The sequence below is a fragment of the Ostrea edulis genome, chromosome 4, assembly GCF_947568905.1.
Source record: "Ostrea edulis chromosome 4, xbOstEdul1.1, whole genome shotgun sequence".
NCBI lineage: Eukaryota > Metazoa > Mollusca > Bivalvia > Ostreida > Ostreidae > Ostrea > Ostrea edulis.
This window is the reverse complement of record NC_079167.1, coordinates 9,122,536-9,266,714: the sequence shown is the minus strand read 5'-3', so window position 1 is coordinate 9,266,714 and position 144,179 is coordinate 9,122,536. Positions and strand designations below refer to the sequence as shown.

General features: G+C 36.1%; 5 protein-coding genes and 2 long non-coding RNA genes across 13 annotated transcripts in view; 4 read left to right on the top strand and 3 right to left on the bottom strand.

Moving 5' to 3' along the window:
* Nucleotides 1-10,880, top strand: part of LOC125670980 (uncharacterized) — a 14,241-nt gene extending 3,361 nt beyond the window's left edge. The window contains exons 1-6 of one of the 5 annotated variants that reach the window (XM_056161898.1): nt 3,181-3,252; nt 3,695-3,801; nt 6,350-6,531; nt 6,658-6,879; nt 6,974-7,123; nt 7,216-10,880. In XM_056161898.1, the coding sequence (XP_056017873.1) occupies nt 3,756-3,801; nt 6,350-6,531; nt 6,658-6,879; nt 6,974-7,123; nt 7,216-10,683 (4,068 nt within the window). In that variant the 5' untranslated portion in view covers nt 3,181-3,252; nt 3,695-3,755 and the 3' untranslated portion in view covers nt 10,684-10,880. Of the gene's footprint in view, nt 1-3,180; nt 3,253-3,694; nt 5,390-6,313; nt 6,532-6,657; nt 6,880-6,973; nt 7,124-7,215 lie in introns of those variants that run through there. The other 4 variants (XM_056161897.1, XM_056161899.1, XM_048906448.2 and 1 more) reach the window with 4 other exon arrangements.
* A 10,327-nt stretch (nt 10,881-21,207) lies between these two features.
* On the top strand, nt 21,208-22,831 carry LOC130053981 (uncharacterized). The gene is made up of 2 exons (XR_008802206.1): nt 21,208-21,334; nt 22,687-22,831. It is a non-coding gene; the product is annotated as an uncharacterized LOC130053981 (long non-coding RNA).
* A 7,453-nt stretch (nt 22,832-30,284) lies between these two features.
* Nucleotides 30,285-43,605, bottom strand: LOC125669417 (uncharacterized). Its single transcript, XM_048903902.2, has 3 exons — nt 43,491-43,605; nt 43,078-43,405; nt 30,285-35,734 (listed from the first exon to the last, which is right to left on the bottom strand). The coding sequence occupies exons 2-3, from the start codon at nt 43,087-43,089 to the stop codon at nt 33,914-33,916; spliced, it is 1,833 nt and encodes a 610-aa protein (XP_048759859.2). The 5' UTR covers nt 43,090-43,405; nt 43,491-43,605; the 3' UTR covers nt 30,285-33,913.
* A 15,010-nt stretch (nt 43,606-58,615) lies between these two features.
* On the bottom strand, nt 58,616-93,336 carry LOC125669425 (voltage-dependent calcium channel gamma-5 subunit-like). Of its 3 annotated transcripts, none has more exons than XM_048903910.2 (8): nt 93,255-93,336; nt 84,694-84,819; nt 83,158-83,308; nt 81,014-81,075; nt 78,823-78,900; nt 70,774-70,878; nt 70,456-70,590; nt 58,616-61,665 (listed from the first exon to the last, which is right to left on the bottom strand). In XM_048903910.2, exons 3-8 carry the CDS (start codon nt 83,277-83,279, stop codon nt 61,373-61,375), a joined length of 795 nt encoding a protein of 264 aa, XP_048759867.1. In that variant the 5' UTR covers nt 83,280-83,308; nt 84,694-84,819; nt 93,255-93,336; the 3' UTR covers nt 58,616-61,372. The 3 variants fall into 3 exon arrangements, with proteins under 3 accessions (XP_048759867.1, XP_056017876.1, XP_048759868.1); XM_056161901.1 differs by lacking the exon at nt 93,255-93,336 and adding an exon at nt 86,327-86,447; XM_048903911.2 differs by lacking the exon at nt 93,255-93,336 and adding an exon at nt 85,610-85,732.
* LOC130053980 (uncharacterized) lies at nt 76,133-77,481 on the bottom strand. Its single transcript, XR_008802205.1, has 2 exons — nt 77,236-77,481; nt 76,133-76,478 (listed from the first exon to the last, which is right to left on the bottom strand). It is a non-coding gene; the product is annotated as an uncharacterized LOC130053980 (long non-coding RNA).
* A 3,237-nt stretch (nt 93,337-96,573) lies between the features above and the next one.
* On the top strand, nt 96,574-141,636 carry LOC125670984 (uncharacterized). Its single transcript, XM_048906455.2, has 4 exons — nt 96,574-97,919; nt 136,913-137,029; nt 139,135-139,272; nt 139,380-141,636. The coding sequence occupies exons 1-4, from the start codon at nt 97,646-97,648 to the stop codon at nt 139,619-139,621; spliced, it is 771 nt and encodes a 256-aa protein (XP_048762412.1). The 5' UTR covers nt 96,574-97,645; the 3' UTR covers nt 139,622-141,636.
* LOC125670985 (uncharacterized) lies at nt 130,314-132,504 on the top strand. Its single transcript, XM_048906456.2, has 4 exons — nt 130,314-130,762; nt 131,241-131,360; nt 131,821-131,958; nt 132,117-132,504. The coding sequence occupies exons 1-4, from the start codon at nt 130,501-130,503 to the stop codon at nt 132,347-132,349; spliced, it is 753 nt and encodes a 250-aa protein (XP_048762413.1). The 5' UTR covers nt 130,314-130,500; the 3' UTR covers nt 132,350-132,504.
* Nucleotides 141,637-144,179: the final 2,543 nt, after the last annotated feature.

The following is a 144,179-nucleotide window of genomic DNA, read 5'->3' as shown; positions in this document are numbered from 1 at the left end:
ACAAAACAAACCAGCGTACAATCAAATCAACAGACTCCCTTGCAAAACCAACGATCACCGATTTCTTGCCCCTACGAATAAGGCAATCTACGACACCAAGCTCATTTAAAAATTGTTTACGCCTCCAAAAATCACCTTCCATCCTTTTTTTCCCCTCCCTCTCTCGGAGAACGCTGATAATTTGCATATAGTAGACACGCATGTTTTATTATGGGGAGATAACGCAATCAATACCACAGAAAATGATAAATTATTTTCCTATGATCAGTGGTTTATTAAGAGAGCTGGTCGTTTTTGAGTTGGTGGAATTTTCATAGCGATTACTTTGTACGTACTACATGCATATATTAATCAAGTGTACATACATGTGTATGTTGATCAATTGCACATAAATATCTACAGATATAATTTATTATATAATTGCTTTATGAAAGCAAATCATCTTTTGACCTTTCACACCTTTGTGTTTCATTTCTTGGGCATTGTCTTATGTCACCGATTGTCATATAGGAGAGGGCGTTCTAAGTTTTAAGAACTTGTGCCCAGTCCTTTTGTTATAACACCTAGACAATAAATTATGTTCAAATCAAATCAAACGATCACTGATACAAAACAAACAGTCAATAACTGAATTGACGCTAGATGGCAAGCAAAAAAGACAGACATTATCTGAAATTAACGCTAGATGGCAAGCGAGTCTATCTACGTAATCATTATATGTGCACATAATTTGAGCAATTCCCACGAAATTGCCATTTATATCGGACTCTCAGAGAACGCCAACATATCAGAAGCTGCAAAACTTTTTGAAAGCTGCGGTGTCGTTACTACAGGACAAGAGACCAGTAACAGCAGCATGGTTAGGCCTACAGGAAACCAGCAGACAAGCATTCCTGCAGAACATGATCAGCTGTTATTCAGTAGCCGCAGCATGCACGCTTGGCCAAGGCCATACATTAACACGTGTACCGTAATTAACATTGATCATTATTAGGCATATATAGGGTAGAAGATATTGAGCTCTTTGATATTTAACAAGAATAGATATGGGTTACCCCATATCCAAGAAATTTGACTTTTAATTTACTCGTAGCAAATACTGTGACCAGTCTTGCTTCACTAGCAAACAGTGCGCACACATGTCCTTGACCTTTTAACCTTGAAAAAAAAAAGTACAATTACATGAACAATACTAAAGAAGGATAATTTAAAATATTGTCTTTATATTAGCTGAAAAATACATATATAGAGTAATGCAAAAATCAAGAAGGTGAAAATCACTTTGTAGATATTTACTATGATATCCCCCTCCCCATCTAATTTTATTTCCTAGAAAATATATTGCCCAATTAGGTTATTTCTTTTTTAATTGAAAAAATGCCCACCCCAGAATCAACTGTGTGTCCCCTTTCTTGATAAATAAAATAAAGTAGAAATATCTCATTTCCAAACCTTTAATCCACCCCTACTATTTTTTAAAATTTTCTCTGTTATGGTTATATTTGTATTTTCTTATCCTTATGAATTCATAAATTTTGTACATGAGGATCACAACCTATGCACTTATTCAACAAGAAATGTATATATTGCCTTAATGAATTTTTCTGCGTAAACTTTTTTTCCATGCAAAAGTACCACCTAGTACCTCATCTATGCAATACCGAGCTGTCTTGCAGTGAATATTGCAGATGTAATTTTTTTTTTACACGTGTTTCTTTACTTTGTTCACTGACAACAAGCAGAAATCACATAAATTGCAATATAAATGTTGACAAGTTGAGTACCTTTAAAAAAGAAAAACAAAACCTCGTCACTTGTACATTTCTTACATGTGTTATATTTTTAGAAGTTGGAAAAACCACATATATATGTATTACTTTAATAAAATGATTTGATAGCCTTTTGTCTTTCAAAACTACCGTTACCAGTGGTAACATGTTTTCCTTTAGATATCACATTTATTCTCTTTTCTGTTCAGTTGTTTTCCTCTGCTCTGATTACATATATTTAATACCAGCGTCTATGAAGCTGTGTTGACAAAGCGTCCTACTTGTTTATAACGGTCGATAACTCGTAGTCGTACGTAATCATCGGCATTTACCAGAAGTGCTCTGTTATACATAGAAATCCTTATAAACAAGAAAACACACACACACACACACACACAAATTAATGATTAACATTCTCTCTAAGAAGAAATTGTATGATAATTAACGAACAATAATCATGAAAGGAATATAATTGTCAATCGAAGAATGACCTATATAATTTCGTGAAATACACTGAGGAGGCAGCTAGCGTAGGAATATGAATACTTCTTATTTACATTTCTGGTGAAAAAGTGATTTTCTCAAAATGATTTGACGTTAATTTTGTTTTCTTCTACGTATTACATACACATCGATATTCTAAACATTTGCTGTAATGTTGTATCTGCTGATCATGAATGGAACTATATTTTTTCAGAGCAATTGTGTGAAGAGTACCTGAATCCAGTAATAAATCTTGAATAGATAGTATGCACTGATCAAATTTATTAAAAAGAGTATTTCATCGTTTAAATGATGCTGTCCGGTATCCGGGTACCACAGAGGTAGCGCTCTCGCTTCTCACCGCTGCGACCTGAGTTCGATCCCCGTGATCGGCAGTGGGTTTGGCGGTCGCACGTAATCTAGCGTTAATTCAGATGTCGATGTTTTTTGCGCGCCATCCAGCGTAAATTCAGTTAATGACTGTTGGTTTTGCAACGGAGTCCGTTGATTTGAAATAAAGCTGGTTTGTTTTGTATCTCAGTACGTTTTTGAACATTTTAAATTGTTCGTTTTGCATTAATTAACGTCTTTTTACCCTTACCGTCGCCCAAATATACTGGATTGAAACAAACAAAAGATGACTAAAATGTAATCCAAGTTTTAAAGGCGATTTGTAAACATGCCGATTTTAGATCTAAAGGTCAAGGTCATTTATGAATATCATTTAAGAAATAAATTTCGTTTTTGAAAGAGCTACGCTTCATGCCGGTGTTATCGTTTCACAAAGAGTATGCTGGAGTGAAGCGTTGCAGTTTGTACCCTCGTGTATTTTCAAAAATGAAATTTATTTTTCTATATTTACATTCTACTTTTATTTCTGTCGAAATTCTCAGCCGTTAAGATAGATGTACTATATTTATTAGGATTCCTACACAATGAGGGAATGATTATCATTACAGCTGATAAAAATATCGAAGGAAAAAAAGTTGAAAACCAAAATGTAAATATATATTAATCAAACATTGCATGAATTATATCGTCTGCATAAAGTGTCTTCTTTCAAAAGCACAAATCAAATAAATAAAATTTTGGGGTACTGAAATAATATAATGACAGCCAAAAAAAAAAATCTTGGCGGTTATCATGAACTATTTATAACTTACCTGTGCGAATGTCTAACACTGTCACACAATTTAACATACCCTTTGGATTTGCTCGCTACTCCCCAGCGATCTCGATTTTTTTTTTGATTTTTTTTTTTTATCTTTTTCTCAACCGTTACCTTTAAAATATTACTGTTTTTTGTGTGTATTTTACAACAACAACGTACTAATTATGGTCATGTTAAAACGAAAGTAGATATTTTAATACTGACCTATACTATTTTGGGGAGAGGGGTTTTTGTGTTGCTGTCCTAATAATAACGACATTCCTCGAAACAGACATTCGTATGAGGCCATTTAAAGCTGGAAGGCGTAAATATGAAAAGGATAATATGAAAAGATGGAATTTTATATGAGCAATAACAAGAGACCCGAACGGAAAAATTGTAAGTATATATATTCGTATAATCTTACGATGTGCGATTTGTAACTAAACTAAAAAATCATTATCAAACAAAACATAGATTGCAAATGACGATTAGAAAATACAGGGGTTTTGGAGTGCATTGTCACCTTTCAAACGTCCTTTTAAAAATAAACTAAGGTGAAAGAGATGACGATTCATTTCAGATTCATAAGAATTGCCATGAAGTAAAACTAATGATGTTCTACAAACACTAACCCACTTATAGAAATAGCAATAGTCTAAGATACTCTAACAAAGACACCTCGTCATAAGAGGGTTGTATGACCCACTTTTAAAAGTCCTGTACAGTTTTTGTTTGTTTGAACGGCTGCCAATAAAGTACCGTGACTTAGAATTCAGAGATAGAGAAGCATTGAGATTACGGGAGATTGCAGGGCAATTGTGTTCTATTGTTAAGTCGGTTGGGGTACAACATATAGTCAGTGAGTAACCGTAGTGTTGTTTAATATGGCAAATCCATCCAGAACAAGTTTTGTCAGGATCAGATCACCGTCAATCGGGTGATTTAAAACCCGGAATTTATTCAGTTTGAAAAGGGTGTTGTTTAACAGCGATTCGGTAGATCAACAGAGCAGTCAGGTGACCTCCCGAATGACTGGGTGTTTTGAAGGACAGGCAGTGAATGTGTTTATCTTACGGGTGTATAGTGATAGTGAAAGGAGAAAAGTTCACCAGGAGTAGTACATGAGCAATTCAAAACTTCCGGCTTACTGTACAGTTCACAAACACGCCGGTGACTTACGAATAAGTGAAAAGATTCACTTTGTGTGTACCAAAAGCTATTTTGATGAATACGTTTTTATCGATACTAATTAACGAATCAACAAGCGACCATTTAACTTTATAATTATACGACTGTAAATCATGGAGATAACGGTTACCTCCCCCTAATCAGAGTAAGTATGTGTGTACTATAGCAGGCTGTTATCTTATCTCCTGTACAGGCCAGTAGATGTCACAGATATTGTGTGTAGTTAGGAATTAGAGTGGCATCGCTATAGGATAGTTTGTAATATTTATTACTCACAGTTTAATGGACTGATCAGCTGATACAAGTATGTAGTATGTAACATATCATATGTTTATTAACTAATGGATTAAGCGGAGGATTTTGTCACAGGAGAATTGCAGAAGAGGATTTAAGTATTTTTTGGAGAAAGGAAACTGCAACGGAAGTTGCTTTTAAAATACGTAGCACAGTGTTCACCAACATTCAACAATGTGTTGACCAAATGCATTTTCTCAGCAATCTCGATCTGTTGTGTAAATTGTACAGTCATGATATGTGGAAAGGATGTGTGCGTTTTTGTTTGATTTGAGTTGATAAACAGATGTCGGTGTAATCAACTCCTAACACCAGTAAATCTAACATCTAGAAATGAACACGAATATAATACTACTTCATTTGTGTTTCTCCATATTAACAAAGAGGTAGCTAACTATTCATCTAAAAGTACAAAGCAGTTACAGTACATGCATGGATACATGTAATAAGACACTAAAATATTTATTTTTGCTTGCTTTATGTTATGGTGTATGTCACAGGGGTCGAAATTAGCGAGAAATACTCGCAAAATGCGAGTACATGTGAAAAATAGCGAGTAAAAATAATGGACACTCGAAAATCTTAGCGAGTGGTGATTTACAAACTATGATCGTATCGTATCCGTTTTATACGGTGATGCGCTATTCGTTTTTCTCAAACTTGCACTCTGAATCATACAAACGCTTACATGAACGACCGATTTCAATAACCGTTTTTATCCGGATTTTTCTTTTATGATTTTTTAAGAAACTCGGAGTCAAACAAATGCTTTAGAGATTGGACATCGCATATCGACATGTGCCACGAGTCCTGTTCACCTATAGGGGTGATTAAATTGAATAATTCCAAGTATGACGTTTTTGTTATTCATTTATCTACAAAAAAATATCGGAATCTATGTTTTACCAAGTCTTCCGGTAGTTATTTTTATCAGAATCATGAGAATGTCATTGTCATATTGAGGTCGGGTTGTAGTGACGACACGGGTGTATTTCTCACCGCGTAGACGATTATCAAAAAAGTCATAGGACTCGTGATCGTGCTGCTTATAAAGCCATGAGTCCTGTATTCGCTTTAAAAAATCACTAGTGACAACCCTGATGTGGCATGAAATTGGAAGACTGGATCTAGACCTGCGGTAAACAAGTCGTGGATTAGACTGTTAGAGGTGCGATAATCAAGAGACCTAGACATTGCACCATGTGACTTACGTAACTTAGTGTCTTGTCCAAACGCTGCCTGTTGACCCACTAGGCTCAGTAATGATGGGGAAAATCACTGATTGAAAATATATATATATATAAAAAGAGCACTGCTTCATTATTTTCATTTTAGCTTGTAGGTTTTCATTTTAGCCTGTGGATTTTTTACCCACAGGCTAAAATTAGCCTGTGGTAGAAAAAGTTAATTTCGACCCCTGTGTCAGACATGTATATTTGAAACTATACCCTGCGATTTTCAGGCATGTTGCATGAAGTGGAACTGAACAGTCTAGACGTCTCCAATCTGTTGTGGGATATCCAAAAAACATGCGTGACAAACGAGGACATCGAATTGTTGTGGGAAATCAAAAATGTCTGGCTGGTCAAAAACAAGGATATGGAAGACCGATACGAGAAGAAACGGGACCTAATGAAAAGTTTGGTATGAATATATGCCTCATAAAATGCATCGATGCTATGTAATTTTTATGTTGGTCGTCCAAAGACATTGTTCTATTTGAATTTCTGTTAATTATTATTTCTTAGTTGGAACTTTTTTTTCTTGTAGGGAAGATCTGACGATCAGACACAAGATGACCTGCTATTTATGGCAGAGGGATGGAACAACGTCAACAACATTTGCCAGTATGGTCCACGTTGTCGGGAAAAGAAGAACAATGTGCTTGGCGACACACAATATGGAATTCACATGAATAGACACTATGACATTTTGGCTCGATTTATGGCATTCAAGAACTTTCAGCAAGCAAACTACATAGTAGTACTAAGGGTAAAAACTGTTTAAAAAAAAAAAAAGAAGATGTCTCATGAGTTGTCCTATTTAGAATTTACAGTCTGTTAAATGATTTCTTGCTCCATTGTAGGCAATGCTTGGACGGGTAAAGAAAGTGAAGCCTTTTCTTACAGGAGAGTATGGATGTATAGCACCAACGCCAAATTATGACTCGCATATAGCAGAGGATGAACCGGACTTGTCAAGCATTGACATATGCGATGCCATAGCATACAATTTTGTGAGTAAATTCATGAAAAATTAAAACTAATTCTAAATTACGACAATTAAAAATTTAAATCATTCTATATAACTGCTTTGTTTGCGTTTCAGGTCTACATGTATGAATATGACGAAGAAACGATTTTACCAATGCATTACCCATCACATGTACTTCCACTTGCTGTTATTCGGTTGTTTCGAACCAGAAATAGGTTAGTTCGTCCCTTAAAATACAAAAGAGAGAAGGACCTTGCAAACAGCAAAAATGTCCAGCGTCTTAACAACGAGACAAAACCCTTAAAACATTTGCCAAGAGCAGCACCGTACAAAAAGTATGTAGTGGAAGGTAGACGTTCTGGGACAAAGTTGATATCAGACGTACCAATAGAACCGCCATCTGACAAACCTCCCACAGAAACAACAAGAAAACTTGAGAAATTCCGCAGAACCTCTGTTATTTGTGGAGGAACGGGTTTGGGACACCTGTTTTACAAACGACCTTTTAACAAAATGCCTATATCTTGGCAACGAAAGTTTGGTTTTCATTCCAAAAGGAGATCAAGACAAAAGATGAATACAAGGAAAACAGAGAAACGACGGTCAAGGTCATCAAGTAAAGAATCTAAAAAACGTAAAAAATCAATTTCCAGAAGTCCAACCCCGCCACCAGCTTCACGTGACAAGAACTTGTTTGAAATATTTGATAAATCTTTACTTAACCAGGAAGATTTTTCAAATGAAACTAGTAGTTTTAACCCAGGGAAACCAAATGGACATATTTTGAGGCAGCAAACAGACCTAACCGTCGATCATTATATGACATCAGTCAGCAGTGTTGACACAGGATGCAATGAGACAGGGAATCGAACTATATTCGGCAGCCATACACCAACACAAGATGAACGGTATTGTAAAGATATAGATAGTCTGTCGTCAAATAGCGAACTGGGTATGAACAGTGGATCAAATAACAAGCATACATCAGAAACTCCACAGATGTGTATGGAACTGAAAAATAGCAGTCGGAGACCGGATGACAACCACTGGATGAGATCAAATGAGTTTTCGAGTTGTTTTACTCCAGAAAGTGCGACATCTACACATGAGTTGCCAAAGAAAGAAACTATCAAAGAAGTTTCTGCGTCATCAAATGTTAACAGTTCATCAGGTTTACAGCATACTCCAGTGGGACCCATTTATCAGCTTGTCCGAATTACAATTGACGAACCAGATACTCAAAGTATATATCACGAACTGAGAGGAATAAAGCTACCGACTTGTGATAAAAAGACAATAAAGGACCCAAGAATACTGCGTGCTATGGGTTGTATCATTGAAAGTCCTGTTATGGCTGGTTTTGGACCTTTTCTACGTCGAATCAAAAATGAACCACCAGATGATCCAAGTTATGAAACCAAACCTAAGAATATTCTTCCTCTTGAATCCATCAAAAAGGAACCAGCAGAATCTGGAGAAAATGAGGATGATGTCGAGAAAGTGTTGAAAGAACTTGATGACGCTATAAAAGCAATTCAACATAAAAAAGATGAAGTGGGTTCCACAACAGAAGATAAAAACGACAACGAAAGTACAAAAGATTGTAAAGATGATAAAACTGTGGATGACACAAAAGCAAAACAGCAGAGCACTACCGAGGATGACAAAATACGAGAGGACAGTAACGATGATTTTCTTCCAAGAAACAAGGGGTTTTCTTCATATCTTCCAGAGTACAGCAAAGACAGTGACTACGAAAGGACAAAGCGGCTTTTGACTGAAGTATTTGGTGACAAGGCATTGTCACCGACCAAAAAGGTACCCATGAGTATGTCCGACTATTTTGGGAGTAGTAATCCAAACGTTAGTATAAATTCCACAACGGAAACCAATATTGAACACCGACTGTCGGATATCCGTTCCGATTCTCAACTAATACATACGACTCAGATTACAAAAAAAAGTCCAGAAAAGGAAATTGAGCACATTAGCAAAGCAAAGAATTCTACAGAGGCGAAGTCTCCAGTCATCACTCCCGAGAACAAAAAGAAAGAAAAGCATAATGAAAAAATAACTTCATCGAGTTCAGGCGTGTCCAGACCTAGTAAACCAGATAATGAAAACGCCAATCGCCCTATCAAAATCAAATCGGAACCAAAAAGTGTCAGAGAAACTAGTAAAGAACGAAGCAGTTCTAAATCTCTTCATTCGTCACACAAAACCAGAAGTAGAAGTAGATCGCACTCGCAGTCTAAAACAGACAAAAGAAAATCCAAGAAATCCAAAAAGAGGTCATTTAAATCCGAGTCTTCAAGTAAAACTGGGCGTGATCGCACTAGGTCTAATTCGCCATGTGCCAAAAAGAAGAAGCATGAAAAACACAAATCTGAATCTTCTCAATCGCTTGAGAAAAAACGAAGTAGGAGTAGGTCACAGTCACATATTTCTAGAGAAAGGAAAAGATCTGGAAGCTTGTCAAGCCAGGGTCGTTCATGGTCGAACAGTTCTAATGGTAGCAAAACAAGACAAAAGCATAAACTGTGCAGCAGCGTCATCAAAGTTAGTAATGGAAGTAAATCAAGAAGAAAGTCTCGAGCTGATGAAATAATCGCACGAGAAAATTCACCTGGACGCCTACAGTACCTCGAACAAAGAAGAAAGCTGGATACATCAAAACGTATACTCACAAAAGCTAAACGTTACCAAGAAGAGGAAATTGTGAGGAGGTATAATAGTGAAATAGAAACAGACATTCATTATCAAAGTGTATTTGATAAAACACGGCTTGATCTAGACGACACAATGAATACGTTCGGCGATCACATGGGTTCCTATACTGATATTACGGAGAACACAGGTTTCTCGGATAATAGAGCTGCTACAACAAGCGACGAAACCGTTGTAAATTCGACCTTATCAAAAGCCATGACAAGTTTACTGAAGAAAATTGTGTTCAGGGATAATTGTAATGAAGATGACAGTGCAGAGGGGAGAATGGCAGACATGGTAATAGAATTGGTGAAAGACCAGATGAGCAAGGAGTTAAAACCTGACGTACCAACAACAGGTCCATCCACATCGACAGGGCAGTGTCAATCAGTACATCCATTTGTACCATACTTGACGCAAGAAAGGAGCATGGATGAGTTGTATAGCTCAAATCCGTGGAATGCAACGGCAAGTAACAGTAAAAATGATGCACCTTTTAATCGAAATGAATATTATGACGATTACATGGAACAAACATATCAGAACGAAGGACCAGTTGATGATCGAAGTGCTCTCCCTAGTTTTCATGCAAGAGGACCAGCGTATCCACCAAGATTTCTTTCCAGTATCTCTCGACAAGAACACTACGGCGAATCTCATCGAAGTTCGTACAGAGGAAAATTGTATTCTTACAAAATGCCGGAGAAGACACGAGGATCATCTTACAGGGGCAGGATTACGTCAAAACGTGGCAGTTTCCACCCGAGAGGACGGCGAGGAAAGTCTCGATCAAGAGCCAGAGGTCATCCGAGTTACTCGGATTCTTCACACAACCGATACACTAAAGATAAAAACAATTACGAAAAGAAATGAAATGGTCTCAAGACAATCATCTTGTTATAACATTTCATGTGTGCACTTATATTCATAGAAATTAGAAAGGAAATTTGTTGGCGATTATTCATGATTTTCCATAGTGATTAGTGATACTATACTTTAATGTCTTTCACACCCTGTATTATTCATAAGAAGTGTGTATAATTCAAATAAAATGTGAAATGATAAAGTAATACAACAAACTAAAAGTTTGCCCTCACTAGAACTACAGTGTATGTATATGGCATCAGAAGATGGCCACATTATATAGATATACGAACATGACCTGTAAATTCAGGTTTTGAGAAATAATTGCATTCATATTGTTCCAATACCCACCAAGATCATGTTTATAGTATATTGATACAAACAATATTTTTCTGTGACTTTAAAGCAAAAATTAAAAACGAAATGTGCAATAATCATAACTCGTAACATCTGACATCCAATCAACGAAGGTCCGTCTGTTGTAGAAAAAATGCACATGAACAGGTCTATTCCTTGATAATGGTGATGGCTAATTATATTATGCAATCACATGTTTTAATCATTGATATAATGGATATAACATTTTAAAACCGGAATCATGTTACCAGTCATGGTGAACTTCACTATTACAAGGGAAAATTCTTTTAAAAACCGAAATAACATTTTGCTTTTTTCCAAATATTTTTTATATCAAGTACCATTACATTAATATTGGTGTATAATTTATGGTATATCAGAAATGTAAAAAAAAAAAAAAAAAAAAAAAAAAGGGGGGGGGGACCCACCCAATTTAAAATAGCAGCACTCCTCAAACAAATATATACATGTAAGTATGAGTATGATTAGGCGCAAGTGATCTAGGAGTGGGCTAGCTTATCTGGGGCGCATTGAAGATATTAGCGGCTACGTAGGGCTCGGTAGTGCTACGATCTTGAACGATGTGCTGGGCGTGTTATGTAGGGATAACGAGCGTTAATTCATACAGTGCGTTCAATATACCTAGATGTCTAGCCTAGCAGCTAGGCTAGCCACTACGATCTTGAATGGAGCCCAGGACCTCTTGTGGATGGAGAATGATAGATGTAATTTTCTTAAGTTATTTTGCAAAATAAACCAGTCACATTATATCCAAAATTAATAGTTTCAGTTGAAATAAATACCTAAAAACGTAGATAAATTGATGACGTAAAATTATCACATGTTAGCTTGTATCTGACATTTTCGGTTGAATAAATATAAACAAATTAAAAAGAGTTATGAAACTAATCACTTAGTACATGGTATTTACACAGATACTCGTGTTTTTATAAACCGACATAACGGAATCATAACTGATGTATTCTAGATTATCAAGCCACCATGCAGGTATCGTTCACTTAAAGTCTATGATAAGAAATTGTGTTTCCATTTGACCTGGAAAAAACCCAAATGAACATGTATTGCCGATCGAAGACCAGTATGGCACGCTAGAACTATTTTCTGCACACCAAACTTTATATTGACACACAGTTATGATTTAAAAAATGTAACATTGCAAGTACCGGGACAATATGCACAGTCTGTAAGATTTTTACACAAATGTTACTTTTGACGCAGTCAGTGTGCCATAATCATAATTGATCAAAAAATTGAAAGAAATATAAAAAGCTTGCAAGTTGCTCTTGGAATTCATTTCAATAAGTAATATTTTATTCTCTAATTTCATTTTTCGAATTAGTTGATCAGTGCAGCCCAAAAAAAAAAAAAAAAAGACGATTATCTGTGTCTCAAATAAACAGTAGACCTTTAATGGTTTGCTTCAGACGTTCTGAAATCAAAATATTTTAGAAAGAAAAATACTTTCAACGAACTAGCATTAGATTTTTCTCAACGCATTTATGCCCCCCACCCCCACCCCAATATATGTACTTATAATTTTCAAAATGAATTAAAGTTTATATTTTCTCTCTCTTTATATTCCTCTTTATTCAATGCATATAAAGTTTGAAATAATGATAGCCGGGAATTTTCATCCATTTATATAATAGTATGTTATGATATCCAGGTCATCCATTAATTATAAAATAATGTTCGCGTTTTCGGGGATGTTGCAGGATAACCTCCGAGGTCGGGAAATGTTGGTTTGAAATATAAAAGCCGAGGCGTTAGCTGAGGTTATCCTGCAACATCCCCGAAAACACGAACATTATTTCTATTCGACTACGGCTCAGAAATATTCAGCCGATCGTTTACAGGTCTATACAACTACGAATTAGGTCACTTCGTGAAGTCTTGGCAGTTTCCGAAACGAACAAGGCCTAGGCTGACGGAAAAGGTGAGATTATAGGGCATACTAGATCTATTTTGAAAAATCTTTCAAATATTTAGTTTGACGTTGACGGATAATATCAACTGCTTTGAATACACAGTCCAAGGAAGGTACATATACGAGAAAGAGGGTTAACTTGTCTGTGCATCTCCATGATTGACCTCGGAAGGCAGACGATTGATTTATATTGAATGACAAATATTCTTCAGTTATTTTTAAATTTGTTTTGCAACATGTATTGATTAATTTTTATGATTATAAGATTGAATTATCAGTTATAGATTTTATTGTATTAGCAAGATACGAAGTGCAAGTGAGATGTGTATCTATTTTCTCATAATCAGTTATTACGTATGAAGATATATCGCAAAATAATGACCGCGACAGCTTTTCTCTTATAATTCTTTTAAAATTGACACTGCTTTCATAATACAATAAATACAAGTTTGTTACAATTTTTTCGATCCGGTTTTTAGTACCATCTGTCTGCATAATTACCAAATATGGAGCGTCATTAAGGTCAAAGGGAGCGCTCCATTGGCTGGAAGTTCCGTTTAACGTAACAAATGGGTCAACTATGATATTTTAGAACTTAATTCTAGTTTATATTTTTTTAAAAATACATAAATACAAACAATAAAATGTCTTTCTTTGTGTGTTCATCGGGTGATGAAGGTAGCAATCATTGCAGAAAAAATTTGCATAACCCGCGTTCAAGCGGGTTATGCATTTTTTCTGTAAATGCGCTAGCCACCTTCATCACCCGATGAAACCACAAAGAAAGCATTTTATTGTTTAAATATTTACATTCACTGAATCTTTTCTCTTATATTTCTTTTGAAATTGACATCGCTTTCATCTTGGACAATGAATGCATGTTTGTTGCAAACTAGTTCGATCCAGTTTTTTAGTACTACCTGTCTGTGTAATCATTACCAAATATGGAGCGTCTTCAAGGTCAAAGGGTGCATTGGTTGTTCCGTTTAACGTAGCGAATGGGTCAACCATATGATATTTTAGTACTTAACAATGCATAAAAATATAAACAATAAAATGTCTTTCTTTGTTATTTCATGGAGTGATGGTAGCAATCATTGCAGAAAAAAATTACGTGCACGTGTTATGATCCCCCCCCCCCCCCCCTGCAATGCTAGCTACCTTCATCACCCGATGAAACAACTAAGAAAGCATTGTATTGTTTAAATACGATTTAGTATATGGAAATTCATGCTTTAGTGTGGTTTGATATCCGAGTACATTAATCTTTTAGCTTGTTATAAAAACCAGAGATGTTCACCCTCTAAATTACTGTGATATCCGGGTGCATTGTATTGTATTGTTTATTACAAAGAACCATACAGTTCATAGGTTTAACGTTTTTACATAGAATAAATATAAACAAAAGTTATACATAAAGTTAATATAATGCAGGATAGGTAAATGGACACAATTATATTTATTCCTTAATAGTATGGTATATAATAGCCAATATGTCCATCCTTTAGTGTGGTATGATATTGAGATATAGATAAACCATATCTTTATCTTTAGTTTATCACGAACTACTTTAAGTTGACAGACTCAGGTACTGTGAATCTCTTTAAGTTGACAGACTCAGGTACTGTGAAAATCTTGTCAAGAGTCACCACCTATTCTTATGTGTTGACCACTTCTTTCTCCGAGAGATTTCTTTACAATACCATTTAAAACATGTTTTATTAAAACAAAAGCATGTATTAATAGAGTATAAATGGTAGTATAGATAAAGTATTTAAATAAATATAGTATAAATATAGAAACCTCTCTCTATCTAAGATTAGGATTCGCAAACAATTTGGATAAACTTATATTAATCCCGTTCCTTTTGTTAATTTAGAATGAATATATTTTTTCTTAGACACGTTAAAACAAAAATACGTGAATGATTCAATAAACCAAGGAATGTGAACTTGTCTTTATAAATAGGACAATTGGTGTAGGAAGACTATCTGTTTATATTTACATTTCTAAGGTGCCATTGCTCGCGATAACAATACAAAGTAGATGTTACATCTGTTTCCTGGGGTCGCATAGGAATACACTAAGAAAAACAATGGTGAATTTTGACATTTTCTTTTATCGAACACAACATTAGATATTCAGAGTAAAACTATTTAAAGTCATGTACATGTATATTTCATGATCGTCTTATCGAATCATTTTCAAATCAGTAGCCGAGTATAATGGACGACGTGACACTACCGCCGACAGTATCTGGCGATTTTCTCCTTTTTGAGGGGGAAAATCATGAATCCCTAGCTTGTGCCGGTTTATTTAAAAGAAATGCAGGATACAGCCATAAATATCTTAAACGCCGAACTTTAAAGCCTCCAGAAATGCCAACCAGCAGCCTTAATAAAAAAAAAAACTTTCCGACATAAAAACCCCCAAACCAATGAACGCAATCTCAATCCACCAAGAGCAAGGGATTCATGGGCCTAACGCTTACCTTAGTCACCCTTGGTCATTCTTTCTTCAGAAAAAGATTCCTTACTTTTAAAAGACAACATTAGTTAAATATGACTGCACTATACTGCACTATAACACTACACTGGAATGCTCGCAAATTATCATTTCTAATCAGTGGTTCTCAATAAGAAAATTTTCAAGATTTTGTATATTCAAATATAAACTATGACCCCAGTATTGATGGCCGATCCTACCCCACCCCTGAGTCTTGATTTGAAGAAAATTTAATCTGCATTGCCCAAGCATGCTTGCATATTATCTATGACAAATCATGGTCCTGCTAGTCTTGCGGCGAAGATTTAAAAAAAATCCTCAAATGGTACCATGTAAAATTTCAAACCCCTACTGTGTCTCCAGTATATTCCCAGTGCCATGATTTGAATCTACACTACCTGAGGATGCTTGTATATTAATGATGACTTTTCCTCCTATATATCTTCATGTTAAACTTTTGTCCCTTATTGTTGCCCCACTATATCCCCGAGGATCATAGTTTTAAAAAAAGAAGAAACCACTTCAATCTGCAAAGCACTATCTATTGATGCTTGCATTATTACTAGTGATATGACTATTCTTAGCACTGAATGCCCTTGAGAAACAAGAGACCCACGGGCCTTAACGGTCACCTGAGTATCATAGCCCATACAGGGAGTCTCATATTTGCATTTAAGTCTCAATATGCAATCCTTTGTGAACATGTTTATGATCTTTAAAAATATGCACACAATACCAATTCATTTACAGAAGGAAAATTGGAAGTTTGAAACATATAAATCATTTTGACATCCCACAACCCCCCCCCCCCCCCCCCAAACCCCTGATTCATGAATTTACAAACTAAGGTAAGGACATTACGGACATCATGACCATGCATCTACATGAAATTTATCTCACATGACTGCGAAAGTAGAGAAGATAAATAATAAATTTTTATACATTTTTATCAAGAAAAGATTTTCTAAGATTTGTTTTAAAAATACATTTTCACTACATGGCCATATTGGCCCCTCCCTAGGGCTTGAACCCCTGACCCAGAAGCCATGAATTTCACAATTCAGGTAGACAGCTTCATGGACATTATAATCATGCATTTAGGTTTTCTAAAAAATATATATGGCAACAGAGAAGATTTTCTAAGATTTAATGCATTTTCACTATATAGCCATAAAGGCCCTGCCTATGGACTGAAAACTTGACCCAGGAGCCATGGATTTCACAACTTAGGTAGAAAGTTTCATGGACATTATAATCATGCATTTAGTTTTTCTAACATAATACATTTTCACTATATGGCCACATTGACCCCGCCCTAGTTTGTGAACCCCTGACCCAGGAGCAAAAAAATTCACAATGCAGGTAGAGAGTTTCATGGACATAATAATCATGCATTTAGTTTTTCTCATACCGGTATATATATGGGGGGAGAAAAGAAGATTTTCTAAGATTAAATATATGTTTACTATATGGTTATATGGCCTTAGGGCCTGAACCCCTCACCCAAAGGCCATGAATTTCACATTTATAGTAGAGTTTCATGGACATCATAACCATGCATTTAGTATTTCTTCCACATGTGTGGGAATAGAGAAGATTTTTGAAAAATTAGATTTTTTGCATATTCTGCCCCGCCCATGAGGCCCCAGGGGGAGGTATTGTCATAAATTTCACAATTTATATTTCTCTTATCCTAGAGATGCTTCACACCAAAAATGTTAATGATTGGCCTTGTAGTTTTTAAGAAGTTAAAAATATAAAATTGTTAATTGACGACGCACGACGACGGATGAAGACCAATGGCAATAGTTCACATGAGTTTACTCATATATTCCAATAAAAATTTGTTCCTCAGCTGTGGCCCCCACCCTACGAACAGGCCCATAATTTGAACAAATTTAAATATGCACTACTCGAAGATCCTTGCAAATTAATTTGAATAATCATGGCTCTGTTCTTTTAAAAAGGTTTTTCCTTTATATTCTTATGTAAGACTGTGATTTCCTAATATAGACCCATCCTTTCCCCGGCCGGAGCCATGGTGTGAAAAAAATTTTTTCCACCATCAAGAAAGCTTTCACATAAAGTTCGTCTTTTCTGGACCAGCGATTATTTAGAAGATACCACCATATTTCCACTATTTCTTAAAATTTTATCTTCTCTTTGAAAAGGATATGATTTTTCATTTGAATGATTTTGATTCCCCTTCAACTAAATGCTTTATGGCAAGTTTGTTTGAGATTGGCTCTGTGGTTCTGGAGAGGTCGAAAATATGTAAGTTTACGGACAGACGAACGGACGCTGTACAACTAATGATCAGGAAACTTCACTAGAGTTGCATATTAAAAAGACTGACCATGGCTTGCTGTTCTTATGATTGTTTTCCTATGGATCCCTATGTAAAACTTTAATCCTCTATTTGTAACCCCATCCTAGCTACCCCCCCCCCCCCCAAGTGGTTCTTGAGAAGATCTTAAATCGACCCTACCTTATTTTGGCCTTTTCTTCATTATCTCCCCTTGGAAAGGGAGATGGTCCTGCATTTCAACAAACTTGGATCCCCGTCACCCAAGGATACTCTGTGCCAAGTTTGGTTTAAATTGGCTCAATAACTCTGGAAAAGAAGATGACGTTGTAAAAAGTTTACAACGCCAACAGGCAACGGTCACATGATCAGAAACGCTCACTTGATCCTGGGGTGATTGGAGTTTAATGACACTGGTAGTAGAGTTAACGTATTTTCTCTCTCTTCTCCGTGCGATTTATGGTATACAAATCGGACATTAAATCATCAAAAATATTCTTCCAGAATTTTGCAAGGGGCAGTCAAAGATACACTACACATTGCTTGTGAGCAACAACGATCCAGCCAACGAATGACGTCCGCAGTATTTAGGTCCGTCATATTTTGTACTTCTCCGGGCATCGAAACGAGGAGTCCATTCGAAGCTACAATCAGGAACTCTTTTAAACACCAAAAAAAAATATAGTTCTAGTACATTATGCACACTAGCTGGAGCTGCCGTTAGTACTGAGAAGCTTGATCCGCCCGAAAATCGTAATTATGTATGATCCTCCACGCCGTGATTCTCATACTCTTGAAATCCTTTTTGTGGCTCAAAACTAATCTCAGCGTATAGATTTGAAGAAAATTAAATCTGCAATACCCGATGATTGATTGTAACACGTCCCTCTCAGGAATTTTTCACCCGAGGATGCTTGCAAATTAAAGCGTATGACTAATCCCGACTTTGCTGCTTTTCAGAATAATTTTTAAATGATTTATTCTTACGGCATGTAAAACTTGAGATTCCTTTTGAGGATCCATCCCATCCACAATTATATTTGATTATCAATGATAAATGATAACTTATCTCTTTTGTTTAAGTTCTTGATGAAGTTTTCTTCATAACGGTTATATTAGTTAGTGGTGTAGGCCTACTATATGTTATATATTTAGTATATCATACCAAAACAGTAATCAGGATTTTGGCAAATAGTGCACGATCCGAAGAGGTATATTTTTTTCCGTCTTGATACGCGCGTGTATGTGTGTGTGTGTGGGTGGGGGTGGGGGGTTACGTTTACAAGTCTCGCATCATTTCATGATAACAGCAATGCACACTCCCATGGGTCATATAACATCTTTAGCCTTCAAACATACAGGATATTCTATCCAGAAAATAGGATTTTTAAAAATGAAAATAGGACCTTTATAGGACAAAACAATTAACAATAGTTTTTTGGGGTTTTTTTTTAATTGGCAGACTCTACCTCCCCTCACATACACTCAATACCCATTTATTTCCAATTAAATCTACGTCATGTCATTCAATTAGACCCTTGGCAACATTCAGCTGTACTGTTATATGTCATTTATAGATTTTATCAAATCCATAAGTGAAATATTTCTTGTGTACCATTTGTTTGTCTTGCAAAATACACCAGATTTTCAATCAAAGGCAAACTCCTGTAAAAGAAGAATGGCTCTGCAGGCAAGAGTTGTCAATTTCTTTCAACCTTTTCCTATTCTTTAGTTTTGAATTATTGATGTGAAAATATTCATAAATGTGTAGTTGATTTTGACTTTTCTCATTTACTTATAACTTGGGTTTGTTATTTGAATTTTCAAACTTATGGTGTTTAGCTCTACCAATGGAATGTACTTTTCAAGTCACCTAAATTGTGTGTTACCCGTTTTATTTTTAATTTAAAAAATCAAAGCGAGTTGTCATAGTCTTTCACAAGAATGGAGTGGTAGTTATCTAGAAGTTAAAAATCGATTAAAGAACAGATATGGCCGGGCGCTTTAAGATACGTGATTGAGACAGCAGTACATGGATCCAGATGACATAAATAACTGAAGTATCTGTGATAGAGAATCAATTATTTAATGCTTTTAAGAGACGGTACATCATACGCCCATTGGACAGTAAAATTAAACTTTTAACCCCATTATGCACTCTGAATTGGAGTCACGCATTCTGAATAGAAAAACTTTCAAGTATGTCATGGTGTACCTATCCACCTGACGTGAACTGATTATGCTTCAAAATGTTAGTGCAATATCTGTATCTATGACAAGAAAAAGTTAGCCCCAAAGTAGGTCATGGTGTACCAACTAAGTTGAAATGTGAACTGATTATGCATTTCTCCGAGAGGGAGGTTGGGACAAATTTTCAGGACAATACCTGTATCCATAACGAAACAAAATCTGGAAAACCGTTTGACCTACTTCTACCCTAAAGTAGGTCATGGCGCACTTATCTAGCTGAAATGCAAACTGAACTTGTATTCCTCCCAGAGGAAGCTTTAGACTAATTTCAGGTCAATATCTGTATCCGTTATGAAAAAAAGTCTAGAAAACTGTTTGACCTACTTTTAGTCCTAAAGTAGGTCAAGGACAGACCAATACAGCCGAAATGCAAACTAAACTCCATGAGGAAACTTGTGACTAAATTTCAGGGCAATACCTCTATCCATAACGGAAGAGGCCCATGGGCCACATCGCTCACCTGTCATCTTGGCCCATATCTAAAGATTTTCATGTAAAACTGTGGTCACTATTGTGGCCCCAACCTACCCTTGGGGACCATGATTTTTACAAACTTCAATCTGCACTATGTCAGGAAGCTTTCATGTAAATGTCAACTTCTTTGGCCCAATATTGGGTTCTTGAGATTTTCTCTATATATATCCATTTAAAACGTTGATCCCCTATTGTGGCCCCATCCTACCCCTGGGGGCCATGATTTTAACAAACTTGAATCTACACTATGTCAGAAAGCTTTCATGTAAATGTAAACTTTTCTGGCCCAGTGATTCATCAGAAGATTTTTAATGATTTTCCCTATATATCTGTATGCAAAACTTTGATCCCCTATTGAGGCCCCATCCTACACCCAGGGGTCATTGTCACATTGAGGCCCCATCCTACACCCAGGGGTCATTGTCACATTGAGGCCCCATCCTACACCCGGGGGGGGGGGGGTCATTGTCACATTGAGGCCCCATCCTACACCCAGGGGGTCATTGTCACATTGAGGCCCCATCCTACACCCAGGGGGTCATTGTCACATTGAGGCCCCATCCTACACCCAGGGGTCATTGTCACATTTTCGGTGTTACATGTACATGTTTCTATGGTATGTTTTCAGTTATCCTGTAGGGGACCCCTCTAGTCAAACACCCTTTAGAGTACCTCTCGATACCTGTATTTATTCACCCGAGTTTAGGATTTCACTCTCTTCGGACCGTGTTCCGCGCAACACAGTAACACGGGTTCTTGCAAATTCTCTCTTTGTAAGAAGTACGAAATTCGTTGAGTAAAGTTACAGACACGTCTTCTGGGTGAATAAAACATTTTACTTTTTTCTCCGTTTCGTTAATTTTACGGTTCTGGGATAACTGTTGTTTCAAAGTGTTAATACTTTTGTTTGATAACTTAATCATTTAATAACTTTTAAAGTGATGACTTATCAACGATGCTGATTGGTTGAAGAATTTTCTCTGTCAAAATTTCGTTCGGAGTTCATCTGCACTAAGCACGCGGGACTACTTTTCTCTGGAATGCGTCTTCCCCGTTCTAATTTTAGCGCTATTTATAGAACGGGATTTTCCACACAAGCATTTATATAACGACATGCATTCGTTTGATTTTTGTTTTTCATTGCTATCAAAAATAAGCAAAACTAAAGATATGAATAAAATACAAATTAATTTAAAGAAAGAACATACATAAGCGGTGACGTGACAGAATAGTCAACTTGATGACGTAGACCACTTACTGGTAGAAGTAGACATATTACACGAGTTCCCGGTATGAATCGTCTGCTTTACGAGATCGATAACATGACGGAGCAAGTGGCGACTTCTGATCTGGTAAATATTAATGAAATTGAACTGCGTTATATGGGGCTCAGTCAACGAATGCGTTTTATATGAAGAGGTGTTGAACTTTTTCCTTGATATTGAAATGGAGCCGAGTTGCATTCCACCGTTCCAACGACACAAGCAGTGTTCAACGTCTCCTCCAACACAATGCAGCATAAATCCAGTCACCACTTGTTATTTTCCTTTATATCTAATTCAGCTTTTAACCATTGCACCTTTAATTTGGCGTATCCATAATTTAAATCTGCACAGTAACGGTTCCTGACCTAAACGCACAGCCTTGAGTTTTGTTGTTGTTTTCATTCTTATATATATGTATTCCTACGCGCCATTTCAAAAACGTTAATTCAAGCTTTTGATGGAAGAAACTATTTGTTTTTCTATCTTAAAAACATAATTAAATGATAAGAAATAAAACTTCTAATTCTTTGTTTGATGCATGTATCAAACGAAACATTGGACGGAAAACTTTTTCATCAATGCGCTACGCGCATTGATGAAGTTTTCCGTCCAATGTTTCGTTTGATACATAGAAGTTTCATTTCTTAATTTCGTTTGTATAGTGAGTATTTATTTAGGAAATCGGAGGAGTACAATGTACTCATATGACTCTCGTATTTTTAGTATCATAATGTGAATGTAATTCATAATGATTCTAAAGTGTATAAGTTAGTTAATGCAGTTTAGTTTCAAGTGAACTAAGTGTGTAATTTGTGAAGTAAGCATTTAATACAAGTTTAAGTAATGCTATGTGAGTAATGACTTGTATTAATGTGTGTGTAACGTAATATGTATTTATGTGTATGTAGGTCCCGATGTAATGACTCATGGTACTTGGTGTTCCACGTAAACCGGACCAAATGTGAACATGCATTGCTAGTAACGAAAACCTGAGCCAGCAGTGGATAATGATTATGTACAATATGTCTGCAATATAAAGTGAAAACGTGAAAATCTTCTTTTTGATTGTTAAACCTGGAAGCCATCCCGGTCAACCTGTAACAGCGATGACTTTAACAAAGTTGAACCTGCACTTATCAGGAAGTTTTCAAGTAAATGTAAACTTTTCTGGCCCAGTGGCACTTAAAAGAATTTGTTTCTTTAAATTCCGTGTATATTTGTATGTAAAACTTTGATCCCCTATTGTGGCCCCATCCTATCCCCGAGGGCCATGATTTTAACAAACTTATAATCTGCACAATGTCAGGAGGCTTTCATGTAAATTTCTACTTTCCAGTGGTTCTGGAGAAGATTGTAAAAGATCCCTCCTACATGTATAATAAGCACTGGAAAGGCCACGACACTGGGCCAGGAAAGTAGAATTTTACATAAAAGCCTTCTGACAGGTAAAACTTTGATCACCTACCTGACATAGTGCAGATTGAAGTTTATTCAAATCATGGCCCCCGGGGGTAGATTGGGACAACAATAGGGGATCAAAGTTTTACATACCAATATATAGAATTTAAAAAAATCTTTGTCAAGAATTCCTGTGGGGATCCGGGTTAGAATAGGTCCTCAGTACCCCTTGCTTGTCGCAAGAGGCGACTTAATGGGTCAGTTCTTCGGATGAAACCGGAAAAACCGAGATCCCGTGTCACAGCAGGTGTGGCAAGATAAGGATGCCTCCCTGCTCGAAGCATAGGCCTAAATTTTGCAGCCCTTCACCGGCATTGGTGACGTCTCCATGTGAGGAATTCTCGAGGGGGACGTTAAACAATATACATTGGCATGTAAGCTTCCTGACATAGTGCAGATTCAAGTTTGTAAAACCATGGCTCCCGGGGGTAGGATGGGACTATGATAGTAGATTTCATGTCAATATCAGCTTTTTTGGTTTTTGTAAATTTCAGCTCCTCTGGCACAGTGGTTCTTGAGAAGATTTTTAAATGACCCCACCCCATTTTTGTGATTATCCCCCCTTTCAAGGGGACATAGCCCCTCATTTGAACAAACTTGAAAGCCCTTCACCCAAGGATGCTTTTTGCCAAGATTGGTTAAATTGGCCCATTGGTTCTGGAGAAGATAAAAATGTGAAAAGTTTGCACCCACATCGCCGATAAATTTTGATCAGAAAAGCTCATTTGAGACGTGAGCTAAAAAAATCCGGAAAACTGTTTAACCTGCTTATAGTCCCAGTTTGTCACGGACGGACAGACTAATCCAGCTGAAATGCAAATTCACACTTCTTGAGGGAGAAATTGTGACCAAATTTCAAAGCTGTACATGCATCCGTTACGGGAAAATTATCTCTGATGGTCAGCCAGCCAGACGCATGGACAGAACCATCACATAATATGGAACGTCTAACAATTGGGTGCAAAAATTGACATAATAATTTAGAATTTTCCAACAGAAGCACTTTCAAAATGTGACGGGCATATCTGCAATGTTTTATAACAACTATAATGTAAAGTAAAAGCTGCGAGAGGAGATGGTTACATAAAGGGATCATGCTTATAAAATGACAAAGTTCAACTACATGTAAATTTTTCAAAAAATGTCTGATCACTTTCAAAAAAGACAATGCACATCTTCAATGTGTCCATAACAATTCTACAAAGTTTGAGGAACGTCAAGTTAGAGAAGTAAGAGGAGCTCATTACACAAAACAGGTACCATCTATTCAAGACATAAAACAAGAGGCACATGGGCCACATCGCTCACCCGAGTCAACTTGGCTCATAGCTATTTGAAGATTTTCCATATATATTTGCACGTTAAACTTTGATCCCTATTGTGGCCCCAACTTCTTTGGCCTAGTGGTCCTTGAGGAGATTTTCTCTATATATTTGTACATGTATGTAAAATTGTGATCCCCTATTGTGGCTCCATCCTACCCCTGGGAGTCATGATTTGAACAAACTTGAATCTGCAATGTCAGGAAGCTTTTATGTAAACTTTACTGACCCTGTGATTCTTCTTCAGATTTTTAATGATTTACCCTATATATTTGGATGTAGAACTTTGATCCCCTATTGTGGCCCCAACCTACCCCCGAGGACCATGATTTGAACAAAATTGAATCTGCACCATGTCAGCAAGCTTTCACGTAAAGGATGAGGTGAAACAGCAATTAGAGTTGACCCCCTTTTCCGTGGTCAATGAAAGCAATTTTACTGTACAAAAGTGAAGATTTCACACATAGGTTTCTATCTAGTTTTGATAGTTCCCTTTGTTTTTGTCACGAGGAATGTCGAAATATCACTTGATTTTTAAGCCCTATAACAAGCAGTTTTCATCACACTTACTCCTTTATGAATAATGATAAACAAAGTGGGCAGGTCAAAGGACAACATTCACTTTAGGAAAATAAATAGATCTCGTGCTTTCCCCGTTTACAATCGGGTGACATTATTTGTGTTAGAATCTTGATACATTACCTAAGCACGTTATCAAAAGCACATTCGGTCATCATATGTATCGAATACACTCAGTTAAAGTACATGACGTTGAAGGCGTATTTATGTTCCTAAAACAGCGGAAAATACATCCAAATCTTGTGGTATCGTTTTTTGTATAGAGCGAGCTACTCCAGGTAGGTCATCGAGTTCAAACAAGTTTCCACAATAGAGAGGCCTCTAGTGAAAAATTTTCTAATTTTTTTTTTAAAATATCGACGATATGGGCTACGTTTATCGCGATACGAAATTTAAAAGTTTAAGATAATATACAACCATAACAATTATTTAACTACCTAATATCGTCCAAACATTTCCAGATCTGTAAAAGTGTGGGCGGGGCCAAATTCTTAAAGGAATTTCAGCTAATGAGAAAACCACAAGCTTAAACTCAGCGTTATATACCGATTGTAACGAATTTATGCGCCGTGTAACATTTAAATCGTGAAAGTGCAAATGTTAATAAGTTAAACAAGAGGTATTGTGAGCAATGCTTACTACGAATACCCCCCGCTTACCCCAATCTCCCAAAGGGTGTTGTTAATAGGTATAAATTACCTCTTTCCTGAGTGTAAAAATATGGTATGCCTTTGTAGAAGAAAATGGAAGATATAGTCCGAACACAAATCCATGGCATAAACCTATAATTTTGACCTTGAGATCAAAGGTCAAGGTCATAAAGAGGTCATGAGTGTACATGACACATAGTCTCATGGTGATACACTCATGTCTTATGGTATGACTATGTCAAAACCCTATAATCAATTTTGACCTTGAGGTCAAAGTTCAAGGTCATGAAGGTACCCAACACATCGTTTCATGGTGATACACTCAAGTGTCAAATATGGTATGCCTATGTCAAAGAAGTCATGGCCCCGACACGAATCCATTGTAAAAACCTTTAATTTTGACCTTGAAGTCTAGGTCATATGGAGGTCATGAAGGTACATGACATATCGTCTCATGGTGATACATTCATGTGTCAAATATGGTATGCCTATGTCAAAGAACAAAGAAGTTATGGCCCGGATACGAATCCATTTTTTAAAAAAAAAACCTTTGATTATGACCTTGATCCACCTGTGTGCCAAATATGGTATGCCCAAGTCAAATAACAAAGAAGTTATGGCCCGGACACGAATCTGCACAGACAGACAGAGTGATTCCTATATAACCCCCTGAACTTCGTTCGGGGGGGGGGGGGGTATAATAGTGTAAATTTTAACATGAAACAAGAAAATTTATTTTTATAGATATAGTGGAGGCCATTTCACTTCATCCTTTGTACTTTCCTAGTCTAGTGGTTCTGGAGAAGATTTTCTCCCTATATATTTGTACGGAAAACTTTGATCCCCTATTGTGGCCACATCCTACCCCCGGGAACCATGCTTTCAGCAATCTTGAATCTGCAGCATGTCAGGACACTATCATGTAAATTTGTACTTTTCTGGACCTGTGGTTCTTGAGAAGAGTTTTAATGATTTCCACTATTTATTCCCATGTAAAACTTTGATTCCCTATTGTGACCCATCCTACCTTCTGGAGCCACGATTTTAACAAACTTGAATCTGCACCATGTCAAGAAGCTTTCATGTAAATTTCAGCTCCTCTGGCCCAGTGGTTCTCGAGAAGATTTTTAAATGACCCACCCTATTTTTGTGATTATTTCCCCTTTGAAGGGAACATAACCCCTCATTTGAACAAACTTGGAAGCTCTTCACCCAAGGATGTTTTGTGCCAAGTTTGGTTGAAATTGGTCCGATGGTTCTGCAGGAGAAGATGAAAATGTGAAGTTTACAATGAGGACGCCAGACAAATTTTGATCAGAAAAGCTTATTTGAGCCTTCAGCTCAGTTCAACTGCACGTAATTTTTTCTTAAAATGTCTGATAACTTTCAAAAAGACACATGCACATCTTCAATGTGTCCACAACAACTGTACTAAGTTTGAGAAATGTCAAGTTTGAGGCGTGAGAGGAGTCAATTACAACAGGAGGCCCATGGGCCACATCACTCACCTTGGCCCATATCTGAAAACTTTCTATATATATTTGCATACAAAACCTTATTCCCTATTGTAGCCCCAACCTACCTCTGGAGGCCATGATTTTTACAAACTTGAATCTGCACTATGTAAGAAAGCATTCATGTAAATGTCAACTTCTTTGGCACAATGGTTCTTGAGAAGATTTCCCCTATATATTTGTATGTAAAACTTTGATCCCCTATTATGGCCCCAACCCAGGAAGTTTTTATGTAAATCTCAGCTCTTTTGGCTCATTGGTTCTTGAAAAGAAGATTAAAATTTTAAAGATTTACCCAATATATTTCTATGTAAAATTTTGATCCCCTATTGTGGCCCCGGGGGCATACTACCCCTGGGGAGGGGCCTCCGTGGCCGAGTGGTTAAAAGCATCGCGCTCAAAATCACACAGCATCTCACCTCTGTCGGCGCGGGTTCGAATCCCGCTCGCGCTGGTAAGTGAGAAAGTTTCCCAGTTTACTTTCGGAAGGTCGGTGGTCTCTTCCCAGGTACATTGTATCTGGTTTCTCTCTTCCACCAATAAAACTGGGCACCACCATATAACTGAACAAGAGGCCCATGGGCCACATCGCTCACCTGAGTCACTTTAACACATGGAAAATGAATTTCCCATTGTTATTCCATTAACTTTTCAGGAGCCATGTCAGATTTTAAGAAACTTGATTCTGCACTATGTTGGGGAGGTTCAGGTACATTGAAATACTTCTGGCTCAGAGGTTCTTAAGAAAAAAGGTTTTCATAATACAGTTAAAACCAATGTAAAAATAGTTTCTTTGATAATGTCTGCATCTGAGCTCCAAGTGTCATGACTGTTACGCACGTGATTTTGCATTATGTCAGGTATCTTCTATGCAAGTTCAAACTTTGTGGCCCAGTGGTTCTTGATACAAAAATTAAATCTTTAAAGATTATTTTCTATTCAAAGACATGTAAATATGGTTTGCCCTTTTGTGACCACACTTTTATGGCCATCATTTTCACAAACTTTACTGTGCTCTATATCAGATAGCTTCCATGTAAATTAAATGTTTTTTGGGTTTTTTTCCGCTCTGTATCCCCATTTCATGATTTAACTAACTTTATTTTGTATTTTCTCTGGCTCAATGGTTCTTGAGAAGATTTTTCCTATATAAATACATATAAAATGTGGTTTCCCCTAGTGTGGCCCCCAGGGGCCATGATATGAACAAACTTGAATCTGCATTGTCAGGAAGCTTCCATGTAAAATTGAACTCATCTGGCTCAATGGTTCTTGAGAAGAAGATTTTTCCTATATAAATACATATAAAATATGGTTTCCCCTATTGTGGCCCCACCAATTATGTCAGAAAGCTTCCATGTAAATTTGAACTCTTCTGGCTCAATGGTTCTTGAGAAGAAGATTTTTCCTATATACACACATATAAAATATGGTTTCCCCTAGTGTGGCCCCACCCGACCCCGGAGGCCATGAAATGAACAAACTTGAATCTGCATTATGTCAGGAAGCTTCCATGTAAATTTGAACTCTTCTGGCTCAATGGTTCTTGAGAAGATTTTTCCTATATACACACATATAAAATATGGTTTCCCCTATTGTGGCGCCATCCGACCCCTGGGGGCCATGATATGAACAAACTTGAATCTCCATTATGTCAGCAAACTTCCACGTAAATTTCAACTATACTGGTACAGTGGTTCATGAGAAGAAGATTTTTAAATGACCCCACCCTATTTTTACACTTTTGTGATTACCTCCCCTTTGAAGAGAACCTGGCCCTTAGTTTGAACATTTTGAATTCCCTTCAACTAAGGATGATTTGCATTAAGTTTGAATGAAATTGGCTTACTGGTTCTGGAGAAGAAGATTTTAAAAACTTTTCAGTGTATTTTTACCGATTTGCTATTATCTCCCCTTGGATAAGGGGGTAGGCCCTCATTTGAACAATTTTGAATCCCCTTCACCCAAGGATGATTTGTGCCAACATTGGTTAAAATTGGCCCAGTGGTTTTGGAGAAGAAGTTGAAAATGTAAATGTTTAACAGACAGATGACGGACAAAAAGCGATCAGAAAAGCTCACTTGAGCTTTCAGCTCAGGTGAGCTAAAAATTGTTGAGTGTGGCGGAAAACATCAATCAATCAACCCACCCCTGGGGGCCATGATATGAACAAACTTGAATCTGCACTATGTCAGGAAGCTTTTATGTAAATGTCAGCTCCTCTGGCCCAGTGGTTCTTCAGAAGATTTTTAAATGACCCTACCCTAATTTTGCATTTACGTGATTATCTCCCCTTTGAAGGGGACATGGCCCTTCATTTGAACAAACTTGAAAGCCCTTCACCCAAGGATGCTTTTGGCCAAGTTTGGTTGAAATTGACCAAGTGGTTCTGGAGAAGATGAAAATGTAGTTTAAAACGATGCCGACAGACAACGGACAAATTTTGATCAGAAAAGCTCACTTGAGGTAAAAAGTAGGTATCCTATTACAGGGAAGCCCTCCAATCACCATACTATAAGCATGTTGTGCAACCCAGTCAAAAGTGTTCAATTGTAATAAACTTGTTTTTACCACTGACAATTTGGTACAAAAATCCCTACTCTAGGATTATGAAATTTACAATTCTAGTAAAGGGCTACATGCTCATCCTAAATATTTATTCAGTTCAAATTTAGTATCAATAGCATTACAGAAGATGTTTTATAAATGTTTTGCACATAAACACAATATATATCAAGTTTGGCCAGCCCTGGAATCGGAGCAGTTTTTTCCCCTGCCCCTAAGGTCCCAGAGGGGCAGGAGCCCTGAAATTTACAATTTACCTCCCCTTATCCCAAACATACCAAATTTGAAAATAATTGGAATAGTAGTTATTGTTCAATTGTTTTAAAATGCACCACGGATCGGGATGCTGACCAACTTCAATATGTCATCTGAGTTTACTCAAGTGACACAAAAACCTTCAAATATAAGCCATAAAACATTTTCAGTTCAAATACATTATGAAACATTTATCTACTCACAAGTCATATATAATACTAGTACATGTAGCTACAAGAAGTCTTTACATGGAACATATTCTTTGAGTATGGCATCAATGAAGTGTCAACAAAAATATGTAGTGACAAGTTACTACATGATTAAAATTCCACTTTCTTGGCATTTGAAGAAACAATTATAAACAATACAAACACTTACAATGCACACTAACTCTTGCAGATATCAATTTTGTCAAATAAATAAACTTTGAACCCTTTATTGTACCTTTAAGTCTTATAATTTGACACCATTATCAGCATTTACATATTTTCAGGGAATTTTTTAAAATTACCAAGTGTCTAACTATAATTTACACTGTGATTTTCAAGAAAAGTGGCCTTCTTGTCATTTAAAGTGTTCTCTATACAAATATTACAACACCAGGAACAGTGGGTAATGGTTTTCACAAAGTCAAATCAACATTACATAACAATGTTTGCATATATCATTTTGACTAATTGTAGTTAAATTTTTCTCAATTATATTTTTCTTGCATATATGTTATTTCCCTTTAAAACTTGCATCCATACTATGGCAGGGGCCCACTCTTGACTATCAATGCCTCTGAAATAAACTTGTGTCTGCAGGAAATATGTGAGAGAGAGAGAGATAGAGAGAGAGAGCCCCTATCATGTAATTTTCATTTTTCCAATTAGATCCTATTTTTCACCATTTCTTAAATATCTCTCTGTAGACATGAGCCTGACCCTTAATTTAACTGAAAGGAACTCTGTTCTAAAGAAAATTTCAAAAACAGCATACATACAATCTCTCATCAGAAAAGTTCACATGAGCCTGTGGTACAAATAAGCTAAAATACATGAATAGACTTTTTAAAAATACTTGTCCATCAACTTTCCACAAAAATTTAAAGATACCATATGAATCTAAATATCAACAGATGTAAATGATTACAAGTGAATTAAACTTAAAAAAAAACTCCTCAAAAATTTCAGGAGTTCAATTTTCCCCCCACATGCTCAAGTCTGGACTCCCAAGTCAAAAAACTTGATAAGCTCATTTTTACTACAAGACTTACATGTACTTCCATTGAATGAATTGTGAAAAAGAGACCAAGATCAAAAGTGAACTTGCCTACGTTTGACAGCCCTAAAATCTGGACTTAAAAGGTCTTTATTTTTAGCAAGTCAAAGTCCACTCAATTTCAGAATTTGTTATACTGCAAATTAATTTAAGCCATTGGAAAACTTTTTATCTTTATTTAACAATAGTGTGCAAGTAAACATGGAGTATGTATTTCCATCAATTCATTTTAATTTAGATTTGACACATACATCTTTGTTTAATATTCAATGACCAAGTCATTCAGATGTTTTTAATTTCCGAGTCAAAAATCACAATTTCCCAGACCTGTGTAATTTCAAACCCATGAAATTCATGCTGAAAATGTAACAATTTCTTTAAAACAAAATAAAGTACACCGCCACGGCACAAAATATGTTTATTTATTATAAACAGATGAAAGTGTGCAACACAAAATCATGTCAACTTTAATTGGTACAAAGATTGCACCAATATCTTTGCTTTTAGGTCTGAGGTAAAATCAAGATGTGTCTATTGCACATTGCAATGAATTGTCAGTATATATCTCTTGAATTGTTCAAATAACTACAGAAATATTCAAAAACATTTTCATTTCACAACATATACTTAGATAATTTCTTTCACATGGTATGAATTACTTATTTTGGGTTGAACAAAGATTATACAAATTAATTAATCTTTAACTGGACAGATCAAAATTAGCTCTTATCAAAATGATCTTTGAATCTCCAGCCGGACTATGAAACAAAACAATCTAATTAAAATTAGGCTGTTTTGAATCCGCTACTGCTTCCAGAGGTGGTAAAGCAGATTCAAAATGCGGTACAACAGATTCAAAACAGCTAATTTTAATTAGATTGGAAACACCATGGCTTACTTCTAAGGGGCTAATGGAATCTTAGATGGACAGACATGAAATATTGAATAAATGAACGAGACAATTCTGTGATGAGCTTTTGAAGTCTGCAAATTTTGAAGTACAATGCTGCATATATCTATATCATTAATGTTAGAAACAAAATAAGTATTCATGTGAATACGACAGTTTTGAGATACGAATTCTTCTGTGTAGGAGGTGCATTTAGTGGAACTTTGAATGCCAAAGAGGGACAGATTGGACCTACAGTCAACGAGGAAGACGATGAAATGCATTAAAAGCGGCTTCTCTTTAAATATGTAAATGTGGGAAATACAAAATACTGTCAAAAGAAATGTTTTACTGAAGTGGAAACAAAAACAATGTCATATTTGCAAGTAATATCTTAGATATGGTATTTATGACCAACAAAATAACGTGATATTATGCCCTAAATACTTATCACTTACTTAGTTTGTGTATCAGCTGAATTTGAGTGATCAAACAGCGTATGAGAAACTTACCGAGTACATTCACTTACACAGTGATGATCTCGCTATGTACGAGAGGTTTCCAAAGGGAAATAATCCTAGACACATCTCGAAACCGGCATATTGTTAAGTAGCAACATTTTATGAAAAAAAAGTGCATTTCCTGATGTAATGATTATTGAACGGGGTTAAATGCATTACTCTCTAACCCCCTTAAAGCATCGAGTTTTTTTTTTTAAATACTTACAATTTTAAAAGTTTTAATGACACAACTTTAAGCTAAAATTTACATTTCTATACAGATGCACAAATTAAAAAAGTTTGTTGATTCTAGGATTCATATTTATATGAACTGAAAAAAGGGTTATGCCATATCATATTAATCATAGGTCACAGTGACTGTGATTTAGGGTGCGATACACCTTCTTAAAATGCATTAACTGACCAAGTTTGATGCCTCTAGACCAAATAATTGTGCAGTCGGACAGGATTTTGCAATATTTGGCCTTTTCGTCTTAATCATAGGTCACAAGGACCTAACTCTAAAGTGTGAACCACCCCCTACCCAAGATGCATCAGCTGGAAAAAGTTTGATGACTCTAGGTCTCAGTATATAAGTTGTGAGCTGGACATGAAGTGGGATGGACGGACACAATCACCATATCATAATACGTTCCGTCTAAAGACAAACAAATAAAAACCACGAGTTTGCATTCCTTGCTTCATAATCAGATATCATATGTATATGCATCATTGTAACATCATACTAAAGTACTGTAAACATGGAAATTTAAGTGTGGAGGTTAATATTTACACTAAATATGCGATTACACAAGTTTCATACCAATTACACCACTCATACTAAAACCATAGTTATGCAATTATTCATTAATGACACTAACATCCTACACATATGGTTTGCAAGGGAAGAGAAGAAAATAACAACATGCAAAAATATCCACGTTTACAGAACTTTCCAGACGGTCCACAACAGCCCTCAAAATGTCTTGTATTTACATTGTTCACAATACAAAATTACATACACGTCACCTCTTCAATAAAATGAATCTAGAACTCTCTGGATTTCTACAACACAGTACAAAACATACATGCAATTAAGTTGCATGCATGACACTTTTGCAAATATAACCTTACAATTTCTTAGTACCAATTGTGCTGACTGAACTGAGGAAACTTGTCCAAATGTCTATCTTTTCCTTTGTAGGCTACTGGGAACCTTTTCTTGTGACTGTTATCATTTTGTCTTTCCTGGTAAATAGGAGACAAGTTCTTATTGTAATATGTTGAGTGCATGGCACTGGTAGACAACAAGTTTAACTCTTTGTCTCCAGAGATATATTTTGACAAGTTACGTTTGCTGGGATCTCTTAACACTGTTCCAGTTTTGCCAAAACACGAGACTCCATCAGGAGAATTTTTATCTAAATACTTTAGCTTTGCATCATACTTTGGAACTACGCGTATCTCTTCACTTTTTTTTCGGCATCCCTTTGATGCATAGTATTTGTATACTGCTTTATGACCATTTACTTGCTCTGCTTCACTACTATTATGGTACACTCTTTCAGTAATGTTACAAAGCTGTTGGCCTTCATTGTTTGAACGAGGATCCCGAGTTTTCTGCACCACGGCTGTTTGTTTATGAGAATGATCATATTCAAAGCACTGTTTAGTAGAAGAACCACTATTTCTGATATTCTCAACAAGATCCGATACTGCAGATTTAAGTGTTTTAATATTTTCATCTTCCATCTGCTTTTCTGACACTGATGACAGCAATTCATTGTTTCTCTTTTCTACAGTTTTGGTATTTTGGTATTGTTTCTTTACACTAAATCCATCTTCTGAATTTTTTTCCTTATTCTTGCATGCATTAAATCGCTCATGTTCTCTTGCCCACTGTGACTTTCTTGCTTCTACCAACTTGCGTGTGTAATCGAAGAGCCAATCTTTGTGCCACAGTAGCACTTTATATTCTTTTATTCCATTTCGTAGGCCATAATCTGGTTTTAACACTCTTGGATCAGTTGGAGGCCCTCTGACATCTTTCTCAACAACAGTTTTGGGAATGTGGCGAGGTTTTACACCCCCTTTCAATAAAGTCCTTCCCTCAAAAAGCATTACACCATCAGAACCACTCTGCTCTGGACAAGAAGACATTCGTCTTGACTCTCCCTGCTGCATATAATTTTGAGCACAACCAGGTGGGCCCTTCACTACATCATTTTTGCTCTTATTTTCTGAAACTGAGTGACCCAATTTTTTACTCTCCTTTTGTATGCCGTATCTTTTCTTAGGAGGAACACAGTTCTGTTCAGCATAAAAAAATGGCCTTTTCAGGGCTTCAGAGGTCTTATCAGTACCCTTGTCTGTTTCACTAGATAACACTGGTTGGTGTTGAATGTCCACAAGGGACCCTTTTTGTGCATGAATTACAACACGTTCCTTCCCTGAAACTTTTAAGTTTCCTTTGGTGCAAGCATTCCCTTCTGTTGCATATCTGTCATGACTTTCAGCATTTTGTATATTGAGGTCACTCTGTTCATATGGCTTGGTTTTCATAGATCCTTTGATGTATGAAGCTGACCCATCAAAATCGTTCCCACATGTACTACCCAATGATGGACTGCATGTCGTTTGGTTGTAGCTTAATTCTGGTACAGCAATATCTTGATCTTTTAACTCAAGTTTAACATTTACTCTCAAATTGTCATATGTTCTTTTAAGTTTTCCAGTTTCAAAATCTATCAGCTCCTGGTTCAGGGGATGGACACTAGCACAACAGCTATCCCTCTGACGAGTTTTCAGATTGCTCTCTATGTTAGCAATAGACCCAAATCTATCAGAGAGAAGCTTCTTGGGCCTCTTGATGTTTCCGCGTTGCATTGTTTTTTGTCTATTCTCTTCTGAAAAAGTAGGTCTTTTAGATGCCATTTGCTCACTAGGCTGTAATGCTATCACCTAAAATAAGTAAAAATAAAGTTCAGAGCTTGAGAACACATCAGCAAACAATATCAAACTTTCCTAATATTCATGAGTTACTTGTTTTGCCTCCTAATGCTATCCAGATTTATATTGAAATTAATTTCTTGTCATAAACACAAGAAAAACTAGAGGCCCATGGGCCACATCACTCACCTGAGTCACTTTGGCCCATATATTAAGACTTTCCATACATACTTGCATATAAAACCTGTGTAGTCCCTATTGTGGCCCCAGCCTACCCCTGGGGGCCATGGTTTTCACAAACTTGAATTTGTATTATGTCAGAAAGCTTTTATGTAAATGTCAACTTCTTCGGCCCAATGGTTCTCGAGATGATTTTCCCTATATATATTTCTATGTAAAACTTTCATCCCCTATTGTGGCCCCAACCTACCCCCGGGGGCCATGATTTGAACAAACTTGAATCTGCACTATGTCAGGAAGCTTTCATGTAAATGTTAGCTCTTCTGACTCAGTGGTTCTTGAGAAGAAGATTTTTAAAGATTACCCCATTATATTTTTGTGTAAAACTTCAATCCCCTATTGTGGACCCAACTTACCCCCCCCCCCCCCGGGTGGGGTGGGGTGGGGTGGGTGAGCATGATTTCAACAAATTTGAATCAGTACTATGTCAGGAAGCTTTTATGTAAATCTTAGCTCTTCTGGCTCAGTGGTTCTTGAGAAGATTTTTAAACATTTTCCTTGTATATTTCTATGTAAAACTTTGATCCCCTATTGTGGCCCCAACCTACCTCTGTGGGGGGGGGGGGGGGGGGGGGGGGGGCATGATTTGAACAACCTTGAATCTGCAAAACGTTAGGAAGCTTTCATGTAAATGTCAACTTCTTTGGCCCAATGGTTCTTGAGAAGAAGATTTTTAAAGATTTTCTCTGTATATTTCTATGTAAAACTTTGATCCATTATTGTGTTCCCAACCTACCCCAGGAACCATGATTTGAACAAACTTGAATCTACACTTCATGTAAATGTCAGCTCTTTTGGACCATTGGTTCTTAAGAAGAAGATTTTTAAAGATTTTCTTTATTTATTTCCATGTAAATTTTTGATCCCCTGGGGGCCATGATTTGAACTAACTTGAGTCTGCAATATGTTAGGAAGCTTTCATGTAAATCTTAGCTCTTCTGGCTTGGTGGATCTTGAGAAGAAGATTTTTAAAGATTTTCCCTATATATTTCTATGTAAAACTTTGATCCCCTATTGTGGCCCAACCTACCCCCGGGGACTATGATTTGAACAAACTTGAGTCTGCACTATGTCAGGAAGCTTTCAGGTAAATCTCAGGTCTTCTGGCTCATTGGTTCTTGAGAAGAAGATTTTTAAAGATTTTCCTAATATAGTTCTATATGTAAACATTTGATCCCCTGTTGTGGCCCCAACCTACCTCTGGGGGCCATGATTTGAACAAACTTGAAACTGCACTATGTCAGGAAGCTTTCATGTAAATGTCAGTTCCTCTGGCTTGGTGGTTCTTAACAAGAATTTTAAATGACCCTACCCTAATTTTACATGTTTGTGATTATCTCCCCTTTGAAGAGGGCATGGCCTCTCATTTGAACAAAGTTGAGAGCCCTTCACCCAAGGATGATTTTGGCCAAGTTTGGTTGAAATTGACCCAGTGGTTCTGGAGGAGAAGATGACAATGTGAAAAGTTTACGACACCAACAGACAACGAACAAATTTTGATCAGAAAAGCTCACTTGAGCCTTTGGCTCAGGCGAGCTAAAAAAAATCCTTTCCTGTTCCGGAATAGTTTTGACCTGTCCCCTCTATGTGATTGGAAGGCCATGGAATGTGTGTAAAATCTATTGCACCTATGATCCCCAGAATTCTGCTATAGTTTACAAAACCACTTTGAATTTGTAGAAGTTTGTTTCCTGATGGAAACAAATGTTATATCTTTGTACATACAATGTAGATAAGGCCATCTTTAAAAAATTGTATGTTTGCTGTAACGCGACCGACCCACTCAAAACACTGCGACTCAATTTTTTTTTATGGCTATTCCGAACGATGTTTTTTTATTTGGATCGAGATTCAAATGAAAAATCCAACATGGCGGACAAGTCCATGGTCACGTTTACTGTGACTGTCAATGTGTCAATTTTAAGCAGTACATGCTGGAACTGACGGTAAATGAATTGAAAAATAAAATAACAAATTGAATAACATAATTGTGATTGAATATATTTCATAAACCTGTCGTATCAGTAGATTATGACAATTCATGAATCATTGTCTACATGACAGCAATTCCTGCTCGTTATCTCCGATATGCATTGACCTCGGAGGTCATCAGTTGCTGCCAACCCACACACTGATTCTACAAATCATGCGTGTTCATATGATCAAATAGTATTTTAACGGACTTTGACAAATATTTTAAATGATACGCCACTGTAAGGGACTTGGATTACCAGCAGTCCCAATTGCAAGTTAAAATTAGGCCTAGCAGAAATGTGTTCAACGTTTTAATGCAGCCACCAAGTACCTAAAAAGTGCCTAACAATTTGATTGACAAACCACGATTCACAGGTTTTCAAAATGGAAGACATCTAAACATTTAAATATATACGGATAATTTTATTTCTGTATCTGTTGAAGATCGACTCGGTCTGACAAATTACACTAGTATAATAGCAATCCCTTTCCATATTGCCCATATAGACCTATATATTTATAAAGTCTGAATGCTGTACGTGTCTTGTGTACTTTCAGTGTGCAACAGTAGGCATACTTCAAAGTGAGATTTAGTATTTACTAAGAGTGAAATGTTATACAGATAAACCACAATACACAGCTGCAGGTGACACAGGTGTATCCATGATCCGTGACCTTGCATCCTCAATTGTCCGTGATGGCAAGGTCCCCAATGAATGGGAGCAGAGTTTCATTGTCTGCCTCTACAAGAGCAAGGGTGATGCTCTGGACAGGGGCAACTACCGGGGACTCAAACTGACAGAACAAGTCATGAAAGTCCTGGAGAGGATTGTGGACAGCCTCATTAGGCAGTTGGTGACAATCAATGACTCCCAGTTTGGCTTCGTCCATGGCAGAGGTACAACTGACACAGTATTTGTTGTTCGGCAGCTGCAGGAAAAATATCTCGCAGTAAACAAACGGCTCTATAAGGCGTTTGTGGACCTCGAAAAGGCATTTGACTGTGTCCCTCGGAAGGTGATCTGGTGGGCACTGCGAAAACTTGGTGTGGAAGAGTGGATTGTGCGTCTGGTGCAGGGGATGTATGCAAATGCCTGTAGCTGTGTCCGCGTTGGTGATGGCTACAGTGAGGAGTTTGCTGTGAGGGTCGGAGTCCATCAGGGGTCAGTACTCAGCCCTCTGCTTTTCATCATCGTACTCGAGGCTCTTTCACGCGAATTCCGCACCGGTGTTCCCTGGGAGGATCTGTATGTAGATGACCTGGTTATCATTACTGACTCATTGGATGAATGTGTCAAGCTTCTGACTTGGAAAGAAGCTATGGAAAGGAAAGGACTGAGAGTGAATGCAGGCAAAACCAAGATCATGATCTGCGGTACGGGTCTTGACCTACTTCAGGACTCGGGCAGCTTCCCATGTGCTGTCTGTCGTACAGGTGTAGGCAGCAATAGTATTTTCTGCAATGGCTGCAAGCACTGGGTGCACAAGAAATGCAGTGGGCTCGTGCACCTGTCTGTGGACCCTGACTTCAGATGTTCAAGATGCAGAGGAACTGCTTGCCCTCTTGACGGCAGGCTGCAGAGTGATATCCAAGTTGGTCTGGACAAGTTGGAGGTTGTAGGCTCCTTCTGCTACCTCAGAGACATGCTTTCCGCAGCTGGTGGTTGTGACCTTGCAGCCACTACGCGTGTGAAGACTGCCTGGAAGAAGTTCAGGGAGCTGCTACCAGTCCTGACATCACGCCACCTGCCGTATAAGACCTGTGGTCGAGTGTATAACACCTGTGTACGGAGCGCTATGCTCCATGCCAGTGAGACCTGGGCACTGACCAAGCCAAATCTTCATCGCCTACTACGCAATGACAGGGCCATGATAAGACAGATCTGTAACATCAAGCCTGAAGATATGGCCACTGTAAGTTCAACTGAATTGCTGGGGCGGCTTGGCATCGACGACCTCGACCTCATCTTAAGGGAAAGGAGACTCCGCTGGTATGGCCACGTTGTCAGATCCAGCAGTGCAGTCAAGTGCGCTCTAAATTTACAAGTTCCTGGGAGATGTAGAGTTGGTCGGCCAATGCTATCTTGGAGAGAGCTGACAGAGAAAGATCGTAGAGAATGGAAGCTCTCTACTGCCGACCCTCAAGACCGGAAAGAATGGAGATCGGAGGTGAGATCTGCCATGTGTGCAGCCATCCAGATACCTGGAAGGGGGCCCACTAGTGTGGACACTACCCGTGATACTGCACGGAAATAAAAAGGAACCGACAACAACACACTAGATAAACATAACGTATCACGGTACAAATAAGGAATAACTTTTGTGGGTTATGAGTTTATATCAAAAGCGATTAGATCACATGGTAATTGGCATAAACACTGGTGACGGCATTTATGCATACAAACAACTATGTGGGCCAATCACTTTATCAACTCGTTACCCTTCCAAACTGGACAGTTGCAATGTATTTATATTTACATTATCTCCTAAATATAAGAAATTTTAGCAAGTCCTATTAATAATTTTTTTATTGATTAATGGTAAAATTTGTCCATGTCTAACCTCCGGCTGAAAGCTAGCTTGAGTGACGTCACATTGGCACGAGAGAATGGTAATTCACAAGACCATAAACCCATTGTCTACAGGGTTGGCAAAAAAGTGGTCAATATGAGTATTGACCGGGCCGGTGGTCAATACTGGTTAAAACCGGTCAATACTGGTTGATTGAAAATTGTTTGGTCATTATAGTGTGTGTTGTTGGTTATTTTAAATGTTTCAGTGGCCATTATGGTAAATACTGTAATTCATAACATGCACTATCAGTTTATAATATACTTGCAAGTCATAATATTAAATAAATAATGTAAATGACTGTTAAATTGGGGAAGATGTAAAAGTTTATTGTAAAAATTAAAAACTGTATTGTAGCCGTATTACTTTGGCACTGACAACAGCATTGCAGTCTTTACATCTTGCTGTGGTCTTGTTGTTGTCCTCAACAATATCATAGAAATTCCAAATAGGATCTCTAGGCTTCATGATTGTGTCTCTTAACAGGTCAAGAACTGAATGTGAGAGGAAAATTGTGGTATTTCCTAAACTATGTTTTGTTGAAGCCATAGATAGTATGATGGGGGAAGTGTTTTCTATTTCTATTCAAATTCTTTAGTTTATCAAGAACTACTTATTGTTTCAAATCTAACTGTTAAATAAACATTTGAGGGGGTGTGTTGGTGATGTTTTCATAACAATAACATGTACACTGGTTCTCTCTGGTCCCAGACTAACACCTGTCAACTCTGTTTCCTGTGCTCAGGTACATCTCCTGCTCTGTACATTGCAACACATTGTTTATCTACAGCACCTGTCACCCAATTCATATTAAATCACTGTGTGTATTTAATGTCCAGCTACCTGTTATTCTTAATCTGTCCAGGTATATGTATAAGCAGATCCCATTGTCTAGTTATGCTATATGTGACCCTCTTTTATAGTTCTGAAGATATTATGATCACAGTTTCAGCAAACCAAATATATTAAACTTATGAAATTACATCTAATTATCTAATGAAAATTATTGATAACCAATTGATCCATATATTATAATGAAAAGACTTAATTTCTCTTTGCAAAAAATGTACAAAAATAGGAAAATGGAGTTTAAATCTCAATTGACCAGTATTGACCACTTAGGGAGTATTGACCGGGATAGTTAAAACCACTGGTTAAAATCGGGGGCGGTTTTAACCACCCAACCCTGATTGTCTACCTGGTAGTGTGATATAAAGAACAGAATGTAAAATGTAAATATAAATTTATACCAGTACCTGTTTATCGCAATCTATTTACATTCTGCATTGAAGACTTGACTCCAATTAAGTTATTGAAGTAAAGTTATTAGTTTTGAAATCTTTAATATGTTGTCTTAGTGTTCATCGCAATTTTGCTTTAAAAAAAAAAGAAGCCTACCTACCTACCCACACTGAAAAATCTGAGTCGCATTACAGCAAACATACAATTTTTTAAGGATGGCCTAATAGTGCATTCCACAGTGGCGGATTTAGGGGGGGGGGGGGGGGGCGGGGCACGCCCCCTAAAATATTCAAATTTAAGGTAAATCATGGCATCTTGTTTAGATAAATGTAATAAACAATAAAAGAAGCAATAATTTCTTCCACTCCCAGAGAAATAAATGACAAAAGCTGTTGATTTCTTGAATTACTTTATTGGGAGAACTTAATTTTTTCCAAAAAACCCTTAAAATTTGCACCATTTCACCGTACTAGAAATGATAGAAAATAGTACAAATGACTTAAACAGGAGACATATTTCAAGCCCTAAAAAATCTGTAAAACCCAGGGGCTTCGCCCCCAACAGGGCTTCACCCTGGACCCAGACCCTCATAAAGTGGCGCCTCCCGTAACCACAATTCCTGGATCCACCCCTGTTCCATACCCTTTTCATGAACTCTGAATAGATCTCTAGACACTCATAGTTCTAACAAACGGCTGCATAAATTTGCAAAGCAATCAATAATTGATTGATGGGAGCAATTGAAACATCTCTTCACCAATGTCATACCTTTCTTAATATCATTTAAAACAAAATCTTTCAATAAATTAATCACCAGAATATGTCAAAAAGGGTTTATTCTGTGCTTTACTATTTCATTTCTCCCTTCTAATTATCTAATAAGCCTTTCAACAAAATACAGCAAAACTACCCTTATCCAAAATATAGCTATCCATCTTTTTAAATCTCCATTTAAACCCATCCTATACCTGGTTCAGAATTAAGCTCAAGATGAAACCTACATAGCTAATTTTTAAAGGTGTGCAAGTGAATTGACATATTTGAGCTCAACTTGAGCCTAGATTTACTACCTCAATCCAGGCCTAACTCATGCATATATGTGCAAGTGGTCATAAATGATATTTATACCATGGACAACATAGTTGTGATTTGGCAATCATTTCACTGGAAGGGAGGAGGGGTGGTAACAGCTGGTTAACACTTTTCCAGGTAAATTTCAAATGGACTGTTGATTGACATCTTGCTCAAAGATTCATCATGTAATTTAGTGTAAACTGTTTAAAGTACAGGACTATAGGCCTAGTTCGAATTCAAGCAACAAGACATACTGTAAATGGCATCCAAGGTGAAGTCTATTTCATTCCCCCATCCAAATTTTCAAGATGCAATAGCTTGATCAAGTTGTCTTGACAATGTGCATTCTAGCCAAGCTCTGTTCCTTCCATCAAGTTCATGATGTTGACTTGTCAATGTGCATTGTAACCAAGCTCTTTACGTTCCTCATTTGCGATGTCTAATAAATCCTCAACCTGCCCATCGGCACCTAAACCATTGAGACTGGCTTTATCTACATTGTAGCCTGGTTTAGTGGTTATTGCCTTTTGGAACATCATTGTGTAAGGACAAATGGCCTCAATATATCAACGTTTGTGTACACTGCAACATTACAAACGCGATTAAACATACACGAATAACCACGTTATAGCTGTTTCCACATAGAATTTTATCGGGAAATACCTACATATTCTGCGTTGCTATATCTTCCTCCACCTTCACTTTATGCTTCGTCTCCAGAGTATCCACACTTTGTTTACAGCAGAAGATCGAAGAAGTGCGGGAAATCGTTGACCAATGAAAATCCTACACAAAAAATATAAAATAGAAACCGATACACCGATGTAAACAGAGTAAACTACTCCGGAAAATATAAAAACAGTTTATTTTTAGACCGTCCAAAGTACAGAATTAGTGTATTGATGTCAATAATAATAATAAAATGAAAAGGGGGAAACATTTCTGGTTCTGCAGCAGAATTCGTCGTGCTGGATTATTTTTGTAATTTTCCCTATGTCGCTGATAAAAATTTCTTCATGTGCTCTTTTAAAATCCTCTGAAATATATGACAATGTTATTTCAAACAAGTTACAAACATTGTTTTCGTGTGGTGAGCGTACATGTTTGGTTGTCGTTTTAATCAGTCCTTATCAGTTTTATTATGCTACATACTCATTTTGTTTTGAATCTCTCTCTCTCTTTCGACCAAACCTACTAAGTGAGGACGTCCTCACTCTCTCTCTCTCGACCAAACCTACTAAGTGAGGACGTCCTCACAATATGTAGAAGAGAATACACATATAAATTATTCTAAAGGCAAAAAAGTACAATGTTAGGTATAGCTATAGGGATACCAATAAAAGTTTATTTAAAACTCTCCTTCGAATTATGGGGAAAAAAGGTGTTTGAGAGAGAATATTAGTCAGAACATGTCCTCACACCACTTGTCCTCACACAGCTAATATTTTGTATCTACATATTTCACATGCTGTAGATCACAGTTATAAGGACGTAATTGTGAGATTTTTTTTTTTTTTTTTTTTTTTTTTTTTTTGTCCTCATAGTGCAATTCTGTCCTCACAACTTCTGTCCATTGGTTGAAATTTGTCCTCACTTTACACGTTTTACTGCCTCTCTCTCTCTCTCTCTCTCTCTCTCTCTCTCTCTCTCTCTCTCTCTACATACATACATTTTTCTCTATTGAATTTATTTCGTTTGCCGTCGAATGCCAAAAAGTATTCGGGTTTCCATATTGAAAGTACTACAAGCTGTCATTTTGGTGTTGAAAATTTTAGTTGCAAAACTGTGATTTACGTACTACTATTGTAGTGACATAAAAAAGGAGGTTTATAAACTTTTGTTATTAATATTTGTGTTAGAAAACCTATTCAGAGGCTCTGAATGAAGCAAAATTACATTATTGTCTTCCCGAATTGAATTAGAATTGCTTCTTTAAAAAAAGAAAACTCTGTACTACCAGTATATGTTCAATATAAGACGAAATGTAAAACTCGTGTAATCATCATAATTCTCTTTTCTTAACCATGAGACTATAATGCTATGGTTAAGGTGAATTTTGGTTGTTGTTTTTTTTTTCCCCAAAGACTTTCTGGTAGCCAACAAAGACGCTTTAAATAAAAACGACTTGTTGCTGAGGTACAGATACCTACGTGACTCCTCTATATCGTGCGCCATGTACATGTATATTGTTTGAACAAAAGAGAGGTCCTTTTCAGTAGCGCCAACTTGTGACTGGAAAAATATTGGCTTTCTAATTACAAGACACCTAAACATAAGTTCCCCATACCATGGCAATGTAGAAGTTGTGTGGAGCTGCACGGCTATTATTTCAAGTTTCTCATCAAATCAACAAGGCTCATTATGAACAGATTCAAATCAATAAAAAAAAAATCTGCATATTGTTTTTGAAACTATAGCTTGGTGTGCTACACGGAATATACCAGTGAGGGGTCATGTTGAATCTAGAAAGTAATTACTTTGCCATGTTAAAATACAAAGCTCAAAGTGACCCAGCCCTTGCTGTCCATTCAGTCAATGGTCCTTCCAAAGGAAAATATGGTAAACATGTTAGGGGAACATTTTCTTGGCCACAAGAACCATTAAGGCAAGTGAGGCAAATGTCTCAATAGAATTTTTGAATTTTTTGAAAATTAAAAAGTACTGGTGAGATTACATATTCCATAGTCTCTCAATGTTACCGTCACAAATCATTTTCGAGATTATTTTGCTTACATGCATTAGCCCGTATTGACCCTCATTTTTATTACCCTGTGAGGCACCTCAATTTCATGATCATGATTGAGTTGTTTTGAATGACCAGCGCACGTTTTTGCGGTACCCGGTGTTAGAGTGTTAAGATGGAGAAGATAAGGTTTACATGATAATCGAATCTCCAATCAAGGTAAGTGAATCTTCGTTACAAATTTTACCATAAAAAGTAGTTCTGTAAAGTTGTACGTATTTAATTTGCTCTGGTTTATAGCAAGCCCTTTTACTATTTGTTAGTCTGTTTATTTGTAAAATAAGATATCTCTTTAAATAATCTCTTTAAACTAGATATATATCACTATTGGTTATAGAGATATCTCTGTAAGTTAGAGAGATATCTTTTTACGCTAGGGAGATATCTCTTTAACCAAAAGAGATATCTCTGTAGAGAAAAGTTATATCTCTAACTAGAAAGATATCTCTTTAAACAAAAGAGATATCTCTTTACGTTAGGGAGATATCCTTCTTTAAGAGATATCTCTTAAAGCTAGAGAGATATTTCTCAAAGAGAAAGAGATATCTCTCTAGCGTAGACATATATCTCTATCAATGTAAAAAGTGATATCTCTTTTAAGTTAGAGAGATATCTCTTTAAATTTTCAAAACGATATATCTCTTTAACTTAAACAGACATCTCTTTAAATTAAAACTACCCCCCCCCCCCCCCCGGTGATCATAAGGACTTCTCCCTCTTACATCGCCATTAATATGATGTAACCCTATTTTTTATATAATCAAAATAATTCTAGTGTAAAAATGGCGGAAAAGGTTAAAGAGGTGGTTGGGGTAACATTATCAAGTTACTCTCATTTTAAAGAGATATCTCTTTAATTTATAAAGATATCTTATTTTTCGGATAAATACATTGTAGTATAAGGGATTGCCTTACTGTTTCATATCACATAGAAACACTGCTCTATAGTAGTTACGATGTTCCGACTGTATATACAGTAGTTTTGCGACGTGCACATGCCGTGAATTTCAGTGTCTTAAAAGTAGTAATGCGTTTTCTTCTTAATGTTGTTACTCTGCTTTGCTGTATGAAACGGCGTAAAACAGTTAAACTTCAGTATAATTTCTGTTTGTTAGTTCGTGTACTTACGTATTGTACAGCAGTCCAGGTTTCCCTGTATGTCTACATGGATGTGTAGCGAAGGTCTGGCAGTGGCAACCTGGTGGGGGATGGTTACCCGAGGGCGTAATATCTGACGCTAGGCCGAGGCCGGATGATGACCTTAACTCATGGTACATAGGCCAAAATGAAGCCGAGCGGTGGACACATGGTGCATACATAAAACCGAGTAGTGGATACATGATTGATTGAATATTGTTTAATGTCCCTCTCGAGAATCTTTTACTCATATGGAGACGTCACCATTGCCGGTAAAGGGCTACAAAATTTAGGCCTATGCTTGGTGCTTACAGTCTTAGAGCAGGGATCTTTATTGTGCCACACCTGCTGTGACACGGGACCTCAGTTTTTGCGGTTTCATCCGAATGACCGCCCCATTTAGTCGTCTCTTACGACAAGCAAGGGATACCGAGGATCAATTCTAACCGGGATCTCCACAGGATTGGTGGACGATACATGGTACATACTGTATATGAACCCTTACAAGGGGTGAAACCGAGTGGTGGATACGTGGTGCTCTCCAGTGAACACGGACAATCTAGTTTCACAAATTGAATAATTTTCTTTGGATATTTATAGGTAAAGTTGTAAATATATAACCAACAGTCCTTGTTTTCACCAGTGGGTCAAGCTAGAGGGTGTCGTGATAGTTACTTTGTTCTGTTGGCAGACGAGTGCACAGACAAAAGTACGACAAAACGTATCTCTTTGTGTATTTTTATTTATTTATTTTTTTGTTTGAGAATTTGTACATGATTGGGGAAGAATTCCTGGCATTTGTTCCTGTCCACAACAGGAGAAGTATTGGCAGAAACTTTCCTCATAAATTGAATGAATTTGGGATTGATTTAAACAATATAGTTGGCCAAGATTGTGACGGAGCGTCCAGCATGAAAGGGCATCCATAAAGAATCCGGGATATGTATCCGAACACAACTTCTGTCCACTGTCATGCGCACTGTTTGAACCTATTGGTAATTCATGCGTCTTCTGAACAAACAATCAGAAACATCATGACGACTATAGAAGTTATTGCCTTTTTGTTTTTTTAATCTGCTAAGAAAATGTGCAAATTTCAGGAAAGCCTAGAGCGTTTGGCGAAGGAGTAATCACTACCTATGTTAACACCTTAGACTTTTGCGGCCATGGCACGAGCGGACCCAGGGGTCATAATGTAAAACTTATACGGTACCAATTTTGACTTGGAATATTTGACTTTTTAATGATAATTACAGCTGATTAGATCTACGGCATTTCTCTAGACGTATAAACATGTAGACTGTTTTGAATCAAGAATTGTTGATTTAATGCGTCGTCCGCTGTTTTCTTGACTGTACTTTTTCTGTTTCAGCAGTATTGTTTTAGTAGAGATTTAGAGAAGGTTAGATATGAACTTACATAAATTTTTGCCCTCATTTTAAGATTTACGTAGTTATTTTCTAAATTATAATAACATAACATTAAAAGACAAACTGGTTAAATATTTTGGTCCGAAACTACAGTTTTCAAAACTATCTTGTTGATTGATTGATTGATTGATTGTATATTGTTTAACGTCACTCTCGAGAATATTTCACTCATATGAAAAGGCCACCATTGCCAGTGAAGGGCTGCAAAATTTAAGCCTATTCTCGGCAATTACGGCATTTGAACAATGGGGGATCTTTATCGTGCCACACCTTTTGTGGGTCTCATCCGAAGGACCACACCATTTAGTCGCCTTTTACGACAAGCAAGGGGTACTGAGGACCTATTCTGATCCGGATCCCAACGGGAACTATCTAGTTGAGGTGAATTGGTTTTCTCCAATGATGTTCGTACAGGTCAGGCTGTTAAAGTGGCATTTGCGTTTGCATTATCAGAAGAAAGGATTATAGAAGAGGCAGTCTTGATTGTTATACGGTATATAATGGTCAAGCAAATAGCATCTGAGCAAATGTCTTGGCCTTCTTCAGCAACTATGTTTTCATGGCGTGAAAGGAATACTCCAGAAATGCTGTTGCAAGTCGCAAACAGTTTAAAGATGCTTTGTTACGATTAAGTCGATTTATAAGACTATGTTCACAAGATACATTTACATGTATGCAACATCCCGTAGGGATCCTGGTTAGAACAGGTCATCGGTACCCCTTGCTTGTCGTAAGAGGCGACTAAATGGGGCGGTCCTTCGGATGAGACCGCAATAACCGCGGCCCATGTCACAGCAGGTGTGGCAAGATAAAGATCTCTCCCTGCTCAAAGGCCGTAAGCGCCAAGCATAGGCCTAAATTTTACAGCCCTTTACCGGCAATGGTGACGTCTCCATATGAGTGAAAACTTCTCGGGTGGGACGTTAAATAATCTGCAATCAAACAAGCATGCAGCAACCATAGGTACATGGATTTTGTCAAACCACTTTATTTTAGCCATGGTCATCCGACATCTTACTACAAGCTCCGAGATAATAGCCATTATTAATAGATTTGATCAATGCCAGTCCTATTCTCAAACACTAGAATTGGATTGAATGATTGTATATTGTTTAACGCCCCTCTCAAATTTTTTCCACTCGTACGGAGTTGGAGACTACAATGTGCAGTTCAGTGTCCAGTCAAGGCCTATAGCTTTACTAACAAGTATATCACCAAACAATAATACACTTCTACATTTTGCTTGGAATAACTTCGATCTTAATGAAGAGACACCACCGGGAGCCGGTACCATTCATAGTACACAATGAATTGAAATACAGGAACTCCATAATCTAAATGTTGTATCCAATGATGAAATAAACAGCACGGTGCCAAAATCCCATGAAAAGACTGTGCAGTCAGCAGAACACGTTTTGTCACCTTCATTGGTTGAACCTTCACTGACAGATGCAGACCTCTAGTCAGTATCAATAAAGACCATGCCTTCTGTTGGTTTGTCTTCAGGATATTCAGAAGAATAAAGAGTTCAGACGATAAGCCAAGAAAAACCATCATGGGCAGACTCGTTAAAGACAGGTATGAAGGATCCCACTAGAGCATCATTGGTGGTAAACTATATAGCTCTGGCGAACCATTCAACCAATGATAATGCCAACTTTCAGCATAATATACTTGAAGTTTTGAAACGAGTTACATAAATGTAGGCTAACAGTATACCATTAGTAACGTTTGATTTAGCTGTTATGAAGAAGGTGTATGCGATTGTTTGGCAGAACCAAACACAGTTTAGGAAGTCATAGTCCGCATTGATGTGTTCCATACACTGTGTACGGTGCTCAAGAAAAGCGCACGAAGGACAGTAGTTTTAATGATATTTTGGTGGCAGCTGGAGTTTGTGCAAGTGGATCACTGAAGAAGGTCATATCAGGAAAGCATTACAACAGAGCAACAAGAGTACACAAGGTGATTTTGGAGGCTCTTGGACAGCTCCTCTTTCAATCCTTTATTCTTAACACAGACAGTGAGGAAACAGACTTTCTGGCAGCATGTGAAATATATGTAGCAATACTTAATAAAATGCCTAATTTGAAACAACTAGATCTAATTGCTGCACAGGAGAATTTGCAGATGTACCAGAGGTATACTTTGTATAAAGAAGCTATCAGGGAGGGTGAGTTTGGGTGGATAGCACAGTTTTGGCTAATCCTGGCTTATATTCAGGCAACTGAAGAAGGCAATTTGGAACTACACATAGCTTCCGTAGATGCCTGACCAAGGTCAATCATTGATGGATTTGGGAAGAAATTTTCAAAGGCTTCAATCATCTTTGCCACATTTTTTTCACCGGTCTTAAATTCTGCTGGTCTCAATTTCTTATTATATCTGCCATAGCCAATGTTGCTTCCACATATTTTGCTCTTGTATGTCTTGTTAGACCGAAACATTTTTAACTTTAGCTTCTTGAGAGGATCATGAAATGTGACAGTCTTTTCATCTAGTTGCTCCTGTATGAATGATGCCATAACTCTCATGCTAAGAACAGGAGCCTCCAAAAGGTCACGGGCAACATCAGGAGAAACTGGAACACTTGAAGATAAACAATATACATGTACCGGGGTATGGATGGTAGACAGAGATGCCAATACTGGAAATCTGTTATGTCAGATGAGCAGAATAAACAACAGTTTATCAAACTGCTTTTTGAAGAGTGGAAGAAAGACCAGTATGCTTCAAGACTTATTCCTCAACAATCATATTTTGTCTGTGGAGAAGGATGCGTTTGTCTCTGTAGTGGCTATGGTACAATTGTGGAGGTTAATCCAGTAAGGAATTTGTTTTCTTCCCAGGAAGATACTCCGATATGACGAAGGAAGAAGCAATACTTACCAGCTATGATGGAATAGATCTCAGCTTACTCCCACCATGTTAAGATTCTCTTGTGATGCATATTGCCAGAGCTAACTATCAATTACTGATCTGGAACAGGGCACTCGAGAATTATCCCGACATCTCTAGTCCAGCTGAACATGGGTGGAATGTTGATGAGGCTGGTGTAACGGTGATATCTTAACTTGAGTGAAAGGGGCAGCATGGTTGACATTGTAGTAGTCAAGGTAATGATGATAACTATGAAAGTGAAGACGTTAGTGATACTGTTGAAGTTAATATTCAGTTAGACATACAGTGTAGTGTATGGTGATAGTGAATAAAATACCTGTAAGGTAATAAATAAATGTTCAAAGAGTGATGATGATCCAACAGTGATAGATACTCCGGCATTCGAAATGTATACAAAGTGTTCGTGATAGTTTTAATGACATAAAAATGATAGAGATTTCGTCAACAACATAATATAAAGAAAATATTAGTATAGGAAATCAACCTACATAGTTTTATTTCTGAAAGTAAATTAAAACAAGTGAAATGTATGCATTTTTGTCTGATTTTCAAAAATGATGAAACAAACATCTCGGTTTAATGACGTCACCATGACGTCATATTAATCATTGTAGGTCTGATATTAATTCATAAGATACCGTTAGGTTATCTTCTTTCCACTGAGTGTTAACATGCATTATATTTCTACTATTGATATAAACACAATGTAGTGTAGTTTTCCCGCGTTTCGAAGAATGATAGGAACGTGTTCGAATGCCTATGCGTAGTAATACAAGGCGTGGCCATAGGAAGGCCTATATAAAGTGTCGATATCATGAGTAAGGTCATTCTAAGCCAGTTTCACGAAGTGCTCGTAGCACAATTTTTTCCTTTTCCACGGGCAGCATGGCTCTTCAAAATGACGACTTATTGCGGCGAGTGTCCGAAATAATGGACTCTAAACTATCTTCTTTCGAGCAAAAGATATCTAAACAGCAGCGTCAACAACACGAACAACAACTTGCCAAACTGCAGGCAACGAATGACAAGACTATCGTTTTCAAGCGCAAAGGGAATGAGGCTCAGTATAAATTTAACAACAGAGTCAGAGAGAAATCGATAGAAGCTAACACAAGTATCAGCGAAGGAGACCCAGAAACGGCTTTTAGCAGCATATCATCAGGTATTGATCTTATTCATCAACGACAAAAACTAATCAAATTGGCCGATTCTTCCAAATCTGGTTGGAGGGTTCAGGAATACACACAGCACGAATTGGCGTCCGACGAGGAGGATGAAAAACGCATCTTCAAAGCTGAAATCAGAGCTAAGAAGTTAAAGGAGGAGCGGACCCAAGAGGCTAGAGCGTCAAGACGCAACAACCCATACCCTGAGAAAGCTCCCAGCACGCAAACTCAGTCCAGCTCATACGAGGGCGGCAAAACGTCCGGGACATGCTTCAAATGCGATTTCGCAGGTCACTGGGCAAAGGACTGCACCAACTTCAGCAAAGAGACAGGCTCTAAGTTAAGTACATGTAGTTTGAAAAGTGCTGCACAGAATTTACTCCATGCAAAATACAATGATTTAACAAAGAATTGTTGTACAGAACATGAATTGAAAGATCGCCGTTTTGTGGCCCATGTCAACGAAAATGTAAGCCCAGTTGGACGCTTGAGAGGTCATTTGACAAAATGAGTTGAAATACAGACAGATAAGTATATTTTAGATGTGATAGGAAACGGATACAAGATTCCGTTCAAATCTATTCCAACTATCGTATGTTTAAGCAATAACAAATCGGCTAAGGACAATATCAAAATAGTTCGTTTAGAGATTCAAAGGCTCATTGACAAATGTTGCGTAACAGAGGTCAGTAACATTCCTTTTGTGGTTAATCCACTGACTGTAGCTTTCAACAAAGCAGGTAAACCTCGTTTGGTTTTGGATTGTAGACACATCAATAGTTGTATTCACGAATTTTCATTCAGAATGGAGGACGTTAAAGTTGCTAGAGAAATATTTCAGAAAGGAGATTTCATATTTAGTTTCGATTTAAAATCGGCATATCATCACATCGAAATAGCAGAACATCATAAACAATATTTAGGTTTTAAATGGGAAATCGATGGCGTTGGTAAGTATTTTGTGTTAACGTTTTGTCACTCGGCATTTCTTCGGCAGCTTTTATTTTTACCAAACTTATGAGGAAAGTAGTCCAGCATTGGAGGTCGTCGGGTTTTCGTGTCAGGATGTATTTAGATGATGGTTTAGCTGGTTCTAGCGAGTTTTATCAAGCTTTTATACTTAACGATTTAATCAAACATGATTTAACAGAGTTGGTTTTTATTATTGCTGAATCTAAATGTTTTTGGTTTTCACAACAAAATTTAGTGTGGTTGGGTTTTGATTGGGACATGTTAGATGGTGTTTTGAAAGTAACTTCAGAGAGAATTGATAAGATGATCAAGTGTATACACGAGGTACATACACGGATTCAGTCGGGTGGTTCACGTTTTTGGGTGAAATTTATAGCTAGTATAGTAGGCCAGATCATATCTATGGAAGCCGCTATAGGAAACGCGGTCATGTTTAAAACAAGATGTTTGTATCAAGACATAATGACAAGGGTCAGTTGGAATTCATGCATTGACTTAAGTTCGCAATCTTTGGCAGAATTAGAATTTTGGAAGGATAATTCCAGGTTGATTAATGGGCAAAATATAAAGTCAGCTTACAGTGAAGTCGCAGAGCTAAAACATTTTAGCGATGCTTCCGAATCAGGTTCGGTGCTTATATAGAAACTCAGAAACTACAGAGGTAATGGGACTCTGGACAGTAGTAGAATCTACGAGTTCCACATGGAGGGAACTAGAGACAATCAATAGGTCTCTGAATACTATAGGAGAAAGTAATCGTGGTAAAACAGTTACATGGTATACTGACTGCAAAAATGTTTGCAGAATTTTAGAAGTCGGTAGCAAAAAGTCTTATTTGCATGAAATTGCATTTGAAATTTTAGAAAAAATTCAAAATTTACAAATAAACTTATATATTCATTGGTTGCCAAGAGAAAGCAATATTAGAGCAGATGTGCTTAGCAAATGTTTCGATAGTGAAGACTGGGGAATAAAGAACAATGTTTTTCTACATATTGACAATTGTTGGGGCACACACGCATGTGACAGATTCGCTACAGACTACAATACAAAATGTTTTAAATTTAACTCGGGATGGTGGTGCCCAAATACCAGCGGAGTAGATGCCTTTAAACAATTCTGGGGTGAAGACAATAATTGGTTGGTTCCACCTCCTAGATTGGTTTGCAAGACATTAAACAAATTGAAACAAGACAGAGGGAACTTTGATTGTTCCTTATTAGAAATCGGCCCCTTTCTGGCCTTTATTATGCAAAGGAGATGACTGGGAGCCTTTTATCAAGGATGTTCAGAATGTTAATTCAATGATAACCGAGAGAGGTAGAGGTGCAAATGACATATTCGGAGGTCATAACATTTTTGACATGGTAGCATTTCGGCTTGAATTTTAGATGTCAATATTTGTTAATTTATTTCAGAGTTAAATGTTGAGAAGAATATAGAGGACATTTTAATTACGACAGATGTGGATCTGGAATCATCGGATAACGCAGTATTGGCGGCAAAAATGAGTGAATATATTCTGAAATCTAAACGTGCAAACACCAGCAAGAAATATCTTTCGTCTTTCAACAGATGGTCAAACTTTATCAACAGCAAAGGAAAATCAGCCATACCAGCAAATCCAATTCATATTTCACTATATTTCACACATTTGTTGAATATTGGATGCTCTTTTCATGTGATTTCTAGCGCTTTATATGGTATAAAATGGGCACATTCTATATTAGACCATAAAGATCCGACCGAACATCCCTTCGTGCGGAATTTAGTGGAGTCTTCCAAACGTCATAATAAGTCTAGAGTTACCAAAAAGGAAATTGTCACAGTCAACGATTTAATTTTACTTTGTGATCTACATGTTAACAGCACCAATCTGTCGGAAGTGCGCGATTTATGCATGATTCTACTTTCTTTTGCTGGATTTTTGCGCTTCGATGAACTAAGTTTGCTTCGTTGTTCAGACATTACCTTCATGGATGGATATGTAAAAATATTTATTAACAAAAGCAAAACCGATAAATATAGACAGGGGAATGAAATTCTAATTGCTTCGGGTCTTAGTTCAGCTTCTCCAGTCAGTATGCTTCAACGTTACGTATCATTAGGAACTATAGATATTTCTTCAGATCATTTTTTGTTTAAGGCGGTATTTAAATCAAAAGATGGTTTAAAGCTGATTTATCAAGACAAAAAGCTTAGTTACACACGCGCAAGAGAGTGCATTTTGTCCAAGCTTAAGTCTGTTATGGGAAACATTAATATAGGTTTACATTCTTTGCGTTCAGGAGGAGCGACAGCTGCCGCAAATTCCAATGTAAATGAGCGTTGCTGGAAGAAACATGGTAGATGGGCGTCAGATTCGTCCAAGGATGGTTATGTAAAAGACAGTTTAGAGAGCAGGCTCTCTGTTTAAAAAAAGCTAGGATTATGTCTATGTTTATATATCATATACGTGAGTGTGAAAAAAAATATAAAAAAATATATATATATATATATATATATATATATATATATATATACATGAGTGTGTTTATCAAACATGTGCTTCATTTCCAGTTACAGTTTTTATCAGTATATTTTAGCTAGGTCTTTATTTCGTATACATTTAATCTACTGCTAACTTTTGGACATTTATTCTAAGCTTGCCTGGCTTACACCAAAGTTGTGTTTGGTTGTCTTGTATGCAAAAGGATTTCATTCACAGAAGTGTATATTATACTGTAGTTTTCCCGCGTTTCGAAGAATAGCGGGAAAACGTTGTATGATAGGAACGTGTTCGAATGCCTATGCGTAGTAATAGGCTATATAAAGTGTCGATATCATGAGTAAGGTCATTCTAAGCCAGTTTCAGGAAGTGTACGTAGCACAATTTTTTATTATTATATTTAATTATGGATAAGATCCGATATTCACCCTTAGACGTTACTTAACACTTGCTTTCGGACACAGGTTTCCATAGTTTTTACAAATATTTTATCTATGGGTTTTCCTGGACGGTTTTTAACGTCAATGATGGGGGGTTTCTTGACATTTTGTTATTTGATTCAGTACTTGCATAAAACTTGTCCATGTCAGTTACCATGTATGTAGTATATTTGTTGTAATGTTATTAAACGCCGGCTGCCCGACAAGCTTGCATGGCTTACACCAAAGTTGTGTTTGGTTGTCTTGTATGCAAAAGGATTGCATTCACAGAAGTGTATATTATACTTTAATTTCCCTACCCCATAATTTACTTGGATATTTAGCTTTATAACTAGCACCACTTGCCAAAGTCCCAAAAAGTTGTGTTGTGTTAGGGATAAAATATGAAGATAACGAACAGTGATCAATCTCATAACTCCTATAAGCAATACAAAATAGAGAGTTGGGCATACACGGACACCTGGATATACCAGAGGTGGGATCAGGTGCCTAGGAGGAGTAAGCAACCCCTGTCAACCGGTCACACCCACCGTGAGCCCTATATCTTGATCAAGTAAACGGAGTTATCTATAGTCAACATTAGTGTGCCAAGAACGGCCTAACGATCCGTATGAAACAAGTCAGACAGCATTTGACCCAATGATAGGTTGTATTGGCAAATTAGATTGTTATAACGACCATACAATTTGCGAAATACTTACTTTAAACAAGACTGTTCAAACTCCTGCACTATTAACTTGTTTTTCAGTAGCCTGCTTTGATTTAAAAACTGGTCTTGCGTATACGATCAGCTGAGAAAAATAAACACCATAATTATGTAGGTGATAATGGAATATTGCTACATGAATATGGGAAGTTGACGATGGAGAAGCTGAAATCATCCTGTTTATCATAAAGTTGAGTTGTTAGTTTGCCGTTAATGTCTTTTTTCAATAAATTATCTAAGTATGAAGCAGAAGCGGGTGATTCTGTGGTGTCTTTTATTTTGAGTTCATAGGGATATATCGAATCGATACATGAATGAAAATTAGCATTGTTGATAGATAAAACGACGTCGATGTATCTTAAATGTCCCATTAAAGGTCACAGCAAGATATTTTTTCTTCTCATGTAGAGGTTTTTGAATAAATTCTGCTTCATATGAATATAAAAACAGGTCAGCTAACAAAGAAGCACAATTCATGCCCATGGGAATTCCAACAGATTGTTGGAAGACTTAATCACCAAAGACTACGAAGATACTGTCAATGAGGAACTCCAGCATATTTTAAAATGTTAACTTCAGAGTACCTGTGCGTGGAATCAGAATTGTTTAACAAAGTAATTTTTTGGATGACTAATCACTAGATATGAATATTTCCGTTTTCCATTTTTGTTGCTTCAACTGTCTATATATCGCGAGGAATGGTCGTGTAACGTGTTGAAAAGTCATACGTTTTGATGTTGTTTATTTGAGAAAAGCTTTGCTATTTCAAGTTTACTAAAAATTCTTTATAATTTTTAGAATCCACATTTGATTACACCACTTCTGGCATATGTAATGGCACAGTACATTTGAAGTTTCTCATTCATAGCTGTTAATATTTTCATGAGGAGCAAAGATAGAGGCTTGGTAGAACACTCACTGATATGATAAGCTTTTTAAAAAAAAAAACAACAAAAAAAAACCTGTAGAAATTTCCCCAATGGGAGATATCACATATCCAGGTCATGGCCTACAATGGGTAGACTGCGAAGCATTCTTTAGTATGACTTTCTTATCAGTATAGTTATCGAATAACATGTTCCCCAGAACTCTGTGAATCTCCCCACTTTACTTCAAGTAAAGACGATGAACCTTGTAGAAGCAGCGTGAAACAGCAGTTGTTAAAAATGAACGTGATGATGAGGCAGTTTGGGATTCTTGATATCATTATGATCGACCTTGTCAAATCGCTATTAAACACGACGCTCCTATCAAGAAACCAAGAATCGTTGGAAGGCAAAAAAAAAAACCTGACAGAATATTCCAGCTTGCTCTGTATCTGAGTATCATAAAAGATCCGTATACTTTACATTTGAGGTCGCCTGCTGGTATAACTTGAGGATCGCCTTGTAGTCCCTAAAGGATGTTTCGCTGGTCAGTTTCCGTTTCCTTCTCGCTGGTAAAGACTAACTATTGAAGGGCAAAGAGACATTTCAGATGAATACGAGATGTTGATGCCAGAACCACAGCAATTATACACAGAAGTTCGTCGTTGGCAAATATAATTTAGAATGAAATCAGATGCCACTAAAACAAACGTTGGAGGCAATGTACCCAAACACACATCAGGTATTTCTTGTTCTAATAACCATGCCAGTCACGACATCATCTGTAGAGAGATCCCTTTCGGCAATGCAATAGGTAAAGAATAATCTTTGTGCCACTGTAATCTTGCTGTTCAGGTACCTAAAGAATTTGTGCTTGATTTTGATCATGCTGTCAGAATAACCCACATCGTAACCAGCAAAAATCTATCACAAACAATTCAGAGATTAAACAATTTATTTACAATATTTACAGAAAACTATATCAATAAAAAGTTCTAACTTACAGTAGGTCTAATCAAAGTTCACAGAAAGAGTCCGGTGGACGGTTTACCGCCGAGTTGAATTTACCCACGAGAAAAACGGTCTTAAGTCCAATCCTATCCCCAGATGTAATAATCCAAATGTAATTCAGTAGAGTGCTTATAGAATGCTTATTACCAAAACAATTAGTCTATTTATACTAAATAAAGCTTACAGAGCCTTCTGTTTTATGACGCATATAAACAGGTACATTACATCCTCTTTATATTGACCTTACAAACAACGTTCTAGAAATAGAACGCCTCGGATCTTGTCGAGGGCTGAGGTGCCAATTAAGTACAGTATTACACAACATACAACATAGTTTATCTCTTTAAAAAGAACAAAGGCGTCTGTTCCTAATATGAAAATTGATTACTGGACATAATGAAAATTTAAACTAAAGTATTGTTTGAATTCGAAATAATTTTTTCAGGGAAGCGTTAAAGTATTATTTGAATTTGGAATGATAGTTTCCATATTTACTAAGTACTATAAAATAGTTCAACTGTACGCTGTTAGAATGTCTCAATTTGGCAAAGTCGTTACCACGATTTTCTTATTTCACGTTAACCGAAAATACGTTTACACTGGTCAAATAACAGTCATTGATCAATGTCTTCAAATTCGCAACAACAACAAAACACCAAAATTTCGTTGAGGACAACCAATTATTTCGATTATTTTCTTTGTAGCACTACGACAAGAATATACTAAAATAGTAAATTCAAATATAATCTTTTTTCTCGCAATTTTAATGCCATAAAATCGCGTGATTTCTCGGGGAAGGTCCCCCATGGTGAAGTCTTCGACTTCGCATTAACCCGCTGCAGGGTCTTGCGCACTAATCATGCGCTTATATTTATTGTCGCAGATCGTGAGCTCAACGGTATTCACGGAGCTCTGTACATCAGGGGCTTGTTTTCGGATTATGTACACAATTTTCCTTTCCCGGTGTCTTTTACACGCAGAGTACAAGTAGATTCTCTATACTGACAATCTCTCTGCTAGATGTTTAAGGAGAAAAAAGGTTATCCAAATATCATTGGCCTGCTTTTGGACCAAGACATACTCAACAGGACATGACCTATACACCCATCTTCAATTGGTAAAATTATATAAAATAAGGTCACCTTGAATTGCTTTTGAAAGGCTGTGAAAACAGCTAGTCTATAAATTTGCCCCTAATTACAATGTATCTAAGTTACGTGATGTGTAAAATACAATCCAAACATCAGGATTTACCATCTGAAGGCGCCTGAGTCAAGGATATTGCACCAATAATATAGGCTGAGATTCAACTCGACTGAATATTTGGACTGAGGCATTCACCGAATCTCGGAACAGTCTTTCATAATTCATGTCTGGAAATTTACGTTCAGCTTCGGTCGGTTCTAGCAATCAATGTGCACCTTAAGTTATTTAACTATCAAACCAACTCTGTATCGTTATTAATGCTGCATTACTTACCGTCTAGGTATGTCAATTCTTTAATAAAAACTAACACAAAATTTTCCGTTCAAACGATGACTTCCATGGCGCAAAATGAGAGGTGAAAATAACGAACAGTGATCAATCTCATAACTCCTCTAAGGAATACAAAATAAAGAATTGGGCAAACACGGACCCCTGGATATATCAGAGGTGGGATCAAGTGCCTAGGAGGAGTAAGCATCCCCCTGTCGACCGGTCACACCCGCCGTGAGCCCTATGTCTTGATCAGGTAAACGGAGTAATCTGTAATCAAAATCAGTATGCCAAGAACGGCGTAACAATCAGTATGAAACACGTCAGACAGCATTTGACTTGATCAATGATAGGTTGTGTTGGCAAACTAGACCATTATATATATTAAACGAGACTTTTGAAACCCCTGTAACATCAACTGGTTTGTCAGTAGTCTGCCTCGATTTGAAAACTTATACGTAAAACAAGCTCTTGCGTATCCCATCAGTTGAGAAAAATAAACACCATATGCAGGTGATAATGGACTATTGCTACATAAATTTGGAAAGTTGACGATGGAGAAGCTGAAATCATTCGGTTTGTCATAAAGTTGAGTTGTTAGTTTGTCGTTAATATCCATTTTCAATAATTAAAAAAAAATCTAAGTACGAAGCAGATGTCGAGGACTCTGTGGTGTCTTTTATCTCGAGTTCATTGGGTTGTATCGAATCGACATATGAATGAAAATGATTATTGTTAATAGATGAAATGTCGTCGATGTATCTAAATATCGAGTTGAAGGCCACAGCAAGAAATTTTTTCTGCTCATGTACAGAAGCTTTTGAATAAACTCTGCTTCATAAGTATATTAAAACCGGTCAATATTAAATTTTATCTTGCGACAAGTAAGAGGTACCGAGGACCTATTTCAACCCCGGTCCCCAATGGATTTACCAAAGCATAACCATATGATTCCAAGGTAATGTCGCGGTGGATTACTTGTGTGCCCCTAGATGCAAGATTTTATGATTTTAGGTCCCACACTGTGAATCAAAATATGATTTAAATCACAAAAACTGAAAACACAATGAAACTGCAGCGAGATAGATTACGATCGCTAAAAACATTCAACAAACACTTTCAACATATACTTTAAAAAATCATATCAAGGTAAAAAGTTCAAATGTGAAATTTCGCGAAATGTATATACATTGTTTTAATGATAATAACTGTTCTAGATCCGGGTTCCCTGGTCACAGAGTACGCGGGCAGTATTTGTTTGTGGCACTTTTTTGTCCAGACCTGGTATCAGTTTCACTATATCGTCCAGTTTTGGGTACTTTTGTAAAAACAAGGTAATGCAGAGGACAGCGGCAACTTGTGATGACAAGTAAGAGAGGGTGAGAACATAGGCCGACCAACCGTAGTTGTATTCAAAGTGATAATCCTCCTTTTCCGGATTTGCATAATGGACCCCATCATTCACATAGGTAATGTACAGCACAATCGCCATAGCGGTACAAAGACCTAAAATGATAATTCTCTTGTTTTATTTCATGAAATGTGAAAAAGCAACATCTAAGATTAACGTAAACGAAGACGACCATAAGTTACAATGTATATCATACTGTTTTTGTTTCCGATATACAAAGAAAAAATATCCAATTAATGATCTCCCAACAAATCTGAATTTGAAAGAATTAATCAAAATTTTTAGTTTCCTATTATAAAAATTCTAATCTAGACCAAAACAAACGACCATATGTATATGAACATGTATGACACGGCCCATAAAGTTATTGCTGTAAGCACTTTAGTTAACAAAGTGTATGATATAAGTAACGCATTGTAAACGATTATTTTCATGAATTTATGATCCAGTTCCACGATACTTCCACCTCAGTAAAACTGGTCGCGGTAGTTCAGTGGTACCTAGACAGTTCACTTCGTAACCGGAAGGTCATGAGTTTGAGCCCCGCTCGCGCCATGGCTGCGTCAAACCTAATCGCGGGTCTTTCGGATATGACCTTAAAAACGAAGGTCTCGTGTCGCAGCAGGCTTTGGCACGATAAAAATCCCTCACTGCTACAGTCCTGAGCGCTAAGCATAGGTCTAAATTTGTGGTACTTCACCTACAGCTGGTGACGTCTCAATATGAGTGAAAAATTCTCGACGGGACGTAAAACAAATAAGCAATCCACCTACGTAAAACTGGCTTGATTTATTCTACAAATGTTCTAGCCCAGTTTCCTCTGCAATATACATGTATCAATATCATACAATAATCGTGATATTGAATGTGTACATTATTTAAATCATTTGAGATTGGTGCTAAATTTCAATAGAAAATTTGATTAAAACTCAAAAACATTGTTGCTGGACTGGGAAAGAGAGCGGATTTCGAACGCATTTTATAAAGACAGTGGAACACAAAGTTATTTAATGACAATGGAACACAAAATTCCCTTAGACTGACATGATTGATTATATCTATCTGCACTTGAATTATTGCACGCAACAAATTATCAACAAAAAAACGAAAACGAAGATATTTTCAATTCCACCAGAGAAATTAATAATCCTATCCCTGCACGTAATAATACAATTAATGAGATCATTTTAAGTGATAATATCAAGTCAATGAACGAGCACGATAAATTTAAAAAAATTTGTATCATTCATTCATTTGCTGAATTGATGCTCTTTCTGACTTAATCAGCTGAAAAATGGTAGCTCTCTGGGAAAATTTGGGATAGACCAGAGAACCAAAGATCCAGCCCATATAGAAACCTTCCATTTAAAGGAGCATGGAAAAATAAGATTTGAAAATTTTCAGCTCATATCGTGTCCATGTCCCTTTAAAGCGCCATGTTTTGTGCACAATTGAAGTCTTGTATTGCTGTATCTGTTACATCGCCGGCTTAGATTTTGATATTTAAAAAATTCTAACATACTTCGCAACCACACATGTGCAAAACATACATTCAAACATTTATTAAAGCCCCTTCCCCCAACTGAAATTAAGCTTGCAATGTTTAATTTTTTCTATTTTTATATTTCGGCATTTTCATATGATAAACACTTATTCACCTAACATATACACATACACATCCTTACATACCCCCCCCCCCCCCCAAGTTAGTTCCATTTCGAACACCTATCTTGTCTTTGTCTACATATTGTTGAGTATATATAGTCACCATGAGAGATGTCAAAAAATAAATAAACATTTAACGCTAGTATTGTGATGTCATTGCGAAGTGATTTCAACTTGAATCGCAACATATTTTCAAGTTTTTCATAGGAAAATTATATTGGAATCTAAATATCTTAATTTGGTGGTCTATTTAAATTGAAATAAACAATCACATTGTGGATAATGAAACGGAGATTTTGACACGTAATCTATAATTAGTAGTATTTTGAGTTACGGTGACGAAAAATGGAGACATCGTAAGGCATGGATGAAGAAATACATTTTTGTAAAATTTTTGGTGTTCACAAATATACTAAAAAAAAAAAAAGAAATAAGTTGTATCAGATGGGATTCGAACCGGGTGCCGAGAGAAGGTCGCGTGTGATGGACGATAGGCATTAACCTCTGCGCCATTGAGACTCTGCAACTACTTAGATATTTTTGGTATTCTGTGTGTCTGATTAGTATTGTAAAATTAATTATAATTGACTTTGAAGAGTATTATATTCTATTAATTTTGGGTAAAAGTATCTTTTGTTGAGTTAAAATAATTTCGTGTAATATTTTTCACACTTATGAAGACGGTCAGTGATTGGTCAGTATGTGTAATAATAGAACCTGCTATTGGCGGTATTTTTGCACGAGATACAGAACAACAAAGACGTGTCTGATGTTGTGTAAGTTTTTGGTGATATATTTGTCATTTTCAAGTACACAATAATTTGTCAGTGAATATTTTGAGTGCATAGATTCACTATATCGTGTGCAAGGTATTGTAAGAGATTCTTTGCTAAACAATGCTGTTAGGAAGCAGAATTCAATATTTAGCATTTGCTTTAATCAGACATATAGAATTGAGAACTAGTTTGTAGCTTAATGTTTTTATTTATATTTATAGGAGCACTGTCATTGATTCATTCATTGATTCATCAGTGATTGATCACATTACACTACAACAGTGAATAAAAGGTGAAAAGAACTTGTGTGTTACAAATGGCGTCGTGGACAGGATTCACTTCGATTTAGTGTTCGTGTGACAGTGTGCAATACTCGACGAGTCATGGAGCAGCTCATCCAAGGCCTCGTTGACAAAGTTAAGGCCTTGGAAGCCAGGGAGACACAGGAACATCAGGCAAATCTGGATATGAAGAAGGAGTTGCACCAACTTCAGAAAAAATTAAAATCTTACGAGGAGAAGGAGTCTAGAGAGAAACCTGCACCAGTTGTGTATGTGAAAAGTGAGAGGAAATTTCAAAAATTCAGTGGACGTCCTGAGAAAGATATAGATCCGGATGTCAACGACTGGATAACCGAAATGAGGGAACACGTAAGAGCAACAACATCCAAAGACGGTCATGCAGATTTTGTGATGGACCATTTGGCTGGTAGTGCTAAAACAGAAGTCCGTTTACTTCCTATAGAGCAACGGAAAACCGGCGAGGAAATCTTAAACATTTTAGAACAAATTTTCGTCACTAAAGATACTGTTTCACAATTACTACAGAAATTCTACCAACGGGATCAAAAAGACAGTGAAACGCTTGAAAATTACTCGCGTGTACTACTGCAGATGATGGAACGAATCAACAGACGAGTCGACAAGAAAATGCAAATTTTGGACATTAATATAACCGAACGTTTCATAGATGGAATCAAAGACAGAACAGTCGGTCAAGAACTTAGAAAGATCGTAGTTGAAAAAGGACCTATTCCATTTCAAGAATTTCGTTTGCGTATGTTGAAATGGGTAGATGACAACCCCCCGAAAGAGCGGAAAGTGTGTGCTTCAGCATCAGTGTCAACAGAACGCACAGACGCATGGAAGGAACTTTTGCAAAAACAACAACTTATGCTTGAAAAACAACAGGAACAAATTAACGCATTACAAAACACACTAGAGAAGGTGAACGAAAAAAAACCATATTCTAGCCCGAATGGACGAGGACGAGGCAAAGGGAACAACAAGAACATTGTTTGTTATACGTGTACTGGTAAAGGACACTTTGCTCGTGACTGTCCCAGTCGTCCCAATGAAAAGAGCAAACCGAAGAGTGACCCAAATGGAAATCCCCCACAGTAGCGAGCCGTCTAGTGGAGGGTCAGGACAAAGGCTCAACAGACAACATTAAAAATAAAATTCAAAATGCAGTCAGGGACTGTCCGGTGACATCAGTGGAAATAAATGGACATAGTGTTGACTGTTTATTGGATACAGGAGCAGAGGTGTCAACAGTCTCAGAACTATTTTATAATCAGTTTCTACAGAAAACTAGTATAATGGACACTACCAAGTTTTTACGACTTACTGCCGCGAATCAGGAGCAAATTCCGTATTTAGGATATATAGAAGTGACTCTAAAAATACAAGACAGTGTGTTCAGTAACGTGGGCATGTTAGTTGAAACTGTGACAAAAGACCCAAATGCTATTCAAGTGATATTAGGATGTAATGTATTAAAGAACATCAGAACTTCAGAACATTCTTGTTCGTTAATGGATAACCCAGTATGGAATAATGTCATGTCTGTCTTAACTTTAGCCGACAAGGAAAAACTCTGTAAAAATTGGACTTGTTAAAGTTGCTGGTACAGAGTGTGTTAGAATTCCCGCTAATTCGATGAAAGTTGTCATGGGATCTACAAGACAAAACAAGCGGAACGAACCCTACACTGCAGTTGTACAGGCTGTCACTGCAGAAAATGGATCTCTGCCGAGAAACGTCATGGTGATAGACACTCTTGGTGTTGTTGACAATGGAAGAATTCCTGTTAGGATAATAAACATTGGGCATGAAGACGTTTGGATTCAACCAAAAAGTCGCATCGGTACGTTACACCTTGTTGATATTTTGAAATCCACAGAGGATGAATATGTTGTTGACATTGAGAAATCTGAAATCAACATCCGTAGAGTTTCAACGTCGCCTTATACAGATTCATTTGATGTTGAAAACATTTTATCTGACTTGGATGTGGGACATGAAACATTCACAACAGAACAAAAGGATAAACTACGTGAACTGTTTGTCAAACATCATGATGTTTTCGCCAAAACTGACGAAGACTTAGGATATACACAAACTGTCACTCATCCTATTACCTTGACAGACGATCAACCAGTAAAAATTCCTCATCGTAGGATACCACCAAATCAGATAGTGGAAGTGAAACAACACATAGAAAACTTACTAAATCAAGGAATAATCCGAAAGAGCATCAGTCCTTACGCATCGCCTGTGGTGATAGTTAGAAAAAAGGACAATAGTATCAGACTCTGTGTTGATTATAGAGCTCTCAATACGAAAACGATAAAGGATGCATACCCTTTACCGAGGATAGAAGAAGCATTAGATGTGTTGAATGGAGCCAAATACTTCAGCAGCATAGATCTAATACAAGGATATCATCAAGTGGCCGTCAAAACTGAGGATATTCCAAAGACCGCATTCCGAGTAGGAACTGGAGGACTGTTTGAGTATGTGAGAATGCCGTTCGGTTTGTGTAACAGTCCGGCAACGTTCCAAAGACTGATGGAAGCGTGTCTCGGTGATGAAAACTTTGATATTCTTGTACTGTATTTAGATGACATTTTGGTATTTTCACGGACTATAGAAGAACACATTCTTAGACTGGACAAAGTGTTTACCAAACTTAAGTTACATGGACTTAAAGTGAAAATGTCAAAGTGTCATTTCTTCCAGAAGGAGGTTAGGTTCTTAGGACATATTGTGTCCGAGAACGGTGTTGCAACCGACCCAGATAAAACAGCAGTAATCCGATCATGGCCCATTCCAGTCACCGAAAAACAACTACGTTCATTCCTTGGACTGGCTAGTTATTATCGTAAGTTTGTACAGGGATTTGCCAGTATCGCATCTCCTCTCCATTCTTTATTGTCTAAACCGAAAAACACCAAACTGAAATCCGAACAATATCAAGCACTATGGACTGAAGAGTGTACTCGGGCATTCGAAACATTGAAAGAGAGACTTACGTCTGCACCAGTGTTGGGATTTCCTGATTTCACTCGAGAATTCATCTTGGAGACGGACGCTAGTCTTGAAGGTCTTGGAGCCGTTTTGTCGCAAGAGACACCAAATGGTAAAGTAGTGATTGCCTACGCATCAAGATCACTCAGAAAAGCAGAGAAAAACATGGAGAAATATAGTTCTATGAAACTGGAATTATTAGCACTCAAGTGGTCAGTTAGCGAAAAATTTCGGGACTACCTTCTTGGATCGAAATTTATTGTGTATACTGACAATAATCCGTTAAGTTATATCCACAAAGCCAAGCAGCGTGTCGACGCAACTACAATGCGCTGGATCGGAGAATTGGCTCAGTTCAACTTCTCGGTGAAATACCGTTCTGGAAGGGTCAATCGAAATGCGGATGCTCTGAGTCGACGACCTATTTCATCGGAGATAGAAAGTGTTGTGGATACACTAAACAGGATTACGCAGAGTACATCATTGGAGGTGTTAAAGGGAAGCATGAACTATATTGGTGAAGAAGCAGCTAACGTTCAGTTGCGTTCCGTGTGTGCGACAGCTACATTACCTGAATTTATCCCAACAGACATTGCGGCACTTCAGGAACATGATCCGGTCTTAAGTAGAGTGCGTTATTGGATGGATCGAGACGATAAACCGTCAGTTTATGAATTGAAACAGGAGCACAAAAGTGTCAGGAAACTACTTAATCAAAGAGACAGACTATTTTTTGAGAACTCTGTGATATTCAGGAAAATTCAGGATGAAACAGGAGAACAGAATCAGCTTTTGCTTCCGGAAGTTCTAAAACAAAAAGTTCTACAGAGTGTTCACAATCATGCGGGACACCAAGGCATTGAAAAGACATATTCATTGCTAAAGAAAAGATGTTTCTGGCCAAGCATGCTACAAGATGTTCAAAAATGGTGCAAGTCCTGTGAGAGATGTTTGATAGGGAAGGCTCCCCTTCCTGCCATTAACCCCCCAGTCAGCAATCTTATGGCATACAAACCCTTAGAAATTCTCGCTATTGATTTCACAGTGTTGGAAAGGTCGTCAGATGGACGTGAAAACGTGTTAATTATGACGGACATATTTACCAAATTTACGCAAGCTGTAGCTTGCAAGGATCAAAAAGCAACAAATGTGGCAAAAATCCTTGTTAAAGACTGGTTTGTCAAGTTTGGCGTTCCAGCACGTATACATAGCGACCAGGGACGAAACTTTGAAAGTTCTGTTGTCCGAGAACTGTGTAATTTTTATCATATAGAAAAATCACGCACAACGCCTTATCACCCTGAAGGCAACGGCCAATGTGAGCGATTCAATCGCACCATGCATGATCGCTTAAAAACGTTACCACCTGAAAGAAAACAGAGATGGCCGGAGTATCTTCCAGAGTTGGTTTATATATACAACTCCACAGTGCACTCATCTACGGGATACTCTCCACATTTCTTGTTCTTTGGTCGAGAACCTGTCTTACCGGTGGACTTCCTCCTTGGAACCAGGAATTCGTCAAGTAGTGATGCTAACGTACCTGTATCCTTTGATGATTGGTTAGAGAGCCACAAAAAGAGGATGTGTGAAGTCTACGAGTGTTCATCCGCTAACTTGAGGAAATCGGCTGAACAAAGGAACAAACAGAGGAACAAAAAGTCTACAGATTCATTTATTCCGATAGGAACCCGAGTTCTAACGAAGAACAGAGTTCTTGGACGCAACAAGATACAAGACACGTGGTGTTCCACTCCGTATAAAGTTGTGAAATATCTTGGTGATAATGTGTATTCTATTCAACTCGCGGATGGATCTGGTCCAATAAAAAACGTCACTAGGAAGGAAATTTTAGACACCGGTGAAAAAGTTACCGCTAGTAGTGATGATTCCGAGACGGAGGATTCAGATAGTGATTACATTCCAGAACAAATACAAGAAGTGATCCAGGCTGAGGAGTCGTCGAGTCATCGCAAATCAGACGAAGAGTTCGTTGAACCAGAACAGCCGCGCCGGAGTAAACGAACAACGGCTGGAAAACATTCCAATCCGTTTAAATTACCACAAAGTGTCGTGTCGTCAAACTCTTGTAATCAGATTTCGGTCCAGAATTCAAACTTTAAGGAACTTAGTGATGCTATTGTGAATCTTGGTGTTACATTAAGCGCAACCCTTAGTGATTCTTGGACTAAACAAAGTCAGAATAGAGACATAGTTTAGAGTGTCTTGTGCAGAAAGAAATATTGTATATATTTTTAAAATTTATTTTGATGTCAATGTTTACATATTTTTAGAGTTGAAGTAAATTTTCCCATTGCTGTGGTAAGCAATGATAAAAAGTTGGGAGATTTGTAAGGGGAGAACATTTTTTATAAAAAAAAAAAAAAAAAAGAAATAAGTTGTATCAGATGGGATTCGAACCGGGTGCCGAGAGAAGGTCGCGTGTGATGGACGATAGGCATTAACCTCTGCGCCATTGAGACTCTGCAACTACTTAGATATTTTTGGTATTCTGTGTGTCTGATTAGTATTGTAAAATTAATTATAATTGACTTTGAAGAGTATTATATTCTATTAATTTTGGGTAAAAGTATCTCTTGTTGAGTTAAAATAATTTCGTGTAATATTTTTCACACTTATGAAGACGGTCAGTGATTGGTCAGTATGTGTAATAATAGAACCTGCTATTGGCGGTATTTTTGCACGAGATACAGAACAACAAAGACGTGTCTGATGTTGTGTAAGTTTTTGGTGATATATTTGTCATTTTCAAGTACACAATAATTTGTCAGTGAATATTTTGAGTGCATAGATTCACTATATCGTGTGCAAGGTATTGTAAGATATTCTTTGCTAAACAATGCTGTTAGGAAGCAGAATTCAATATTTAGCATTTGCTTTAATCAGACATATAGAATTGAGAACTAGTTTGTAGCTTAATGTTTTTATTTATATTTATAGGAGCACTGTCATTGATTCATTCATTGATTCATCAGTGATTGATCACATTACACTACAACAGTGAATAAAAGGTGAAAAGAACTTGTGTGTTACATTAGGTTAAATGCTTTGAGCATTGTAGACATCCAGTGTGATTGGACTTGAAATAATAGTTTAACACAGAGCATTATACCTGCAATGATGTAAATGATTCCAGCGATTAGGGTCCTGGGATTTTGTTTAACCACGCCCACAACGTGAAAAATGGCAGCCAACAGCATCAAAAATAGATTGACAACGAAGAAAGGTGCTGTGTTCCTTTGCGATTCTAGAAGACGGGAAAACGGTTATTCAGGTCAAGAGCAATGACAAAAATGTATGAGAGTCTAAATATTATTAAAAACAAATTTTCAATATTTTTATGAAAACATGCACTTTGTTGAGACTAGAAGTATACCCCGAGTAGGATATACTAGTAATCAATCTATATTTCAAGTCTTCTAGGTCCTACCTGCTATTTTAAATGACGTTTCTTGGTTTGAAGTATCATCAGAGGGCGTTGATTCGTAGTCTACCAAACTTTTACAGGTTTCAGTAGGGTCAGTCATATTCATACCTGTGAAAAGAAATCTTAATGAAATTCTTGTGCATTTATGTTTTACGATTAGATTTTGCACAGGCTCCGTAGCGGTATTCCTTCGTTATACGCCTCCTAGCGGTGAAATAGAGTGTTAGTTTAGCCCTATCTCCACATTTCTTTTACTATGTAAAACTTTTACGGTACCAATTTTGATGCACCAGATGCGCATTTCGACAAATAATGTCTCTTCAGTGATGCTCAACCGAAATCTTTGAAATCCGAAATAACTATGAAGTTTTGGAACTAAATATAGCCAAAAACAGCGTGCCAAAAAAGTGGAGCCAAATTCGTCCAAGGATAAGAGCTATGCATGAGGGAGATAATCCTTAATTTTGAAATGAATTTCTAAATTTTGTAACAGCAATTAAATATACATCCGTATTTTCAAGCTAGTAATGAAGTACTTAGCTACTGGGCTGTAGAGACCCTCGGGGACTAACAGTCCACCAGCAGAGGCCTCGACCCAGGGGTCATAATGTAAAACTTATATGGTACCAATTACGGCACCAGATGCGCATTTCGACAAATAATGTCTCTTCAGTGATGCTCAACCGAAATCTTTGAAATCCGAAATAACTATGAAGTTTTAGAGCTAAATATAGCCAAAAACAGCGTGCCAAAAAAGTGGAGCTTTGTGATACTGAACTTCTGTTGACGTATCTATTGATAAAGACCAACTTTTGTTATGAAGTTTATGGTCAACTTTTAGTCACTTTTCTATGGAATCCTGTTGATGCTTTCTGTGATCATACCATCCTACATGCACTATGACCCTCCTTAATCTGTGTAAATTTAGGCGTGAGTGAAAGACCAAATGCGCATGCGTTCATGAGAGGAAGGATGATAAAATATAATGTTTCAATATATTTTTTCACGAAGCATTTTCACGTTTCTCTGATTTAAGAAAATAAATGTAGACCACGTAGCATCAGGAGTAAGGGGGAGGGGGGGGGGGCTGGTACTTTTTCTGACAGAAAAAATATCCCTTACTATTTGCTAAAGGAAAATAGATTTACCAGCCTGGTGTCCCTCTCCCAAGAAAATGCAGTAATAACTGCTATTATAAGTTGAAATTGCCACTATTGTCCCATCCTCGCACATAAAAACATTAAAATAAGAATGTAGCATTTTGGAAGAGATATCTCAAAATTACAATATTAAATCTCCGTTTCTATGGAGTGTCATATTAACATAAACTCAAATAATCAATAATTCAGCAATAATTGAATTTGAGGTGCGAATCAAATCAATCCCTATTCTCGTCAATTGAATTAATGCGCGCATCAATTGAATTGATGACAGCAATAATTTATTTGATGCACGCATCAATCCAATTATTGCGCACAATAATTGATTTGATGCGCGCATTAATTGAGTTGATAAACACATCACTTCAATTATTGCTCTCGTCAATTCAATTGATGTGCAGATCAATGTTGTAGAAATATTGCTCGCAGAAATTAATTTAGAGCTCGGTATAAATGATTTTATGATCTCTATTATTCAATTGAAGAGATCATCACTTCTTTTAAACAGAGCAACAATTAAATCGGAGATACCATACCTGTGGGCATGTTGTTCTCTTATTAGATAGTAGCTCTCTCTAAAAGAATTATACTGCGCGCATTAATTGAATTAATTAATGATATAATTAATTCAGGTGTCTTCACAATAGAACAATAATTGAATTATTGTGTCCATTAATTGAATTGATGCGAGCAGTAATTGAATTATTTCTCTCTTCAACTGAATTGTAGCGCGCATCAATTGAAATTGTTGATATCATTAATATATTTTGAAGAGAGAGCAACATCAATTCAGCAGAATGATTAATGCTATCAATAATTCAATTAATGCACGCAATAATTCAGAATCGAAGATATCGTTAATTATTTGTTGAGATCTTTAATTGAACTGTCAAGTACCTCAAATGAATTTAAGATATCTTCAAGTAATTAAAGATATCAATTATTTGAGTTTTATGTTAATTTGATGCTTCATACAGTTCGATGTGTGAAGTAGAATTTTTCAGAATATTGATATTAAGAGTTTATTTCTCATGCATTTACATCCGAGATATTGTCAGTTGCCATCAAACTTTAGAAATGGTATATGATATTTTTGACTCTATGAAAAAGAAATACAGTAAACCAAAACAAAAACAAAAAACAAGAGGCCCACAGGCCTAATCGGTCACCTGAATACTAGTGAGAAAAAGTATCACTACTTCCATGGGCTATGAAATCTAGAGGGAAAAAAAGCTTAATTCTAATGTTCAGCAACAGTATAAAACAAGATGTGTTCTTAAAATTCCACTGCCTTCAAAAGTGCATACACTGATGAAAGGCTTTAGATAATAAGTGTATTAACATTAAAACATCAAAACATATGACTAATTTGGACTCATCCTTAAGTCATAACCCTGGGTTTTGATTGAAATTCACCAATTTTTTGTTTACATCCTTTTCTGCCATTCCAAAGTATGCATTTAGATTTTATACAGTATCAACAAACTTGCACATAAATACTATATACTAAGTTTGCCCCCACATCTGGGGTCAGAACCCTTACTCTGGGGATCATCAACTTTACAATATTGGTATAAAAAAAAAAAACTACCTGCTCTATCCATTTAGTTTCAATTTAGTATCAACAGCACTAAAGAAGATGTTATTTAAGTGTTTTACACATAAACACTATATCACAAGTTTGGCTTCGCCCTGGGGTCAGAACCCTACCCCGAGGATCATGAAATTTACAATTTTGGTAGAGCCTTTCCTGCTCTCCATCACCATGCATTTAGTTTTTCTTACACGTGTGTGGTTCTTGAAAAGATTTTTGAAAATTGGTCAATTTTGGGCAGGTTTTGCCCCACCCCTAAAGCCCCAGGGATGAATGAATCCTGAAATTTACAATTTATGTCGCCCTTGTTCCAAAGATGCTTCATACCAAATATGAAAAGAATTGGAATGATGGTTATCAAGAAGAAGTTAAAAATGTCTATTGTTCACACATTTTAAAATAACTGACCATTTTGGCCCCACCCTGATACTAAAACCCCTACCCCTGGGATCATCAAATTACAATTTTGGTAAAGGACTACCTGCTCTATCTAAATATCTATTTAGTTTCAATATAGTATCAACAGCACTAAAGAAGATGTTATTTAAGTGTTTTACACATAAACACTATATACCAAGTTTGGCCCCGCCCTGGGGTCAGAACCCCTACCCAGGGGATCATGAAATTTACAAGTTTGGTAGAGTCATTCCTGCTCTTTATCACCATGCATTTAGTTTTTCTTACATATGTGTGGTTCTTGAGAAGATTTTTGAAAATTTGTCAATTTTGGGCAGTTTTTGCTCCGCCCCTAAAGCCCCAGGGGTGCTGGAGACCTGAAATTTACAATTTACGTTCCCATTGTCCCAAATATATTGCATACCAAATTTAAAATTTGAAGTTAAAAAATGTTCAATTGTTAACGCACGACGGACGACGCAAGACGACGGACGACAACCGATTGCAATAGGTCACCTGAGTTTACTCAGGTGACCTAAAAACCAAACATCTGTCTAGAGATTCTATTTAAAGAGGACGACAGTACAATGGCCATGGTACGATAATAGTATCCTACCATCGCTATCGTAGCATCGTGTCATTACCATCGTAACATCATGTTATTACCATCGTAACATCGTGTCATTACCATTGAAATATCGTGTCATTACCATCGTAACATCGTGCCATTACCATCGTAACATCGTGTCATTACCATCGTAATATCGTGTCATTACCATTGAAATATCGTGTCATTACCATCGTAACATCGTGCCATTACCATCGTAACATCGTGTCATTACCATCGTAATATCGTGTCATTACCATTGTAATATCGTGTCATTACCATCGTAACATCGTGCCATTACCATCGTAACATCGTGTCATTACCATTGTAATATCGTGTCATTACCATCGTAAAATCGTGTCATTACCATTGTAATATCGTGTCATTACCATCGTAAAATCGTGTCATTACCATTGTAATATCGTGTCATTACCATCGTAACATCACCAATTTTCACAAGAAACACACTATAAAACAAATATTAAGGACATAATAATCTTGACTTTCTTTTATCTTATGAAAATTAAGCATAATTGATTATTTCAATAACTTTTACATAAAATATATCACCAATTCTACAAAAAATCAAAGATTAATTAATATAATTGGATAAAATATTACACAAATTTGAAGACCTGTTTCATCAAAAAATTCAACCTAGGAAGAATATCTGTATCAAACTTTTTCTGAAATTATTAATATAGATTTGAATCATATTTTTGCTTAATTTAAATGAAAACAAGAGGTACTGTGAGCAATGCTCACTAAGAATACCCCCCGCTTACCCCAATCTCCCAAAGGGTGTTGGTAATAGGTAAAACTTCAGTATTATGATCCAAAAGGTATCTAGGAACACCGCATCTCCATGCGATGAAAAAAGCCATTAAAGAATTTATATGGAAACCATATTGCTACTTCGATGTCCAGTGCGCGTGACCTTTGACCTTTTGACCCCAAAATCGATAGGGAACATCTTCATCCCATGGGTAGTCCATATGTATGATATGGTGACTGTAGGTGGAAAGGATAACGCTTTAGAGCCCGGAAACCATATTGCTACTTCAATGTCCAGTGCGCTTGACCTTTGGACCCCAAAATCGATAGGGAACATCTTCATCCCATGGGTAGTCCATATGTATGATATGGTGACTGTAGGTGGAAAGGATAACGCTTTAGAGCCCGGAAACCATATTGCTACTTCGATGTCCAGTGCGCTTGACCTTTGACCTTTTGACCCCAAAATCGATAGGGAACATCTTCATCCCATGGGTAGTCCATATATATGATATGGTGACGGTAGGTGGAAAGGATAATGCTTTAGAGCCCGGAAACCATTGCGTCTACAGACGGACGGACGGACAGACAGACGGACAACCCGATTCCAGTATAACCCCCCCCCCCACAACTTGTTGCGGGGGGTATAAAAATGTGTGGGGTTGTGTACATTGAAACAAAGATTTGAACCATTTTGTGTCCCCACCCCTCTTCTTACACTGGCATACATTCTAGACAATAACAATATATGATTTGTTATGAAATGTGTATTCTTCAATTCATATTTATAAATTCTATATATTTATTTCATTATATGATAAATAGTCAGCAAACATAAATAATATATGCATATATACAATACTAATTCATTTATAACTACAGAATGTGTAAAACATATGCCCCGCATCAGCATTTCCTAATTTCTATGCACTGTGACCTTGATTCTTTGACCTTCTGACCCTCAAATTGATAGGCATCTTCCCTTCTTTGTACATATCCATATGTCCAAATTTGGTTTGAATAGAATACGTAGTACTTGAGTTATTATCCAGAAACCAGTTTTAACAGTCAACTTCCATGTGGCCATGAGGAAGAAATCTGCACTTCCTGGTATGGTTCCTCATATGATGACAGCATGACTAATCCCTCTCACTGTGGTTACCAAATATGGATGTAGCTAAAAAGAAAACATTGGAAGTCAATTTCTATCAATACTGTAAAGTCTTAACAATAGAACAGAAGATACTATTGGGTTTACCATCAGACTGCTAATACACCAACTTCAACTAACTCCAATTTTTGTCTAGCCAGGGTTTATTTTTTAATGCCTTGCTCAACAAATTGTTACTCTTAAAGAATTTCTTATGCAAAATGTTATATATGAATTTGATTGTGCATAAATTACTGATTATAAAATATATACTGAAATTCTTATCAGGATTTTTTTTAATGTGCATTTTCAATACGCTATAAAAATTAAAACTTTTTGACAATTACACTTTGAAGGAAGAATTTGATAAAATAATTTAATTTTCCAGAACTTATCAGAAACAAATTATCGATCTAGTAGCCCAATAGAAACATATTTATACATGTATATATAGTCAACAAAATTATCTTTTGTTTTAACTAATTTGTACACGAACGGCGCACCATAATTCTCTAGATGGGAGAAACCCCCTTTTCCCATTGAATTCTTTTTAATGAATTAAATTCGCTGTATATGTTGGCGATTTTATAAAAACAATGATATAGATTACACTTTTTAATCAAAATGATGCTTCGATAATGATACATTGACCGTTAGGAGCGAGATTCGCTAATGACCGACTAGGCGGGATCGGGAAGATCGCAGATCAATTTAAGTACAGATCTACTTAGTTTGTAGATTTTATTTTCATAAAAAAAATGTTTTGTATATTGAAGAAACTTACAAATTCATTCAATACTATATCAGCAGCCTCTGATCCGGGTACTACATCGCTAACACTTCCATTCTCCCCTCTCGTCGATCGTCTGACACGATGTTCAATGGCCTACTGTGTCACACTGTGTTTGGTCGTGCCTGCTTGTCTGTAATTTTCTTTGTCTGCCACTCACTTATGAGAATATCGGATGCAGCCTGATCTATAACTGCCCTTTTACTTTTAATGAATCGCCTGTGTATGTTTCTGGACTGCTTCAGAATAAACTAAATTCGACATCGTACAGTGCACGTATTTTCGCAATCTCTACCCAGAGTTATTGTTCCTTATGTAACGTGTAACCGAGCGGATTTACCAAAATTATTCAAATACAATAAATAATAATACACTACAGTAAAACTATTTTCCACAATTCATACTGAGCTAACTGCTCAAAAAATTATTTGTTCCGATTCGTGGGATAAGCCCAGATAACTTCTGAGAACCGTTAAAGAGACAAAAATAATAAAACAATCAATTACAACTTCGAGACGGAGCAATGATTCTTAGCTAATAAATAAAACCTCTAAATGAGATGGAAAACTTGTTGATTCAGATGCTGGCTCACTTAACCAAGCATGTATCTTTTATTATAAAGATTGTCCTTATTATTAGGGAGATAAGGAAGGAAAAGTTTGTTCAGCCACGTCTAATCCTTGTCTTCTACCAATGAGTGACGGCGCTCTTTATATACTACCTAGACTGATTTTGATTGGTTGATAACCTTTCCTGATTTTCATTGCATAAAAGAGTTCTAACATATTAATCTGAATTTTCTCTGATCATCGCATTTACACCTCTGTCAACGTTTCAAGGGTTTTACAAGATTTTTGTAAAATGGCACGTATGCTCAAATAAAGTAAGGTTTTGACTTCAGTTACAAAAATATACGTAAATAAATAAATATTGAGCAGATGTCAAGTCTTTTGTGACACAAGAAGCATTGATTTGGGTTGAAACGTGGATATTGGGTAGTTCTATTGCACCAAGCCTATACATAGGTAAATGAAGAATATATAGTAATGGAAAACAATCTACAAATAGTTGCTTGTCCTACATTATCCCGATATTTTATGAAATAGTTCTTAGTTTTATTAGCCGTAAAAAAAAAAGTGGATTTACATGTGGAATAACATTGCTTATTTTGAGACGTTAACAGAGGTGTAAGTGAGAGAAAGGAACGACAACTCTGGGTAGAGATTGGTATCTTCGAGCTCGCGTTTGTTTACAATCGTAACGTCATCATGAATGTCGTAAAATGAGAGAAAAAATAAAATATTGTCATATTTTAATTAATTTTTGGTAGTTTATTAACATTACTTACAAACAAAAACACATATTAATCTTCTTTGTGCATACAAAATAAAACATGTTGTCTTGTACACTTTGTAAGATATACAATTATCCCTTAGCAAGAAGGGTGCAAGGGATTTATTAACTTGCGCCACCGCAACGTTTTGGACACCATGTAAGGTGTGAAAAATTCAACTACAGTACATGTCATATCGACACTGGTCGGTTGATAGTCCAGCCTCAGAACATGACTCTGTTACTTACCTGGAATGGGTTTTAAGGAGTACCACGTGATTGTGAGACAAACTTGCCAAAGTCCAAAGTTAGTTGTGAGGTTTAATCCTGTCAAAAAAATTGAACTACATTGAAAAGTTTGTGACTCTCATGGAAGTTTCTATGGATAGAATTAAATTTTGTTTACTGTGTTAGAATCATTCCAGGATTCATTGAATTTGATGGATATCAAAATACGTCACAATGACCGACGTACCATTCAATGCCTTATTCCTTCTATGTCTACTTATAAAATAATAAGTGGATGCAAACATATAAGTATATTGCACACCGCCTGCAGCATTTTGGTTGAAGTTAATGGCAAACAGGCTGTCTATTATCTTTCAAAAAGTGGGCATGCATAGGCTACATCCATGTGGATGCAGTCTATGTTTGTGTACTAGTCGGCTGTCGTGACGTATTTGATTTGTCGTCAAATTCAGCAAGTCACTGGACGCTGATTGAGAGCAATCCCAGTGATCCTGGAATGGTTAGAAAACTAACGTCTCGACATATATTAAACAAAAAGTCGTTATAGAAACATTTAGTAGATCGGAATATGACAACTGGCTTAACAAACGGTACTTTGATTAATAATGACGTCAACTTTGTGGGAATATTGGTCGTACAATTTGTTATCTACAGAACTGTAGAATTTTTCACTCATATTGAGAAGTCACCATCTGTAAGTGACGTATCACAAATTCAGACCTATGCCTGGTGTTCCATACCGTAGCAGTGAGGGTTCTTTAACGGACCAACGCCTGCTGCGACACGGAACCTCCGTTTTAAAATTAATATCTCCGAAAGACCAGCGACTCTCACTTCTGCATGTCGAGCGTTTGGCTCTAACCATTGTGCTACCGCAACCGCTGTGTTTGTCTCTATAACTATGTTTTCTCACATAATCACCTGTGTGAGATCGACTTTAGCCATGTGAGACAGCCATGTGAGATTTTTCTTTCTCACATAATCACCTGTGTGAGATCGACTTTAGCCATGTGAAATGTTTCTTTCTTACATTATCACCTCGTCCTAGACTGCAAATCTCTGGAACAAGATTCGCTGTCTAGGACTCTGCAAAGCATCGTCCGAGACTGCGAATCTTGTCCCCTCGGTGGAATTTCCCTATCCCACACTCGTACTAATGAAGGATTCTATTAGTCTTACACTGCTGTGCAGAGCCACTGATTGTGACGTTATATATTTTCTTAGATTTACACGGTAAAATAAAATGTTTCGTATTGTTTTCTTTAAATTTCAATTTGATATACATGTAGCTTTCTGGTGGACCACTTTGGATTTTTTAGTTTACACTTATAGTGTAAACCTTTTTCTGATATGCTGACCCTGCCTGTCTAATTAGGTTTTGCATTGAATTTCAAATGAGGATTTTAATAATTTTGAATTTCTCAAAACTGATTTTATGCACTAAACTGTTATTAAAATGTGAGAATATATATATACATGTATATATGTGGGAAATCCACGTCTTAGACTGCGAATCTTGTCCCCTCGGTGGAATTTCCACGTTATATCACACTGCTGTGACGTAGTTTCTCTCTATTTTACGCTATATCACAATGCTGTGACGTAGTTTCCTGTCTCTATTTTACGTTATATCTCGCTGCTGTGACGTAGTTTACTCTCTATTTTACGTTAAATCACAATGCTGTGACGTAGTTTGCTATCTCTATTTTACGTTATTTCACGCTGCTGTGACGCAGTTTACTGTTTCTATTCTAGGCTATATCACATCATTGTGATATAGTTTGCTGTCCCTATTTTACGTTATATCTCGCTGCTGTGACATAGTTTACAATCTCTATTTTACATTATATCACACTGCTGTGATCTCTATTCTTACATAATGCACTTGTGTGGTATACGGTTAAAAACATATGATAAAATACTGCTTAAATAAATCAAAACCAAATGCACTAGTAGAGCAATAAATTAATCATTCAATTAATTGATAAAACACTATTATTGATTGTTTAGTTAACTTTCTTGCAATTGATTTCCCGTTTATTTTATATTTTAAATTTGTTGTAATTGTAATATTCTATATTGATATCTTAATCATAGAGTTCATATTGCTCCTTGAATTTTTTTTGTTTCAAATATAGTTCATTACCTGCATTTACCAGCATTTCTATAAAAAATGGTTTTAAAATCTTACTAAATTCAATGGGATCCATTTCTTCTGTGTCGTTGAAGTCACCTTCTACGTCTGCATATACTCTTGAAAATGGTAAATAAAAACCAGATTTTGTAACAGATTAAACGGCCATCAAGAATTGTACATTGAGAATATATTTCAAGGGACCTGAATAGGTCAATGTTGACAGAAAGAAAAATGACGAAATTAAACACAACTATGTTAGAAACTTGATGGTTCTCAGAAATGCCTTTAAATTTTAAGTGATTTGGCCTTTAATACTAAAACAGGTAATGCAATACGGGGATTTCCTACTCAATCCAGAAGAAGCAATGGACATTTGAATAAAAGAATTGTTAGTTTTATCCTTTAAGTTCTTTAATTTCATGTAACATGGTGTTGAAGATCAGGACCTAGAAATAAAAGGGTATATACCGATTGTTGAAATTCTACGCAGACTATTTCTTCATCACTATGTATATAATTAGCAAATGTAGGATTTTGTGGGGCTGCAATGTAAGAGAAACGTCATAGAATATGGGAATTTATTTGTGATTTGTCAATGAAACCAACAAAATATAGAGGAAAAAAATCTTCATTGTTGAACTGTTGAACAAATAAAATAACTTTAGATTACCAACAGGTGTTTTATTATTATCATTTTGAATGATAAGTTCATGCTATCGTCACTATCGAAACAAACACAAGGTACATGTATACGGTATACTGCCGGTTTAAAATTGTTACTTGACTTACTTTTCAACAAATCTAAGTTGCATTGTACGCTCAGAAACTGGTTCATAATTTAATTCACTAAGGGAGAAGGTGCAGAGGGCATTATTAGAATTGATATATACATCAGGACTGCCTTGGACAATAAATTGGCATTTCTTGGTAGTAACAAATTACAATGCCTATAGTATCTGATATTTGTAACCGGAACTGTGTAAGTGCCACTGTATTATTTCCCGCCACAACGACTATTCCTTGCGAAACAAAACGTCGATGAACGATATATACATTTAATCTCACAAATTTTTTATATCAGAATTAATTCAGAATTTGGCGATAACCTTTCAAAACACAGTATCCATCTACAAACTGCAAGCTCTTCCTGAGGATACAAAGATTGACCCAAATTTTCACCATCAACCTAAATATAGATATGCATTGTGTAGACTTTCAGCGTTTGGGAATTTTATCAAATTCCATACATCGAATGGACTACATGTATGCTGTGGCTAGAGAGTTGAAACCACAAACCCTGAAAATCGCGGTAAATATTCGATTTTTGAAACCATACTATATTCACAGTCAAGCATAGCAATACAAACATAGACAACGCGTCTGGCGTATAAAACTACGCGATAATCAGCATTTTTCGTCATAAAGCACCTGCATGGAGATGGGATTCGTGTAACACATCTACGATAAAAGAATTTCACCAACTTTCTGTCCTAGGTACATAAGTTGGTCTCTTCCGTGGTAGGCATTCTAAAATCGTACAATAAAAGAAATCGTTGGCTGAATGTAGCAAACGCTTTTAGTAACTTCTGTTGTGACTTCAGTGCCAGTTTATGTCTTACTGATCAGGAAAATGTCTCGTTGTTTAAGAACATATAAGTAGCATACATTTGAAAGGATTCAGAACTTGTTTACAGATAAAATGTTGACCGTGCTATCGTTAGAGCTAGGGCGACTACGGATATATATGCACGGATCCATAACTTTTTCCCAGGGAAGTGGGCTCCACCCCATGCAATTTTTAGGGGTCCAATCGAAACTAGGGACTAACATTTAGTATTTTATACGTACAACTGAAAGTACAGAAAAATAGGCAGATATCACGATTTCAATCTGACCAAAGTACAGACCTACATGATATATAGGACTGTGATTTGGTCAGATTGTTATTATTTTCTATGAAGCTATGGGGTTGGTGGGCTCGGACCCTCTTTTATACGTGCCTGTCATTTATAACCTCCTCCGATGAAAAAAAATGTAATAAAAATCACACAATAGGGTAATCAAAATCTTCAATAATATCTCTGTTTAATAGCAAGGCGTTGAAGTACAGTTTTACATAGGTAGTATACATCTGGAAAATCCAGAACCTAATTGTTTACTGAATATTGCATATACATATAGTAAAAAGCCTTACGTACGGGGTGGTGGTTTCGTGCGAGATAATCCAATTATGGGTGGCGACTGCGAGCGCCATGGTGCTGATAGCAGTGGCTCCCATGAACAAGGATAACTTGGTTATAGTGTGAATTGAACAGCGCATGATGCCTTCTACTGCAGCATAAGCTCAGCCTAAAACAAGGTATTTCTTTTAAATTCAAATGATATATCACATTATGAAGTGATTTTTTCAACAGGAATTACATAATTTTCCACACTTTCAAACCCTCTATGTACTAATCAGAAATACTTTCTGGAGAACCAGAATCACTTGGTTTAAACTTGCGTGTACAAAGCACCCTTGTGTTTTTTCCTACTAAGGTACTTCTAAGCCCCCCCCCCCTTTTTTTTTTTTGGCCAGTAAAAATATTGCTATTAAGATGTAAGTATGAATAGTGTGCATTTTTGTATACCAAAACAATGTGTGACTAGAAAAGGAAATATACGAATGCTGTATCACGCTAAGAGAAACCATTGCATATTCCAAGGGCAGATCACTCTAATGTTTCGTTTGTCCTTTTTTCCGATATGACAAATATAAACATCCAACTTTCTTGTTAGCCTATAAGAAATAAGGTACACTCGTTTGAACTTATCCATGAACGTATGTTGAGTTTCTGAAGTATCAAACTTGGTAAAGTTAAACTATGCATTAAAGTCATGAACACCTATATGTTTATCATGGCTCAGTGCCTTAGGCCTATAGACTCATGCGCAGGGGGTGGGTGATTTACCAATGAAAAGACCACAAATCATTTTTTTTTATATCATAAGTAAAAAGGTACCACTAATCAGATGGTAGTACTTTGTATAGCCTTGCCGATTTGGAGATTATTACGAAAAGGACTGATAACTTTGTATGAAAAATATCACGATTTTCATAATGTACACTCATAGCATTAAAGTATGAAATGTATTTTTTTTTTATTTGAATGTTTATTCAGCCCCCCCCCCCCCCACACACACACACACACATGCACACAAACACACTCCAGGACCCATTTGCACAAATATAATTAAGTTTAACTAACAGTTAATGCTATGATAAATGTATGATTAACTGTCAGTTAAAGTTAACTAGCCTTTGTGATAGAAGGAATATTTTCTTTACGATTATAGTGCACGATAGTCGGAAATGAGTAGAAACACAAGTTTTCATTGACCAAAAAATACTAATCAATCTTATCAATTTTTGAAATTCCCAATTTAGTTTTGGCTCGATGTGCGAGAATTCAATTGTTGTCTTCATCTCGAGGGCAGGTGCAGGTGAACATACCGTTCTATTTCCCCTATGTTGTTTGATCTCAGCCAATTGGAAATTATGGAATTATTTGATCATATACTAAAGTTCGTTCATTTAACCAACTTTATTTACTTGCATGCACGTAGATGCATCTTATACAAGGTCATATGCATTCTAAGATACCCTGTTAGATGTAAGACTTCACAAAGACTGGCACATTAATTCAAAAGAAAGACATCCTGCTACATAAGCCCGGATATAGAAAATAGATTACCGGAATTTGTTAGGACACCTCTATCGGTTGCTGCTAATTTATTTCACTCCCCAACACGACCATTGGAGTAATTATATGCCATTATCCACTCTGCGGATCGTCGTACTGGGGAATATAATTTGTCGCCTGTAGAAATATCAAAATATCACATTCCATTAAATAATTGATGAAAGACAATACGATGCATCATTCGCTAACATGCAGCATTTGAAAGTTAATCACTTGAAATAAAAATCGAATCTCCTCCTTTAGAACATTTTGCTATGCGCACATTTTTCTATCGAGGAAGTGTTCGTATTTACATCTCCAAAACTTATATTCTGTGTGAAACACTGATTGATGGATTGATTGATTAATTGATTGGATGATTGGATCTAATAACGCACTCATTAACATATGACATAAAATAGGAAACATTAAAGATAACCACTGACTAGTTGATAGATATTTAGCGACATTCAAACATTTTCATCACATTTAGAAATCCTTATACTTTCTTTCAGAAATATTTTTATTCTCATTTATGAGATATAAGAGCTGTATATCATCAGTGAAATCAGAATACAAATCTGCATAGAGAAGGGACAGTACTCCGGTAAATAATTCCGATATGTAACTGACGAGCAGATTGCCTTAAGCAATGGAAAGATTGGCTGCGTTTTAATTAACATCATTAGAAATTTCGAATAGCATGCAAAGCATTCATGAATACGTTGTGACCGTCTCTAGGGCCAATGTTTAAAGAAATGAAATGCAGGTTGTAAATTAAGAAAGTAATCGGTAGAATAGAATATAATTTGATATATACCCTACCGCAAAAATTAATATAAGAGAAAAACTCCCCAAAGAAACTAGCGAAGAAATTACCCCTAAAATGTAGGATATAATTCAGACACTACTGGTCAGAAATACTTACTGTGAAAGAACGAACTGACCACAGGACACCGAGAATGGACACTATAGGTTGTCGTCTGCTGAATTGTGTCGAACGATTATGATTTCCAAGTTGTCAGCACGTATAATCACGTATTTATACTACGTCTACTATCATGTGATATTGAAATGCACTTTATACAAACGGTTTATCGAACTACAAAGAGATCGATTGGTGCAAATGATTCCAAAACCGTTAAGTTATCTAGAATTTATACATGTACATTATCTAGTTTCAGAGCCATCACCATGAGAAGCGTCGACGATACAGCGATCAAAACATAAATTTTATTCCACTGAGAAATAAAGACAAATAAAAACTATATTTCAGCGTATATATAGAAATTTCTATACACAGGGATTGCTTTTTTACTTGGACGGTGACAAAGTTTTAACTTCCTCTACGATCGACGTCTCCTTACGCGTGGAAGGAAAGAACTTGTCGAATTATTTTCAAGACGTGCAGAATAAATGACCCTAAACAACAATCCCTAATTGAAAAGAATTTGATCTGGAACATTATTCTCAGAAATGTCTTCTTCTTTTTTTATCTTTTGACATGATCTTCAGGAGAGAGAGAGAGAGAGAGAGAGAGAGAGAGAGAGAGAGAGCAATTCTTCTTAGCTTTCTCTTATGAAGCATTGATAATATAGTCACGCACACATAAAACAAGACTACGACAACTACATCACAAACTTACACAATAAATCGCACGCATGCACAGCATCATTGGAATTGCATTGGATAAATCTAACGTCTATAGTATATTCATCGAAATGTCCAATTTTCAATAACTGCCTTGGTAAACTCGATTCCTTAAATTTTTACTGATATCCACGCACAAGTACTCTGAAGTTGAAATAAAAAATATGCTAGAGTTCCTCATTGACAATATCTTCGTGGTCTTTGGTGATCAGGTCTTCCAACAGTCTGTTGAAATTCCCATGGACACGAATTGTGCTCCTTTGTTAGCTGACCTGTTTTTATATTCATATGAAGCAGAATTTATTCAAAAACTTCTACGTGACAAGAAAAAATCTCTCGCTGTGGCCTTCAATTCGACTTTTAGATATATTGATGACGTTTTGTCTATTAACAATGATAGCTTTCATTCATATGTTGATTTGATATATCCCTGTGAGCTCGAAATAAAGGACACCACAGAGTCGTCCACTTCTGCTTCATACTTAGATATTTTATTGAAAGTAGAAATTAACGGCAAACTAACAACTCAACTGTATGACAAACGGGATGATTTCAGCTTCTCCATCGTCAACTTCCCATATTTATGTAGCAATATTCCATTATCACCTGCATATGGTGTTTATATATCTCAACTGATTCGATATGCAAGAGCTTGTTCTGCGTATAGTCAGTTTTTAAATCGAGGTAAGCTACTGACAAACAAGTTGATGGTACAGGGATTTCAACAGTCTCGATTGAAGTCAGCATTTCGCAAATTGTATGGTCGTTATAACGATCTAGTTCGTCAGTACAACCTCGCATTGGGTCAAATGCTGTCTGACGTGTTTCATACCGATTGTTAAGCCGTTCTTGGCACACTGATTTTGACTGCGGATAACTCTGTTTACCTGATCAGGATATAGGGCTCACGGCGGGTGTGACCGGTCAACAGGGGATGCTTACTCCTCCTAGGCACCTGATCCCACCTCTGGTGTGTCCAGGGGTCCGTGTTTGCCCAACTATCTATTTTGTATTGCTTATAGGAGTTATGAGATTGATCACTGTTCGTTATCTTCACCTTGCATAAACCAAACTAAATGATCCACGCCAGCTACAGTTCTTCCTCCTGACATACGATGAATTGGACACCTTTATGAGTTATTTCCTTATAACAGATACAAACTTTAATATACTTCAAGTATATATACTTTCATTAAAAAGGAAAGAACAGATTGAAAGGTAGAATATGATTAAAAGGTTACAATTCAAAATTATAGGTATAAATTAAACGTGCGAATAAACTACAGTGCATATAATACCTGTTAAGGTTTGTTCGGAATTATTCAGAGCTTTTTAATTCAATAATGTGGAGCATCAGATATTATGTTATTACAATATGATTTCGTTAACATATCCATTAAAATCATATGAATAATGTAAACGTTCCGTATGGCAAATTGATTTAGGTTTTCGGGGGAAAATTCCCTTTATTTATTCTTATCTCTGATTGTTATACGATGGAAAGTGAAAAATAATGAGAACTATATTCAGCTAAATATCCACAATTTCTTCATTGATATGCTCTGTGCATAGTTGGCATTGTATCTTTTTCTCCACATGAAACATAACCATTTCTTTAACTTTGTTCAAGGATGTAAAGGAAAATTTAACGACCAGTGATAAATCTCATAATTGCAACAAAAAATACAAAATTAAGAGTATTAGGGCAAACACGGACCCCTAGACTCACTAGAGGTAGGGTCATGTGCCTAAGAGGAGTAAGCATCCCATGTCGACCGATCACACCCGCCGCGAGCCCTATATCTTGATCAGGTAAACGGAGTTATCTGTAGTCAAAATGAATCTAACGATAATGCGTATCTGTTTCCGTGTATACACAGTAGTTTATTAAGACAATTTATGTTAAAATGTGCTATTGATTCAAGACTACATTGCAGATTTGTTTGTTTCCATATAAATCATAACAGAAAAACATGTTAAGGTGTAAAAGCTTGTCATTTATTTGAAATGACAAAAAAAATGTGAGTCCTAAAAATAAACAGAAACAACTTGGTTAGGAGACATACCCGCATCACAATTTATTACAGGTATGTAAAATATTCGCTTATGATTTGTGAAATTCAATTAGAATTCCATTATAATTTCTTTCAAATATTTAGTGATCTTGAAATAACCATTTGAAATGCTAATTTCACTCTACGTTTTAAAACGCATACATTGTAGAATATGAAAATCATCATAGAAGAAGTAATGTTCTTTTTTCAACAAAATCAAGAAGATAAGAGACACAGAACAAACTATTGTACTACTAATCACAGTCATTTACAAGCAGCAGACATCTATCAAAGTACTACATATTGTCATCTGAAGGAGACACCAAACAAGGTACTACATCAATACTTCTGACGGTGGAATACCCTGATGAAACGACAAAGTAATACAGTATTTCTTCTGACAGTAGGAAACCTAGACAAACCGCTAGGTATTGTCCTCTGACAATAATACATGTAGATATAAAATAAGCTACTGTGTTTTGTTTTCTTAAAATAGGAAACACTAAACAAACTCCCATAGTATTGTTATCTGACAATAAGAAACACTAAACAAACTGCCAAAGTATTGTTTTCTGACAATATGAAACACTAAACAAACTGCCAAAGTATTGTTTTCTGACAATAGGAAACACTAAACAAACTGCCAAAGTATTGTTTACTTACAATAGGAAACACTAAACAAACTGTTATAGTATTGTTTTCTGACAATAGTAAACACTAAACAAACTGTTATAGTATTGTTTTCTGACAATAAGAAACACTAAACAAACTGCTATAGTATTGTTATCTGACAATAGGAAACACTAAACAGACTGTTATAGTGTTGTTTTCTGACAATATGAAACACTAAACAGACTGTTATAGTGTTGTTTTCTGACAATATGAAACACTAAACAAACTGCTATAGTATTGTTATCTGACACTAGGAAACACTACACAAACTGTTATAGTATTGTTTTCTGACACTAGGAAACACTAAACAAACTGTTATAGTGTTGTTTTCTGACACTAGGAAACACTAAACAAACTGCCACAGTATTGTTATCTGACAATAGGAAACACTAAACAGACTGCTATAGTATTGTTTTCTGACAATAGGAAACACTAAACAAACTGCCAAAGTATTGTTTTCTGACAATAGGAAACACTAAACAAACTGCCACAGTATTGTTATCTGACAATAGGAAACACTAAACAAACTGTTATAGTGTTGTTTTCTGACACTAGGAAACACTAAACAAAGTTTTATAATATTGTTTTCTGACAATAGGAAACACTAAACAAACTGTTATAGGGTTGTTTTCTGACACTAGGAAACACTAAACAAAGTTTTATAATATTGTTTTCTGACAATAGGAAACACTAAACAAACTGTTATAGTGTTGTTATCTGACAATAGGAAACACTACACAAATTACAAAACATTGTCCTCTGAAAATAGGAGGTAACAGTATATTTGTCCTCTTTAAGTAGATTTCTGGATTTTTAAAAAGTGATGATGTCAGTAGAGTTCCGAAATAAATATCTTTTTAAAAAGACTTGGAAAATAAAAACAAACTAAAAATAACGATATGTTTAAAATCTACTATTGCTTGGAATATTTATTATTTTTGATAGAGTTTTTTTTTGTTTAATTTTGAAACGCAATGGAATTTATGGAAAACATATTTGATCCAAAGTGAGACAACGAATATAATAAACTACTGTTTTGATATTTATGTAATGACTATCAGTTGGTAAATAGCTACAAAGCAACCTTCATATGATATATTTGAATGGGCGAGTTAGAAAATGCATTGTTTTGAAGTTTATTGATATATTGCAACACCAGTATTTGTAATGGACAATGTAAATAAAGAAAAGAGAAGAGAAGTTTGCAGATTAAGTTATAGTCATACATGAGATACTTCAAAATAAAAAAAAAATGTCTATTATTATGTTTTTCATAACTGATGATAAGAAAAAACACAACAAAATACAACATCTACGTAGTTGCTATAAATTGTGGATAAACAGTTGGAGAAGGAAAAATTCCCAAGACTTAAGAACGGTGTGTATTATTGAGAGCACGTTGTAAGGAGATATAATTTCGTAGAATCCTCAATGATTAATACTGAATTTAAAATATAAAATACAGAGTGGAAATCATCGGTCATTTGTGCTGTTCTGTCGAGGTCAACTTACTTGGATTTACTTCACACGTTATAGTGCATATTCCATCCATCTACAACAGGTCAGTGTGAGATATTATGAATGAATATGTTTTTCTTCATTTCGAGAACAGCAGACCCATTTGTCAATCGGCTCAATTTTAATGTTGTATCTTTTGATTAATAAACAGTGCTCTTTTCGGGAAACAGAACAATTTTTTATAAATGATTTAACAAGGTAATGCATGAAATATTTTTCTGTAAACATTAATGGGTGATATACGATAGGTATAGAAAGGGCATGAATTCTTGTTGGGATGACCAAAATTGAAAGTAGAAAATAGCTGCTTTCCATTTACATGACTGAGACAGTCTTATTTATAATGCTTATAATCCCTCTCGAAGCATCTACAAAAACTGTCTTCTATTTTGTGGAACCTTGCTATTGTTCTTACCCAACATCATATTTGAGCAATCTAATTTTATATATAATTTAATCTTTGTCGAGAGACAAACATTTTTTACATAAGATATAGAATACTTATATCTCAGCTGATCGTTCTGTGTATGATCAGTTTTTGAATCGAGGCAGGCAACTGACAAACAAGTAGATGTTACAGGGGTTTCAACACTCTCATTTAAAGTCATTAGTTCGCAAATTCTATGGTCGTTTATATAATGATGTAATTTGCCAACACAACCTATATGTGGGTCAAATGCTGTCTCACGTGTTTCATACCGACTGTTAGGCCGTTCTTGGCACATTGTTTTTGATTACGGATTACTCCGTTTACCTGATCAAGATATAGGGCTCACGGTGGGTGTGACTGGTCGACAGGAGATGCTTACTCCTCCTAGACATCTGATCCCACCTCTGGTATTATCCAGGGGTCCGTGTTTGCCCAATTCACTATTTTGTATTCCTTAAAGGAGTTATGAGGTTCATTACTGTTCGTTATCTTCACCTTTCGTACTGATTTTGGAAAATTGGTTTGGAAGAACTATATCAGTTTCTTAAGTAGAACACCAAGCAATCTCTCAGGCTCTACCATAATGGTGATTCTTAAGAAGAATACCAAGCAATCTCTCAGGCTCTACCACAATGGTGATTTTAAATGGGGTGACATTGCATGTTCATGTCCAAATTCATTTACATTATTCGACATATGGTTGATAGCAGCAGTAATCCTTTTTGCATTTCATATAAACTTTTTTCATACCAAGTGCATGTATTATAAACTATGGAACAGTTCGTCTTTGTGTTTCAATGTGTAAGAGCACAAAGCTTAAGAGATAATTTGGTAGAGTACACTAAATATATTATTTAGAGAAGTATCTGAAACTGTTTACACAGGTTTTCATTATTACTAAACCGTTTATTTATGGTTACTTTTTCCCTTGAACCTATCCTTATTCTTCAATCCGCTCACAGCAAGGTCTTAATGTTTCTGATGAAATCCAATGGGATAATGTGATAAAATGGAAAATCTCCAAAAACATTCCTATAAATTTTAAGGAAATTGAAATATTTTGTGTATGAATGACTTATATTGTGAAATAAACCCTGTGAGATAGAACCTTTTCCTGATTTTTTTGTATACCCACTGATTTTAAAATCTTGGATTAAATTCGCATTTCAGAAATATCATATACCAGTTGTGATATAGATCTATATACTAGTATACATCTTAAATTTTCAACTTCTAATATCATCTTCGAATACCTTCTAATAGTTCTTAATATATACATGATATAAGGTAGTATCCAGCAAATCTAAAATCCAATCACTGGTGTATGGACGGAGAATAGATTGAGGTTTTTTTAATCATCTTGCAAATGTTATTTTCCTCATAACAAGGAATAAATGAGAATGACACCAACGCCTTTTAGATTGAAGTGGGATCAATTGAATATTAATCGCGTAACAAAGACAACAAGCACACAAAGGAACACTGCCTTAAGGAAAGGAATCAAAGACAACAGGCAAGAGAATAAGGTTTCAAGGAAAGATATATTATCAAAATTGATAGAAGTTTTGCCTTGCTCCAGGATATTTCACGCAATTGTTTGATTACAAGTGCAGAAGAAAGTTAAAACATTTCTACCTGGTTTCATTTTGCAAGTAAGCATGTAAAGGAACGTTTATCTGCAAATGTATTGGGAATTTTACAGATTTGTTTTGCCCATTTTTTCAAAAGATACTAGTAGGTCATCATCGAAAAAAGCTCTTTATTTGAAAGCAATGTGATGATATATCGCACGTCCTCTGGGTCTATACAAACCGAGAGCATAGGTACAAACGTTTTAAAACTATATTAGAGTGACGACATTACGAGTTTGATCAATCTTCGTGGAAATTTTAAGCTATGTAATGGATGTGAATCACACAAAATTCACTTTCAGGTTTTGTTTTTACTTTATTTCACATTCCCAGAACGGCTACATGAGATTGATTACTGGCGATAGTGAGATGCATTAAGAATTATTCCTAATCTGCAGAGTATCAGCACCTCCAATTTTACATTTAAGAAAGGCAAGCTTGTAACTTTTAAAAGATGAAATTACGAACAACTATTACATAACGCAATCAGCCATATTCATCGATTTAAATTGTGCTCTTAAAAATTATAGATTTACGACTAAAAACAAAGGACAAAAATATGAAATCACGAAGAAATCCACAATAACTGTGCCATGAACGACTGAGAAAATGACTTACCGTTCAACAAGACGCACAAACACAGCTTGTGTAATTGGCGGTGGACCCCTCATGTTTGGGCTAGGATCGCGTCAGTTGTTGGCTAAATAGCTCCCCAGGGAAGCATAAATTTTGTCAGGGGCAGGTATAAGGGAGAGAAAGCAGTGAATTTTATGCGTCTAGCACGCGGCCCTGTTCGAGAGGGCCAATAGCGCGGCAGATGCTATTGACACACTCTCCCTAGGTGACCGTTACAGAAAGCAGACTACGATGGCATTCATTTAGCTGTGTAAATATATAAGGTCCGCTGCGCTGTCTATCGGAATTTTTGTTTTAGATCATTACATTTAATTAATTAAAGAAGATTCTATGTCAGTTTCTATTAAGATACAAAGATTTCCTAAGAATGACATATTTCAAAGGTTGCCAGAGTAACATGGTGTTCTTCCCTTAGGCGCCATTTACTGATGCATAATGAATGAATCTAAAACAATGATTTCGATGGTATCGAAAATCTTGTCTTTGAAATAATACCAAAACAGCGAATATGAAGTCAATAAACTTGAATTATACATATGAGAACTTTGCTCTGGCACATTTACTTCGAAGATAAACATCAATTTGTCAAACTTACGTGAAACCTAAACATTCAGTTATGTCATCCGTCAAAGAGAAGTTTATATCATATTTATTCAATTATAATTTAAGCAAACAGTATGCGGTGAGTCATTGCCGCGTATTGTATTTAATTTGTTTCCCGCGAAGTTATAACTATAGGATTTCTGGACAACTTGTCTAATCCAGATATTGTGCAATCCGAAAGGTTGAATAAACCGTCTTCATTGGCACCAAACTCTAAATTGAATTACAAAAAGTATTCAGTATTTCGAATGTTGTCTAATCCGAAGAACCTTGGTGGCAAGCACTCGTCTCGTGAGGTCGGCTTTAATGCTATGATATAAACATGAATCAAAAGGGGAGAAAATCAAGATCAAAGGGTTATTATAACAAGCTTCCCCAAATTGGTATCTTGGTAACAATTCTAAAGGAACTACGTTTTTCTATCAAAATTACTATACATCACTCATGTTCACGAAACTTCCTAAAATCACGTAGGAAAATTTTTTAGGAACGTTCTCAGATCAACTTAGGACATATCTTAGAACGTAGCTGTATCTTAGTTAATAGTAACTACTTATGAACATTCTTATTTCGTCACATTTATCATTACATATCTATAATGTTTGTGACATATTTAAAGCTAAATAATTAAAATCTATATACATAAAATAAGTTATACACGCGTGCGTGGGTGTATGTGTTCTTTTTTTCCTTCTTTTTTTTTTTATAAATAACATATTTAATACATGCCATAAACTAAAAGATCATCAGGTTATTTATTTCTTCAGTTGAAATGCAAAGTAATAAAATTGACGTGGATATTGTGGATCTCGAACCTATGCAATGGTATGTTTATTTTTAACCAGAGTTGGAAAATCAATGAGACAATCACATAGCTGGTTACACTCAAAAGTTGCCAGCTCTGTTCAAAATTTGTCAATCCAGATTTTCAGTTTTGTGATGACTATTATTTTACACGAATTAATGCTACTAAAGCTTGTTTGAGACATTTGTCGTTGTACACTGGCTGCTAGAATTAGTCCGACCGCTGGGCCTTCGTTTGAAATTTCGTCTCCGCCCACCTGAGAAAATACATGTAGATCATTTCGGGCAGTCGGGCGGGCTGTAATTTCCAACCTTGTGATTTACCCTGAACACAATGCAAAAACCACTGAGCCACGCAATTTCCATTGTTGTTGTTTATTAGTCAAAAGCAAATACAGCTTATAGGTATTTCGCAACTTCCATTGGTACAGTGTTAAGAATTTTCTCATCAATGTGTCGGACGAACTTATGGAGAAGCATTTGATTTAGGAGGGATATTTGACATAGGTGAAATACAAAGTGTGGATATGGACACTGGATAAAGGAGTAAATATGTGATAAAATGGAATATTGCTACACAAATAGGGGATGTTTGACGAAGCTGAAGTCATCTCGTTTGTCGTTATATCTGAAAAGATTAAGTCGCAATCACACAAACCTTGAATACTGATAGAATGATAGCTTTTTCTATTCTAATTTTTACATATCAATGTTGGTATACAGATGGTGACTTTATGCGTTTGCGCATTCCATCAGTAGTGCCAACTGTGTTTGGTAAATTAGAAATTATACTTAAGTCAAGCAAATCTTGGTCAACTGGCATGACGATGTTCTCTAATAAACACCAATTCATATCGCTTATGACGTGGCTTACACTATAACTCTATATATGTTATCCCTACCACTGCCTGGGAGCTGCCTGTTGCATAAAATTAAACGTAAACCTTAACTCGCAAAGATAATGACAATGCACGTGATCCTGCAGAAGGCCTTTGTAGTCTTTCTTCAAGAACGTCGCACAAATTAATGATTAAGGAACGTGGAAGTATGTACGGACTGGTGATAACATCAACATTTAAATAATACAGAGGGTTGTCAATGTCTCTAGAATATTCTTTCACGATTTCTTTGAGCTCTGTGCATCATCATCACGGCTGTCTGCATGTTTACAAACTTAGGATTGTCTAAGGACAAGATTTATGCTGTTCTAACGTTAGGACAAACTTATGGCGAGGTCCTAAATTTAGGAAAGCTTCAAAAAACCGACTTACGACAAGGACGTTTCCAAAGATGTACGTAGAACACAACTTCTAAGGCAACTTCGTGAACATACCTACTTCACCTGTTCTGTAGAGTAATGACTATTCTAATTTTCATGTACTAAAATTGGTTTTTAAAATGTGGGTTATTTCGGATGTAAACATCTTGAAATTTTTCAATATTAATGTTGCTCTAATTGTACAATACTAATAGTGCTTAAGTAATAAACCATAATTTCACTGGATCGATAGAAAAAGAAATAGAGAGAGGGGGATTTATCAGCAATAATTGAAATATTCATCCACAATTATATGCATTTTGAACGCAGAATATAGATCCAGTAAATTTACTGGTTTCCTATTCTTCCATCGTCAATAAGTCATCTAAATGCAAATTACATTTCTACTGATGGATACAAGTCATCAGATCATATTCTGTACAATTGTTTCAGAAACCAGAACTATGAGGGAATTAGGACAGTATTGTAGAGAAGCGCCATTCAAAATAAAATCCTGTTACTTTTCACTCCTTCAAGAGTTCCAGACAATAAAAAGTAAATTTGTCTTCATTCAATAGATTTGAAAAGATTTAATTGACAAAAAGGCGACTTGGCCAGAGACGATCAATACTTCTTCACATGCATCTTGAATATCCTTTTATCTTGACTTAGTGCCAAAGTCTCAGCCCACAACATACAAGGAGGATTAGGATTCGATTGTCCTTTTAATCTTGTGATATATCAAGCCTTTCTTTGTCAATAAAGTATACGAGTTTTCACTCATATTTCCTTAGCAATTTCCTGATTAATCGGGTTCATCAACAGTTCGGACGACCACTCCGAATTTTGGCAGGATTTATCTAGATGAGAAGGTTGGTGCTGCACCCAACCGAGTGTCTGGTCGACATGGCGTATTTCATGGAACTCGTGGAAAGTTCGGATCTAGGTATCTACCTTGCTTACTTGATTTCTCTTGCATCATCAAAGAACTTCTGGAAAATCAAACATATCGGTTTTTAGGACCGAGATGATTAAGAACACAACGTATTCACTAAGAAACATAATTTCATTTATCTTTCTGACTACATGAGAACAAGAATAATTACCCGATAGATAGTGATTCATAATTAAAAATTATCGATTTGAAAAACTTTCAAGTTTAGTCTTTGAAATTAAATTTCTTAAATCGCCTAAAATCATCTCCAATCCTTTTACTTTTACTACAAAACCTAATAAAGGTTATGTACTAAACATTTTTTTTTTAAATCCCAACTTGCGTTGGAAGTATTAGTATACTGTAACTATATGATTTTATGAGACAATTCTCCTCTTTTGTCATCCGCGACTGAACGCAGATAACACGAATATAAAGATCTAAATGAAAAATTAATAACAGAAGAAAATAAACTTGGAGAGAGCTGAACTGTTGGTTATCAGCCAGATACCACAGGGTTATATTGAATTGTGAATATTATTCAAACATTTCGTCAGATACTCTTCTGTTGATTCAAGTAACGAGAGACATAACCTGTGAACGAGGCGGCGTTCGATACATCGAGCGTTGACTACCGAGGAAGACGGCGGAGTCTAAGGCGGGATACACAAGACGTCCTCTCAGTTTGCCCTCTATATAAAACAGAAATGACGTGATTGATAGCACCTGTAACACAATCCGAACACCTACCTGTCAGCCGAGTACTAGAGCTGGATGCCGGCTCCATATGCAATACTCGAGGCCTCTACGGCCTTGGTGGGGCTGGTGGGGAGCATTGTTGTCATTATAGTGGTTTCTATGGATTCTTGGGAGGAAGCAGACTTCTCTTTCACTGCCTCTAACACGTCTTACCTACAAATTTCTGTGGCATCCTCAAAGATGGATGTAACTACCTACAGCAGCCGTGGTTCGCTGACCGATGCCTGGTCCACCTATTACTACTACTACCAGTACTGGGGACTGTGGAGAATATGTGATCTTCTTACAGGTTTGCTAAATGTTACAATATAATTTTTGTTCATACTATAAATCATATTTCCGCTTCCTTGAGATACCCCATTTCGCATTTGAAAGATTTCATAGCTGCCCTCGCTCGAAATCAAAATCAGGAGAGTAATAACGTATCGGGGGAAATTAATGCTCATGTTTTCTTGGAAATTAATGCTCATATTTTCTTGGAAATTATGACTAGCAAATTGGCAATCATTGTATATTCCATTTTGTATATTCCATTTACATAATCCGCTCAGAGGGATGTACGTATTAGATCTGCTCAATTGCTTTTTAACTCAATTACTTTCTGCTATGTGATACCGTTTCCTCTTCCCATATTTGTAAAAGCTCACAAAAAATAAACTACCAATTCTAGAATATACACCTGAGACTTGTGCTTTTAAGTACCAAACCATTGGATGACCTATATTGTTGAATTTTTAATCACTAGAATAACACATTTCTAGTTCATTTTGTATCCTTCATGCACCATTTCTAATCAAGTACCATTTGTTGATTCATAGAATCCTTTCATGGTTATCTCTGAATCGAGTTTTCAAGTGTTCTTCAAATCAAATTTCGATTAAGGAAATATGCGATTACGTACTTATTTCCTTGGGTATAAGGATAATGTAATTACAAAAGTGCTTGAGTATTGGCATGGCTTCAAGTTCTTTTCACTGGGATCATCAATTTCATGTTGAAACATCCTGGAAATGAAAGATATATGGCATATGTTGATCAATTCTATTCTTGATGAAATGATGTACTTGCATCTGAAAATCTGTTGCAACTAATGATACTCTCTCTCTCTCTCTCTCTCTCTCTCTCTTTCCTTCTCTCTCACTCTGTTGTCCGGGAAATTCTTGGAATCACAGGGGATCGATACTCCAGTGCTGATATAAGATTTACTTGATATTAATAAATTTATCATCTAGTTAATACTATGATAAGCAATCAAGTGTCAACTATTTACAGTCTTGTTCTTCGTCAAGACAAAGTGATATTTTCGAAAAAGGTTATATGCTTTTGGATGTAATGTTTGGCGTAGAATTTGATTTGCACCTAGTTTTGTATTACTACAACTGATATGACAACTGAGAAGTTTTCCTCGTTCATTTAAAACTAAAAACGATGTTCTATTTCCTAATATGTGATCATTATCATTTATCGCGGAATGATCTCAACATAATAAAACTTCGACCTACAAATATTTGCTCTGTTAACAACATTCTTCAGATGAATCTGAACGCTTTAAGTAAATCATTGTTCCTTAATAACGATACGCCAGACTGAAATTTAGCGTCGCTTTTCACCTGTTTAAACGTTGACTTAGGCCCTTGTGTAGAATAATTGAGATCTTATTTCAATAACGCTGTTCATTTAGAACAAAACTGAAGAGCCCTTATTAATCAACCGTTTAGATGTTCCTAATGTTTACTTTCCTATAGAACAGCGGTCGATAAATCTATACGTTTTCATTATATATATACATGTAACGAGTTACATGTATTTTTACATTCGTGAACATAATCAATCCTGAGAGAATAATAGAAAAATGCATGTTATTAATGACGATGATATAGGAAATATCAACACAAATCATCAATTCATACCTCTTTAATTTGTTTTCAAGTTTCCAAATTATGTTTGCATGTATCTGTATAAATACGGGGGCGCAATCAAGTCTTTGTCAGGATGTGAACTAAAGCCATTGATATACGAAATAACAGAAGACTATTATGTGTATACACCATTACGGAACTGAACCAGATGTTCTAGAGAGGATTTTCCGAGAGTCACAATGCCTTTTTCTAATTCCATTTTGCTAAAAAAAAAAAAAACCAGCATTGGAGTGGGATATAATGAAGCGGCATATAATGTGAATCTAGAGAGTATGAAATTCGCTAATAATCACCTTCATGTCCAAATGCTACCATCGTATACCGGATATTCATTGTTAAGAGATATCAATATGTAATAGTATATGAAACACACATGCATGGGTTCGAGTATCACAGTATTCAGTTGTATTTAAAGATTTATTTTGAGAAACAAATAGATAAACTAGTAGCGGTATATGAAACACACATGCATGGCTCGAGTATCTCAGTATCCGTTTATTTATTTTATTATTATCATTATTGTTTAAAGTAGAAAATAATCTAATATTTTTTTTTAGTTGATAGCATAATTATATTGAATAAACGGTATCTATATTAAGAATAATCATATAAACCATGTCTTTCCTTTTTCTGACTGTGTGTTTAGATCTTAATCGTTTATTCGGAAATGTCACAAAAAATACCATATGTATGAATAAAGATGATCCTAAAATATCGCAGAGACACATCCTAAGACGTGTTTTAAATTGATTTTTAAGATGTTCCTAACTTTTTATATTAAGTTACATCTTAGGACATATCTTAGGTCATCTTAGGAAAGTTTTCTGAACATGCCTGCTGCAGATGTCTACACAGAACCATACACTGGCACCAACTAGGGGAAAAGGGAAGATGGGCGATGTTTATAGCAAGATGCAGGATATCAGAAAGAACTTGACCAATCTAGCAAGGTTCATATGATATAGGATCGGAATAGTTTTCCCTGTTATGTCACAACAATGATGAACACGATTCAGCAATCTCAAATCAAAATCTGACACGGTTTGATGACATTTGACTATATAAATTCTAATACTAGCGATATTGGTGATCACTCCATGTTATTTTAATATTGATATAATCACACACAGTTTTCACACTGACATACACTGATTTTAAATGCTTCGATAGTACGCGTTATGAAATTGTTTGTCTCTCTACACAGAAAAATTATTTCCGTTTTATTAACATTTGATACAAATGCAATTAAATTGAGATACCTGCAGTGACAACGGAAAACAAGGATTTTAAATTATGACTTTTGTTTTCAATGTCTTATTTGAAATAATTTAACAATCAAGGTCAAATCCGCAGTACATTGCTGATATAATGGGAATTGGGTTTTGAAATGAGTGGGTTTTTTTTATCAATTATGTGCGGCAAGATATTACGCAAAGGATAGATATTGATTAATTCAGCATAATGTATGTGTTTGTTTCATGGATATTCAATGTGACTAGCACATTTTGGAATGTTAATGAGATTTCGATGCCGCTAAAATATTTTTTGCAGTTTGCACCCCCTCCCCTTTCCAAAATGGCATACATGTATAGACCTATGGTTATGATAAAATTTATCGATTAAGATTGTTTTCCTTTTTAGTATTTCTATATCCATATTTTATTTTTCAATTGATGATCATTTCAGTAATCGTTTAATAATATGAATACAAAGCAGTCTATGTGGAACGAAACAATAGACATAATGTTCCCATTGCTGTCCTTTAAGCTACAGAGAATTTTAAAAAAAAATGAAAATACTAGTTATATATATACATGTATATATGTTATGAATTTTATCTCTAAAAAGTAAAAATATTGAAAACTTGCCATTTAGATGGAGATAGGTTTAAGGAAAGATTTGAAACCTAGATTTCAAAATTCTTAAATTCACATTCATATCTGGGGGAATTCCCAGTACGTCATACATGCATTCTTTACAACTGCAGCACGTTTACAAGGAAATGGCTATCATAACAATTTGTAAGGTTATCAAAAACGTTGGATATATGGATATATATATCTTTCTATTTGGATTATATATATATATATATATATATATATATATATATACATGTATATATGTATGTATATATATATATATATATATATATATATATATATATATACACACACACAATGCGCGAAGTGATAATGATGGACTTCATTAATCTCATGGAGAACGAGTTAATTAATTATGGTAATTATACAAAAATGAACTCGTACCCGATGAGATTCTTTATCATGCACTATGGATAAATTTGAAGAAGAAGAAACGGCATAGAGCCAAAAGACAAATGAAAGTAAGCAATGTTGACCAACTCATGAAACAGGATTAGTAACCTAGGAAATCAAATATTCACCAAGTCTCCCCGTATTGATCATGCCCTGGGCAAGACATGAGCATGTCCTACCTAAGTCATGATCAATACGTTTATAAAAGTGCAATAGCTCGCCTCTACAAATACTGACTGGTGCAACTGCTTAAAATCAAAGAGCAGTTTGAGGAAGAAGTGTGACAGACGGACGGACGGACAGACAGACGGACCAGGGTAACAATATACCCGAACTTTCTCCCCCCCCCCTTTTAAAAAGAAATATGAAACGTTTTTTGACGTCATCATTTCATCGGTAAAGGGTTACCACTCTCTTGTAGGCCTTTGGTAGTTCAGTCTATCCTCTTCGTAGAAAATCTAAATTCATGGCATGTCTATATCACGAAAACAATAAAAATTAAACCGACACAAAATAGATTGAATTTAGAGTATATAAAATACAAATGAAGGGATGGCTTACATACATGTAGATATTAAACTGACTCTTTAATTAAATTCACTAAAGTTCAAATTCGGGAGGAAATTTAACATTCTTCCCTTGACAAATTTCAAAAAGAGTCAGTAGAATCATTCAAGATTCACCATGGTTACCCTGAACCAGAGACTCGCTTAAGAAGTGATACTCACAGATACATCTGATTTGCGATAGTTGACCGCGTATCGGCTAGATTATGACATTTCATATACAGCCAGCGACGTCTTAGCAGATTCATGATGTTAAGATAAAAAATTTCGTATATCAACAAATTATCTAGAGTGAAATAACATAAAAAATGTAACATCTTTTCAACGTTCAGCTTACCGTGGTTTTTCACCGGAACAGAACGTTGAAAACGAAAATGAAGACGATTTTTCAAAATTGCAGATAAAGTTGATGCAACACCGAAGTCCGATACAGTTTTAAGGTTTGGTTATAACTGATATTCAATATATCCCTGCGAGCTCGAAATAAAAGACACCACAGAGTCGTCCACTTTTGCTTCATATTTAGATATTTTATTGAAAGTAGATATTAACGACAATTCAACTTTATGACAAACGGGATGATTTCAGCTTCTACATCGTCAACTTCCCATATTTATGTAGTAATATTCCATTATCACTTGCATATGGTGTTTATATCTCTCAACTGATTCGATACGCAAGAGCTTGTTCTGCGTATGGTCAGTTTTTAAATCGAAGCAAGCTTCTGACAAACAAGTTGATGGTACAGGGATTTCAACAGTCTCGTTTAAAGTCAGCATTTCACAAATTCTAAGGTCGTTATAACGATCTAGTTTGCCAATACAACCTATCATTGGGTCAAATGCTGTTTGACGTGTTTCATTCCGATTGTTAAACCGTTCGTGGCACACTGATTTTGACTGCGGATAACTCCGTTTACCTGATCAAGATATAGGGCTCACGGCGGGTGTGAGCGGTCGACGGGGGATGCTTACTCCTCCTAGGCACCTGATCCCACTTCTGGTATGTCCGGGGGTCCGTGTTTGCCCAACTACTTGTATTTATTTTGTATTGCTTATATGGGTTTATGAGATTGATCACTGTTCGTTATTTTCACCTTTCATTTCAAAGTTGACCCAACGTTGATTCAATGTTGAATCATAAGCTTATCTACCTACAAAAAAACGTTCAAATTCTTTGTAAAAACTCATATCTACTTGCTATAGTGATTTCGTTCATGCTTTATTGTTTTATGATTATATGAACTATTCTTCAAACTATTTTACAATGTATTGTAAAGGTGTAGTTTTATAGCTTTTAATGATCAAGAAACATGTGAACATTTGAAAAACCATATGATTCATATGAATTAACATTTGAATGTGATATCTGATATTCAGTTGTTATGCAAGTGGCAATATAGAAATAAATGTTTTATATCTTAAAAAAAAAAAAAAAAAAAAAAAAAAAAAAACGTGACTATTGTTAGGTGCATTTGCGGGTCATTAAAGGAGTGGCTGTTTTATTAATATCAATGCAACATCAATTAATATAAAACCATAATGCTATATAAATTCGAACTATTATCAAGATCAGTTCAATTTTCAAAACCAATCTAATTTTCAACATTGTTTTAACTTGGGGACTGTTTGTTGAATCTTTCACTCCACGTTGCTGTGCTTGCTGGGAGGTTCAAAGCTCTTGTGGAGGTCCTGGGATGATTCTAATACTAAAGAATAGTCAATATCTTTTACCATTGATTATTTTTTCCATAAAAGCGTATTCGTCAATAATTTGATCTTATAAAGACTTCTTCATTTATATTATATTTTTTTCTAAGCATCAAATGGGGGTGAATACTCTATAGAAGTGAGGCAGCACGCACTCGACCAAGTAAATTTTTCCATCCTATATAATAGCATACCACATGAAAAGCTTAACATCAAACAATGAAGTCTGCGATCAGTGAATTCGCACTCGTCACAAAACGTGAGTCGGTTGACGTTCAGTCTCTTTAGACCATTACATACAATTGAAAACAAATTGATTCATAAAAACTATTTATTTCTTTATTAAAATGTTCCATGGTGACGTGTTCCCTTCATTTAGTATGGATCTTCGTGATCTGTGTATGAGGAATGTTTTAGCTATGACGAGTACTTTGTTGTGATAGAACCAAATACATATACATGTACATAGTATGTATGTGTAGAAAACAATTTTTCTTCCAAAGAACAAAACTTGTATTATGACTTTTTATAAACCCATGTTAAATTAGAATGGTATTGTATGAATATGTTGATAGAAATGAACACCTATTACAAAAAAGTTAACAAATGAAGATTGTGATTTAATTTGATCAACCAATCTATGTGTAAATAAATCATTGATTGAATCAAATTGAATCTGCTACGGTACTCAAGATTTCAGCTATTCATTTATTCATCCATACCCTTTTGTCATAAATTTGAAAATAATCGATCTATTAAAAGCCTGTAAAGGCTCACTTTTGTAAAATTTAGAATACTTTACAGAAAACCTGTGTCTTGCACGCAATCATTTTCAGTATGAACTATGTATCATCTGCGTACTCATCCAATGGAAAATAGTTCATGTATGAAATTCAAATGGTCACAAACTATTTTACCGTAAAAGTGAAATTCTACAATTTTGAAAATTTACGTCATCAAATTCCCATTTCCCAATATACTCTGTATCCACTCCTCATCGAATATCGATGAAACGGTTCATTAATGAGTAAATAGATCAAATTGGGAAATTCCGAAAACGCTCCAGTTGTTAATTAGCGTATTCAGTGGTAATGATGGAATTTTCCACAGATTGTGATGTTTTGTTTAAATTGTTGACCATCGTACACCACCATAAATATAATATAGGTTTTCCTCTGAACTTAGTGGTAATATATTTGTTAATTGATTTATAATTCTATAAACTTTGAACATACGTAACTGAAATTCAACAAGATACTGTTGTTTCAGCAGAGGTCCTTGTGGACAGAGAAAATAATTAATACAATCGAGTGTTTATCTACTACTTTCACTATTCTTTAAACCAAACACACGATATAGGTACCGCGGTGGGAATGAAAGGTTGTGACCTTCAGGATGTTCTTTTAATTATTCGATGTGTGTACTTAAATTCCGCCACTTATTGTAACTGTTTTATATTAGCTAGGTATTCTTGGAACCTTGTGCGGGAGGCAGCTTCTGCTAAATCAAGTATATCACTAATGTTAGTGAATATTTCAGTTTATAGTACTTAGTATGAGAAATCCGCGCTTTGACATCGATTTCAACCGTCTAAAATCCTATTCCATCCCTCTAAATACCGAACCCAGCCCTCTAAATACCGAACCCAGCCCTCTAAACAACGATTTCAACTTTCTAATTACCGATTTCAACTCTATATACCGATTTCAACCCTCTAAACACCTATTCCAACCATCTAAAAACCGATTCCAATCCTCTAAATACCGATTCTTACCATCTAAACACCTATTCCAACCATCTAAACACCTGTTCCAACCATCTAAACACATTCCAACCATCTAAACATCGATTCTTACAAGAATCTCCGGCAGTCATGTCATTAGATTTATCATATTTCACAAAATATACAAATATTTTGTTTTGACGGTTTGATTCAGAATATAAAATTTACAATGATAAAAATATGGAGCAAGAACCCACTCATATTAAACAAAAGTTACGCAAATGAAGTACATGGGGATCATTTTTTAATTGTTCAAATATCTTTGAAACATATTTTTGTTGCACATGACACAATGCGCTGAGCATCAGATTTTTGTTCGTCGTTTTTACACTCCCATTTTCCCTCAAGGTGAAAAAAATCCGAAAACTTATTGCACATTTAATGGACTCCATCAATCATTTCCCAAAACATGATTTGGCTACTGCATAAAATGTAAGAGGAGTTTTGGGGACTAGGCGAGGAGTGGATATCGAAAAAATATCAGGTTTATTTAACCCCCTTTGGCCTCCAGGATGCAAATGAAAATTCCGAAAACTTATTGCACATCTACAGAACATGACCAATCATCTTCCAAAAGATCATTTGGCTATTGCGTAAAGTGTAAGGGTTCTGGGATCTTTTTTTTTTAAATAGAAAACATCATTTTTAACCACCATTTGGCCCCAGGGTAAAATTGAAAATTTCAAAACCGAATTGCACATTTACAGGGCACAACGTATCTTATTCCAAAAGATTAATTGGTTACTGTTTAAATTAAAGAGGAGTTTGAGGAAGAAGAAAGTGTGACAGACGGACCAGGATAACATCAATATACCCCAACTTTCTTTAGAAAGTGCGGGTATGATAAATTGAAAATACATGAGGGTATGAAATGCGACGCTTCATGTCTGCATACCAGTACTTCATACAGCTCGTAACATTCTACTTTCATTTTTGTCAGAATTCACAGTCATTAAAATATTCGTACTATGATTATCAAGATTCATACGCGTATTGTTTACAATAGCAGCGTATTCATGAAAAAATGGCTATTACAATTTATAAAGATATCAAAGGCAAAAACATACATGGTATTAGTGCATTTCATCCCGATTCTCTTGTAACAATATGGATTGCATCTTTGAGAATGTGTTATTTTATTTCCTGGCTATAGAACGGACTCCATCGCTCCTACTGGCATCAGTATATATACAGTGGTGGATCCAGAATTTCTGAAAAGGGGATTGGGTACATGTGAAAATTCACGTGGAGGCCTAACATGACAGAATTAAATGGTTAAGTTCTTTGCTTTTTAATAGGTACTTACATTTATTTTTTGTGTATTTAACTACAGGTGATCTTTGATTTTAAATCATTTATGTTGGATAATATTTTTTGTAATAAGAAGGTTTGGTGTGTTTTGTTTTGCTGATTTGCATATAGCTAACCATTTATTTGTCTACCTGCTGGATCCTTCTAGCTCGCGATTGAGAGTTAGACAGAATCTTAGAAGATAATCTACAATGAAATATGTCAGAACATATCGTCTGCAAAATGATGTGTCTTAGATTGTATGTTGTCTACAATTTTAAAATTTCTGTCGTGTAAATGAGAAAAAGCAATAGTCCAATAATTGAATCATGTAGTTTTAATATAACCATGACAAAATGAAAACGCTTCATTTAGCTTTTATAACAACCTTTTATGCCAGATTCTATCAGAGAATTTTTCATAGAAAACATCTCCAACCTTCATATACCCATATCGAGAATTTACCTTTATCATTGTTGTATTTTGATAATGGCATCGAGAGTTTTTTCTTTCAAATTTTGTTATTGTCCCATCACATATCATGAGATGTTTTAAAGTTTAATGACAGGGTTGATGCCCTCGGTTGTTTGGTAGTTTGCTTTACATCCCGTCAAGAATTTTTCACTCTGACATATTGAGACGTCAACAGCTGTCGGTGAAGTAACACAAATTTAGATTTTTGCTTAGCGTTCAGGGTTGTATCATTGGGCTTCTTCAACGTGCTTCAAACAACCAACAATTAAAAAACACTGGTAATTCTGTGCACAACGAAATATTGAATTATAGATCTATTTCAAAATCCGTATTTTCCCATCGTAATTACTTTTTTTTTTTTTTTGAAAAACTCGGCCTATTAAAAAAAACTAACTAACTATGTATTCCCGCGTCTCTTGTGACCTTTTTGTATATGCGATACCCTTTTCGATTGGAAACGAAGGGCATTGATCAATGTTCATCGTTTCTAGCTCACTTATTCTTGACTCTCTAGATTTCTGTAATTCGTGTAGATGTATACGTTTTATCTACTTTTTTGATCGCCTGTTGTCCGTCGTCGGTCTGTAAACTTTTCCCATTTTCAACTTCTTCTCCAGAACCACTTGGCCAATTTCAACCAAACATGGCCAAAAGCATCCTTGGGTAAAGGGCTTGCAAGTTTATTCAAATCAAAGGGGAGATAATCACAAAAATGCAAAAATAGGTTGGTGTTATTTAAAAAAAATTCTTCTCAAGAACCACTCTGTCTGAAGAGCTGAAATTTACATGAAAGCTTCCTGACATAGTCCAAATTCAAGTTTGTTAAAATCAAGACCCCCGGGGATAGAATAGGGCCACAGTGCAGGATAAAAAATTTACATGAAATTTATAAGGAAAATCTTTTAAAATCTTCTTCTCAATAAACACTGGGCTAGGAAAGTACAAATTTACATGAAAGCTTCCTTACATAGTGCAGATTCAAGTTTTTTTTAAAACCATGACCCCCGAGGGTAGGATTGGGCTACAATAGGAGATCAAAGTTTTACATGCAAATATCTAGGTACAATCTTTAAAGATTTTCTTCTCAAGAACTAATGGGCTAGGAAAGTACAAAACATGAATGCTTCCTTACATGATGCAGATTCAAGTTTGTTAAATTCATGACCCCAGGGGGTTGGATGGGGCCGCAATAGGGGATCAAAGTTTTACATATAAATATATAGAGAAAATCTTTAGAGATCTTCTCAAGAACCACTGGGCCAAAAAAGTTTACATTTACATGAAAGCTTCCTGATATAGTGCAGATTTAAGTTTATTAAAATCATGGCCCCCGGGGGTAGGATGGGACCTACAATAGGGAATCAAAGTTTTGCACACAAATATATAGAGAAAATCTCTAAAAAATCTTCCTCTCAAGAACCATTGGGCAAAAGAAGTTCACATTTACATGAAAGCTTTCCGACATTGTGCACATTCATGTCTGTAAAAACCATGGCCCATGGGGGTAGGTTGGGGCCACAATAGGGATCAAAGTGTTACATACGAATATATAGGGAAAATCTTTAAATATGGACCAAGGTGACTCAGATGAGCGATGTGGCCTATGAGCCTCTTGTTTCATTAATTTTATTTAGTCTGTCATTAACCTACTTTTCTTGTTAGATAATACAGATACTATCAGTATTTATATGTTTGTGTCTCTTTGCGATAATGGTTAAGTAAGCTTGATTAATAGGGCATATAATACTACCAGCAGCAGGTTTATATCATTGCAGAACCCACAAAAGTCGGCGTACTGACTTTATGCAGGAGCAATTATAAACTGGAAGTCCTCATTTGTTTTTGTCAGCTATATATTTGTGTGTGTGCATACACCTTTTCATGAAGACATATCTTAGCTGAGTGTAGCATTTGAATTATATTTTCACCTATGTGAAATATCAAGATAATTTGTTCTCCGATATGCATTTTTGCGCTTTTTAACTCAATGTTCTTTCAAACACAATGATTTCCTAATCTATGTATAATAAATATGGATAATATGATAGATATCTATCAAAATATGTGATCTGCTGTGAATTTTGGCGTTGAGTAGTAAATGTTCCCATTAAATGACTATAGCGTCCGTTTTGAGTTCTTGAAATCTTATTCTAGGTATTCAGGCCACCTACGAGAGATAACCAAATCATTCTGTGAATCCTAAATACAACAGAAATAATGATTATGACATTGAGTGTGACATACCAGAATTATGATCTGGAGATGGGAAAAAAACCTGTTATTTATATATTCGGCTGTCATGGGCGGAGGTCGACAAAACAACCCAGGACATTCCTTTCAACAAGAGAAAAGTGTTCTTATAGCCATTAGGTCACTCAAAATTCACGTGACATATGAAAGAAATTGAATATCATTTTTTCTCCAAAACTATTGTGTTTTAGTCAATAAAATCTTTTTTTTTTAATGAAGCGTTTCCAATATCATGTGCTTCAAATCGATTTATTTTCCTCAACGACATTATTCGAATTTAGATTCTGATCAAAGATCACAAGCTGACAATACGATAGCATTGTCTGAAATTGTGGTATATATTAAATACGACATTACTGAAAAAATAAAAATATACATAGAAATGTGATGCAGCTAAATAAGGCTGTAATATTTCATACTTTAGATGAATTATTTTGAATAACAAGATACGACTCCGTATGACAAACCCCAAACATACAAATAATCCTAAATATTCACTCAACTATAGAAAATGGAGAAGTGCTGTCAGTGCAACACATTCATAATTGATTTCCCTCTGGTATATAATAGAGAATATAAATGTCTTCGAAATTACTCAAAATTTAGCAAGCTTTTTGAAAAACAAAGTAGTTAACAAAACTAATGTATAGAACGAATATTTGTTAATGTATCGGCCATTACTGTAAAAACCCTCCTTTGTAAGTCTAATCCTTCCAAGAACTTCTCATATCCAGTTCATTCATGACAATCCATCAAACAGCTGATAATTCATTGCCAATGCAAGAATACGCTGGTATAGTTTGAGACAATTATACTTCAAATGCTCCGATGATATTTGTGTAACTCATTGTATGGCAAATCAGATGCTTCCAATACAAGGAAAGAAAACCATAGAACAGTGTAATTGTTCTGTGAAGTTATGCATGATTTCTTCACAATGTGATATTGTCATTTTAGAATTAAATCATACTATCCTATGACAAATCTTATACCGGCATACATGTATATTGAAATGTATTGAAGGTTTCTTTCTGTAAGTATCTCTGTAGAGAATATTTAGCTGTGGTTAAATGCCGAATTGTTTAATGCGAATAGATATTTGGAATTCTTGTGCGATTCCAATACCATTTTCAATGGAGGCCGTAATCGCGTTTTCGTTAATATCATTAAATGATCATATGTTTGACTTGTTTCATTTTATATTTTGATAAAATATGTTTAATATGAAAATATTATTTTAACAAACCACTATCTAGCGCTTTAAGTGTATGCATCTTTTGCTTTTACTCTCTTAGTAGCATGCATGTATATAGGACTAGTACCATTTCTCTCTCTCTCTCTCTCTCTCTCTCTCTCTCTCTCTGATGTAATCAGTACGAAATGATTTGATCATTAAAGATATATGATGGCATTAATCAATAAAAGGGGGAGGGATGCATACATTTGTTTAGATTTGTAAAACGAAAAAGGAAAAATAGATAAAAGTCCAAAACCCAAACTACTGGAGATATGTGGACCAGTAGCTGATGCTACATGTAAATTTAATAATGGTGAGGGTTTGTGTCGGTACATATTGCAGAAAGAGTCATATAACAACTCTATCTATACTTCACACTTTCAGTTTACAATCATTTGGAGATCAAACCTCCGTAATAAAACAAGAATAAACACCTGTTGATCTGACAATTTTTGGTTTTTGAAACACAAAAATAGACGTATAAATATTCCCGTAACTAAATTATACGACACCGGACGACAACACGTACCGTTACAGACATTTTGAATAAGATCATTTCGATTCTCCGACCAAGCAACATAGAGGGAAATAGTAATCTTTTTATTTCCAACAAGAGAGCATTAAAAGATTGTCCCAAAATGGCAAAATAACGTTTCGATAAAATCATATATTCACATCGCACATTTTTCCCCTTTACCAAATCCAACGCTTCCAAGACTATCCATAAGTCGTGAACTCGGCTTTATATACATATATTTTCAAGTAATTACGAGAACATTTTCTCGTATAATTACGAGATAATGGAATGTGAATTTTTTTTTTTTTTTTACATGATACTAATAGGCTTTCATAGAAAACACTGGGATTAGTTAACAGATTATACTGTGCAGGTATCACCATACTGTTGGTGATTGTAATCATGGTGCGGATTTTAGTTAACATTTGTATATATATATATAAGCACTGAAAAGGCCACGACACTGTTGATTATTCAAACCTCAAATTTTCGACGCATACCGCGTCTTTATCAAGAGACATATATTACATAAACAAATATCGCACACCACGAAAAAACGACAAATATTGATAATCTACATTGTTAACAAGAATGATACACTGTTGTACTGAATTGAGAAAAATGATTTCTTTGTCTACAGACGATGTTGTAGAGAGTTTGTATCATGGCCGGGTCGGGATGAAAATAGAATTATTTTTTCAAAATTATAGAAATCATATAGTTCAACTCCTTTGAGTACAATCTGTACTTTGATTTATGATTATCAAAGGAGTTTTAATTATGATGTGAAATGATTTGATGGATATGAATTGATTTCATTGAATACGAAAAAACTTAAGCAGTCAATTGTGGCTCCAAATATCAAGTTCACTCCTCAGTTTGTTGTGGGCACAATTCATTTTTGGCTTGTAGGTCTAACATACGGACGAATAAAATATTTATTTCGCCTTTCTTTTGAATATAGTACATTGACCATGTAAATATAATCGTTTTTCGGGGGTTGGATCCTAATTCGTGGAGTAAGAGTGTGTGCAAATATAATAAAAGAAAACAATAACCCCCCCCCCACACACACACACACACACTCATACATATAGATATAGATATATGAAACGTCAAAAAATCCCCCACATTCATATATATACTGTATAGCAGGAAATTTTAACTCGCGGAGTTTATTTTCGCTATGTTCGATGAGATAAAATTTCCGCGAATTCAAAGTACTGTAAAGGCCACGATACTGCTTGTTATTTAAGGACGTATGTTACACCAGAGAAATTTGATATGTATGAAAAATGGAAGATGTGTACAACAATATTTTGAAATAAAAAACCTTTCAAATTTACTTTATATAGTCAAAAAATTATTAGAAATCAAAAAATACAGTTTTAGTAGAAAGTAATCTGGGGGGAAAATTAAATCCCTGCTGGACTCGAACCCGCGATCTACAGTTCAGTAGTCGACGTGCCAACCTACTGAGCTACTTAGTTTGGCGATGATAATTTGAATAGTGCTGGTATCTATATTTTCATCCATGTTTTTAAAGGAAGTCAGCCATTATGACGATGTAGAGTACCCCCTTAAACCTCAAATTTTCGACGCAACCCGTGTCTTTATCAAGATATATATATATATTACATAAACCAATAGGCCTATCACACATCACGAAAAAACGACAAATATTGATAATCTACATTATTAACAAGAATGATACACTGATGTACTGAATTGAGAAAAATGGTTTCGTTGTACCTAAGCATGTCTACAGACGATTGTGAAGAGAGTTTGTCCCATCATCGGGTCGGGATGGAAATCGAATTATTTTTTCAAAATTATAAAAAATCAGACAAATTTAGAGAGAAACCTTTCATAACGTGATAGTGAAATAAAATGGTGGAAAGATTTGCAAACTTTAAGTGATTTAGTTTTTAAAAAATTATTTGGTAATCCGTACCATTGTGGATTCGGATATGGTAAACAACGAAAAATAATATGATACAGATACGGATACAGATAGTTTATTGCTGAATAGTGGTCCCCTAGGGACATAAACATGTATAAGCATTGCAATTAAGTACAACATGTTTGATCAACAACTAACAATACCAAGGGACGATTCAATGGGAACATACTGTCATATAGTCATAAATGAAAGGTGAAGATAACGAACAGTGATCAATCTCATAACTCCTATAAGCAATACAAAATAGATTATTTGGCAAACACGGACCCCTGGATACACCAGAGGTGGGATCAAGTGCCTAGGAGGAATAAGCACCCCTGTCGACCGGTCCATACAACTCGTCGTGAGCCCTATATCCTGAACAGGTAAACGGAGTTATCCGTAGTCAAAATCAGTGTGCCAAAAATAAATAAATGAATATTATATCTATATCCATTTGCATACACCTTTCAATCATGAATGAATATGATTACTACAAGAACACGATTAAACTGCAAAATCAACACAGCTAACTAATAAGCAAATGAATATCGTACTAAAATCAACAATCCAAAAAGTGAGTGGGGGAGAAGTCTAACGAAAAGATGCTGTATTTTCAAGGTCAAACAAATTAAAGCCGCAATCTTGATTGATTGATTTTATATTGTTTAACGTCCCACTCGAGAATACTTCACTCATATGGAGACGTCACCACTGCAGGTGAAGGGCTGCAAAATTTAGGCCTATGCTCGGCACTTACGGCCTTTGAGCAGGGAGGGATCTTTATTGTGCCACACCTGCTGTGACACGGGACCTCGATTTTTGTGGTCTCATCCGAAGGACCACCCAATTTAGTCGCCTCTTACGACAAGCAAGGGGTACTGAGGACATATTCTAACCCGGGTCCCCACGGGATTCCGCAATCTTGAAAATCTATTATGAAAACATAAAGAGCTATGTGAATCCGTACTTATGAATATTTAGAATAATGTTTTATCATGGTTCAGAAGTCTAAACATGATTTATTGATGATATACTAGTTCTCAAGATCAATACATTTTTTCTCTCCTGTATCCCCCCTTTTTTTAAACGAATTAAATCCGCAATCTTGAGGCCAGAATATGAAAAAGAAAGAGCTATATAAATCCGCACGTGTAATGATTTCTAATAATGTTTTAACACAATCTGGAAGTTTTGGTCCTAATACTCATTATGGCTAAATTAAGGAATTCAAGGCCATACCCTTGCAACGAGGGAAACGAAGTGTATTTCCATCAATCATACAACAGAAAATATCTCATCGGGTGAGTATTGGCGATTAGGCTGTGGAATCTAGTTAAACTAAGGATATAACATAGATTCATGCGCTTGAAACCATTCAAATTATTCATTCCGCCTAGACAGAATGATTTCAAACGATGCAGCCAGGATTTTCTTGTGCTCTTTCTCTTTGCATCGGTCCATGTTGGGTTATGATCAAAAACAGTCACTTGCATGTCTTGCTATATGTGACCTTCTTTGTTGAAGTGGGGCTCGGTCATATGTTTGGTTTTGATGGCTGATCGGTGGGTCTAATATTTGTAGTTTCCCCCAACATATTGTTGTCCATATTGTTTACGATTGATGTGGTATATGCAGTTGTTGGTTTTACAGGAGAGGTGACCCAATATTTCATAAGTTTTGTCTGTACTTTGGAACATTTCTGAATCATGGCTAAATTTGCAAAGCAAACAGCGCTTGTCAGAGCAAGTTGAAAAGCCTCCATTGGGTAGAGGATTCTTGATATCCCTGGGTAGTCTGAAGGACTCCATTGGTGGTTCACTAAATTTTCTTGCCTATCTAGGATTGTCCAAGAGTTTAGAGAAGTTATCATTTAGGATTTTGTTTAGGTCTTTCAAGGTAGGGTGGTATGTGGTGACAAAAGTTACTCTAAGCCTTTAGTTTTCCCTATACTGCAAAAGTGAAACAAATGGGTACTTGTAGCAAAAGTTGTTTTTCTAATCTACCCATAAATATGTTTGCATAAGAGGGTGCCATTTTAGTTCCCATTGCCCTGCCACTTACTTGGAGGTTATTGCGTTTAAGTACATATTCTATTAGCTCAACTAAGGAGTCAGTGGATGGGTTTTTTTTTTTGGTGTTTTCTACTGTTCCAGACTTCCTTACATGCCTCAACGCCTTCATCATGAGGAATGTTCCTGAATAATGATGCAACATCCATAGTCACGAGAAAGATGTTGTCTGGCAAGTTCGAAGTTGGGATTTTGTTCATGTAGTCTGTCGTGTCTTTGAGGTAGGACGGTGTGGTTTCTACATGAGGTCGTAGGTGCTATGTCCAAAAACTGTGAGATTTTCTCAGTTGGATGACCAATAATGCTGACAATTGGACGGTGTGGGATTCCTTTTTTTTTGTGTGTATTTTTGGTAGATGGTAGAATTATCCATGTGTGCTGTCGTTAGAGGGAACAAGACAAGTAAAGTTTCTAGACTTATTTCTTCATCGCATCTCATTTTTTCTAGAGTATCGATGATAGTATTATCATTGTTTTTGGTTGAGTCAAAATAACTTTTTCTGTAAATAATTGATTTGACAATTGTCTGTTTGCTTCTGCTATGTAATCTTTCTTCATAACGATTACAGTGGACCCTTTATCTGTCTTCTTAATGACAATATCTTCCCGGTTTTTAAGTACTTGAATGCTGCGCCTTTCATCGCGGGTCAGATTGTCAAAAGTTGGTGTAGGATTTTGAAGCAACTTTTCAATTTCTGATGCTACGGCCTCTATGTATGTCTCATGGGTCGGACATCTTCCTCATTTTGGATCCCAGGTACTTTTAATACGAAAGGGATCGGGTTCACATGAAGTTGTCTGTTCCTGTGATTGAGATGAGCTCTTCATATAGGATTCGTTGTCCAAATCAGTGGATTTTTGGCGACTTGAAAAGTGCTCTTTTAAACGCATACGTCAGAAGAATGCCCTGGTGCCCTCTCTTCGTTGTTTCTCATCGATTTCACGGGGTAATGGACAAAAATTTAGACCTTTGGACAGTAAGCTGGTTCCAGAATCTCATAATACAACACTGGAGAGGTTAAGAACAGCATTTGTATGTGATTCAAACTCACTTGTAGGGCGTTTAAATCTCCTGTTTCTTTTCTTTTTGAAAAAACTTTCAACACAACTTGATTGTGAAATAAAATGGTGGGTAGATAATGATTTGGGGTGATAAGTTTTTTAAAAATTGGGCAATTCGTACAATTGTGGATTCGGACACGGTAAACAGTGCCGACAACGAAAACTTATAATACAAGTACAGCTGTTTAACAAACATTGCCGCCTTTAGGAACAGCCTTATACAGTAAACTGATATAAATGTATGATATGTTTTAAGTATTTTTATTTTTATTATATGACCACATATTTAAACTTTTCTAAAATGGTAAATCTTGTATAAGATCAAGTTTTTAAAAAACACCTACTAGAAACTACTGTACAATAATTTGTCTAGTATGACCTTGAAGTAGACATGATATTTGTACTAAAATAGAAAGCATTGTTTCTTCTCAACCTCAAGAAAACAGTGAAAAGCAGATGTCCCGCTTGTTTAATTTTTCACACAGCAAGAAACAAAAACTACTAAATAGCTGAAAATTGTCCAAATTTTATCAAGAAGAATTGTGAGGTTTGCGTGCAAAAAAAATAAACCAATTTCTGTTATTTGTCGAATTATAGAAACGTTTTTGATAGTTGTTATAAATAATTATTTTGAAAGGTTCATCAAATAAAAATAATCCACCATAGGAATTTTCAAAATTTTGTTTACTGCTTGATTTATTTCACCTAGAATTTAACATTGAAGTATATGGGAAAAGCATGTTTCATTACAATATTTTAAAAACAAATTATATTTTCATACTGATCTCTTGGTAGAAAGTTACATACACTTTCAGTTTATGAAACTATGAAATAAAATTAATGATTGACCACACACATTTTTAGAAAATTAGATTTTTCTTATTTTTACAAAGGGCAGACAACTCTTCCAAAAATTCTTAAGTGCAAAAAGGTCAGCTTCTAATCATTTACCAGTCATATGAATTCCATCTGCTTCACTTTCATCATTATTTAACAATAAACTTTTATGTTGATCTAAATCCTTCAAAATTGTTCATTATCCTTTCATTATACATGGAATACCTTAAGATTGAAAATCCTGTAAAATTATTAAGTCGTACGTAAATTAGATCATCACGATATTATCTCCCTTGCGTTGAACAGAATTTCAACCAATCAAATGAATAGAATTTTCACATCATGCATTTTCTATCAATCACAATTGAGAGGAAGTGTATTGTCCGAAGACTGTAAAATACTTCAACTATATTATACCGTCTTCCTTGGAAGACGGTAATGATTATTGCAAGAACACGCTTAAAATACAAAATCAACACAACCAATTAATAAACAAATGAATCTCGCACTAAAATCACCAATCCTTAAGATGAGTGGGAGAGAAGTCTAAGGGAAAAGATACTGTATTAGTTTCCAAGCTAACTTTCAGTAATTTGTTTGTCAGTGTATACAACTGTACAACTGTACTGATATTCACGTGTGCGTTTTTGTTCTTATTTCACTACAATATATTTTGTATTTATAAGGAGAGAACTTAGAAAACCAGTGTACCTGCTTACGAATCCTACATATGTATGTCATGTGAAAGTAAACTATATTCTAAGAATCTTTTTCTTGTTGAAATATAATGTTCTCACAGTTTAATTCAGTGATATGTATAACACTGAAGAACATGCTTTCACTGTCATTTATACATGACAAAAGCTGTATCAACTCAAACTCCAAGCCACGGGCTGGCATTGTCAAATTAACATAACCTCAAATGATTGAAGATATCATATCAATTCAAGTATTGCTCTCATCAACTGCATTGATGTGCGCATCAATTCAATTGTTGTTCCTATCAGTTCAATTGATGCGCTCATCAAATTACTCGATGTACGCATCAATGTGATGGAACTATTGCTAGCAAAATTAATTTAGAGTTTGGTATAAATGATTTAATAATATATTTTATTCAGTTGCAGATATTAAGAATATAATACGCGCATCAAATCTTTTAAAGAGATCACTAATTCAATTGTAGATATGCTGAATTGAAAATATCTCTAAATAGATAGTTGCTCTCTCTCTCTCTCTCTAAAAGAATTATTGCGCGCATCAATTGAATTATTGATATAATTAATTCAATTTATGAGGGCAATAATTCGATTATTGTGCGCATTAATTCAATTGAATTTTAATGCGAATCAAATCAATTGTTGATATCACTAATTCATTCTTTAAAAAATACAACATTTCCATTATGACGCTCATCAATTCTTCAGAATAATTAATGCAATCAACAATTCAATGAATGCGCATAATTCAGAATTGAAGATATCGTTAATCATTTGAAGAGATTTTTAACCAACCGAAGCTGAATGTAAATTTCCAGGCATGAATTATGAAGGACTGCTTAATTTCTACTGAAATCCATTGCTTGTCATTTGCAACTACAGGTTTGATTGATTGATTGATTGTATCTTGCTTAACGTCTCACTCGAGAATTTTTCACTCGTATGGAGACGTCACCAAGACCGGTGAAGGGCTTCAAATTTAGGCCTATGCTCGGCGCTTACGGCCATTGAGCAGGTTGGGAACACTTCCCCTATAGCGAGATATTCTCGCTAAAACGCGATTATCCCTCAAACAGGTGTTTTGGCGTCTTTATTGAATCCCGTGCAACGCTGAATAAGTGCGACACGCACTCAACATGATGCGAATTGTTTCTATGAAATTGACAACATAGCCATGAAATTACATAACAAAGTTGCTGCGTAAGAGGGAAGCAGTCTGAAATCCAATACACATCGTGAGCGTTTTTGTTTCGATCCATATATTTGCAGAAGTATCAGACATTTTAGCACTTTTTCTTCTTTTCACGTGAATCACGAAAAGATGTACTCCGCGGGTGTTTTTCTCGGTTGTACGGGATATATTTATCCTCGCTAGAGAGGGATAATCGCGTTTTAGCGAGAATATCTCGCTATAGGGGAAGTGTTCCCAACCTGTTGAGCAGTAAGGGTTCATTAGCGTGCCACACCTACTGTAACACCTAATGTCACGGGTCCTCGGAGATGACCTTTAAAACGGATGTCCCATCCGTTTTTAAGGTTATCTCCGAGGACCCGTGACATTCACACCTGATGCCGAGCGTTTGGCAATGGAACTGTCACTACCTTTTTTTTTTTTAACGACTTAGGTCTGTCGTGGCCGGGATTCGAACCCCGGCCTTCCGCATGCGGGGCGAACGCTCTAACCTCTCGGTCACCGCGGCGGTAATTACATGTTTTGAAGGCATATTCTGTTTCAATTTAGTTAGATCTGGTTTTAGGGACGTCTGTCCGCATGTGAATATGCACATTCCAAGAACTTGGCGATCTATATCGCGGGCATTATTGAATTTGTAGCAAAATATGATTTCCGGTGTATTTTACACTTCATTTTAATATACAATGATAGAGAAGGCATACCTATATTACACGATGGTTTATTTTATGAGTTTAGAGTTTGTCCTTCTTTAGGTTTGCGCTCCGTCCATCTGTCCGTCAGTCCAGTTTTCCGCACCTTTTTTCTCTGTTCTTGCAGATATTTATTTTATATTTGGTATGTGGCTTTGCCATAACAAGTTACAGATCAAGTTCGAACTTCGTCTCGGTCCGTTGATTTTTCACTTAGTTATCACTTCGAAAAATAGCATGAATAATCAATTTTCCAGACTTTGTTTGGGTTGTGCTTGCAGATGTTCATTTGATATTTGGTACATTGCTTTGTCATAACAAGTTACAGATCAAGTTTGAATTTCGTCTCAGTCTGATGATTTTTCACTTAGTTATGGCCCTTGGACTTGGAAAAATAGCATGAATTATCAGTTTTCCGGACTTTGTTTGGTTGTATTTGCAGATATTCATTTGATGTTAGGTACATTGCTTTGCCATAACAAGTTACAAATCAAGTTTGAATTTCATCTTGGTCCGTTGATTTTCCATTAAGTTATGGCCCTTGGACTTGGAAAAATAGCATGAATTATCAGTTTTCCGGACTTTTTTTTATTGTGTTTGCAGATATTCATTTGATATTAGGTACATTGCTTTGCCATAACAAGTTACAGATCAAGTTTGAATTTCATCATGGTCCGTTGATTTTCCATTAAGTTATGGCCCTCGGACGTAGAAAAATAGCATGAATTGTTAGTTTACATCCAAGTTTCTTATTTTTGTAGATATGAATTAAGAATCCTACATTCATTAAAACTTCTAGCATAGTAATACTACAATATAGCTAAATTATTCATGATCATCTACATGTCACAGTTTATTGACTTGGTTAAAGACCTAAACCTAATTATAAATTTGTCTTTTTTCTTGGTCTAGTCTCTACTCGAATAGTAGTTGATTTCCAACCATTCCTATCCTGGTTCCCCAATTTTCCCTTTTACCATAACCTACATAATGAACTTTGAATATTGTTGTGGTACAGTGATTTTTGCAACAGGTAGGGGACTATGTATTGTCATGCAATACTCTCAGAATGCTTGTTCATCTTCCATTTTGAGGCAAGACTTTGTAACTTTTGTGCGATTTCAAAAATTCACAATACTCCTGTGATTTCTTTGGAACTCTCAAATTCTATATGGTGATATTTTTCCATATTTTAAGTAAAAAAAATATCATTTTTTATTTTCCATCTATTAACATCAAACTTTTTTTTATGCCCCCGAGATTAAAGATCGGGGGCATATTGTTTTTGTCCTGTCTGTCATTCTGTCTGAAACTTTAACCTTGCTAATAACTTTTGAACAGTAAATGCTAGAGCTTTGATATTTCACATGAGTATTCCTTGTGACAAGATCTTTCCGTGGGTACGAACATTTTTTACCCTGTGACCTTGACCTTGGAGTTTGACCTACTTTTTGAAAACTCTAACCTTGCTAATAAGTTTTGAACAGTAGGTACTAGAGCTTGGATGTTTCACATGAGTATTCCTTGTGACAAGACCTTTCCGTTGGTACTAAACCTTGACATTTGACCTACTTTTAAAAAAATTGACATTGGTCATAACTTCTAAATGGTAAATATTAGAGCTTTTATATTCCACATGAGCATTTCTTGTGACAAGATCTTTCTATTGGTATCAAGATATTTGTCCTTGTGACCTTGGCCATCTTCAGAATTGGCCATTATCGGGGGCATTTGTGTTTCACAAACACATCTTGTTTACATCTGCATATTGTATATTGTTAGAAGACATGAATATTTATCAATTTCATGTAATGATTGATTTGTATTGTTCAAGTTATGGTTTGTTGACACCAACTAGTTTATGCGAATAACTCGTTCGTAATTTCTAACACAAAAAGGTAAAGTTTAACACACTGTAGCTCAATAACTAGCTGCAGACCTGGAACTCTCCTGAGAAAATATTGGGACAGACCGGAGAGATACAGATTCACCCCTTATAAAAACTTTCGATTTACGGCGCAGAAAAAAATGCGCACGGTTGAGGCCTTATATCGTTGTATTCTTCCATCGGCGTCTCAAACATTTAATATAAAAAAGATTCCTAACATATTTTCCTACTATACTTGTGTCCAAACATACCTTTAAATATTCATAAAGTTAAGTCACTGAATATCGGGAAATATGCCGGCCCGAGGTCGTTGCGCTGAAGAGGTTCCCGCCAAGTTTTAACACACAACGACCTCAGGCGAGCATATTTCCCGATATTTAGTCAATAATCTATATAAAAAATGCACCAAGTTATTTCCATATAAAAGATTTTACCCATGATGAAAAAATATTTGGAAATTATGCAGATTTTAATAATACGAAACCCGACATTTCCACTTGGATTTGTAACATGAAATAAAACGCGTATAAGTTCAATTAACTGCAAGTATTTTACCGTAAAAATATACCGTCCCTGTCTTAATATATGGAATGTATAAACAATAAGCGTTATGGTGTTCAATTAACATATCAATACGTCGTGTATTGTAAAATCACGTCACTCGAAACAAAATTACGGTATTTAGAATTTCTGAAAGAGCTATCTCTACTTGCTTTTGGAGAATTGTAAATTACTACATGATATGATATTACGAAAATCAAAAGCAACTCTTTTTATTTCTTGTATTTTAATTGCAGAATATAGGCATTTTACGGAGATGTATGAAATTTTCTGTGTCAAGTCCATTTGTAACACGAAGAAAAATATTCTTTTCATCGAAAATAAGGCTACATTTTGACTAGTCCTAATGAACCACACTTTAGAAATACTTTTTTGGCTAAAGCCTGCATCAAAGATTATTCACAAACTATTAATGTTTTTAAGGTACACAGAGTTTTCTATGTGAAATCATTTTTGTTTTAGTTACAATTTTTATGTTATATCTATCACTATCAGCTGCGTTTATAGCAAAGCTATGACAATTCGAAATTCGATACTATACGAAGGCTGTTCGATATGCAATGTATATTGTACGATATCTCAAAAGCATTCGACTCAAATAGTTAAATGAACATTACATCCCTTCAAAGTATTCTCCGCGGTTTGAAATACATAATTTCAATCTCTGAATCCATTTCTGAAATGCGTCACGGTACGCTGATTTAGGTAGACATCTGAGGCAGTGACTGATGGCTGAGCCAAGGCCTTGTCGGGACTTGTAACGTCGACCAGATAAGAACTTTTTTTAAGTTTTTGAAAAAGGAAAAAGTCGCATGAGGCTAGATCTTGAGAGTATGGTGGGTGTGGCGAGACGGTAACCTTCTCCTACTTCAAAAATTGCTTCACAAGCTCAGATGTATGTGATTGAGCATTATCAAGAAGTAGACGAACATGCCTAAATCCTGATACAGGGTGTCGTTTATGATAATATTTCTTGAGCTTTTTTTAGTATAACATCTCGGTAATACTGACCTGTAACCTTCGGCACCGGAATGTGTACGGCTATACCATCACATGAGAAGAATATGCAATAAAGAACCTTCTTTGTCCTTATGGTTCTTTTGCAACTACAGGCCTTCTACCGTCTTTAGTTAGTCATATTTTGTTTCCAATTTTCCTTACTGGTTCGAAATAGTGAACCCATGCTTCGTCACCAGTAACAATATTTGCAAATTGTCTTTGATTGAATTTGGGAAACATTTTGAGCAATTGTTTAGCGGTTTGTACTCGTACCCGTTTTTGGTCATCTGTCAATATATGCGGTATCCATCTGGCAGAAATCGTTCGTACTTTCAAAATACGCTTCAAAATGAAATACTCCCGCGATAGCGATATCACAATAGCTTTAACAATATCACGAATCGTGTATCTGCCATCACTTTCAATTATTTTCCTGACTTTTGAGACATTTGCCTTGCCTGTTACAGTCACAGGTCGGCCAGATTTTGCTGCATCTTTGACGGACCCTGTGCCAGTCAGAAATTTCTTTCTCTACCTACGAACTGTCTCATAAGATACCTTATCAGACCCATAAACTTCCCCCAATTCAGTAAAAATCTACATTACCGAATTTTGTGCGAACTTTTATATAAGCTCTGATTTCTTCAATATTCTAAACCCGTTTCCCAACCATTTTTACAACAGTGGTCAACGACTGGCTCTATTGAAATGACTATAAGAAGGCTCGTGTTTATACCGTTGGAAAGTTATTGAATAGAGCTATTCGAGAATGTCATCATCCACGAAATCGTGCAAAGCTTTATCGCGCTGTGGTACAATACACATTACATATCGAACAGCCCTCGTATATTTTGCATCTATGTGTGAATAGATAATAATACGGAACATTGATTGTCGACTTCAGAGAGACTCCTCACACCGTACAATCTACACGTACTACACGGAAACATTGCCAGCAGTGTAAAATAGTGACTTTTTAACGCTAATTTTTATACCTGACGTTGCGTTATGGACTACAACTCCGTACGCTTTTTCACTTATCTTCACTTGAACCATAACTGATACACATGTATACAGTATTATTTATCAAATTTTTGTTCGAATTTGTTTTATTACAAGACTTTGAGAAAAAGTTCATGCATGACATTTACTTTGATCTAGTAATTAAAAGAATGTACTAATTACTTTTTAAAAGATAATAGTCATTTTGAAAATGTATACAGGGTTCATTTTGGTGTATATCCATTGATAATTCAACATAATAAGATAAATACTAACATGTTTCTGTCTTTTGCACCTAGTACATTGTAATAGTATGTTAGACCAGACGGAATTTGTACAGCATCAGCTTGAATACATCTTAATTAAAATTCTGTTCTTTTGATTAGCCTAACAAAGATTGAAATCTCCAGGAAATTGTCAAATATTTGATGAAATTTGTTATTTAGTTTACGGTGATTTTTGACAGCATGTCTACTTGAAAGGAATCATGAAAAGACTGCATCAAATGAGATAAATTAGGAATTACTCTTCATGAATTTCAAAATGGCTTTACTTTTATAGCTGGTGTATCAGTAGTTGCCTATACTGTAAATCTTAGCTCCTTTCTTTTTATTTTAGCTAGTTGCTTATGAAATCCTTCAGATAAAAATCAGGCTGAGCTGAAAAGAAGTTACATATAATTTCAATTCGTATCCATCCATTTGCAGAATCCCATATTGGTCTATTGAATGCAAAGTTAATTTTTATTAATTTTGTATATAAGCTGTCTTCCATGCGTTGAGCCTTCATCATACTTTTAATGTGACAATCGTGTTCCAAGTAATCCTTGAGTGTCTGTGTGCGGTATCTTTGTCTATTACAGATCAATCTTTTATTTGTGGATTTTTGAAAATGTGTAATGAAAAAGAATATTTTTATGTTAACAAAATATTCAGGCCAAATTTACAACACGCACATCAGTAGCAATGGCTCGGTAGTTAGATCCCTTTGTGACCGGGGGCTGTGGGTTCAAACTCTGTTCGTACCTAGGTCACATCAAACCTAAGACGTAGGAAAGGACTGCTCCTTTGCCAAACAATCGGCATCGCGGGTATATATTTTAAGCCACCACAGGGGCTAAACCCGTTTAGGGCTCGAACTCTGTGATACCATGAATCTATATTTATGGTATCACAGAGTTCAGTACCAAAACGGGCTTAGCCCCTGTGGATGAGACCGTGTCATGGCAGCCGTTGGCTGAATCCTCACTGCTACGACAAAGAGCGCCATGCATACGTTTAAATTCGCAGCACTAAACCTAAAACCCATGACGTCTCGAGAGAGAGAGATGTAAATTAAGCTAACAAAGACAATTAGCCATCTTAGAGGTCAAAGGTTGAATTTTATCAGTTGACAGCATAAGGAGTCAAACTGGTAAAATATGACATAATGTCAAGGTTAGTCAAAATCTGCTCGAAGACAATTTTTCATGGTTGAAGAGCCAAGAAGCTTTTATCTTATGGGAATAAAGAACAGTCTCACTGGTTTGAAACAGCATAAGTGGATCATTTTTGTTTGTTTGTTTTTCACAAAACTTGAATTTCCAGGGTGTCAGAACTTTGGGAGAAGGGTTGCCATCTTTAAGGTTCTGGTACGTTTTTGTGAGGCCGATCTTTCAATGAGCATTTTTTGGCCATAATGCTCCACAGTAATAGCAGTAATGCTGTTCCATTGGTTTTTTAGCTCACCTGAACTGAAAGCTCAAGTGAGCTTTTCTGATTACCTGTTGTCCGTCGTCTGTCCTTCTTTTTACATTTTCGACTTCTTTTCCAGAACCATCGCGCCAATTTCAACCAAACTTGGCAAAAGGCATTCTTGGGTGAAGGGCTTTCAAGTTTGTTCAAATAAAGAGCCATGCCCCTTTCAAAAGGGAGATAATCACATACCTGCAAAAATGGGGTGGGGTCATTGAAAAATCTTTATCTCAAGGAGCACTGAACAAGAAGAGCTCAAATTTACATGTAAGCTTCCTGACATAGTGCAGATTCAAATCATGATCCCCGAGGGTAGGGTGGGGCCACACTAGGGGATCAAAGTTTTAAAATGTGAATATATAGGGAAATCTTTGAAAATCTTCTTCTTAAAGAACCATGGGCCAGAAACTTTACATTTACATGAAAGATTCCTGACATATACGACCCCTGGGTCGAGGCCTCTGCTGGTGGACTGTTAGTCCCCGAGGATCTTTAGAGCCCAGTAGCTAAGTACTTCGTTAATAGCTTGAAAATACGGATGTATATTTAATTGCTGGGATAAAATTTAGAAATTCATTTCAAAATTAAGGATTATCTCCCTCGTGCATAGCTCTATCCTTGGACGATTTTGGCTCCAGTTTTTGGCACTCTAGTTTTCCTTTTAGCTCTTACAAGTTTATTGTTATTTCGAATTTCCTAAATTTCGGCTTGAACATCACTGAAGAGACATTATTTGTCGAAATGCGCATCTGGTGCATCAAAATTGATACCGTATAAGTTTTACATTAAGACCCCTGGGTCGAGGCCTCTGCTGGTGGACTGTTAGTCCCCGAGGGTCTCTACAGCCCAGTAGCTAAGTACTTCGTTACTAGCTTGAAAATACGGATGTATATTTAATTGCTGGGATAAAATTTAGAAATTCATTTCAAAATTAAGAATTATCTCCCTCACGCACAGCTCTTATCCTTGACCAAACTAACTTTTCAAGCAGGTTCAATTCTTAATATTTACATTTCCATTGTTTGTCCTTGATATCTTTACCATTTGAAATGATAGCCATTTCATCATGAATATGAACGACGTGCGTAGGAATCTCGATGAATATAGTACGAATATTCTAACGGCTGTGAATTGTCGTATAGAAATGAAAATACAAGTAGAATGTAAATATAAGAAATTCTTTTCATGAAGCGCTATCTTAAATAGCTACATGGACAAACGGGATGATTTCGGCTTCTCCGTCGTCAACTTCCCATATTTAAGTAGCAATATTCCATTATCACCTGCATATGGCGTTTATGCCTCCCAACTGATTTGATACGTAAGAGCATGTTTTGTGCATGATCAATTTTTAAATCGAAGCAGGCTACTGACAAACAAGTTGATGCTACAGAGGTTTCAACAGTTTCATCTAAAGTCAGCATTTCGCAAATTCTGTGGTCGTTATAACGATCTAGTTTGCCAATACAACCTGTCATAGGGTCATATGCTGTCTGGCGTGTTTCATACCGATTGTTAGGCCGTTCTTTACACACTGATTTTGACTACGGATTACTCCGTTTACCCGACCAGATATTGGGTTCATGGCGGGTATGAACGGTTGACAAGGGATGCTTACTCCTCCTCGGCCACTGATCCCACCTCCGGTATGTCGAGGGGTCCGTGTTTGCCCATCAATTTTGTATTCCTTAAAGGAGTTATGAGATCGATCACTGTTCCCTATCGTCACCTTTTCATGTATATTTCTACAGCAATGAAACTGTTGTTCATGAATGTATTCAACTAGACCTCAAACAACCGACGTGTGGACCCGTTTTGACGTTTAAGAATAACTTTTCCTTCAGATGGTGCAATTTACCTATAATTTTCAAAAGAATTGTATCAAATTTTGGCGCTAAATGCAATGAGTTAACATATATTTTACAATGCTGAAATTGACATGGATAATACGTAGATTCATACAACAACACAACAACATATCACTCATGATCTGATTGAATTTTTTTTTCTGTTTTGAGGCCAAACTACTTGAGATTGGTAGAATTAATGGCTTCAAACGTCGAGAGACCAAAGTCTCATGAGGTCAAAACAAATATAAATCGATAAAACACATATTCTAATTGAACGCTAGGATCTGTGAATGAATAAACGATTTTAACATATTATTAAATAATTCCGATGTTTTTGATTCCAACAAATTAGAAAATATAGAACTTTACGTTCATCTTCATATGCCTTCGAGGTGAATATAGAATTGGATTATTCCAACATCGGACCAAACATAAATTTGGAATTTCAAATTGATACGATTGGTTGTAATTCTTTGGTCGCTCATTGAAAACTCGCATCTCCAATTACTTCCACTAGATCTTGCACTCTAGTTATAAACAAAGATGGCCGATCAGGTACCTTTTGGTAAGCTCTAGTGACCGGATTCAATTATTTGAATTATTCAATCATATGGTAAACAAAAAACTGTGTCTCTAATCACTTTCGATTAGGTCTTGCACTGTAACTGTAAACCAAAAAAAATGGCCGACCAGGTATCGTTTCGTAGGCTCTAGAAGCCGGTTTCGATGTTTTGAATTATTCAGTAAAATGATAAAACAATCATTGGTATTTTCTCAGTCAATACGATGCTTTAGCATAATAATCACCGAGTCGTGAGGGTTCGGTGAATATCAAACTTCTCAGGTGGCTGTTAAAGTTTCATATAGACCTAGAAACTGTCAAACATTTTAAACTAGGCAATAAGGAGTTAAGGAGGACAATAGCTCACTGTTACTCTAAAAATTGTCATACTTGAGAAATTACTCGCGAACTTATGACGTGTATAGCAGACGTGCTAATTCCGATAATGACGGTTTCATTTTGCATTAATGACCGTTTATTTTGCACCGATGACCGTTTGTTCTCCATCGATAATCAGTCATTTATTGTAGCTATTTATTTTGATATGTATTGTTCACTGTGCAGAGACGTAAATTATCCTTTTCGCTGCCTATACAAATGGCATATATACATTGATCATTTCCCCGATGCTAACAGGGTGTACTATGAACAAGCTATATGGCGGGGGATTATATATTCACGTCAAAGGTTAACTCTCGGGTATTTGATGTAAAGTATGACAATATTGAAACTTGGAGTTCTCGTTAATCTTCCTGTCCAAAATCTGTGGAGGAATATTGACTGTTTACTGGATTTAGGGTACTGGAGAACATTAGAAATTATGAAGTTTGGGGTGGTTTATTAACCTTGCTTACGTTGTACACAGTACATCCTTGAAGATATGAAAGAAGCTGATCGATTGCCGCGGTACTCCTGGAAGATCACGATAAGGCTCAGAATCTACCGCTTACACAGTTATAACAACAATTTATTATATTGATCGGTATCCTTATTAACATGTCTGCATCATATTCTAGAAATGCAGGTATAGTTAAGTTCATATAGTGCCTTAATGACGAGTATCAGACACCGACAGAGTCAGGTTTAAGATATTATATCAAGACATAATTAAGGTATTTTGAAATTGGTAAGGTTAACACCTGTTAAATCTTCATTTTCTGGTTGTATTGAAAACATGGTGGCAATTCTCCGTTTTGATGAGATTTTAGACGTTTAATCATGTTTCCTGGTGAATTTCAAAATAGAATTTATTGACTTTTGTTCAATTTCATGGAAATGTAAATATTCTAATTACTCCGATGCTGACAAAGTCATATTTGTTTTAGGAAAATGCTATCCGGATTTTGGTCGGTCGTCATCACCAGTGATTGTTTCGTAATCAAATCGTTTCCTCTCTGTTCAAATTCAAGTTCCAACGTGTTTAAAATTTCGATAAGAAGAAAATCGATCGTTTATAACATATTGTCTCTGTTGCTGTACTTCTGCTATTCCACTAATCGACTGCCATTACCCTGTAAATGAAATGTTCAATAAACATGCTTAACTACCATAGTGATTTCTAAATTGCGCATGCGCTCTAGAAGAGGAAATTAGACCATCTTTTTTAAACTTTAGACATGTAGATGACGGAAAAAAATGTGATTTAAGGAAGAATAGCGGTTAATAGTCATCCGTCCATTACAAAATGATACACAGAAGCATGAATGGATAAGAATTAGAGCTTCGTTTTCCGTCTTCAGCGATGCCTTCACCCTTGGTAATTTTAGCTTCTCTGTCAGTGGTCGTCGGACTTATTGGCAGCGTGTTTATTTTACTGGCGATATCTGTAGATTCTTGGGAAGAGATAGAGTTTTCTGTGATCAGCGCCAACACATCCACAGTCTCCGTTACGTCTGCAGGGTCACGCTCTGAGGTCACTGTTTACAAGGACCTTAGTTCTGGGACCTATTACTTTTTGTACTATCAATATGGAGGGCCATGGAAATTGTGTGACCTACTTTCAGGTAATTACTAAATGATTATGGTCATAGGCAGTTCTTGATTAGTTTTGCATTTTTTCAATAAAATATGATACATATATCTATATTTTGGTAATTAACATCGATAGAGGTAAATTACCCCTAGCATGAAACAGTATATGCAGTATCTGTATAGCTTTCTACGGTTAATATTTTCTTTAAACGCAGTAGAACAATTCGTGACTTCAAATAATCCTTCTATGCTTGTATTTCATTTGACACTGAACTGTTATGGTATTACAATATAGGCCTACACGTATATGCTGTCATGGCTGATGTTCTTGTACTCAAATGTACTTCTAGAAAAAAAATCCCATGTATTAAACTCCATCTCATAAATGGACTATCATCAGTTCAGAAACATTTCCCACAATTCCATTCAGAAAAAAGTTACAAAAAATTGTTTTAAATGCATTCATGAGTTATTGAGACAGTTGTACTTGCCACTTTAATTGTTTTTCAGACACTGCCCGGAATGAGATGACCACTTTAGGTGGTGAATACAGAGAAAAGTGCTACAACTTTGTGTCCGAGTACGACGAAGAGTCCTCCACACTACAAAGTGATGGCAAATCTGTCGCCAGTATGTTAACTACTTTTTGTTGATATAACTTTTATCATCTGCCGATACACCAATTTGAAACAACATCGTTATATTACATCTGTGAAATGTGTTAGCTTATTGAAAGGTGATGATAACGAACAGTGATCAATCTTAATATAACGAATCGCGAACAAGCATGGGAAAACGGAGATAGGGTTTTTTTAATATTAACTAGATATATACACAGTTTTCCATTATCAGAACTTATTAGATAACCATTAATCAGTTTTAAGAGGTATTTTATGGTCAACGCACAGATTCCATGAATTGATGTCTTTTTCAATAAGAGCACCACAAAACCAATTAATAACACGAAAAGTAGACCTACTCTCCGTTGGTTCTGTTGGTAATTGTGGCTATGGCAGTCACTGCTTTCAAAGGGCTACTATACTTTATGGTGCTTGTCTTTGTTCTTACGTTGTCATAAAATGTGTTTCAGGATTGCAGAACTCTGGAGCCTCCTGTTTCATCGTTTGTATCATCGACCTTGTAGCGGCCTTGGGAGTCGGTGTCATAGCGCTTCTTCACAAACACGTGACAGCTTGCATGGTTACTGGGGTTCTGTACTGTATGGCAAGTCAGTGTCTTCAAAGCCTGTTATGTTATTTATAGTTGTTTTCTTAGAATGTATGCTCTCTCTCTCTCTCTCTCTCTCTCTCTCTCTCTCTCATATTACACACTTAAACTGTACACAAATAAATACTTAATACATGATGTGTCTGTTGTATTCTTCAGGTTTATTTACCGTGTTTGGACTGGCTATTTTCCATGTGAAACATCATTATGAAGTCTATTACTGTCAGTCGCTGTATCCAATTCCAAAGGGGGCCTGTGATCAACGGACACTGTCTATTTTATGGGCGGTGCCAGTGGCGTGGGTAGGCGTGGTCATTTGTTCGGCAGCTAGTGTGTTGTGGCTCTTTCTTACCCGAGCTCTAAGGGTGATCAAAGCGAAAACAATGATATGATTGCCTGACACGAACTGTAAGGGCTGTCAAAGCGACAAGAATGTTTGGTTTTTTTTTCCCCGTTTTTTATTATATTTTATTCCGATGTTATATTTTTGTAAATATATTATATGAAGAATATTTTTATCATATGACGCAATAAAAGGTAAAACACATGTCAATATGTCATTGTATTTCGGTTCTCGCAATGTCACCAATGTTTACCAATACACAGAAAACGCGAGACCTAGATCTTGCATATCCTATGAATGAAAGAGGACAAACGTAGGCGCAGAATATTATAACAGACCAAATTGATTTTCAATAGGGTTTTTCGTGATAAAGCCACGATAGCTGGTGAAAGCCGCACATTCTGGTATCAATATACCTGAAATGAACAATTTCTACACTTATTCCCCAATGTAATGTTAAAAACCAACTATCGTTCACGTGTAACTTTTTACTTGAAGCCATATTTTTAAAACGCCAACATCCCCAAGCAAGCACATATTTGATTACTTCTCTGCAAGGACATTAAACAGCAAATATCTTTATCGACTTGGCTTATGTGATACCAGTAAACTTTTTTTATTTGCAAAACTTGGCTTCTAGACTGATTTGTCTAAAAGCACGATCTGGATTATTGATTTCAAACAGTTTACGAACCTTGATGATACTTGTAACATGGTATGATATGCATGACTGTATCCTCTCTATTTAATTGAAAAAATCAACAGTTTTGTCAATTGAACGGTTGAATAACAGAAAACGCTTAGAGTGAAAATAGACGGTATTCACCTAAGTAATCACAAAAGGTTCAAAGCAAATAACAACAAATGGTACTTTTGTTTTAGCTATGTTGTTTTTTTATGGGATGATGACTTGCCATCACATAATTCAGAAGAAACAGAGTCAGCAGGTGTTTCTTATAACTGTTGCTTCAACATCCCTCAACCACAATACGTTGAAAGTCGATATATCTTCAATCCTACAAGTCACACTGTGCTTGTAATAACTGATATTCTCTCAATTTATACTCAAATGGCTGGTAATCCACATATGCAATTAGCATCTATCTGAATCTTTTGAAGAAGAAAAATCGATACTTAGTCATGTATATCTCACATGTGTTTAAAATGAATATACGGTATCACCAAACGAAAGTTCGGTGTGTCCACAACCTGGGGCCGCATTTCTATGTGACGTCTTATGGTAATTAGAATGGAGTGTCGTCGTTAACTATTCACTTTAGATTAAACCAACACCAGTGACGGAGTGTAACGTTGGTGTCCTGTAACAGTTATGGGTTTGTGCTTGACATTTCAGTCAATTTGGCCAAGAGTTTTCACTATCAAATTTGACAGATATTTAACACAGACGGTCTATTGGGGGATGCCGTTACATAATGACTAATTAAGAAACCCAGCGACCATTAACTATGACAGTGTCTCGTTTACAAATATGAACTTTAGTTCTTTAGATTTATGGAACAACACGTTACGAGTATATCGTTTCTTTGTTCTTCACCGCGGCCTTCTGCGAAATGATCTTTCGTTTTACAGCATCCTCGTGTCAAAAATGATCAGCTCTTCGCGCTGTCTCTTTCGGGAAATAACATGCAAAAACCCGGATTCAAAATTTATAACAACGTTTACTTTAGTATGAAAATGGTAAAGATAAGGAACTGTTATCAATCTTATCATCCTACAAAGGAAAGGGGCAAACGCCATAAAGCAAGTTTCCAAAAGGTTTCTACAAACAAAATGGATATACGTGTATATTAATTGCTGTCTGTTATACTTCTCACTTGAAGTTTTTATCTTCGTCTGTCGCTAATTTTGGTAGAATATCTCCAAAACAAGAAGAAAACTTCTGTTAAACGTCGGATTTGAGTGTTGAACCAAGGTCTCCCGGTTTTAAAGCGAGCGGTCGAACCACTAGATTTCCGCAACCGGTCGCCTAACATTTGAAATCAATTACATATGTACTATCATAGAAAGTGTAGATAAAATGACACATACTCCTCAAACTCCTGTTGTTTTAACTGGAAATATATATCACTGTCTCCAGTCTTCCATCTAACGTTAACGTGAACAAAATTCAAGGTCAAGTTAAAGTTCCTAAAATGCTGAAGATACGTTATTTCATTCGGGAGTGAGAGCATATCATTATACCAATGTTTTGCTGAATCATTAAAAATGCTGCAATCAACCTGATAGGTTTTTTTTTCATTTTGACCTACATGTAGATGCATGGCATTTCTTTAACGTGCCAAACCCAATCTAATCAGACTTCTTAGATCCGCGCCGTATACTTTGTAGCGATTGTCAGCGTATCTTAGGATCTGATTTCAATTAGATTGGCCAGCACCTTAACTTTGATATCAGGAAACTTGTAACTCACTTCTAATATGGTTACTTGGCGAAGGAACAGTTACTAGTTGCCGCCAAACCAGGTCGAATGATTATATGTCTAATTTATTATATTTACCAAGAGCTAAAACTGAAAATTTTAAACGTTCATACAGCTACTCTTCTGCATTCCTTTGGAACAAACTGTCTCAAAATGTTCGAAGCTCTGGTTCGGTTGACATTTTTAAAGCTATGCATTTGATGGAATATTTTCATTGTAGTAGCACTTAAACATCGTGCTTTCCTCTTTTTGTTCAGGTGTGCCAAATGTAGTTGTGCTATGGCACTGTGTGTGCGTGTGTCTTATGCTATTTTTTCTTCTTTCCTTTTATGTCATGTATTCATATTTAGGTAATAATTGTATCACTAATTAGGTGTGTCTTATGCTATATTTCCCCCCTTTTCCTTTTATATCGTATTCATGTTTAGATACTAATTTTAGATGTTAATTTTATGTTTGTGTATATGTTTTAATGCAAGACCACAATGGAAACTAGCTGCTAATTTGTGTTATCCTGGAGAAATAAAGGCTATTATTATTATTACCGACGTGAATATGTTAAACGCCTTAGGTTTGACGCAGCGCCGAGATCTAGAATAGAGACCAGGCGTCCTGGTTGTGAAGCGAGCGCCTTTACCACTAGGCTATACCGCGACCACTGGTAATTAGTTTCCAGGGGCCCATTTTCAAAAGGTCTTACGACTAAGACCAGTATTCTAGTACATCTAACATTTTTCTATTTCCATGTACAATTTGTGAAAATATGGTTTTATATACTCGTCGTCTTCTGTTCTTTAGATATGTCATCAATTTACACTTTTAAAAAATGTACAGCGTTAAACAAAATGGAAAAAGCAGCGCGCCCCCACTAAATTTTTCAAATTTAAGGTAAATAGAAGCATCTTGTTTAGAAAAATGTAAACGATAAAAGAAGCAATAATTTCTTCCAGTTTCGGGGAAATAAATGACTAAATCTTTTGATTTATTAAATTACTTTTATTGGGAGAACTTAACTTTTTTTTCAAAACCCTTAAAATTTGCGTAATTTTATTAATTTCACCCTATCAAAAAACTACAAAAAATAGTAAAAAGGACTACATATGAGACATATTTCAAGCCCCATAATAACTAAAATCCAGGAGCTTCCGTGGGCTCGCCCCCTGAGCCCCCAACGAGGCCTTCGCCCTGGACCCATGAGGGGCCTCAAGACGGCCCCACACCCCCTGTCTAAAACAAGTGAGCCCCCTCTAACCACGATTCCTAGATCCGCCCCTGAAAAGTACCTACTTCTGGTCTTGAGTCGTAAGACCTTTTGTAAAATGGGTCTATCAGTGACCTCGCAATCCCACCAATGATATTTCCGATACCACGCTGTTTTTCATAAATAGAATAGTTTCTCATCCTATTCTTTGATTTTCCCTAATCCTGTACACGTGCTGTAACTGTTCCCCGACATGTGCGATATTTGGGGCGAGTTTTCCTTCCCCTACTGCATACGTAATTTTTACGGTCCAAAATCTACATATCGTTTTGACTTTGGTTGTGTAAAGGGTCACCATAATGATGCTGGTAGTACATCGCGGCTAAATTGCATTACATTCAGCCATGATAGCTACAGAGTCGGTGCTACACGTATGAAGACTCTCTCCCGCTGTTGTAGAGTTATACTTTGTTATTGACATTATAGAATTCCTTTAAAATGTGTTACTCAGCTTCCGAATATTTCCATGGAGTGGACAGAATTAAAGGGACGGGGAGAAAGGGACGGGAGGGGGGAGAAAAGGGGCGCAAAACAAGAGGAGGTATTAAAGGGAGGGAAGGAGGGACTGGAGGAGAGAATAGAGCGAGAGGTGGAAAGAACATGGCGTTGATGTGTGACATGTGACTCGTTGGTAAAAACTTTTTGATATGATGGACAGTAATCGAGGTTTATTGGTGAAAATAGTAACATTAGTAACATCCCTCGAGACCTCTCCTTGTATATGACTCCATTAAGGAGAGGCCTTTCATGTAGACAGTATGACTGCTGCTCAAAGCTTATTGTGTATTATTTACATAATACAATGTTGTTTATATTGAAAAAACAACTTAGCATACCACAAAGGGAAATATTTATTGAAAAAAATTGCCGTTTTATGTGAATTGACTTATTATATAGTGGTTTGCTTTCAGACACTGCACGCACTACCATGACGACGGGAGGGGTGGATCGAAAGCAGTGTTTTAACTTTCTGACTGACTACGACGAGGAATCGGAAATTGTATCGACAAATACTAAGTCTTTCATGGGTAGGTATAATCAAATCGGTAAGCCTCGGTGAGCCGAGTGAATATACCCCCATTTCAGAACTACGTAAAGTGAAAGATATCAGCAGCATCTCATCTCGCAGACTGTTTTTTCGTGCTGTTTAAGCTGTATATCAGAACCATGATTTAAGTATAAAGTCCAGTGAATATATAGCCTGGTAAAGCCTTTTTGATATGATGTACAGTAATCGAGGTTTATTGGTGAAAATAGGCTTACCGACCTATATAGAAAATATTTATATAGATTTATATAGAAAAGACAATAAGTTTAACATTACCTGGAAATGAAACCATGAAGGTAGTCAGATGGAATAAACATGAAATTCTGGAATTGAAGGATGTATTAACAGAAATTCTATCAAACTTTGTATGCGAATAGAATTTATATTTACTTCACCTAAGCCATAGGCTCGTGTGAGCTTTTCTGATCAAAATTTCTTCGTCTTCTAAACTTTGCACGTTTTCGATATTTTCAAATTTGTTCAAACTATGATCCTTGAGACCAGGATGGGGCCGCAATAGTGTTTAAATGTTTTGAATAGAAGTATGCTGGGGGGGGGGGGGTCTTTAAAAAGCTATCTTCTCAAGAACAGGAGAGGAAATTCTGATAAACTGATATAAAAGCATTCTCTTGTCGAAGTTGTCGTGCAGATTTAAGTTTGTCCTCAGGGTGGGGTGCAGGGTAGAGACACAATAAGGTTTTTATACACTGGAATTTCATATGGGGAAATTTTTAAATATTTTTCTCAAGAATAACAAGGGCAAGATTCATTAAATGAATATTTAAAATAGATCGATCCTTGTGTGATGTCATAGGTTTTTGCAAAAATCTTTATTAAATCAAACTTTGTGCATGATAGAAGTATATCTTTCAGAGAAATTTTATTCACTGGATAAAATTTTCTTTTAAAATGGTAAACTATTGATAGTGAAAAAAGTTTATATTTTCCATAGATCATAGATTAAATTATTTATAATTTCAAAAATTTTGTCAAGGGCAATAACTCCTATGCTGGTATTTCCACTGCGGTATATGTTTATCATACAATGTTTTCCCTAATATCCACAATAGATTTATACATATTTATAAATAATCAGTTTTTATAAACTGCTAACATTAAAAATTTGTCATTTTCCAAAAGTTGCTTTTTTTTTAATTCTTCTGTTTTACTAAAATGTGTGATTTTCTTATGATGACCTATTCTTCTGTTTTTGTATGTCTGACATCTTTAAAAAGGTGGCAACATACTCATTTTCTTTGATTATTAATTAAATTCAACTATGTTGAGTGGAAGTAAATACAGTTTTTCCACTTTCAACCATTCATATTGATAAGTCAAATGAGGGTGGAACTACCTTAAGTTTGTTGAAACAATGACTCCTGGGACCAGGGTTGGAAACAAAAAGAATTTTTAAAATTATTGGTATATGAATAAAGGAGGTTACCTCTTACCAAGGACAAGGATACAATTTATAAATTCAATGCTCGAGAACTGTTTTGCACATTTTCCCTTGTCAATGGTTCCGATCCACTATAATCATCCTGGCGAATCGAGCTTCTTGGCAGAAAAGATGCTTCGTGCAGGATACATTTTTTTTTCTCTTTTCAAATAATTTTCCTTTCCAAAAAATACAACGATAAAGTTATCATCGTTCATTGTTTTGAAAATACACAAGCGCTTCATGAAAAGTATGCAGTTCATACCCTCATGTAATTTCAAAAACGAAATCTATTTCTTATATTTACATTCAACTTTCATTTCTGTCGGAATTCCTAGCCTTTAAAATAGACGTACTATATTTATCCAGATTGATACACGCATTGTTTACTGCTGCAGCGCATTCCTGAATATATGGTTACCATTACAATTTGTCATTATATCAACGGCAAAAACACTGGAAATGTAAATATATAGTAGTGTAGATTCAAAGCGGGTGCACAATTACACAGTAGGCTTTTTAAAAATAGTTATATGCTTATTGTTTAGTGTACTAAGATAATGAGTCTTTATCTATACATGAATCGTGGTGAGGAAGGTGGGTGTTGTGGGCCATGGTCCTAGCTTTTGTTTATTTGTTTTATCCAGGTCTTCAGAACTCTACAGTAGTTTGTTTTATGGTCACTATCATCGACCTGATCGTGGCTAATTTTCTGGCGGTGCTCGGTATCTACAGAAAACAAGTGCCCGTTTGTATGATAGCGGGCGCGCTCTACTGTATTGCAAGTAGGTCCAATTCAATTAATTTTCTGAGATGAAACGATTTTGTATCAGTGTAACAATCCAAAACTATGTTTTATAATACATGTATTTATTTGTTTCTTTAATTTCAGGTGTATTTACATTCTTTGGTTTAGTTATTTTCCACGTGAAACACCATTATGAGCGTTACTACTGCCAAGCATTATACGACATCCAAGAAAGCGTATGTTCCAGTCGATCAGTGAGCACAGGATGGCCAGTCCCGGTTGCATGGTTGGGCCTGATTCTTTGCGTGATGGATAGCATTCTGTGGGGGTTCCTGACGCAGGCGTTAAGGATAATAAAAACCAAAACAATGAGCGATAGGTATTAGCACTGCTCTTGAGCTTTACAGTATAATTACGTGCCTTACCTAATGTCAGGGTTCGGAACATTAAGTCTGGTGATCGGATTTTTTTCACTGAATAGACATTCCCAGAGCATGTTTTATTCCGTCCCGAATCTACCCGTCCTTCTTTGCAATATATCGCAAGAATCCTGTCAATTATATTTTCTCATACGGTGAGATTTGATTTTAAATGCGTATTGTTATACCTCAGTAGATTTTTTTTCTTTTTTACCATTCGGAATAAGTATGAATACTATGTTTATTATTTGGGTAAAGTTTTCAGAAATCGCACTCTTGAATGCAGTTTTTATGCGATTTCTAAAATTCTGATTTGTGATTGGCTATTGGTGTCAGATGTCGTAATATGTCAGTAATATACATGTCACAGTCATACGAAACAAAGAACTCTCTCATTGACAGCATAGGATTGTTTATAGAATTTGGGGGGGGGGGGGACTTTCGATGGAATTCAAGATGATTCCGATTTCATAACACCAAAGTCATGTATAATGCTCTGAATTTATTGTTCGATAATAATGAAATACTTTGTATTGGTAACTGAATCAGATACATATCTGACAATTAAAAGTCCGATAAATTGCAGGAAATTCTCTATGATTGCAATTCAACACTATCTGTTATCTAATACCCCAATTGTTAAGTATAAGACGCATACTGTATCACTTATTATTACTGAACTAGTAATTCAGGAAATAGCAAGTTTATGGTTTCCCTGATCTGGAACTATGACCTTTCTCTGTCAGTGACGACTCAATGTTCAGCATATTAGGATTGTTAAAGATGGTATCACCAAGGCTTCACTCTACCAGTAACGATGTCAAGTGTTCAGCGTATCGGTCGTACTATAAAGATTTTACTCTACCATTGATGACGTAAGGGGTTAAACATATAAAGGGCTGTTAGTGGACGTAATATCGAGGTTTCAGCTCCATCAGTGATAGCGAAAAGGATTAAGCTTATTAGGAGTTGTTGGCGGTTACATATTAACCAGTGATGATATCTAGGGTTTAACATAATACGGGTGCTTCGTGGTTGTGCCATCAAGGCCTCACTTTACCAGTGACGATGTGAAGGGTTTAGTATAATACGGGTTGTTTGTGGTTGTATTATCAAGGCTTCACTTTACCAGTGTCGATATAAAGGATTAAGCATAATACGGGTTTTAGTGGTTCTTTACAGGTTTCACCCTACCAGTGTAAATATTTTTACAAAATTCCACCGAATAGACAACATGGCTAAAGAACTTTGGAAATACAGAAACTTGAAAGGTCATTTTCAGCGATTCTTTTCTTTTATCGTGTCAGTTTTAATTTCCTATTCCATATATGCATTTCTTTCTTGTATAACATTTATTGTGACGAAACCCAGTCTCAATGCCGCGGAATAAACAGGACTACTCTAACAGAACTGTTAGTTAGGTTGTACTTCATTTTGATTGTATCACTAGGATACAGAACTATTCAGTTCATTACATTTCTCGATATAATTCTTATTAAAGAGGAATGGGATTAAGAATTGTAACAAAATACCTCAATTTGAAAAATCTATTTAACAGGTCTAAAATAAAAAGGGAATAATTTATGATTACGTCAAACATCTGCCGTCTTTTTAATGCAGTGCAATTAAACTTGTGCGTGATGCAACATGTGGAGTGCAGGGTTTACCGGAAGGACAATATCACCTATTCGTGCAATAGGTCCATAGTTAATGGTACTCGTTTCCTGCTATGAGAGGTACAGGTAAGGCTGGTTTATGACCATCGCCGTGTGTCTCATACGAAACTCCTTCTCTTAACAGTTTTTAGATGATAACAAGAGATATGTGACAAGATGTTTTTTAACAACCTTATACTGTCTTGCTATGATACATATAGAGTGAGGTGGTCTGTTTGTTAATGTTAGTTGTTATCGAAGAATGTCGATATGTTATTCATTGTTACTTTTAAGCAATATTATTATTTAATAAATCATCTGAACGTGTTTTTCTGGACTTTTTTTTTTATAATTTAGAACTGGAACTCGTTTGTATATTTCTGTTAAAAAGGAATATCCACTTCTAAAATGTCTGATTTTTGGTCTGAGGCGGATAGAAAATGAAGTCGGTGGCCATTTTTAACCACTGTGTTAATACTTCACACAGGTACTGGAGGTGGGTTAAAGTTTACACAACGTTAACACAGTGTTAACGCAAACTCGCTTTTAAAAACAGTTAATCACATGGTTAACTTTAACACAGAAGTTAACACCAAGATAACACCGTGTTAAAGTTAACCACATTTCAAAAAACATTGTACACATTTAACGCGAACGAGTACGGTGTGCGTTGATGATTTGCCTTGTTTGCGATCGATTTCTGTAAAGTGAAAGTTCGTACATGTACCGATATTCTGCAGAATTATGTTAAATCCAGAGATACTTAGCAAAAAAATTGAAACAGAATCATTGTAAACTAAGGCAATCTAATCAAAATTAGATCCATTGATCTGCTGACGTATATCACTACAAGATATACGTAAACGAATCAAAGGATCTAGTTTTAATTTGATTAAAACTAAGGTAAAGTTTATAACCCTAGTAAGAGGAATTAACAGATTATTTCATAATATATGAAATAGCTAAAAGCTAACAAAATATGGGATTCGATACACAAGAGCTTGTTCTGCGTATGGTCAGTTTTTAAATCGAGGCAAACAAGTTAATGGATTTTCGCAAATTCTACGGTCGTTATAACGATCTAGTTTGCCAATACAGCCTATCATTGGGTCAAATGCTGTCTGACGTGTTTCATATCGATTGTTAGGCCGTTCTTGGTACACTGATTTTGACTACAGATGGCTCCGTTTGCCTTGTCGGGATGTGGGGCTCACGGCGGGTGTGACCGGTCGACAGGGGATGCTTATTCCTCCTAGGCACCTGATCCCACCTCTGGTGTGTCCAGGGGTCTGTGTTTGCCCAACTCTCTATTTTGTATTGCTTGTATTGTAGGAGTTATGAGATTGATCACTGTTCGTTATCTTCACCTTTCATAGAGTAGATCCATGTTTGTGCAATTCATGGTCCCCAGGGGTAGGTGGGGCCACAATAGAGGATCAAAGGTTTACATATGCTGATATATAGGAAATTTTTTTAAAAATATCTCTTAAGCTAGGGCTTTCATATTTTGTATATAAATTCTTTACGGTAAGACCTTTCATGTGATGCAATGGTGTGTGACCTTGACGTGGAAGTTTGACCTACTTTTGATAAAAATCTGACCTATACAATATGCATATATTTAAGGTAGATCTTTCATATCTTGTATATAAATTTCTTACGGCAAGATCTTTCGTTTCATATCATGTCCTGTGACCTTAAACTTTGGCCTACTTTTAAGAAATTATAACCTTTTAAGTATATCTGGAACTATTTCAGATAGGGCTTTCATATTTTGTAGATAGGTTCTTTATGACAAGACCTTGTGACACAATGGTGTTTGATCTTTTGACCTTGGAGTTTGACCTACTTTTTAAAAAAAATAATGACCAATTCAATGAAAGGTGAAGATAACGAACAGTGATCAATCTCATAACTTCTACAAGCAATACAAAATAGATAGTTGGGCAAACACGGACCCCTGGACACACCAGAGGTGGGATCAGGTGCCTAGGAGAAGTAAGCATCCCCTTTCGACCGCTCACACCCGCCGTGAGCCCTATATCCTGTTCAGGTAAACGGAGGTTAGGCTTTGATATTTTGTTGATAAATTCTTTATGGCAAGACCTGGTTATACTTTGGTATTTGACCTTGTGACCTTGATCGGAAGGGCCTCCGTGTCCGAGTGGTTAGAGCATCGCGCTCAAAATCACACGGCCTCTCACCTCTGTCAGCGCGGGTTCGAATCCTAATTGCGCCGGTAAGTGAGGTATCTTCCCAGGTACATTGTATCTGGGTTCTCTCTTCCACCAATAAAAACTGGGCACCACCAGATAACTGAAAAATTGTTTAGTGTGGCGGAAAACATCAATCAATCAATCAATCAATTGACCTCCTTTTGATAAAAATCTAACCTATTCAATATCTCCTGAACTATTTAAGATACAGCTTTCATGTTTTGTATATAGATTTCTTATGGCAAGGTCTTTCATATCATTCCATGATCTATGACCTTGTTATTAATTGATTGAATATTGTTTAACGTCCCTCTCGAGAATATTTCACTCATATGGAGACGTCACCACTGTCGGTGAAGGGCTGCATTTCGGCCTATGCTCGGCGCTAATGGCCTTTGAGCAGGGAGGGATCTTTATCGTGCCACACCTGCTGTGACACGGGACCTCGATTTTTGCGACTCGTCCGAAGGACCGCCTTATTTAGTCACCTTCTACGACAAGCAAGGGGTATTGAGGGCCTATTGTAACCCGGATCCCCACGGACCTTGTGTTTATCCAGAACAGCAAGATCATGTTAGTCATATAGATGTTGAGGCAACTCTTTATTATGTGAATTCTATTTCAGTTATGATGTGAGCCTTTGGGCATAGGTTG

What these genes read in the sequence shown, in the direction of transcription:
- LOC125669425 (XM_048903910.2), bottom strand. Translation starts at nt 83,279, where the DNA reads ATGCGCTGTTCAATTCACACTATAACCAAGTTATCCTTGTTCATGGGA. An exon ending in CTCCTTAAAACCCATTCCAG is followed by an intron (nt 70,879 to 78,822) that starts GTAAGTAACAGA and finishes TTCTTTTCACAG; the next exon opens with GTATGAATATGACTGACCCT. An exon ending in AACGTCATTTAAAATAGCAG is followed by an intron (nt 70,591 to 70,773) that starts GTAGGACCTAGA and finishes CCCGTCTTCTAG; the next exon opens with AATCGCAAAGGAACACAGCA.
- LOC125670984 (XM_048906455.2), top strand. Translation starts at nt 97,646, where the DNA reads ATGCCGGCTCCATATGCAATACTCGAGGCCTCTACGGCCTTGGTGGGG. An exon ending in AATATGTGATCTTCTTACAG is followed by an intron (nt 97,920 to 136,912) that starts GTTTGCTAAATG and finishes GTTTGCTTTCAG; the next exon opens with ACACTGCACGCACTACCATG. An exon ending in CGCGCTCTACTGTATTGCAA is followed by an intron (nt 139,273 to 139,379) that starts GTAGGTCCAATT and finishes CTTTAATTTCAG; the next exon opens with GTGTATTTACATTCTTTGGT.
- LOC125670985 (XM_048906456.2), top strand. Translation starts at nt 130,501, where the DNA reads ATGCCTTCACCCTTGGTAATTTTAGCTTCTCTGTCAGTGGTCGTCGGA. An exon ending in ATTGTGTGACCTACTTTCAG is followed by an intron (nt 130,763 to 131,240) that starts GTAATTACTAAA and finishes ATTGTTTTTCAG; the next exon opens with ACACTGCCCGGAATGAGATG. An exon ending in GGTTCTGTACTGTATGGCAA is followed by an intron (nt 131,959 to 132,116) that starts GTCAGTGTCTTC and finishes TGTATTCTTCAG; the next exon opens with GTTTATTTACCGTGTTTGGA.